Consider the following 130595-nt stretch of genomic DNA (forward strand, 5'->3'; position numbering starts at 1 on the left):
TGTAAACACATCACGCAAATTTCTTCCCTGTCTTCAGATGGCATGCTCCTGTGTGTCTCTTTCTGTCTGTGTCCGAATTTCCCTTTGCTCAGAAGGCCAACAGTCATCGGATTAGGGTCCACCCTAATCCAGTATGACATAATCTTAATTTCACTACATGTGCAATAACCCTATGTATTTGCAAATGAAGCCACATTCACAGGTACCAGGAGTTGTGACATTAACATATATGTTGGGGTGCACAATTCCACCCATAGCCATATCTGACTCAGGTATACTAAATAGACCCCAAATTAAAACTCTTCCAGAATTTTTTTCAGAAAATAATTTTCCATAAATTTTTCAGAAGTTAATAGTAAACTGAAACAGCAGCTCATTTAAAAAAGAAAAATATCTTGGGGGGGGGGGACACATTGCAATCAGCTAAATACTTTAAAATGTTTAATATATCTACCAATATTTGTAGCTAATAAAATAGTGTCAATCACACTGTATGAGAGCCTAAGAAAGAATGAAAACCTCCTCTTCCTTAAAATGTTGACTTAACATGCATCGGTTTTACATAATGTCTCCTGCTTTTAAATCACAATTCTCTACACCAGAGGAAGAATTTTAAAAATGAAAATTATAGCCCGGCCGGGCATGGCTCAGCGCTTGAGCATCATTGATGTTTCTACTTCTCTCTCTCTCTCCCTTCCTCTCTCTGAAATCAATGAAGATATATTTTTTAAAAAATTAAAATATAAATAAATAAAAATGAAAATTATAGTTTTTAATCACACTTCTAATTTTAGGCATTTGTTTCAATTTCCTCAACAAAGTTTTTTACAATAGCTGTGCTAAGTAACAAGAGCGATAAATTTATATTCTACCTTCTTTCATTTTCCCTGGGGTAGGTAGCTAACAAGAAGCTGGGAGAATGTCAAAAAACTGAGACACTCAAGCTCTAGATAATCAAGCATAGTCAAAACTCAAGCAAACTTAAGTAATGAGAAAAGAGTGGGCTTCCACAAAGAGCTGAGTTCAAATCCCTGCTCATCCTTGTATTAACTATATAACCTCAGGCAAGTTATTTAATCTATTTTCATTCCTACATCATGGTATTGCTGTGGAGGGATTAAAGTCAGAGCAAGGAAATACAAAGCCATGGACACAAATTAGGTGCCTAGTTGGTACCTTCTACCGATTTTCAAGTGTTAATTATTTCAAGCCTGTTTGAACTTGCTTCGGTTAATGAGAATCTTGTGTCTATCAGTGCAAGCCTTAAAAATATTGCCTATAAAGCAAAAGAGCATACAAGGCAATTTTGCTAGCAAAAAAATACGTTCTTTTACCTAATCAGCACAGGTTAAGAAATAAATTTTGTTGCAAAAAATTAAAGTATTATATTAACTTTGTGCAAAAATAGGGAGCAAAGTGGTAACACGTGGCATAACCAGGGTAGTGAGAATCACAGAATCAACCCACAAACTACATATAGCAAAGTGAACAGGACTTTCATAAAAGAATGTGCTAACAGAAAAAAATATATTCTCTCAGATGGGTCTTTCCTTTGGTTGCATGAGAACCAAGGTGTGTAGATACGTCAGCTGCATGTGTTCTTGCTACCTCACCTCTCCCTCTCTTAAATCTCCTCCCAAAAGCAGTCCTAAGGAACGCAATGCCCGTAACCCCACCTTCCTCAGCTATCGTTTGGACCCGGTCACTGCAATGATCTCATCTATCAAATTACAAGTTACAAGTAAAGCTCACAGGTTTTATTCCACCAACCAAACTGCCCAATTCTAACCCAACTCAGGGCCTAGCCTAAGTAGTCAAACTCCTCAAAAGTTGTACTTTCTTTCGTCTCTGGGATATTTACATGCCATGCTCTGTAACTATCAGCATCGTTTAGGAAATGGATTTTATTATTTAAAACATGAAAGTTTATAATAACGCTGTGCAAAACTAGACTGTCAGAGTGATAACACATAGACATAAGCAGCAGAGGAAACCCCCAAAACCAAAACAAAATAACACCTCTTCCCCCTCTCAAGCTCTACTCACAACTCCCTTCCACAGAGGTTTCCTAGGCACTACCTGCTGGCTTCCTCCCCAGACATCCTCCCCTTTCCACAGCAGCCTCCTCCGGCCCCTGCAACACTTAGGGCCCACACCGGCTGCATCTGCGGCTGGCAGACTGCGGGCTTGCATGCGTTCATCACTTGCAGGTGCTTTTCCGTACTACCTTTTTTGTACTATTTTCAGGGACTCTTCTGTACAATCCCCCATAAAATGGGAAAAATATATAACATACATATTATATATAACTTTATGTATTTATAAATATATGTGTATATGTAACATTATATATACATATGTGTGTGTGTATATATATGTGTGTATACATATATATCTTTTGCCTCTTGTCATTTTCCTATACAAAATAACTGTAGATTCCCAGGGAACCTGTGGACCAAGAATGCACCTCCTATACTGATGGTTAATGTGCCCAGATAAATATTGGACGCCTTCCCTAAAAGAAGTTTATAATCTAATGTGGTGAAATGTATTTGTATTTTCAATAATAGGTAGATGTAGCAAAGTCATTACATGTCATTCGTAAGTAGTATGTTTCTTTGATCTGAAATAAATCTCTAGAAAGTAACCTCTCTAAGTGAAAGAACAAAGGAGCATACTATTTCCCCATTTTGTAGTTTTAAAAGCTGTGCACCGTCTTTCTTTTTGAATTGCCACCCATCATGTTTGAGAGGAGCTGGCTGTTTGTGCTTAGCTCCATTCATTTCCCTGACATCCTCTGATTCTGGGCTGGCTCCCCAGCCGCCATCCTTCCCTGTCGCCGAGGTCCTGCCAGTGCGGCTCATTCAGTAGCCATCATCACAGTGAACTATATCCCAGCAGCTCCAGATGGAAGATGGGGGTAAACAGCTCCCCTAAGATGCTCTCCAATGCGGTGCCATCAATCAACCTACAGCTGGGACCAAACCACTCAGTGACAGAGCCAGCAACTTTCTGCCAAAAGCATAGCATGTTTCTCAGTGCCCAGCTTCCTTCAAGAGGGAGATATCACAATTATATGTTTTAGCTTTCAAGAAGTCCTCAATACCTAATATTTATGCCCCACTTTCCACAATTGTGACCATTAATATCCTTCATCTAGGTTTAATTATTTTTTAATTATTACAGTTACCTCAATTGGTAACTGTATCCACTTTATTTCCCTCTGGGAAGGCAAAGTATCTCGTTTGCTTGCTTCTTTAATAAATCACAATGTAGAAAATTGAATAGGTTATTTTACAACGTTAGGCAACGTTAGGCAACGGCAAGCAGTTCTTTTCTTCTGCAAGTAGCAGATGAGGGGTGGTCCTTCTTGAAGCCAAGATCAAAATTGAGAGTGAACAGTTGGAACTCAGCAGCACAAGAGCCTTGGCACTCACACAGGGCAGGCTACACATCCCTGTGATGCCTGCCAGGGATGCTTCCCTCGCCGCCACAATGTGAGCGAGAGGGCGGTGCTGTAAGACATCACCATGGGCCACATGAGCAAAAAATTACCATCAGTGAGAAATGATAAACGCTGCCTGTAATCATACACAGTCCATTACAGAAACGTTAAACTTCAGTTATGGCACTTGCATCTGCTTATAACATTATTTAGCTTAAGCTAATAAAAGCCCTTTCCTTGTAATGAATGCTATCTGCATCACATATTTTGAAGCATACCTTCCCCTCAGGTTGTGTACAGGTTTCCTACCTATTCTCTGCAACTATCTCTTCCAAATGCTGTGGGTCTCCCATGTCTCAACATTCTAACTTGAAGAGAGTTGGAGAATCTCCAGAGTGCTGCAAATCAGCCTCTGCTGGTTCAGTAAACTGATACCCTCTTCTTCCGTTAAATAAGGAAAATCAGTCCACCTACAGATGATGAATGTCTATTTTTAGAAACATTTTTCCATTTACACACACACACACACACACACACACACACTGTATACTCCTGCTTCCACCTGATCTCTACTTCAGAAGTACAAGGAAATTCTAGGGAAATCAGACACATATAGAGTGAGAATGTCATTATTTCCATAAGACTGTGTGTGCACGCTCATGCACATAGAGGCTCCAGGTAGGAATAACAGCATCTAAAGCAGGGATCTGGCACTGAGTGGAGTGATGATAAAGACTAAGGGATCAGGTTATGGAAACTTGGGAACTTCCCATGTCAGCATCTTCATTTTACAGGTGAGGAAACTGATACCCTCAGGCAGGAAATCAGTCACCTCATGAATTCACACTGAACAGACCCAAGAGCTTGGACTGTTTTAAGTTATGTATAGCAAACAGCTGAAAGGAAAATATTATGAAAATCATTTAGGAAAAGCCATTCTTCAAGACAGTACATAGTACAATTATTCATTCCTTCCACAGGTATCTACTGAGCAATTAATATGATCAAGTAATTATGTGGTTTATGAAAACATGATTGAGTCTCTTACATCAAAGGAGACATAAGCCCAGAAATGACCACAATATAGACAGACTATAAACATAAGAGGTATGTAAGTTAGATCTTCACTACTTACCATCACTACGTCAAAGCAATAACCCATTTGGTAAGGGAGATAATAGAATATAAGAAATAAAGCTGAGAAAGCTCTGAAACTCTACCATATACAAACCATTTAGATTCAGATCAATTAGATAAACCACAACATAATGTATTCAAGTTTATATAGTGTTTCCATTTTAGTTAGTGCCCTATATAAAAATAATCAATATGCAAAGGAAAATTTCAAATATTCATTTTCTACGTGGAAAACATGCCAGTCTTGGTGAATGCTAGATTTTTGTTTTATAAACCCCAAGGCTTTAAATTATGCATAGAAGTGAATCTGCCCTGGAAAATGAGCCCTAAAGAAAAGTGTACATCCTTTCGTCTAAGAAACCTTTATCAAAAGATCTGTAAATTTAAGGTTCTTCAAAAAAAGTTATGTGCCTTTTGCTGCCTTAGAATGAAAGTTTAGAAAAAGATGACAAGGTCTCGGTGTAGGACGTCCTTTGGTTTTCTCCTACATAACCCTTTTCAAGCTGACATAAGCCTGTGCCAGCCCGCCCTTGCCCGGCTTGAGCCTCCTGCTCGAGGTGTTTTAGCTCCTCCAGGGCCACGAGGTTGCGTGGCTCCTAATTAAAGGCGCTGCCACTCAGGCGTCTGCCAACTCAGAGCACGAGGGCCTGGAAAGGTTGACACAGAGGCCAAAATGCGCGAGGACTCGAGAGACATTTACAGACGGAGAGGACCCGGTTAAAGATCTTCTATTTATGAAGCATTTGCATATGGCATCTCCTTTTATCATCACACAGATCTTGTGAGATGTCAGACAAGTGCTAGGATTTTTGCCTCACAGATGAAAAAACAGAAATGCTTGACTATGATTTCCAAAAAGGCCAGGGGCAAAACTGAGACTTAATTCCAGGCCTCCTGGCTGCCAACCCTCTCTTCTTTCCATCACGTCATAGTTCAACAAAGGCAAAATCTGCTCATGATAATATTTTTAAAACTTAAATACTTGAGTCTTTAATGTGCCAGATTTTATACGATTATAGTAAATTCACACAGAAGAAGTATGCACTCTCTTCTCAGCCAGGACATTTTTCTCAAGGTAAGGAACCAAGATATTTAGGATAGGATCCTTAATGAACAACTTAATATAAAATAAGTTGCCAGTTATGGAACAAGGGCAACAAACCCGATAGGCAAAAACAAGTGTGAAAAGTCGAACCACAAAATGAACTGGAAACCTCGCCTCTGTGAGAGAATGGACTGATGGGTCCCACTAGCACTGCAAAATGGAAATTGTTCACTTTTCCACTTAAGGGGCTCAAACACAGGATTAGAAGCGGACAAAGCTCTAGAGACGGATAAGCTGCCTACAAACCCCATTGCTGTCTGGTTTCTCGACACTACAGACACCGGAAAAAGTAGAGCAGAAACTCAAAGTGAATTATTGAAGCGGAGCCACCATTTCCTGAGTAGCTGGGACAGTCTGTCCATGAGACATTAGCGTGAACTTTCGGCGTTTTGACGGGTCATTTGGAAGAGAGGGGGTAAAGAAAACACCAGCCCCTTGCTGGGAATGGAGACATTTGTTCAGATAAAAACAAACAAGCCCTGCGGCTGGTCTGCACACCCGCTTTCACAGAAAAACAGGAAGAAAACATGAAAATTTAAAGCCCGACACGGAAATGAATTAAACTTGATTTGTCCCCTAGAATATGAAAAGGCAGTATTAGGAGCATCCAGTGCTTTTTTGCTCCCTTTATTTCTCAAGAAAGAAAGATGCCCTGCCACCTAACCTATGCTCAGCATTTAATTTATGCCTGTGGTAAATAATTGAGTCACATGTCCTTTGTACGCAGTGTTTTAATGTGTTTATCCATCACGACTAGAGGGGGGATAAAAGATAAAAAGTATTAGTTTCCTCAGCTGGAAGAAGATCATTCCTTCTCCTAATGATGATTTCCCCAGCACTGGCCGGTGGGCAGGGTCGGCCTTGCTTCCACGGGTGCTTGCATCATGAAGGATACTGGCGAGGGACCACCTGCCAGAGAAATGTCTTCCACCAGATAACCACCCTTAGAAACCAGAATCACTTCTGGTTTTAGCACCAATGTTCTAAAAAGCCCCCATCTTTAAAAATAGCATATTTGTTGTGGTAACTGTACCACGAGGCTCTGAGTGTGAACTCGGGGGTCCCTAGGCCCATATCCATATAAATAATCTATGCACATATATACAACCCCAACCATGCTATACTTTCTTAATGAAAAGTTTTATTAATGCTAAAACATCTTCCTCTAGAATAATGCCTATAAAATACAAAATCAGAGCATTATAGAAAGAAAAAAAACTTCAAGATGTGCTAAAATAATTTTGTAGATAAATATTTTGCCACATTGACATAAAAATGGGCAACAAGACACAATGTGATCCTTCAAATTCTCTTTGTATACAAATATGAAAGGTAAGCCAAAGGAGAAAGCAAATTACAAATAAGTGGATAAGTAAAAGTTATGATACCAAATGCTAACATTTTACAGAGAATATTTTAATTCTCTCTTTTATAGTTTTTTACAAGCTCATTTAATTAAAAACATAAAATTAATAAATCCAATTAGGTTCATGGTTCCTCCATTTTAATACTCTTTTCTGAGAGTGACATCAAGTTAGATTCATGGGAGATGTGATTGTTACATAGAAACCAACTTCAAAAATGTCATTGATATTTACCGCAAATAGCCCTACCTTCCTTAAGTCACTTATTAAGAATCCAAAATTATTTAACTTATTTAGATTTGATGTGGACTTATTTATTTTTCATGTTTTCTCTTCTCTTGCATAAGCACAAACAAACAGAAGTGTTCACAAATTACAGTTACAAATAGACAATGTTTTTCATTCAGGATTATGTTTTCTATGTCATTCCTGCTACAAGGACACTGCAAGAGCTAGATTTGGGGCCATATACAGGCCACATACCTGTATATTCCATCCTGTTCATGTCCTGGGAATAGTTGGACCCCAAGGCATGCATGATATGATTTCTTGTGTACCAATATTCAGACCCTCAGCTAATCAACCCTGCTAGTCTGACCTCATATTCCAGTGGCACTATGTACTTGCCCGGGCCAGGCTTGGGTCTCCCACATCCTTTCCTTGGCTCCCTTTCTGGCCCTCCATTCCCTCCTTTGTCCCATTCCTAGTTCTGTTCTGGTACCCAAGTCATGTTTCTCAAGCCCTCGACCAGCAGTCCCATGGAGTTACACTGTTAGCTCACCCAGCTACAATTTCACCTTACATCTTTTGTTGACCCTACCCTCATCTCTGTCCCCTCTGAGAGGATCCCTATGGTGCCCCAGTTCCAGCATTTTCAGATTGGTGCTGACACTCATATGGTAGTTAGGACAAGGTGCTCTACGTGTATATCATAGACATCTTTACATTATATCCCTACATTGATATGAAACTTAACCTCTATCAGGTTATAATGGACAACGCCTTATACTTGGGTTTGGAATCTGATGAATGATTCTTCATCTTGTCCTTTATCTGTTTGTTAACTTTAGCCATTTCTCCTTTCAGCTTGGCTCACCAAATTAAGCAGCCCTAGCTCTCTCAAAGCCCACCTTCACGCCCGGCCCTTTGACATGCCCACTCCCTGTTTGCAGGCCTCATCTAATCCCCTTATGCTTTTTTGCGTTTGAATAATGGTTACAGATGAAATCCAGGCACAGTATCCCACACATGTATGATTATGTTCTCTTGCTTACAATTTATTAATAGGCGTCAGCAAGCATTTCACTGAGATTTTCACATATAATAGCACACCCACTCATTCAATCAATATTTCCTCAGCACCTACTATGTGCCAGAACTTGTTCTAAGCATTTAGGAGAATTCAGTGAGCAAAACGGTCAGTAATCCCTGCTCTAGTAGAACTGATATTTTAACAAAGAGATACAGACAATAAACAGAACACAGAAGAAGTTAGAGAGCAGTGAAATAGTAGTACACGAATAGGGAAACAGAAAAGGTGTAACAATGTAATGTGACTGAGACTGCTGAAGGATGGGGAAGAGCTATGAGGAAGTCAACCAGGTTGATTATGATATATATGCATGTGATATATGAAATACAGTACACATATACACGTATGTAAAAATGGTATAATTTCTCACATGTAATGCAGATGAAGATATCAGGATAGGGCTAGAATGGAAGCCCATGGTGTCATCAATACCCCACGCTCTTCCCTCTTTCTGCTTGCCATTTCCATGGCCCCAATTTGGAAGGCCCCCTTGGTGACCACAAGATAGTCACTATTTTCCATCCATCATATCTTCATTCCAGGTAAAAGTAAAGAGAATGAGGCACAAAAGGCACCTGCATCTAAGTAAGCCCCCTTAGTAAAGATTTCTGCTTGTAGCTCATTAACACCTGTATCTAAAGGGGGGTTGGGAAATGTTTTCTAGGTGGGTTGATAGGCATCCATTGATGTAGAGGGTCTTTTAGAAAAAAAGAGAGGGTGGAAAGGAGGGAGGGAAGAACAAGTGGATATTGGGTAGGCAATTAACAATTTCTGCCACAATAGTTTTAACATAAAGTTGCATTTATTCTTAGCCTCCCCATCTCTGAGTCTTAAACTCATAGTATAAATTTTAGCATTAAGCGCTTGGGGATTTTTCCTTCCAGTTATTGCCTTAAACAAAGAACCTAAACAGTTATTTTTTTCTACTCAGATAGCCAGTTAGCTTCCTGTTGAAGTTTATTCTACTCATTTGATATTTTCCCCAGTCTTACACAATTGCTTAACAATCACAAATACTTGATATTTTGCTTTAGTAAAAAACATAGGAAAGACTTTCATATTACTGTCCACTCAATTTATAACTGATTTTTAAACAACAAATATCACTATGTATTGTGGAAATTTTCCATAAATTTTAACATAAAATTTGTTAAAAGGGGTAAAGTTTTGTCTAGCCAGCTTAGCTCAGTAGTTGAGTGTCAACCTATAAACCAGGAGATCATGGTTCAATTCCTGGTCAGGGCACATGCCCAGGTGTCAGGCTTGATCCCCAGTGGGGGGCGTGCAGGAGGCAGCTGATCAATTATTCTCTGTCATCATTGATGTTCCTCTCTCTCCCTCTCCCTTCCTCTCTCTGAAATCAATGGGAAAAAAAAAATACATACAAAAAAAGGGGGTGGAGGGTAAAGTTTCAACCCCACCATCTGTAGTAACTACCAGGTCCTTTATAATTAAGGATCCCTTCAGCTAGATTTTGCCTAGTAGGAATTACACATCTCTCAGCACCCTCAGCACAGCTGTAACACTTTCTAATTTTCTCATTAAATGTCACATATTTTATGTCTACCTATTGCCTGTTTGTCTTTATGTGAATTTTGTTTTAAAAATTCTTGGGAAAAATGGGGGGAAAAATTTACTTAGATGCGTAAAACTAAAATAACCAATAGTTTCTTTTTTCCATTTTGGAGAAAGAAGAGAGGAAGAGAGAGAGAAATAGAGATGCAGATGCAGATGTAGATGCAGAGGCAGATGCAGCTGGAGTTGGAGAGAACCATCATGACTATCTTGCCCCTCTAGCTAAACAAGCGGTGGGTAAAAGGAAAGAGGTACCACGCTCCATCATCATTTGACACAGACAAGCATGACATGACTGCGGCCACTAAGCTCTTGGTTCCTTAGTTGTATGTTAACTAAGATCACGATCCTTTGTTCTGTCTAAGGACAAGAGGTTCACAGAATTCCTGAAGGAGAGAGATGGATATCAACACAGAAGGAAAAGGAAAGAGAATGAGGAGAGGGAAGAGAGAACGTGTAGAAGAGAAGACCCAGGAAATTCTGGAGAGTTGAGTAAAATTTTCTTGTCACGTCCCCTCTTCATTTAGGAGGTGGGCTGTTTGATCTCTCTGCTTCTCCTGATCCTTATAATTTCCTCTAGAGGAACCAGAAGAGCCAACTCTGAGAGAAATGGTGTTTTCCAATGGCACAATAGTGACCAGAGGACTATTCCCAAGACGCAGAAGACATCAGTCAAGGACCAGCCCCTTCAGATCCTTGTCTACCCCCACCCTCCACTAGATTCTTTCACTCCCCATCTCCTCCGGTTTCAAATAGCTGTACATGAAGCAGCTGTAAATAGGGAGGAAGTTTTACAGGGGTTCCTAGCAACTGACATAGATTTTCCCCCTCAGAGAGGCAAGATAAGGCAAAGATTAAAGCCATAGACTAAAAATCCAAGGCCAGCAGGTAGGCCCCTCTACCACCTGCAAGTCACTCAGCCTTCCTGAGTAAAGATTTTAGCTATAAAGTAGGACAAATTATTTTAATGAGCAAATAACTTGTGTGTTAAACACTCTTTAAACAGTATATAGTGTTAGAGCAGTTTGACAAATTAGCAATAAGGAACTGATAAGTCAAACACTGGTTTCTGAATATGTTATATCTTAGCAACCGTATAAGGCCTTTGAGGTTAGTAATGCAACAAAAGGTAAAACTGAATGTTATCATAATTATAATCTTAGAAAATTAAAGTAAACATCACTGAAAAGTAATATGTTTCTCTTAGGTTTTCTTTGTAGAAGGAAGACAGGTAACAGAACATATAGCTGTGTGCAGGGAAAACAACTTTGTGGGTTTTATATGTGCTTCTTCTTCTTCGTATGAGAAGTTCAAGAAATGGTAGCTGCAGTGATACTGCAGACTTTATAAGCACAATCACTTAAGTAAAATAGGGAGCAAATAATATTCATAAGAGGAAAACAGCCAAAATTGGTTAAATTTTCTTTCCGATGGCTCATTAGTGCAGTACCATTTGTGCAGGGTGTTGGAGCTTCTCCAATAAGGTAAAAAAGCATTCACCTCAAGTGCTTGACTATCATGACACGCCTTAGACTGCTAGTAATCAACACTTTTGCCAAAGAATGAAACATATGCAAGACTGTATTTAGCCTGTTTACAATTATTCGCATCAAAGGGAGTGCCTGCGTGAGTCCAGCTGGGCGGCATGAGACAGCATCCCACTGCGAAGTGACAGTAGCTTGGATCCTTCCTTTTTAGGGACAGCACGCCCCAGTTGGTATCTGAAGGGTCCTCCTTGTTATGGTCTGTTCCTGCCTCCAGGACAGCCACTTCCACAGTCCCCCGCTGTTGGGGCCTCCGCCTGCAATGAGCCATCTGGAGAGGAAGGGCTGGCCCCAACTCCCTCTGGAAGTTGTTAGCTCTGTCCCACAGTTGGCACCAGGGGCTCCAGGGAGTTGACCTCTCAAGTCTTTCTTTTCTTGTCAGGAGGTTGATTGTACCCTTTTCACTACCCTGTCAGCCTCTACTAGTTCTCCAAATTATAGAACAAATCTCTAAAGCAGACATGGGCTTCCCATGGGAAATGCAGGCTGCTCCCTGAGATTCCTTCTTAACAAGCATGAGGACCGTGTGGCTTAATTTAAAGGGAAAAAATCCCACCTTGTTTCCGCTTTTGTGTAGCTTTTGAAAATAATTTAAAACCTAAAACAGAAAGAGAATGAATAATAGAAAAAGCCAAATAAACCTCTCAGTGCAGTAGTCCACGATCATGAGCCTGGGAGTTAGAAAGGCTTGTGTGTTCCATTACTGACTAGCTGTGTTCTCAGGCAACTTATTTTCCAAATCTTGCTGCTCCTCAGCTTTTGTATCTGTAAAAGGTGTTTTGTGTATGTATAGGGATGTGGGTGCGTGGGTGTGGGTGTGTGTTTATGAAAAGATTCATAGAAGCTAGTTAACAGATAAAACTATCATTTGTTAGTATAAAGATAAGAGAGTATTGGTGAACCTCTATCCCATTTGTTCACAAAAAGAACTTAATGTCCCTGCTAGGTAGCCACCACCTGTATGAAGTCCTAAGGAGAAAAGGCAAACAAAAGACCCTTCCTTCCCCTCAGGGGTTCTTTTAATAGGTGTGATATGAGGCTAGAACAGTCCTAAAACAGGTTTTAACAACCTTTCACATTACTGAACTCAGGTTTGTAAAGTATAAATGACTGTGAGTTTAACCCCTTCCACTACGCTTCGATTCCTTCCCTTTACTGTTTTTACTGAAGAAAATAAGTCACCCCCCTAATAATACAGCTGTACGTAGCTGTTCTTAGAGACAGTTCAAGCTTCAACAAAATGATAGCTGCTTACTGAGTACAAGGCCCTATTTAAATGTATGTGATCAACGCCCTTTGCAAACAGCCCTTTTCAAGTTTACTCACTTCAAGATCCACCTGCCCTACTGCTTAGTATCCTAGTTTCTCTTCTCCCTTCCCTGAGTGACGGCCCCTCCCCTGCACTGCTAACCAGCAGGCAATGGGGAGGTGCTCTTAGGGAGCATCTGTATGAAAGAAAGCCTAGAGTTTCCATGTGCCAGGGAACTCCGTTGTGATGGTCTCCACCCCCGTTGCCCTGCAACGCAGATCAAAGCCGAAGTTCTGCAGTTGTCCCCCCCCAATCCACAGGGGGTTTGTTCCAAGACCCCCCTGGGTACCTGAAACCTCAGACAGTAACAAACCTTTACATACTATGCTTTTGCTCGTGCCATACACACCTGTGATAAAGTTCAATGTACCAATCAGGCTCTGTAAGAGATTATCAACAATGACTAATAATAAAATAAAACAATTACAACAATATACTGTAATAAAGTCACGTGAACTTACGGTGCTGTGCTCGCCCTTTGCTCTGCGCTGCTGCGAGATGAAACACCCCTGTGAAGCGGGGGAGTGAGGTCAGTGAGGTAGGTCCCGTGACACAGCCGTTAGGCTACTGTGACCGTACGACATACAAGAAGCACTTCATGGCTTCTCGCGGGCCAATCTGAATGGCCAGCTTCACTACCCTTGCACTTTGGGGGCATTATCAAGTAAAATAAGGTGACTTGAACACAAGCACCGAGAGACCACAACAGTCCAGTAGATCTGATGACCAGGCCGGCTAGTAAGTGACTGATGGGCAGGAGCTTTTACAGCCTGGATACGCTGACACAGGGATAACTCTCGTCCCACGCTACTTGGAACAGGACACAATTTAAAAGTTATGAATTTATTTCTGGAAGTCTCCATTTCATATTTTCAGTCTTTGGTTGATTGTGGGTAACGAAAACCATGGACAGTGAAATTACAAATAAGGGGGTGGGGGCTGTGATATTTACATTAAAGGGTTTTCCTTATGCTCGGGGACTCCAGGGATGCATTCCCTTTTCTTCTCCACGGCGCTGAGGAGCAGTCATGCAGCCTCCTGGGCTGGGATGTGAAAACTTCCCTTAAGGCCCATCCCTCTTCAGGTCAGGGAGCCTGCTGGGAACATCTCACGCTGAGCTCAGGGTTGTCGGTGTGCCTTTCTTGTCACACACCCTGCCAGCCCTGCTCTGACCTCAGGGCTCCCACCAAGACGATCTGCTTGATGTTCCTCACAACACAGTCTGCTCTTCTCTCGCCTGGGCCTCTGCTCTTGCCTCCCTCTCTCTGGATGAGCCCTCCTTTCTCCCCTGACCTCCCCTTCTTCGTTAGAAAATTAATCTCAGGTACGTCACTCACCAGGAGGCAAACTATGACCACCGGAACCCACCCAGGCCTCCATCCCAGGTTTGTCCAGCACTCTCCACACTTCCTCTGCCTGCCCCAGCCTTGTGCCCATGTCGTTATTTTGTGATCATCTCTGTGCCCGACACCCTGATTCAAAACTGTGAGCCTCTTGAGAGCTTAAGCCTTGTCTGATTCCACCTGATAATTCCAGTACCTGCTACAAAATAGTATTTCTGAAATACCGGTTGAAAGGACACGTTTTTTCTCCTCCTATATCTGTCGTTCATGTGTTCTACTTTGGTCATGTAGAACCGAAACAGGGAGAATTCCTTTTCGACGCAAGAGTCATTAGTACATTTGATGAGAAATCTGTGCATGTCATATCATTCATGAATTCATTCATTTGTTCATTTGATCACCAAATATCAAATTGATAGTATTCTACATGATAGTTATTATTGAAAATACTATGGAAAGAACACATAAATGAAGTGCAAACTCTATCATTAAGAAGAATATAATTATAATAGTGTCCCTGGATCTAATCTTCTCTGTTGTAAATTTCAACCATCCACTTCACCAGTTTCATTTTTAAAAAATATATTTTTTAATGTGGTTATACATTCACATGGTCAAATAAAACTAAATTTAAGAGGGTACATTGAGAAACTTTATTCCTACCCTGTCCATGGCTATTCCATTTCCACTGTGCCTGCTATGAATAGCCACATCTTTTAATTTCTTTTTATTATTTTGGAATTTGGTTATGCAAATAAAAATAAATATGATTATATATTTATTATTTCCTTATTTCTCCCATTTCATAGATAAAAGGTAGCATGCTATGTATACCTTCATTTTTTGCTTAACAATATATCCTGAAAATCTTTCCAGTCAGTACACAAGGTTTTCCCTTTTAAGAATGTATCATAGTTTAATTAGTGTTCCAATTATAGACTGTTCCTTCTGCCCCAATTTGAGATATTTTACATAACCTTCTGGCATCATTAATACATGAGCTTTTATCAAGTAAGAGGTGCTAATCTTTTCCACATGAAATGGTATCAACTCATTTTTCTTCCATCTGTACTTTAAATGATTAATTTTAGCATAAGGAAAAGCTTTGCATTCATCACCACTAAACTTCATTCTGTTTGTTTCAATTCACCATTCCCATGTTCCAACATGACTTCTTGAATCTTAATTCTATTATCAATCATATTAGCTACTCCTCCCAGATTGGTAGCATGTACAAATTTGATAAGTGTGTTTTCCATTTTTATCCAAATAATTGATGTTCTCGCTGCACCACAATAAACCTCTTTCCCAAAGAATGAGCTTTCCTTCCTCATTCCTACAACTTTCCCTTGGTCCTGGCCCCTGAGTTTCATTCCTTCCAGGTTCCCTGAGTCCATGTTACTCAGCACTGCTCTCCCCACATCTCCTCTCTTCCCTGTCCACTCATGTTGTCCATATCCTAATTTTAGAATTCTTTTCTTCCCTCTTATCTCCGCCTTACAGAAAGTCTTCTGGACCTTGCCAATGTCCTAATGTATTTTCTTCCTTTCGCAGGTAAACTTCTCAAATGCACAATTTGCACTCAGGGTTTCTACTTTCTCCCCTCTTGTTCTAGCCACCACATGATTGAAAAATGACCGCCAATGGTAATAGTCACCCCCAAGTCACCAGACTCCTGTGCATTCTCCACAAATGTTGAATTATCAGCAATTCGTCAACACCCAGAAGCTTCTGACAACACCTTGCTGCTGCTGAGCAGCAGTTGTCTGCTCTTGACAGAGCTTCAGTCTTAGTCTCACCACATTTCCTGTTGTCTTTCTCCCAACCTGGGTCACTCAATGAATCTGTGAACCTCCTTTGAGGGAACAAGACATTTCTAAACAAATACACCAACACCACTCCACATGAGCCCTTCAGAACAGTCATCTTTCCATAATATGCATTTGTTCCAATGATATGACCTAAAATATTTTAGCAACCTGTCTATTCTTCTGTCTGATTTTAGGCATAGCTAATCCTCTTTCTTGAATGGTATATTTAAATTCACCTTTTAACCTGAAGTTATTTGAAAAGGTGGCTATTTTAATTTGACAAATCATGCTTTTAATCAAAAACAAAGAATAACTAATTTACATTGCAAAAAATTGTCTTGTAAAATTGTTTTAGAAGGCAATTCTAAAACAGGAATAAAAATATTTCAGTAATGGCAGTATCTTTATTAAACTAAACATAGCTTTTTAAAGAGACTAGCTTAAAGGTCAACAACTCTTTCAATATATATTGTTTGGTTTGTTTAAAAATAAACTCCCTTTACTTACTTGACTGGAATGATAAAACTACCACTCCCAACTTCCCTAATGACACCATAATGGGTACTTAGGAGAAAAAGACCTCTGGTCTAAAAATTTGCCAGTCCCCATAAGCCTTGGCATGGTTTTATGAAGCTAAGGGAGCAGCCACTGACAGGTGTATATGTCCTGGTCACTGGGTGGTTCATATTGCCAGAGGTCCTAGAAAAATATGGAATGATCACCAAAGGGGAGGGAGGGTAAAGAAAAGATACTGACACTGCTCTACATTTTAATTTAAAATTATACCTCCTTTATTGTGAAATATAATGAACTTTGAAAAGTGTGGGGCACCTAGGAAAGCATTTGCTTGTTCTCTTATGGGTTTAATATAAAGTAGTAAATGATGGCACTGACCTTTAGGCATGCTGTAAAGGACCTCTCTCTCTCTCTGTTTCTCTCTCGAGAGGAGAAAAGAATTGGGTACTCACACAATAATGGAGACAATTGAGACCTAATAGAGCCAATGGTGTAGTTCCAGTTCATATTTAAAGGCCTGAAAAACAGAACAGCTAATGGTGTAGATTCCAGTCTGAAAGCCAGCAGGCTTGAGACTTAAGAAAAACAATTTTTTAGTTCGAATCCAAAGGTTTGAAAAGATCAATGTCTCAGCTCAACCAGTTAGGCAGAAAATTCCTCTTACTCAGTATTTTGTTCTATTCAGGTCTTCAACTGATTGGATGAGACCCACCCACATTAGGGAGGGCAATCTGCTTTACTCAGTCTGTTGATTCAAATGTTTGTCTCATTCAATAATATTCCTACACACATGCACAGGATACTGTTTAACCAAATGTCTGGTTGATTTGACTCAGTCAAGTTGACACATAAAATTAATCATTACAATGCTTAGTTTATTTTTATTTTAAAAATATGGATTTCTGGCTTCTCTTGGCATCATTTAAATTGTATGGCAACCCTGGAAACTCCTTCCCATGTAGCAACAAAAAGATGGAGATGAGTAGAGGTTGTCACAATCCCCACCTCTCCCTCTGACACTGTGCCCCAGCACTCACTGGATTTTCCTGGCTTTCTTCAGCACATGTTAGAATTTGAGACCCATTAGTTTAAACTGTATTGCCTATAAAAGCTAATGTTGGTCTTTAGGAAAGGGATGTGTGTGTGTGTGCATGTGTTCCAGTAGTTTTAATTTTAGATAATGAAAAAAACTAAGAAGAACATACACAAGTTATATTAATGGAAAGACCTCAAAGGAGAACTAAAAGCAGAGTGCACATGGCCACCCCAATTATTCCTAAAGATTCGAAATACCAAGATCCCTTCTCCTGTCCCTTGACTATCCTAAGGTGCAGAGAGTAACAAAAGCCATGCAGACTGTCTTCCTGGAACTCCTGGGGCATTATTCTAGGCTAAATTATGCAGCCACAGGAACATGTTATGTTGGGGAAAAGGAAATAGATCTTGAGAAAGGATAATAAATCCTAGAGCTTTTGCATTGACTGAGATAGAAGGGATGAAAGTGAGTAAATACCCTAAGAGATTGGTTTCTATGCACTTTTTTGAAACATTGATTTCTCAGTCCTTAATTTCAGATAAATATTGGCTGTTTCTTAATGCTAAGAGGCATAAGTAAAGATTAAGCACTGAACCAGAGAGCAGGTTTGGGCTAACGGGAAAGAAATTCAAACTCCATTTCAAAGTGTTGAATCCAAGTACCGCATCAATTAATCAGTGGTTTCTACCTACCTGGGTGCCTGGGTTCCTCTAACTGACAGGAGTGGGGAACAGTGTTTCTGCCAAAGGCCATTTGGATATTTATAACATCATTCACGGGCCATACAAAATTATCAACTTAAAAGTTAGCCTGCTGTATTTAGTCAAACATTTAATTAACTCACCCCTAATGTGATGGCTAGAACTGCTTCTCTTTGGTGAGGCCTCAAGAGGGCCAGACCAAATGATTTCGCAGGCTGGGCATTCCCCAGTCCCACAACACCTCTCCCACTGTTCACCAGTATCCTTCTAGATGAACTTTTATAAGCTTCATTTTGACTCTGGCAGATTCTAAGTTCCTTTAGGGGGAAAAGCATATCGTAGTCTTCTATTCCACATAGCCCTTAAAACAGGATTTTTGTACAATAATGGCTCAATAAACATATGTTAAATAAATGGGTTTAATTCCTTTATATATATTTTCCATAGTGGAATATAGCATTAAAGTTAGCAAAAGCACTGCTGAGTGAAATGCTTGTCCAGATATCAACAAGGTTGGTATTTTCAGTTTCTCGTTTATAAGACCTGTGATTGCCAGCAGTTCCCTGTAGTAGCTCCCTTAATATAAACTATAATAACATAAGCTTTGAAAGATTACATTTTTTTGCAAAAATATTAAACATAGGCACTTAGATCATTTCATAAATTTCTCTAGAAATTTTCTAGAATGAGAAAAAAATCTAGTAATCTTTATTTAACCAAAAGATGAGACTGTCAAGTCTGTTTTCTAGACATAGGGATGTTGAGATGAACTTTAAACAATGAAGCCCTTGGAATTTGGTTTGAGAAAAAGCTCAACCATACAGCAGTGTAAGTAGACAATTCGAGTCTTTTAGAACTTAGAAGATTAACTACATAATTAGAAATATTTTAGCACCATTTCACCTTTACATACCCATGATATTGCCCTTCTGGTTATAGAAAGTGCAAGATTCAGGCAGAAATACAGGGTCAGAGTAAGGTTAAGGGGTAAATCACCTTTAGAATATGGGGCAGAGACTTGACCTGTTTTGTTTGCCCATTATCCTCAGGGCCTAGAAAATACCTGGCACATAATAAGTACTCAAAACATAGTTCCCGATTGAAAAATGAATGAATGAATGAATGATCACTTAACTTGCTCTAAAACTTCCATCTCCAAATTGGGGAAGCACTAATAGTGAATCATCCTGAGACCTCGAGTGAAAACTTAGCCTGAGTATAGCTGAATTAGAATATAATAATAAATGTGTTTGACCTGAAATTTTCCTTTATGGTTCAGGAAGCTCTGCTTATAGAACCAGCTCATGGTGTGGAAACTTCTCAGTCTAAGATTTGACAGACCATTTCCTATCCAGACAAAAACAATAGCAGGCTTCATGTGTACTTAATTTTTGTTCGTAGCAAGGATGAAATTTGAGACAACAGAAGTTCTTTTATCCAGCTTATGTACATGAGATGATCCATCTTCACACTAAATTATGTCTCTATTGATACCACCCACAAGTAACTTCTTTGATTTCACACTGAGAGAAGGGAATGGAGATAAAGATTCCTGGAAATATTCAGCCCTGAAGGAAAATTAATTTAATCCATTTGTTTTTATTTATCCTGGAAGCACCTATTCCTAATGAACAAGTCAGGAACCCTGTCCTGTCCTTCCCTGTAGAAAGCTTTCCAGGAAAGATTCAGCACCATCTGATTTTTTGTAGAAACAGAGTTGTGAGTAGACGACTAGTGAAGATCATCCTTTGATTTGGCTCTCAGGCTACATTCTTCACTGGTACCAACTTTTACTCTGGGACCAACTATGAGATGTCTTAACTGGAGGCAGAAAGTTACACCACTTGGCCACCAGGCACCAGCTGATCTGGGTATAAGCAAATTACACTGTTTTCAGCATGCCCTTAGAGAAACGTTGAACTCACCATCTGCTGAGAAGCCAGAAGCTGTAACTTTAGTTGTGGAGGTTTGGACTCTCTCACTCTTCCATTCATTCGTGCAAGTAATATGGATTGGCTGCCTACTATGTGCCCACGCTATGCTAAAAGTTGGTATCTGTGATGTGAGGCTGGCTCTCTCTGGGGCAAGGAAACCACTGCAAGCTGCAAGGGGGCTCTGCCCATGAGCATGAACTAGATTCAACTTATATTGCTCAGAACCTTCTGTGTGCCGGCCATTTCCATATTTACTATTCCATGTGACACTCCTATTTTAGAAAATTTTAAAAATGAGATTATAGTGATTAGTCAACTCAAGAGAGCAGAGTTAGGAAACAGGCCTCCTCCCCCTCCACATACTGAGTTCTCTTTACCAAACTCCATTCTGCTGCATTTACTACCCTGGACCTGGCTCCCTTAAATCAGCACTTTCTCTTCCACATTACATGCCAGGCTTGAAGGAAAATGTGAGGCAAATAAGCATATTTTATGTGGGCCAAGAAAGTCCAAAAATTCTCTAAAGAAACAGATTAAATTTTAAAACAGGAATAAAATTCAAAAAGTAAGTATAATAATTTGAGAGCTGTAGCTCATGAAAGTAGATAAAAATAGATTAAACATAAAACTAACTTTTAAATTTTTAATGAGGTAAAGGCATCCCTATGAACTAAACCAGATCTTTGATAGACTGAAAAGGTTAAAGGCTAAAAATGTAAAGCTAAGTTCTTTAATGTCTTAAGAGAGGGGCCGCAGGTTGAAAACCTTAATTAGAACTTCTGGCACAAATATCTCTTGAGACTGAAGCTCAGGCTAGAAGCTCATACATCGTCTACCACTATTTTTCAACCTAGGATACAGGGGCCTCGGTTTAGCATGAAATTCCCTTCAAAGCCTGGTGTTGACATCCTCCTTGGACCAAGCCTCCAGTCCGATTGCAGTGTGTCTCTGGGCCGTCATAGTAGCCTGGGTGTGCCTGGGTAACAATACTTGCTGCACTGTTACAGTCATTGGTCATTTATTTCCAAAACCCATAGATGACTGACTGTACTGAAGGGCAAAGACCCGATCCTCAAGCTCACATGTATTGAGCTTGTATCGCCACGTGCCAGATGCTGCTTAAATCCTTACTCACTTAATCTAAAAGCAAGTCTGTGAGCTCTTATTGTTCAGATAAGAAAACAGGTAACAAGTAAGAGGTTAAATAGCATGCTCAAGGCTGACAACTAGTAATTCATGAATTGGGATCCAAGGAGTCTAGCACCAAGGCCTTCCCGTGAAGCCACGCGGGGCCCCCTCCACCGCTCACATGTCATTGCAGGCCCGAACCCTGTCCCTACGCGGAGCAGGTGCTCAGCGAGTGTTGGACTGATGATGGAATGAAAGCCCAAAGCACTCCTCCTCCAGCACCCCGCTACCGCCTTGTATCTCAGCCTTCACAGCGGGAGATTGAATGCCAAGACTAGAGTTAAATTAGACCGCTTTCCTTAACTACACCCTGCCTAACTTGCGAAGGGAGACAGCTCAGAAATATACGGCGTGGCGAGGGGACCGCGGTCCAGAACTAAGTTCACCACGCGCAGCCCACTGAGTGCCGTTTGGGAGTCGGCTGTCTTTGCTAACACATACTTAGATCCAAATATCTCAAGGTCTTCATGAAATATTCATGGCTTTATGTTTATGAAACCCTCATTGCAATTCATAAATACTAACAATAATATTTTACCAAGAGCGAAAAAAAGGCTTATAGAATTAAGTGATTTGACTTGGCAAAGATCTGTCAGTAAATCTCCGGCTAAGACTGAAATAGAGACTATAAATCCGACCCTGCGGTCTCAAGAGAGAAGAACCCGCTTCCTCCCACTAGCTCCCCATCTTGCTGCTCTGCTTCCCTACATTTTTCTTCTTCCTAGTTCCCTTTTTATATCTTTGCTGGGCTCTCATTCTCGCCCTCTGCCCCACATAGGGAGTAGGAACAGGACGACCCCTGTAGGAAGAAGAAAATTCCTAAATCCCTCAGAGAACATCCACCCTTTTCCTCAAACTGCTTAGTAGTTTTAACCGTGTTACTAAAAGCTTACTCTGTAGGTAAATCAAGTGTTCTCTTAAATGGGCTCAAAGGCAGAATTTTCTTAGCACAGCAGCCTAGCAGAACTCTCCTGGGATCCTAACATTCCATATTTCTCACCCATCTTACCCCTACAACAGTAAGACGGACAAGATGTAAAGCCGACCTTCCAGTGGCATTTCTCCAGTGTTAACCAAGCACCGCTCTCCTTCGTCAAAACCCTCTCGCTGTGTAAGAGGCCGCTGGAATATAACCATGTAATGCCAAAAAGGAAAATAGAATTGTATCATTTCATGAATCTTTCCAAGTCTTCTTCAGTTAGAAGCCTAATTATCACAATAGAATGGACCTGAAGGACATAATTCTTCTTTAGTCAACAAATTAACTTTAAGCCACAATATTGAACAGATAATAAAGTACAGATCAACTGGTTTTCAGATCCACCAAAAAGTATCAATGGGATTTAGATAGCCTTAAAATGTTAACAGAAAATCAACATTTGTAATAGTAATATATTTAAATTTTGTGCTGAAAATGCATTAAAGATTTAATGAGAGAAAATAAAATTATTCTAAGGTTCCAAATTAAGTAGAGATAATGCCATAAACAACATATCAGTTTCACTGAACTAAAAATTCTAAAGCACAGTGGGGGGAAATTGCACAGTTTTTCACTGGCATAATAATAATTTAACTCTCCCATGATTGAAAAAAAAGAACTATGATTAGTTGTCAGTTTTGTTAGTTTTGAAAATGGTTTACTTTTTCTATTAATAACAACTCAAATGCCTATAATTTTAAAAAATTAATTATACAAAAGTCTATTCATACTTCTTTGTTAAAAGAGTGAGTAACCAAAGAAAGCAAGCAAAGATATATAAAACGTATTTCAAAGCTTTTGAAATATAATTTGGCATGTGGGAAGATATTCAGTGTGCATTATAAAAATACATAGAAAAATAAGAGCTAATATTAGAATATTATAAACCACAAATCAAAAAAGGAACATTCATGAGAGCTCTGTGCCCTTAACTGTACTTTGGTAAGGAGCAATCAGAATTACTTAGATAATTAGTGTTCAGTGAGAAGTGAACTATGTACTTTTGTATTTCTCTAAAACTGGAGTATTGTAATCTATAATCAATGTCTTCATTGCAGGTCTGAGAATAGGTACTTTGAATCAGGTAAGCTTACCTCCAGTATTTTTTTTTTTTTACACAAATTGAATATTATACGAGAATTTTATATTATTTTTAAGGTTATTCTGTTTTTTCCTTCTAATCCTAAGTTCTTTGGCAGCCATCTGGGCCCCCATCTTCTAGTCAGCTTGAGAGCTCATGAAATTAATTATTCCGTTTCTTCTCTTTCTCCTATTACACTAGCCCCCGTTATCCATGGTTTCATTTTCTGCTGTTTCAGTTACCCATGGTCAACCTTGGTCCTAAAATATTAAATGGAAAATTCCAGAAATAAATAATTCATCAGTTTTAAATTGCATGTCATTCTGAGAAGCGTGCTGAAATCTCAAGCCATCCTGTTCCGCCCTGCCCTGCCCTGCCGGTGAATCGTCGCTTTGTCCAGCTCGTCCTCACCGTATACGCTCCCCGCCCGTCAGTCGCTTAGCCGGCTGGGTTATCAAATCAACTGTCACAGCATCACAGTGCTTGTGTTCAAGGCACCCTTATTTTACTAATACCACATTCACATAACTTTTACTACAATGTGTTGTTATAACTTCCATTTTATTATTAGTTATTATTTTTAATTTGAAAATTAAACTTTATCATAGGTATGTATGTATGGGAAAAAACATAGTATATATAGAGTTCAGTACTATCCAAGTTTTCAGGCAGCCACTGGGAACTTGGCACCTATGTCCTGTGGATAAGGGCGGGACTCCTGGACTTGATGTTGGCACTCATCCCTATTTGCACAACATTGCACATCTTGCATGCTTTAAAATATTTTAATGTGCAGCCACAAAATCAAGTCTTGAATTTTATCTTTGCCATCCTCTAAACTAAGTGCCAAAAGTTTCTCTAAAATACAAGGGAAAGACAATGAACTCGAGATGATCTTATTTATGCCAAGTCTTTTCTTGGAGACTTGCAAATAATTCTGCATGGATTTAAAGAGTCTACAAAGCAGTTTTATTTGAATAGAAAATCTCTCAAAGGATTAAATATGCCTTATTTTTTACTATTTTTGCTTCTGAGGTTTGTTCCAAAAGAAGGGGAGGAACTCCTGAGAGACTGACTATATGATCTCCAAGGTTCCTACCAGCTCTAGAATTCTGTGGCCCTATGAAAATGATTGATGAAGATAATGCCAAAGAAAGATTTTATTGCAAAATCACTTCCGTCTGATTCAGGTTTTAAAACTTAGGGTTTGAACTAAGGACATTTTAAAGCCAAATAAGAATGTTTCCGCATTATGCATAAGTTGATTAACCACAGAAAGGAAGAAACATTTCTCCTAAGACTTTGAAGATATTTTTTCTTTAAATAGACTTGCCATTTTTGTTTTATTTTCTCCCCCCTCTTTCATTTTTCTCTTATAATTGTATCCTTCGGGAAAGTTCAAATACCTTCCCCCTGAAATATTAACACTTCAGCTTCTTATCACCCCCTTGACACTATTTTAACATGCTCTTAAATAGATTTCATCATTCATCTGCAATGAGCCATACTGTTTCATTTTAAGCAATTAGACCTGACATCCATATTCAAGGAAAATGAATAGATATTTTACTAGGAATTAAATTCTTTAATTTTTATTCCTGTTTCTATAATCCAGATAAGACTTCATTTTAAAATATATATATATGTTTTTGTTGATTTTAGATAGAGAGGAAGGGAAAGGGAGAGAAACACCAATGGGCTGCCTCCTGCACTCCCCCTGCTGGGGGTCCCCAGGGCATCCCCAGTGCCTGAGATGATGCTCAACCAACTGAGCCACCCCGGCCAGGGCAAGACTTAAGTTTCTAAAGAAATGCTACCTATCTACTCACAGAATATTAGCAAACTAGATCAACCTTGGGGAAACAGGTAAGAAAGTAAACCATAAACAAAGTAAATGGTCCTGGAATAAGAGATATATTAGTCCAAAATAAGTTTTTGCTCCATTCCTAGCTTTAATTCCCCCAAAACAAAGATATTTAGCCTAACATCTAAATATCCATATTATAAAAGCCATACAAATTCAATAAGCAAGACGGCAGTTATTCTTTCAGATTTATTTGAGTCGCAAAATATTCCTACGCTATGTACTCTACACCTGCTGAAATAACTTCCAGCAACCATACTAACAGTATTCAAACAAGATCTAGTCTCTCTGATTTTTAGGCACACACAATCCCGCCTGAATCCCACGTCCACTCTAAGTTGCCACCTGCCTCCTCTTATATTCACAACCACATGCAGGAAAAGCCACCAGGCCGTAGATGTTGCACCACTCGTCTCTCGCTTGTGCCTCAGACCACCTCAGTCTCACTCCCAATCCCACTTCTCCAGTGACAATACACGCCCTAAGGATCACCACATTGCTGAAAGCTAACGGAAAACTCTTGCTCTCCTGATCTCCCGCCCAGTTACCTGACTTCCTGGCCACCTAACTCCTAGTGCCCCATCTCTTCAGACACTGTTTCTCAGTCTCCACTTTCTGCCTCAGTGGTCTCCTTCCCTTCCGTGGCTTCCTCATGCCAGCTCCTCTTTAATTCACAGGTGGCTTCAAACTTCCTTTCTGAGCTCCAGACACAAATATTCGCCCCCTTAACTAGCATTTCAAGTTGGCTGTTTCATAACAACCAACCAGATAACTAGCTCCTGTGATCATCCTTCCCCTTACCTGCTCCTTTTCCATTGTGCCATATCTAGTCGCTCCTAGAGGACACATGAGGTCATTCTTGTTACCTTGAAGCCAACAGCTATCAGGTGCTGCTCATTCCACCTCCCCAAATCTCACGTGTTTATTGTTTTCTCTATCACCTACCATGCTCTCCTCTGACCCACTATCATCTCTGCCCCTGACAACTGGTCCTTTTAAATTGTCTCCATGCCCAGCCGGGTGTGGCTCAGCGGGTGAGCGTCCACCTGGGATCCAGGTGATCGGGGTTCGGTTCCCGGTCAGGACATATGCCCAGGTTGAGGGCTCGATCAATGCCTCTCTCATCATTGATGTTTCTACCTCTTTCTCTCCCTCTCCTTTCCTCTCTCTGAAATCAATAAAGATATATTTTTTTAAAAATAAATAAATTGTCTCCACATATCCATTCTCCATATATTAGTGAAAATAACTTTTCAAAAATTCAAATTAGGTCATGCTACCAATTTAAAAGCCTTTCATGTCTGCCCATTAGGATTAATATTACTAACCTGGACCACACAACCCCCATGATTGAGACAGGGCTTGCCTGTCCTTTCCTCCCCACTCCTTACACTCCAGGAAAACTGAATTTCTTTCAGTTCTTGGATGGTGCCCTGCTCTTTGTCGATGCAGGGTCTCTGTCTGTGCTGTGCCTCCCTTCTCCTTGGAGCTGGTGAACACCCTCAATCTTCAGACCACAGTTAAGCAGTTAATCACTTCTCCATTTTTCTCAACTCCCAGACTTGGTTATGGGTACTTTTTATGCACTCCAGTAGCATCCTACATTTCTCCTTCATAGTACTCAGCAAAACATAGTTAAGTAATTATTTGTGTAACTTTTGCTTAATTTCCATGTGTGGTTGGGTATTTTAAGATGTTAATTGATGTTTTTCCCCGGTGTTTTCTGTTATGCTTTGGTCCTTTCACATCAGGCTACCAGATCATGAGACATCTATTACCTAAAGGGGTGATTATTACATAGAAAATAGAACAAACAAGAGTCAAATTCTTGTCTTTAGAGTTTTAAAGTCCAAAGCTTTTGATATGCAGTCATCAGTCTTGTGGTTCACCCCACCCAAACTTACCACCCTAGAAGACTAAGAATTCCAAGGACAGGGGAAGAATGGAGCCAACAGGATGCACTAGATGATGGTAGAGCCCTATTTTGAGATGTGAGGAAAGAGAATGGGGGGACTTTTAGATGGTTTGGGGAATCTGAGAGCAGTGTTGGCAAGTAGAGCCTAGAAAAGAAGAGGCTTCAGAGTACTTCCTGACACGTAGCATGGTGCAGGGGAGAGCAGCTCCTGGCTGAGAGAGTGTCTAGGCAGAGGGGCCAATGCTTCTTTTGGACCTAAGAAGAGCATGGAAATGAGTGAGAAAGAGCTGAGACCAAAAGGTCATTTCAGATGGGAAAGATGATATCTCAGTGGAAGCCAATATGAACCCAATACCAGCACCAGACAATGCCCCCTCCCAAAGCCTTAACACATCATAAACACCCAGTACTAAGGGGAAAAAAATACCATAAATAACTGACACTTTTCAATACCTGGTGGAATGGAGGTTTTAAATAGATAATGTACTATTCAGAAAACTGGGTGTTCCAATCTCTAGAGATAGATTGACAATAACAGTTGCTTAAATAGCATAATGTTTCTTTCTCTCCTAGAATTTCTGAGGACAGAAGTCTAAGGCAGGCACGGCAGCTTCCCTCTCATCAGGGACCAGACCCTCCTGAGAAGTGACTTCCATCTACGTTTCTTCCTGATTTAAGATGGCCACTGAGTTCTATGCCTGGAACAGAACAAAAGGGGGAAAGACAAGAAAGGGCCCATGCCAGTTCTCTGTCTGCCTTTTATGGAGTCTTCCTGGAAGGCCTGCCAAATAACTTTCTCTTACATCTCTTTGGTAACCCCTAGCAACAAAAGAGCCTAAGAAAGGTAATCTTTTATCTGGGCTTCAGTAAAATAGATTCTGCTATTAAAGAGCAAGGAGAGAATGAGTAGCAGCATGCAGACAATAAGTTAATTCTTAGGGAGAAAACAAGAAGGTAAGATTGTGCTTATAGGTGTATGAGCTGAGACGGGTTTACGCCCCAATCTGCCTCCCTTGAAAGACTGCAAACTTGGAGGAAGCAGGGTCTATTTCTCTCGTTCACAATTTTATCCAAGCATCTAACCCAATGTCTGATACTCCTAAGCAATCAATATATATTTGCTGAATAAAATAATTAAGGAAAAGGGTGAATAACTGAGTATATATGACCTTTCCCCACTCAGCATCACTTAAAATTAACTTGATGTATTAATGTGGTGTAATAGCATTGGTGCTGTTTACTCAGTATTTTTGGTGCCCTACCTCTGGCTACATGGTTAGAAGGCATATTGAGCACTTGTGTTTGGGTGAAGCCATGTGGTTATAGATAATACGTTGTAAGTGGAAGCAACATATGTATCCTCTGGGCCCAAGGATTTAGTTGTTAGCATGTGCCCACTAAAGCTCTCATTCCCACAGCCAGGGCAACTTACAGTGTAAGACTGAGTGGTTTCTCCACCAGATTGGGTCCCTGAGGAAAGTGACATGAGGCAGGTGATCTGTAGTGATATGTGGCGTAAGCAAGACCATGATCCCTGGATTCAGACTTACTTTCCCTATCATCCAAATGCAAACTCTCACAATATAGTCAACTGAGGAGACATTTTACCTACTATGAAATACAGTAATTTAAGTCATCCGTGGGTCCACAACCAACCTGACCTCTGAAACAGTGAAATTAATTTTTAAAAGTCAAGTTTAAAAAATCTTGGAGGGAAGGTGGGGGTGGGTGAGGAGAGATTGACCAAAGAACTTATATGCATAAATGCATAACCCATGGACAGAGACAATAGTGTGGGGAAGGCCTGGGGCAGGGGGCAGGTGCAGGGTGAGAGGGGTCAATGGGAATAAAAGAGGACATCTGTAATATTTTTTAAAATAAAGATAAATTTTTAAAAAATCAGTTTGGGATAACTAGCATAGTGAACAAATCCCATGTGAATAAAGATAGAACACTTAGGGTAAAAATATTTAAGAAAAGCCTTTTCCTGAATATTTTAAAGAGCCTAGAAATAGAAAAAATTTTGAAAATTAAATAGTTGCATTTGAACTAGTAAATAATAGCATTATAATATGTGGCACAAGTCAAAGAATCTGTCTTATCTTTTTTGCTATATATATATATATTTGCTACATATAATTAATCATATATAACACATATTCACATGTAATTATACAATTAACATATATGGTAATACAATAAATATTATTAAAGGGTGCAATATAGAAATACACATATTTTGGAGACAAAAATCTCACTGTGGTACCTTCAAAGTACACTAATCTTACTAATTGGCTTTGTTTCTCACTTTCTAAATTTATAATTAAATGTAGATTTTTTAAAATGATTAAAAGCTATGATATCATTTACTCTGAAAAATGTCTGGACCATAAAAATTAAATGTAATTTGGTTAATAACAAGCTACTTCATGTTTCACAAACCCCCTATTTTAAAATTTCAGAAAATCATTACTAGAAAATGTTTAGCTTCTTCTAAACCAATCAATTCTAGTTGCTTTTAACCATTTTTCCCTAATATACGATTTCATGGTTATTATGTTGTATGACTTGAGTGCCCTGCATAACAAAACACATACTAGATACTTAAGGCATGTTTGGTGTTTGCTGCCATTTTCTGAAAGAGCAGATTATTTTCCATAAGGATAATGGATGTTACACTGAAGTCTATTTCTCTAGATGACCAATGGATAAACCCAAGCAATAAGAGTAAAGGGAAATAATTGGGTGTCTCTTTCCTTATAACTTAACTTTATAATTCCTGTTTAAATAGTACCATCTGCACACAGATTGAAGCTAAGCTTGTCAAAGATTCTGAAATTCAGGGTTTGCATACTATTTTTATTCTTTAGTGTATTTCTAAATGTATTAAATAATTTAAAAGATTTACCATCACTTCCTTAATAGAAGAAAGAAAAAATATGAAGTTTAATGGGACAATATAGGGAGATAAAAAATGGCACTGTGAAAACTGAAATATTGTTGGGATCATGTATTTAAAAGATTTGTAAGTATTCTCCACAGACTTCCCAGGTTTGTTTATTGTCCTATGACAGTGAATTTTTTAATCATGTTGGAAATTTTATTTTTTTTAATTTCAATCATGTTGAAGATTTTAGACCAAAACTTCTCTGTAATGATGCTGGGAAATATAAGAACCGAATATTTCCAGATGAGCCCACAGGAAATTCCCATACCCAAGTATACAAACCTCATCTAATTTTTTAAAGATTGGCTTTCCTCAATGGAAGAACACAATGACACAATTTAAATAAGTACTCAAATTACCACCATTCTGGTTCACATAACATATATTTTCAAAGAGTCCTGAAAAGTCACCACATGCACATTACCCACCAGGCTGTCTGGTCTAGAAACCATATGTTCAACTAGACCATGGAAAACATTATTGCAGGTAGAGCATATGCTTGGCAAAGCCATGGATCACCATCTGGGCCCTGCTTCTTCCAGGAACCTCCGGCTGGGTGACAGAATGGCATCTTTCCAAGGGCAATGGTTCCCTTTGGGCCATCAGAGAATCAAAAGAGTTTGGGCCCTTTATGATTCAGACAGTTCATGTGGTCACCATGCAGACACATGTTGTAGGTAGACATCGTGAATGGGCAAGCCTGATATTTCCCACACGGCATGTTCTTTTGTGTTTTTTAATTACCCCCATTCTCACAACCCAGTTTGGAGATTGCTGGTCACTCTGACTTTCCCTTTTTCTTTAATGACACAATATTCAGGTTCCACACCTATTAGGAGTCTCCTCTGTGCCTCTTTTGACCTTAGGTAAGATAAACCTATTTCCTTCTTAAACTTCTTAAAAGAGGCTTAATGGAATTTGGAATTTTTCCTATTACAAAAATTCTTAGGTTTTTGTCAAAAGAGATTTGAAATACCATATGAAATCATGTACTCACATCCCTCACCATCACCTCCAAATAACTGAATCACATAAATAAAACATTACATAGAAAGTGCTTTGCTACAATTTATGGGTGGTAAATTTAACAAGAGCTGGCTCATTGTAGGAAAATTCAACTTATCTGTTCCTGATCCTTTTATTCTATACAGAAAAAGAAATTTATGTCAGTTTTTAAAAAATCTATTACTGCTTCTTATAACTGAATCCATTATTTTCTCCATGATCAATCAGGTAAAAACAAGAATAATAGATTGCTTGGACAGAACCTTGAACATAAACATCTCTAAGATCAAAAGTAGAAAGTTAAATGGGTTTCAGGTAGTATTAAAACAAGAAAGGATCATCTTTATACATTTCAAAAATCAGATCTTACTAAAGAAATTATTCTTATTATTAACTGCTACAAAAAGGCAAGTTACATAGTATTTGAATTTTCACAATTAGACTTGATGGCTTTAAATAACTGAACTCGTTCTATACATAGTCAAGTGATTAGATCAGTGTTTACCTTATTTTACAAATATTTCCTGTTCATAAAGGAATAAGGGGCTCTACAATCCTTAGCTCCCCATGATCTATTTTAGTTTCAGAAAAATTTGAGTGAATGTATACACATCTACTTACTATATATAGTACAGCTACTTTATCTCAGGGGATTTTGTCTTTAATCAATGTCTATCCAGCATCTAATCTTCTCTAATTTTATTCAGATAAGCCAACCTCCCAACTTTTCTCCAGGAAAGATGACCACACTTCCCACTTCAGTGACAAAATTTATTCTAAGCCAATTGGCACTTAACATTCACATTAAGCCTATTATTGGTCCAGGGCTGGGCATATGACCTCAGTTTGTCTGGACAAAAAAAGAATGCTTTTTATGCACGATGCAAATGCAGATATGGCAGTTTCCCATTTCTCTTACCAAATGAGAAGAGAACAGGGAGCCCCAGTTGCTACTGGCAGCCACCAGTGACCATAAGAATGAGGACAATGCTGGTGGCAGAGGGAAGGGTCTGCAAGGACTTGGGTTTTAGTTGACATCATTGAACTGCTAATTGCATTCTGCCTAGAGCACTCCCCTACTCCTGTCTTTCAGTTAGAAAGTTTACAAGTTTACTTAGTGTTTAATCCACTTTGAGTTGGGATTTCTGTAACTGTTTAGATATATTGTTCTTCCCCTTTAAAAAAAGATGACAGACTATACTTCTGGTTTTCTGTGGCATGTTTCGTTCATATATCTTTATATCAGAAGATCTTTGAATCTGTATTTGATTTTGTAACTACCTTTGAGAACTCTCCCTTACCATCTAATGGGGCACAAAATTCGATACAACCATTGTTTAAGGAGATAGTAATATGTTTACCAAGGTTAATGCACATTTAAGACGAGTAAAAATACCCTCTTATCCTACCAGACAAAAACCACAGTTTCATAACCAAGATCAGGCATTATTCCCAGCCTCAGGATCTGAAACAGAGCTTGACCTGTTTTGTAGTCAATTTTAAATTCCGGCCTATATGCCAAAGGTACATTTTTTTCAGTTATTCAGAAATCGTAGGCCACAGCAACCCTACTGCTCTCCTCTTGTTTTCCTAAACTATTTTGATACTTACTTCTCAGGTCTTGCAGGCTACTAGATGTTTCTTGCATATTTCCATAGATAAGAACTCATCAGCTTTGCAATATGATTCTTAACATTAAGAGATTAAAACTAACATAGATGATTCTCAGATGACACAGACTGAGGTATAGAAAATTCCATCATTTCCTTCTACAAAATGAGAGAAATTTTAATTCTTTTTCTCAACAGCTGCCTCATTTTTTTACATACAAGAAAAAATATGTGCAATTACTCCAAGTACAATCAAGTCATTTAACATGGCTTTAGCATCATTGTAGTTGCAGGATATTTTAAAAGAGAAGAAAAAAAATCTCAAAGCACAGGTCCTGCTGTGCAGCAAAGCAATCACATTCCTTCATAATAACGGCCTGATGGGATTCAGCGATCCGAGGAGTAATGAGTAACCACTTTAACCAGTAAACAGGAAAATGCTACAACAGCCACTGAGCAAAAATTGCCTATCATTTGTTGATCCTCTTGATCAGCACTTCAAATAATAAATAGAAATGTAAGTATCTTTTAAAAAGAAAAATCACTTTGTTCAGTGTGTTTGATTTTGCCAGGCAGTGAGAAAATGATAGGCCACCTTAGACTGTCCTGAAGTGTTACCCAGTCAATAAAATGTGCACATAATTTTTTCATAATACGTGGCCAGATTGACCCTATCACTTAAATTTGTCAAGATAAACTCATTTCGCAGCTGGTTAATAAGGCTGTGTCTCTGGGCCGATTATTGAACTTCATTTCTGCTTCATGATTCCATTCTCTCCTTCGCTGTTCATCTGACCCAGTTGTTGGCATCTGAATACGAAGAGTCTGTTTCAAAATAGTCCTCGAGTTCACAGCACAGGGCCTCGAACGTCGGCCGTTCCCTCGGCTCTGCGCTCCAGCACTGGAGCATGATGCTGTAGAACTGCGGCGGGCAGTTCGGTGGCTGCGGGAGTCTGTAGTTTTGACTCAGCTTCTGGATTACTTGAGCACCTGTCATGCCTAAAAAATACACAAAAGCAAGCTAAAGATTATTAAATTCATCGACACATATACTCTAGATTACAAAGCAAACTGATTTCCTTGGCAAAGCTATGAGGTCTACCATCCCCTCCCCAGGCTGCAGAGATTAAACTAATTCCCGCAGCAAGCAATGTCTACAAGGCTGCAATCGAAGAGCAAAGGGGAAGGAGGCAATAATGTAAATCATCATCATCGTTAATGTAACGAGCTTTTTAATTCTTGCCATCCCAATGTAAATCATCATCATCGTCATCCTATTTTATCTCTGATGCTCCCAAAGGCGCGGGCTGTGGTCATCCTCATAACTCTGCCCTCTGAGTCGGGATGAAGCAGTTAAAGTCACACCTAATCAAGTGAACTGCGGCAGAAGGGCCCACTTCAGAATTAATTACTCACCGCTATAAGGCATTTTGCCATAAGTAATGATTTCATAAAGAAGGACTCCAAATGACCACACATCGGATTTAATGCTGAATTTCTTAGTACGAATGGCTTCAGGTGCAGTCCACTTTACTGGCAGCTTTGCTTCGTGTTTAAGTTCATAAATGTCTTCATTATCTACCTGTTAATGCATTAGGAAATCAAGCCAAGTTAAAGTGATGCGTATATGTGTGTGTATGTGCGTATATGTACGTGTATACATACATATATATATATATATGTATATATACTCTCCACTCTCATTCATCTATAACCTGCTTCATATTAAAATTTAGAAGAAAAAGATTCAAAAGGAACATAGTTCAATTGATAACTACTGTAGCAAATTCCAAAGCTGGGATACAATACTAAAAAATCCATGAGAAGTTATTAATAAAATATTACTTGAGAGGCTACTGTATGCTAAAAATAGCACTGAAAGGAGCATTCTACTGCATATGAGAGAATTTGTGTGTGATGATACTAGCTTTTATTTGGTAAATAAAAATAAATAAAAATGAAAGCAAAGCCTGTCTGTTTTCTGATTTACTGCTGGTATTGAAAAGCAATTGACTTTGATAATTACCATGTAATCACTTTCTAACATGGAAAAGTAGGATCCAAGTAATTTAAATTAATATATCAACTTACTGGGGTTCTAATTAATTTACAAAAAGAAATGATGTTCATGAAGACCAAAAGAGAATCATTTATTTATTATGTTTCATGCCCCATACCCATAATTTTAGGGCACAGTGTAGAAATTAAAAATTAAATTCACAGAAAAACATCTATATTATATCTCCTATATCAATGTCTTTTGGCCTAATATAAAAAAACGGGGAGTGGGATGGCAAGAATTAAAAAGCTCATGATTGCTGAAAAACTCTGGCAGCATGAACTCTGGCAGAAAGTGAGCAAAGGTGGGTTAGGTAACTGTACAAAGTGTACTGCTCTTAACAAGGGAAATAGAGGCAGACAAATAGAGGTTGCTGGTACTGACCAACAGATCATTAATTCAACTACAAACCTAACTATATACTCTCCCATGTGGTTGCTCATTTTCTCTCTATTTCCTTCCCCTTGGTGGAGAATTAGAAATAGGAGGTAGACCCTTCTACTACAGTGTTCTGTGGGCCACAGAACTTGGAGAAGCATTGTTTTAAAGAGTAACAGTAAATCTGTTAGTCTACTGGTCTGTTAGGATTTTGACCCATTACAAAAAACAAATTAAGCAAAATCAAATCCACCTTAAAAACTCTTGCAAGTCCAAAATCTGCCACTTTGTAGATATTATGTTCACCAACAAGGACATTTCTGGCAGCCAGATCTCTATGGATGTAGTTCTGAGACTCCAGATAGGCCATTCCAGAGGCAACCTGGGCCGCCATGTCTACCTGCTGAGTCAGATGGATTTTTGATCCAGCATCATCTAGGCAATAAGAGAAAACAAAAGATTTACTTTGTGAAACATTTAAACTATTGAAGTGAATTCTGAGAATCTTGATGAAATGAGCTATTAGTAGGGTTAAGTGCCATAGCACTGATCTGTTGAGCAAAAAATATATAACCACACAAAAGTTTTTATATCCTGTAAAGGGTTAATAAGACAATAATTTTCAAAGCCCAAATATAATCTCAGGCTGCAGTCTGCAGTCTGCTCTCCCCTGGATGAGCGTTACACAGAGAAAGAAGTAATAGTATCACATGATCCAAACAGCTATAAATATCTGAAAGAGCCCAGGTATTGTCATTTTCCATACCTCACATCACTGTTTCATCTCTTCATGGAAACTGTTACTTAGTCACCTCAGGATTTCTTTCAAACACTGCAGAGTTTCTTTTAGTCTTTGAACCTATAAAGCAATGCTAATTTGCATGGCTAAGCTGATGAGAAGCTCTCATTCATCCATTAAACTGTTCTCAAAAACTAGCTAACAGAAACGAAGGGTCTGTCAGTAGTTATAAAATGTGTGTATTACACATGTAATCCATTCATCTTGGTACATTTTTTTCATTTCCCTTTTTTAGCCTGTTTTGAACATCCCTTTAATAGGCATAGTTTCTCCTACTGCTCAAGATCTGTACAACTAAGTTTAGGGAATTCATGTAGTAAGGTCAGTTTGATCATCAGTAGAGAGGTTAGTGCTATTTTGTGATGACTTTGTGAAACGGGGCCAGCCATCCCTGGATAGTGTTCAGCTGCCACATTCTTAGTAGATGTGTTCAGCTTTCTGAATAATTTACAGTCTCATGTAAATCTACACCATCATTATCCCTGACTGAATAAGCCAAGTATTGCAAAAAATGTGTTGGACACATGGTCCAGGGTCTTAGCCATAACTCCTGACTTGAGAGGCAACTATAGTGCAGGGTGTGAAGCTAGAGTGTCAGAATTTGGATTGAGGCTCTGCCTCACATTTTTTTCATGACCCTGGGTAAGCTGCTTAACACACCAATGCCTCATTTCCTCATCTACATAGCGATAACTGTTGTTAAAATGAGAATTAAAATGAGTTAATACATGTAAAGCACTTAAAAATAGTGCCTGGTCACCTAGAAAGAACTCAGTGAACCCTACCTGTCCTTGTTAGTGCTGCCTACTCAAAATGAAACTGGTTAGCATTTGTTAAGCTAGAGATGCACGTGGGTTACCCAAATGTAAATGCCTAAAAGAAAATAAGCATATCAGTCAGGAGTTCTGGGGAGAGCATGCAGCTAGAGCTGTGATTTAGCAGTCACAGTTTATCAGTGCGAGTGAAACGCTGAACGTGGATGAGATTGTTAGGAAGCAACAGAATCATGAGAAACACCAACATTTAGGGTGAGAAAAAGAAAGTCGCCACCATTATCAAATTCAACAAATAAGTCCAGCAAGATAAAGACCAGCCATCATTTGCTAAATACAATAACTAGGGAATCATTGGTGACCCTGGTGGCAGGAAAAGCTGTTTCACTGGTATAAGGGGTTGAGGACTGATGGGAGCTGAGGACATGGTGACATCACTCCTGAGCACCCTAAAATCAGGGGCTATGGAGAAACTTCTATTCACACAAAGAGCAACAAGTTATATACTTGTATTTAGTTAAAGGGTATCTCGGTGAAAACAGTCCTGTCTCCTTCAGTCCACTTACGTGAACTGTCAATGACAATGATGAGCCACATGCTAGGATTTGATTTAAATTTTTAAAAGGAGAGAATATTCTAACATATGTTAGATCTGTAAGTATTTATTGGAAAGAAAACAAGCCCAACTAAACTGGGAAAAAAAGCAGATATTTATTCTCTTTAAAATTTCAGTAAGAAATAACTGCATCAATTACTCTCAATGCTGAAGTCTTTTGACAAGCCTCTCCCATTTTGGAGAAATCTATTGCAAAAAAATATTCAGCCAAGCTTAGGGATTATAAAGATGGTTCTATAGAAAAATATGTATGTTATTTCAACTATCAAATATGACATCTAATCCTATTACAGTGGACATAAAAAGGTTTTCACTGACAGGCACAATACAGAAGGAAACTGAGTAATAACAAATTTCCTACCTTGAAAAAATACAGTGGCCTAGGAGCTGCCTAACTCAGTGCACACTTCAAATAAAAGGGCTGGATGTCAAAACTGATATAAAGGTTCACAGACCTGTGACAATTTAAAACTGCAACAAGAAAATACTTTCAATTACGTTCCATTAATCAAGAGTCTTTCAGCTTACTCTTTATCATTATAAGCTCTTTAAAAGTGGCAAATTCATTGTAAGATCACTTTGTTGAATTTAAGCCCTCTTGATTGGGAAGGGGTTGTCTATAAGGAGCATATCTTCACTACTCCTACTTGCTGCTAAGTATCCTGGCAAATGGCATCCTTAGTAAACTTGACCCTCATATCCCAACCCAAAATATGATAGGGTTTATGCTTAGCTGCGAGTAAACCACATCAACAAGCCACAGAAACCCTCAATGCCAAAGGAGTGTGCAGGGCAATAAATGACTCCTTTTAAGCTGATACCAAGAGTTTGAAAGCACACTTGACCCGAGTCAACCTTGTTAGGTTCAGAATAGCCCCAACATAATCTATCCATTAATTTAGTCAGTCAGTCAGTCACTACATTATTAGTGCACACCACCTATGTGCCAAGCACTGTTCTAGCACTGAAACAAAGAAGTTTCTGCCCTCATGGAGTTGTACTTCAGAAGATAGTAAAAATGAGTTACACAAATGACATGTAGTATAAGATTATTAACAGCTAAAAGAAAAAACAAAAAGCAGGAAAGAGGAACATGAAGAGTCAATAGAGGGAGATTAAATTTTAGAATTTAGAGGGTGGTCAGTGAAGGACTCACCATCGTGAGAATGTCTGAGGGTATTTCAGGAAGGAAGGAAGTGCACTATGTGGCTCAGTAACAGGAAACAACTTCAGAGCTAAAACACAGCAAGTATCTGAAGGAAAGCACATCTGGAAGATATGGAGATTAGCAAAGATGGGCAGTGCAGCTGACACAGAGCGACAAGGGGCCCATTGTGGGAAATGTGGTCAGAGAGGTACTGAAGAGCTAGGTCACAAAGTACTCTGGGTTATACAGAAAGAAGAACCAGCAGGAGTCATTGAAGGTTTTAAACTGAGGGGGAACATGATCTGATTTACATTTTAACAGGATTTCTCCAGCTACTGTATTGAGAAGAGAATGAAGGGAACAAGAATCGAAAGAGTGAGACCAACTAGGAAGCTACTGCAGAATCCAGGAGAAAGCTGATGATGGCTTGGACCAGACTGAGAGTGTTGAGAAGTGGTAATATTCTGGATGTGTCTGGAAAGCAAGACAGTAGGATTTTCTGTTTGATTAGACATGGGATGTGAGAATTAAATGACTCCTGCATATTAAGCCCAATTGTTGACATTATCAAAGAATGAAAAAAACACAAGAGTAGCAGATGACTGGAAATAATGCAAGAGGATCAGTTTGGGACATGTTGCTTTAAAATGTCTAATAGACATATGTAGTCGGGCTGTTCACATACATTTATTTTTGTCTCCTTTTAAGCACTTTAGATAATCATACTCCCTTATTCCATTAGGCTTGGTTAGACCAAATGAAGATAACACAAAGTCTCCTCTGTCACTTAGGGTCAGAAGCTTTAAGAGCCAGAATAAAGTTAGTCACATCCCCTGCCCCTGCCAAGGTGATAAAAAGACCTGAGGCACCAATCAATCTATTTTGCATGTGTATCATGAGCAAAATAAACACTTGTTAAGTCTCTGGGACTTGAAGGCTGCTCCTTGCCGCATCATGCCTACATTATCCAGACTGACACATTTAAGTAAAGACGTTAAAAGGCAGTTGGATATATGATACTGAAATAATGGAGGGATATATATTGGGGAATTGTTCATACTTAAATGTTACTAAACAACACAACCTGTTGAGATTAGCAAGGGAATTACTGATATTGCAAGAGTCCTGGAAAATTCCAAAATATAAAGAGGTGTAAGATGTGAGTGAAATCCCACAAATTGAGAAGAACAAACAAGAAACAGGAGAAACAGCCACTGAGTGAAGTGTCCTGGAAGCCAAATGAGAATGAAGTGTTTCCAGAAGGAGACAGTGTCCATCGAATAAAACACTGCTGATCAGTCTGAGGATTCAAAATCGACTATTAGATTTACCATGGTGAATGTTGTAAGTGACCCTGACAAAGCATTGTTGTTAGCAATGACCCAAGATGGCTCTTGTACTTTTGTTCCTGGGAATAAAGATAAAGAGTCATTGGTTGAGGTTAGTCTTTTTATAGTGGGCAACATATTCTGATGCTGTTAAATTTTATATATTTATGCAAGGGAGCTAGGTATATTTCTGCTTTTAACAGAATTTAACAGGCTTTATGTTCTTGGATCTTCTAATCTAGTTTTGCAATTTGCTATTACCAGCTTCACAAGTCACCCTGAAATAAGAGAATACTTGTATCGTCCTGATATCTTCATTACATTGTTCTCATCTCCCTTTACCTCTTTATACATTAGCACAACCCCACTCTGACATTTCAAAAAGTATAGAAAAATCTTTTTCTTTTTCAGCATGAATTACAGTCAACCCTTGAACAATGCGGGTTGAGCTGCACAGGTCCACAGGATTTTTTTTCAATAAATACCAGTACTGTTTTTGATCCGCAGTTGGGAGTCCACAGATGCAGAGCGCTGACTGGATGCATTGATCTATACCATTTTATATGGGAGACTTAAGCATCTGTGAATTTTGATATCTGTGGGGGGTCCTGGAACCAAACTCCTATGGATACCAAGGGACAACTGTAATAGTTAACTTTGGGGGGGCCAAAAATTATACACAGATTTTCAACTGCAAGGGGGGTCAACACCTGTAACCCCACATTGTTCAAAAGTCAACTGTATTCTCTCAGTACTTGATCTCAGCTACTTTGAACATCTCATTTTAAGGCTTCTTATATTGTTGCTTATGAAACTGTTCAATAATAAACATCCAAATTTTACAATGTCCTTAAGTCTTCCCTGACTACAGGAAGCAGATGTAGAAATAAAGCAATAGTATATTTCTGCTTTTTAGTACAAAGATTCTAATGTTGCCTAACAGTGGAAATATTTTAAACACCAACAAGTACAATGTAGTCAAACATTGGCAAAGAAAAAAAAGGAGGGTGCTTCTCCCTCTCTTTTTCCCCAAGTATTTTATGTCCCCTAATTCTGGGCCATAGAAAATCTTGGTCCATGACTGATCATGTTCAATTAGTTATTGCAGGAAACAAAGCATCATGCAAAACATCTATTCTTCAATTTTCCACATTACATTTAAGTACTTCAATGTGTCTATGGTGAACAATTTGTTCTCCCACTACATAAATATTTTTCCTTCCTTTGAGTACACAGTATATATCCTATTAAAGAATAGTTAAGCAATTCAATGTGAAGACATTCATTCTCACGGATGTACACATAGTAAATATCCTTTGGGTTATAGAAAGCTTGCTATATTGACATTTATAGGAGTTGCTAAAACTAAATTACACTTTTTTTCCCCTTTTATTAAGTCTTTAGCTTACTTTGGAGATATTCTAGCAGACTTCCATGTCTCATCAACTCTGTAATAATATAAATTGGATCTTCTAAAGTGCAAACAGCATAAAGCTGGATAAGCTTTGGATGTCTTAGGCTCTTCATTATCTGTGCCTCCCTCAGGAAGTCATTTGGATCCATTGAACCTGAAACAAGAAGAGGGGAAATCACTTTATGTTACTGAAGCATCCCTGTCCTCACAGCAGCTTGGCAGGAATCACCAAGATTGCTTCCTGCCTCTCTGTAAAGTAAGAGCATTGGTGTAACAAATCTTCAGATTTATCAAAGAAGAGAATCAGTTCAGCCAGGGCAACCTAATAATTGATGTGTTGGCGCATGAGGGTGTATAGTTTATGTGTTATGGCCTATAGATGAAGAAAGGTTGATTCAGGTCCATATGAAAAATAAAGAAAAAAGGAGAGACTGACAGTCTAATTGATAAAACAAGGCAGGCATCTTAAGAACACAAAGAGAGGACATTCTATTAACATGAATGCTGGACGACACTGAATGTTTTTGGTCCAGGATCCAGGGAAGACATAGTTTCCCTATCCTTGCTACCCACTGTGGGAACAGCTAGATAACAATCCTAAAGCAATGACATTTGGCCAAATTGATGTCTTTAATCCTGTAGGGACATATGGTATAGACCAAGTAGAAGATATTCAAAGGCCATCCCCAAAACTTAGTGGTTTTTTTCCACCAGTCATTTATGTCTAACTTGAAACCGATATTCAACATTTTCTCCTGTATTAATATTCCCACGGTCAGAGTCTTAATAGCTTGATCAAATGATAAGGCAGACAATATTGGGGCCCATTCTGAAGACTCATCTATAATTAAATTGCATTTAAATGACTCAACTCTGACTCACCATGCAAAGTGCGAAGTAGTTAACATCAAATAAAATCTGAGAGGAGGAAAGACACCTGGAGTTTATATTTCATCGGTAACTTTTAAATCTTTAACTTCCTGTGGGATACGATATTTCAGAGGTATTGCTGTAATTGAAGAAACACTATAATTTCACACTTCAGTATTCACCATGGTTAATAGTACAAGTATTTCCACTGATGCTCAGAGAGACTGTTCCCTCCATCATCCTCTCCTGTTGAAGGCTTCACAGCTGGTATTTGAACGGAGCCATGGGGATAAGCTTTGACACCCTAAGGTAACACTCTGACTTGTTTACTAATGTGAAGGTAAGAAGAGTGACAGGTGACCTGCAGATCATTTCCCGAAAAGCATTTAGGCAGGTGCCCTTGATATGTCCTTTGAGAGTCTAGAAATTTAGAACCCAGGCTCCATCAAACTCCCGATTCTGAACAAACCCTGGCTCACTGTGTGATCTTTAGCAAGTTACCAAACATCTCTGAGCTTGAGTTTCTCCCTCTGTAAAACGTAACTAATAATCTCATTGAAATGACTATTAGGATAGTCACAATGCCTGACACATGCCTATGCAATGACTCTTGACCGTTATTTGTATTATCATACGAATCATCTGGGTAAACCAACCAAATCGGCTGTATGTATTTCTTCCCAGGCTGGGGGGAGGGATAGGACTTAAGGAAGGAAGAGAAGGGAAAACGGCCTCTTCTCTTCCCCATCACATTTCCCTGAGCTTCCTCAATTTCACCCCTACCACTGGTTTGCCCTGTGTAATCAAGTAGTATTAACAGCTTCAGACACAGTGGCAAAGTGAAGGTGAACATAGAGGAGGGACTCAAACCCTAACAAAGGGCTTCGTTCTTGGTTGTTACAGCTAGATTGGACTATGATCAGATATGGATACAGTGGGCTCCTTCCCACCCGGAAAAAATAATCTGATTCATGAAGCTTCCAGTGATAGCAGAAATTACCATCACCATTCAGACAACCTGCATATAGGACACATTTCTATGTTGATGCTGTGGGTGGGCATCCGATTCATGGAAGGCAGGACACTCAGCTCGTTGCCAGGTCAGACTGTCCACAATAGCTGAAGCCGCAGCATGTCAGGAGCCCCTGCAGGTGAAGGCTGGCTGCACCGCTTATAGCTGACCAGCTGCACAGCAAAGGAGACCCCATCTCAACTCCACTTGTGATGCAACATTAAATATTAATTTCTGCCTGTCAAAGCTACCATGGGAGTTGATTTCAGGCTCATCTTTATTGCATGGTAGTCTGCTAAGCAGTAAATAGCTGCTGAGATTGATTAATGGCCCCAGTGAAGTGAAGACATTTAACCAATCACCAAAGCTGTTTGCTGCTATTACACTGTAAATCAATAATAATTATTCCTGTTGGAGAGAAAACTATTATGGCACATTTTTTGGTATAAGAAATCTGATTTTTTTGTTCTTTTTTGACCTCCAGAAGGTCTTCCTTGGAGAGCAATGTTAGGATGGATAGCTAGCTGTTTCTTTTTGGAAAAGCATTAGATTGGACATTAAAAGTTTAGTCTCAATTGTCAACAAAATTAGGTTTCAAAATCAGAAATACACAGGGACTGTGAAAATCTCAGGTGCTGGAACAGATTGTCCTCACCTGGAGTACTCAGTGGCATCTGGCCACTGAAAAGGCCTTCTCCGTTGCTTCCTGTGGCAGGTGTAAATGCTGAGGCTGGACTCCTGCACTAGCGAATTTGTACTTCAGTGGACATCTGTCAGCAGCCGACTGAAGCTCACATTTATCAAGAACTCTCTACACGTATTTGATGTACATTTACTCAATTTGTCCTTATAAAATCTTGTGAAGTAGGAACTAATATAATTTGCACTTCCAGGTGAGGAGATTCAAAAAGTTTAATAAATTGTCCAAAGTCATAGAGGGCAGAGCCAAGTTAGGATCAAGATTTACCCTACAGCAAACTTTATGCTCTTACCTATTATACCAGAGGGCCCAAAATTTACAGTTACTGGCACACTCACTGTCACAGGAACTTTTTCCCTGATGCTCCTAAGCCAAAATGGATGCCCAACAGTCCTATTGATTACTTGGTTAAATTCAAACAACTTAAGAAGTATTTGTATCCTAATAAAAATAATTTTTCAAATTTTATTCGTAACTACAATTAATCACTAAAGGGATGTGTGCATCTTCTAGGCGCTGCACAATTCCTCAGGTCTTCAAGCAGATAGGACACTGCCACCTGCATTTCCAGGTCCACACTGATTTTTGTGTGGATCTCGCATTTGGTCACAGCAGTCACCAGAAACCTGGTTCACAGAGATACGATGTCAGCAAAAGGAGTCTGACGTGATCTACTGCTGACGCCGCACGCTGTCTTCCGGTGCGGGGTTTGTGCAGGGTCTGAGGTGTCCCCTTGGAAACTTTCCGATACCGCACAGCACCCTGTGAACCCACCCGGGCGCCCGGCTGGGAACCAGTGTCAGGCTAGACTGCTCGCCAGCGGCACCCAGGTGCGCAAGTGCTGCCACCTGGTGGCTTTCTAAACTAAGCATTTTGGACCGGGGAAGCGATGGAGGTCCCCCAGGGAATTGCGTTCTAGCTTCTGGTTTCTTTCCTATGTTATTAGAAATAGGTATGGGGCTACTGCAGTAACAGTTCACTTTCATAGTATGTCACTTCCCTGGGGTGTGGTGCAATAGTAGTAGATGTGAGTTCAAATTCTAGTTCTGCCTTTTACTCATTTTGTAATAATTTTGTATAGTTTTGATTGGTCATGTACTATGAACCAGCCATTATGTAAAGCATTTCCACTAATGATCTAATTCAATCTTCATAGCAACCCTTCTAGGTTGGCCTTAATTCTATTAACTCTATTTTGCAAATGATAAAACTGAGGCATGCAGTAGTTTAAAATTTTACTCAAGATTATAAGACTAGTCAATCTTAGGGAAGTTACTTAATTGCTCTAAATTCTCCTCTTTCATCTTTAAAGTGGAGGAAATAATGTCTGGCTGAATAAATACTGATTTTAGTATACTTTTAATTTTCACTACAGGGAAAAGGAAGATGGAAGAAAAAATTGTTCCTACATTTTCAAATATGAGGTCTTTTAGATGGACCATTTTGCCTTTTGACCATACACAATTGGTATGTAATAAAATAGTCATTCCCTGAAATAACTCCAAGGTTCCGCTGATTTTTTTAAGTATTTTCAGTAAGTGAGTATTTTTTAACTAAATCTAGGACAAAAGGGAAAGAGGGACACTGGCAGGTTGGATCCCAACCCTAGAAAAAAGATGCCTTACTGAATCTTATACTGAGGATATATTAAGACTTAGCTGATCCAGAGAGCATGCTCTTGCTCTTACAGTCCAAAGTCTTGGCCACGGGTTACAGTCACTGGGGCCAGAGAGAGTGATCACAACACTTGCTTGGTGCCTGCAGTGGTGTCCTGTGACCTCTTGGACATGTACAGGGGCAAGCTGAACTTATAAAAATCAACATACGCCATTGAACCTTTGACATTCTCATTTTTCGTACCTGGTTTTAACGTTTTTACTGCGACTGGCGTGATATTGTTCCATAGGCCTTCCCACACTTCGCCAAACTGGCCGGATCCTAATCGCTTCAGGAGCTGGACAGAGTTGCGGTCTATCTCCCACTGGTCCACAGTTTTATATGACAAATCAAAAGGAGCTGGGACTTGTACCTATGTCACAGAAAAATAAGAATACTTGTAAGAAAAAAAATAATTTTTTGAATGAAAATAATAGTCTACATACTTTTTAAAAGAGACTATTTTAAAAAACAAAATATTGTAAATTTTATTCTAATCACTTTAAAATGATAAGCAGTTGTGGCAGAATCTGTATAATTCCTTCTTCAAGCTGATTTTCCCCCCATATCCTGCTAACTCAGGCACCTGCTGTCCATCTGTCCCCCCACAAACAATCCCTCCCTCGCATAGGTCTGGAATGATGTCTCTCTGCCTCTTTGCCTAACTAAATTCTCCCAATTATAAGGCCAAGTTGAAGTTTCCACCCAAACTCTCTGGCCTATAGCACTTACTGTAGATATATACTTTTGCATAATTACAAATTTCATCTTTTTGAAATTCATTTATCTGCTCATTCATTCATTTACTCATCCATTTAATAAATATTTTCAATCACCAACGAGGCTCCATTCTGTAACCAAAAAGGCAAGGCCACTGCTCTCTTAGAGTTCATAGTCTAGTTTACCATCTACCATCCCAAGCTTCTTCATAAACCTTTTTCCTCATTGGATTTAACAATATTAGTTAAACTGAGTATTTTGTAAGCTATATCTTTGTATGTAAGTTTTGCATAAGCTATATCTTTGTAAGATATCTGTTAGCATGAGCTTAGGTACTACTGTGGGGCCATTCCTGTACTATCTAAGATGTACATACTTACACAAAAATTGCACATTAACTTGGCAGAGTTTCACTCACTATATTCTATACATACTGTAGAAAATTATTCAGCTTCTAATGGTCCATAAAATTCTGATCAAGCGTCACCATGAAGCTTTCATCAATCATCCATGTATAAACCACAGTGCTGGCTATCCCACTAACAGTGTGTGAGACCTGGACTCTGAGGAGGAATTGAGGGCATGCCTCCTACAGTATATGACCACTATGTAACTTTAAATACATTTAAGTAAAACATGCAAACAACTAAATAATGATGGATGTAGACACAGTCTATAAATGTCATCTCCTCCCACCAAACAGGTCAAATAATCAAACTGTTAGAACAGTCAGTTAAATGATATCTATATACAGACAACTCAACCAGTTAATGAACCTAGTAATTTCATATTAATATTCTTGAATATAGAATTAACATTCTTGAATACAGGAATTATATCCTGGCACTTTTTTCCCCTCCAGCCATATAATTAAGTGCTCCAATGGCAGGATACCACATTAATTTCTTAGTGCAAAAGATGAATATTTTCTGTCTTCAGTGATTGCCTTAGGTCAAGGGTTAGCAAACATTTTCTGAAAAGAATAAGACAGTAAATATTTTAAGCTTTTTGAGTCAAACAGTCTCTATTGCAACCACTAAACTCTGCTCTTACAGTAAAAAAGCAAAGCGAATTTGTAAATAATTGAGCATGCCTATGTTCCCATAAAACTTACTAACAAAAGTAAGTGTGAGACAGTATTGGCACATGGGCCATAGTCTGCCTATTCATGCCTTAGGTAATCAAATGACCTTTTTTCTTTCCTGAACCAACATATCCCATGAAAATTATTCAATATCTAAAGGGAAAAAGTTAACTTCAAAGCACTTCACCTTTAAGCAAGGTTTTCCCAGCTTGACACACAGGCCGTCACTTATCTTGGTGTAGTGGCTCACGAATTCACTCAGTGTTATAAAGGTTCTTCTCCGAGTGAGGCAAAATTCTCCTTCATCCAGTCGTCTGATTTTGTAGTGTTTCACAACCCCTTCAACTAAAACTGGAACCCAAAATAAGTCCCATTAATAATATTTTTGCCGAAGCCAAGCAGACTTACTTATTTTGTGGGGATAGTTTCAATGCATGGAATAAAATTTTCACAAATTCTACTGATTTCTCAACTTTGTTTCAGAAAAGACTTCAGGAAATTTACAAAGGACATATATCAAAATTTTTAAAAAAAGAATTGTGAAATTATAATTTATAAGAAATATAAGATAAAAATAAAAGAGTGAGGTTAGCACAAAAAAACTATGCACTGAGGTATAGTATCTTTGACTAAAACAAGCCATAAAATTGACTCAATCATTCTAGCAATGCAAAGAGGAAACATTATCAGCTTCAGAAATTGCAGCACTTATAAGATGAAATCACAAAAGGTATTTAGAAACAGTTCAACTCTTCTTGATACAAAGACTAGGAAGAATTTTCTCCCATGAAATCCTATAACATGGACACTGAAATAGACTAAACAGTGTCTTCAGTACTATCCAACAATAATACACAAAATTCTGCATGGCCATTCATTATAGTGTCTCTCAGTGCAGGCTGATAACAAAATGTCTTAAAACATTTCAGCAAAGGCAATTCTACAGGCCTAAACTGACACAGTCTATGATACAATTTTCCAGCAGTTTTGCTTAATCCAAGAAAAGTCCTATAGCTTCTAGAGAAATAGACCACTTGCCCTTTTTTAAGTCACCTGACTTGTAGAGGATATTTTGTTGCTTTTGCTTGCCGCTAATCACTGTCCTCTCTTCTGGTAATGGCACCCCAATCAATATTCATTGAGGAATCATTGCTCCAATCAGAGCATGTGGTTCAGAGGGACCTGTGCCAACCCTGAGCCAAGGAAGACAGTCAGCCAAGAAGACTGAATTCCAGGACTTGTACAGGAAGATATTTGTTATTGTTGCTGCTTTGTTTTTGTTTCTGTTCAACTGCTGAGAGTTTGGAGCTACCAGAAAATTCTTTTCCCCCAGGGAAAGAGATAAGCTGCCTGAGAAGACAGGCTGTTCAGTGGGAAAAGAGTCTTGATAAAAAAATTTTAAAAAAGGAAGCTTAACCCCTGGAACCAGCTGAGTGTGTCTTGCCCGCTACAAGAGTCAATTAATTACCTAATTTTTGCTTTAAACTAGTTTGAATCTGGTTTTCTGCACTTGCATTCAAAATATTTACTGAAGCTCTTCATACCTACTCTTCCACTCAGCAAAATTACTGGTAAGTGCTGAGCAGCATTTACCAGGAACACAGATATTCTGAATTCCTTGCTAAATATAGAAACTTGTGTTTTAATAATCAGTCAAGTTGGTGCAATACTCTCATGAAAGGGAAGAAGACTGAGAAGACATCTCAATCCCAGTATAGAGGTTTACTGAGGGCATGCCAATAGCTAGGACAATATCTTCCTTGAAAAGTAATTGGTGTACACCAGAAGAGCTATAATTTTTTAAAAAGACAATATCAAGTGTTGACAAGGAAATGGAGTAACTAGAATTCTCTCTTTCTACACAGTGATGAATCTGTAATTTTTACAACCACTTTGGAAAACTACCTGTCATGATCTACTAAAGTTGAACATAATCAGGCCTCTAATGTAGTGATTCTACTCCGAAGTATATAATAAACAAAAATATACAAAATATTCACCAAAACACATATATAAGGATGCTTTTAGTGGAATTTTTTGTAAGATCCTAAAGCTGGAAACAATCTAAATGTCCATCAACTGTAGAACGTACTAATAAATTGTATATTTGTCCAATGGAATGCTATAAAGATTTGTAAGTAAACTATATATGCACAATAACATGGATGAATTTCACAAACACAAAAATATGGTTCCATTATTTAAAGATGTAAAAACAAGCAAAACTGTTGATATTAAGAGGCAGACTGGGGTGTTGGTGACTTTCTATTTCTTAACTAGGTGCTGGTTACATGAGTACATTCACTTTGTGAACATATATCAGACTAAACTCTTATGAATTGTACACTTTTGTTAAGTGCATAAATCAATCTTTAAAATATGAAAAAAAAATAGTTGTTTGCACCAGTCCATGCATGGGCAAATGGAAGATCAAGTTCCCAAAGTATTACATAATGGTGCATGCTGAATTATTTCAGTCTGCAAAGTTGTTAAGGTAAACGTTACATATTTATATAATGGAATATTATTCAGCCTTAAAAAAGAAGAAAATCCTATCATTTGTAAAAACATGAATGAAATTGGAGGGCACTGTGCAAAGTGAAATAAGCCAGACAGAGAAAGACAAATACTTGGTGGTATCAGTTACATGAGTAATCTTTTTCAAAAAATTGAACTTATAGAAACAATGAGTAGAAGAGAAGTTGCCAGGGGCTTAGGAGTAGTAAGAATAGGGAGAGGTGAGTAGAAGGGCAAAAACTTTCAGCTATTAGATGAATAAGGTCTGAGGATCTAATGTGTAAAATGGTGACTACAGTTGATAGCACTGTATCGTGTAATCGAAATTTGCTAAAAGAATGGAACTTAAATGTTCTCACACACAAAAAAAGATAAATATGTGATGTAATGAATGTGTTAATTAACTCAATGGGGGAATCCTTTCACAATGTATACAGGTATAGAATTATACCATACACTTAAATGCCTTACAATTATACTTCTATATATAGATATATAGATATATATATATCATCCACATATATTTCACTCCTCCAAAAGCAATATAAGCTTTTTAAACTACAGTTTTTTAGATTTCTGGAGCACATCCTTGTACACTCTGATCTGTCAAGTTACCATTCCCACTGGCTATGACTTTGGGGCAATGATAATTGGCCTGTATAATCATCACTGAATAAAGTATTTTATTAAGATACAGAGCTAAGTTCACAGGAGAGTCCTATATATGGATTAAAAGGCTAACAATTTGTCAGAAAGAGCTGTAAACAATATTAGCCCCAATTCATTTCTCCACAAAGTAATAAAAATATTAGAAGTAGAAAGGTAGCTAAATATAAAGTATATCTGCAGGTTATATAAATTACTGCCCTGAAAGCTCAGTCTTTGCCATTTATCAAAAAGAAAAGTGCACAAATTACAGCTGAGATGTGTAGCTAGTCAATAGGTCTATAATTGGAAATGATGAGAAGCAATAAAAAAAAATCCCCGTATTTAAACAAGATGAACAATATCTGGCTCCAAATTGACTACATGGAAATTAAACATAAACTTAGGAATTCCTTTTCACTGCACCACTAAAGGCCTAGTGATTTCCAAGCTAGAGACTAAAGTCAATAGATGACTGAAGGGTTAAAGAACTCCTTGAGATTTCCTTAATACGGGATACAAATCACAATGATTGATGCTGATTATAAAGAAAGCCTAATAAATGTTTGTCAACTATTTGCAGATAAAAGTTTAAACTCTCAGTTGTAAAAACCAATACTGTGTAATACATCCAGCGTTGTCAAGCACAATACAAGTAATTGTGTTTAATTGAAAAGACTACAGACGGGGAAATGTGAGACCCAGATTACAATTTAACTTTATATCACCAAAACACATCAATCTCACTTGGCCTCAGCTTCCTCGTCATTAAAATAAAAGAGTAGGCTTTAGCAAATCTCCACATTTCCAAATGTTTCCACCTTAGTGGTTCAGCATTTCTAATGGCTATTGCTTGCTCTCTCTAAATTCCCATTTCTTTTTTTTAGCCCTTTCACAATACTTAATTCTCACCTCAGAGCCATGACCACCACTTGAAAACTTTTCCTATGGATCTTCTAGTAACTGACCTCTTCCTTCAGGTCTCATTTTAAGTCCTCAGAACCAGCCTTCCCCTCACCTTATGGAATATAGCCTTCCCTAGCTCCTGTGTAATGGTACTTATATATTTATAACACCCTGTGATGGTGTCTATCTCGGTAGAGGTGATTCCACAAAGAGCAGAAGCTCTGCTGTCTTAATCCAGTACGTACCTAGGGCTTGGCACCAAGTAACTACTAACACAAAGAGCTTCTAGATGAATGAATGATGTCACTGACTCTTGGATTTGAAGTGAAATATAAGCATCTGAAATGTCAGCTGCAAAAATTAAATAGGTAATTATACAAATACTTTCAGGACAAGACTTCCCTGGAATTTTATTTTTATTTTTATTTTTTAAAAATATATCTTTATTTATTTCAGAGAGAGGAAAGGAGAGGGAGAGAGAGAGAGAGTCATTGATTGGCTGCAGCCCGCAACCCGGGCATGTGCCCTGACCAGGAATCGAACACCGATCTCCTGGATCCTAGGTCGACTCTCAACTACTGAGCCATGCCCGGCTGGGCTGGAATTTTATTTTTAAAGGGAGGAAAACAAACTTAGCCCCAGGATATAAATACTATTAGAGTACAGTCATTCATGTTTATATCCAATTTCTTTATTTTTTGCAACATAACGCAGAAATAACTGCTCCATCTCTTACTGATATCAAGGGTATTTCTATGTGGTTTATTCAAGTTTTTAATTTAAATAAGACTGAAAGATTTATGTAATTTAAAAATTAGATGACAGAAGCTACATCAAGGAAATTCATTATATATAGTCAGGATGGAGGCACTTTAATATTGTGTTCCTGAGTAATCAAATCCAAAATATATGATTGCTTTTTAAAAGTGGTTTTAATTTGTTAGTAGTGAATCCACACATTTACATTGACATCAAGAATAAAGATTGAATTCAGGGGGTCTCAGAACTAGGGAGAAATAAATTTTCTAATCTTTTTCTGGTTCATTGTAATCTTTATTATTGAACCAAACCCACTCAAAGTTATATAGACCAGAAGTGAATAATAATACTTGTGTCATTCTTATTGTGAATTACTGTGAGTTCAAATTAGTTAAGCATTTTAGTAGTTCAACTGCAAAAAAAATATGTAAGACTACTATAAAATATAATGGAATAATCCATCACAAAACTCAGTAGTATCATGATTGAATGAACCGAGCTAGAAGGCCAGGCATCCTGAATTTACATCTTGACTCTCATTTATGCTGTTTGACCTAGGGGGAAATGTCTCACCTGTCAACTGATTAATGTACCAGAACTTGTCCAAGAATTAGGATATATCGCAGAGATGTAGGTAAGCATGTATGAGGAGTACAATAAAGGTTTGTTGAATATTGAAAGAATTCAACTATTTCTCCCCATAAACTTCTATAAGGACCCTGACACAAGTCACCTGATTGTTTGGCCACCTTCACATCCAAAGTAACTGATTCTGGGGGAATTCATGTGGTATTGATGGAGTCTTGTGATTTCAGTCCCATTTATAGGCCCAAATGCTTTTTTTTTAAAAAATATGTTTTTATTGATTTCAGAGAGAGGAAGGGAGAGGGAGAGAGAGATAGAAACATCAATGATGAGAGAGGATCATTGATCAGCTGCCTCTTGCATGCCCCACACTGGGGACCGAGCCTGCAACCTGGGCATGTGCCCTGATCAGGAATCAAACCATGACCTTCTGGTTCATAGGTTGATGCTCAACCACTGAGCAATGCTGGCCAAGCCCAAATGCTTTGTCAAGTAGTCAAACAGCTTTCTCCTAGAGGTGAGATCTTATTTTACATTGTCTCTCATGGTAGAGACAGGTTTGTCTACCATCCCACAGAGGAGTGCTGGGATATTTCTACACACCACTAACATATTACTCAGCACATATTAAGTCATTATGAAATCCAAGATATTCCAAAGTTAGATTTTTAATAAGACAGAACTTACAGGAATTAAATTTTGAATACAATATGTATAAAGTGAGAGGCTGTGTCTGAAACACTCAAAGACAACCTAGTACACTCAGGGAAAAATATCAGTATAACAAGGAGTTTGGCGTTTTATAGATAAACAAATGGTTGATTGAGCCGGTTTTCATTTCTCAACTGATCCTGTGGCATCATTTGAGCATAGCTTTATTCCTACTGACTGATAATAACCTGTTTCCACACTGAGTAAAACAATATGACTTAGATGATTGAGCAAAGGATTGAAAATCAAGAACTTACTGCCTTAATCTTGTTCTGCCAGTGATTTGTTCTTTGACCTTAGGCAAGGAATTTCATTTCAGTTTCCTTATCTAGAGAATGAGAATAATGATCTTATCTACATACCCCCCGAAGGGATAGTTTAAATGTCATTATTCACAATGGATGACAGATATATCTGTATGTCCAATGTGTGAGTACTACCTTAGAATGTCAGTATTATCAAATTGCATTGTCAGCAAAAGAGCCACTTCCAAAGTAAAATTCTCCACTAGGATGAACAATAACGGCTACATAACATAGTGGCCACAAAATATATGAAGTGAAAAAATTACTGTTCATTCTGTGGGAGGGAACTCCTGCACTTGCCCACTCCTGTTTATTTGGTTTCTCTGTGGAAGGTTTGTTTGCACTTTTTAAAACTATTACAAAAATATTCATGATAAAGCTCCTCCCATATCATTGTTTCAGAAATCATGCTAAGGTGGGTCTACACCAATAAGTAAATAACATTTAACTAAGTTATTATATTGTATCCCCCATTAAAGCAGAATTCAAGACACACACATTTCACAGTGCATTTTGTTCTATAGCAAATACAGCAGGATGCCAGTAGGAGTAGTTTTGAAAGAAGAAAGTACTACCGTCTTAAAATATTAAAGTGTATCAGGTAGAAGAGTTGTTCTTGCCTTTTCCGAGGAAAAAAGAAATCCACTAAAACCACAGGGAACAAACAGAACTAAATCTTGTTATGCACACAACTCAACTAGTGGGTCCCCTAGGGCTCCTGCCTCCCCACCAGGCATGTTCAGTGTGCTGTGGACATCAGTCAGTAAGTCTGGCTATTAAACTGATAGGTGGAGTTAAGTGAAGACCTATTAAGAGAATGTCTACATTAGGTGAGTCAAAAAACATACTAAAAAAGCTCTTTGAGGATACATCTGATAGCTCTCATGTCTTGAAGTCTTCCAGGATTGTTACTGATCTAGGAGACCAGCTGAGATACCTTCATAGTCAAAGATGACATAATCAAACTTTTACACATAAAAATAGACTCTCTCTTTTATATATTATACAGCATAGAAACCATGAGTTTTAACCATATATCTGTCCAAACAGTAATGATAATTTGAGAAAAATGTTGGTCTTATCCTCAAGTCCCTTGTGGTCTAAATCATTATAAAAATAGACCAACACCCTATGAAAGCTGGCTCTTAAATTTTCAGAACAGAATTTCAACTTTATTGTTTATCTATGATACCTTAAGAAGATGAGTATCTCTTTAATTAATAATACATAATTGTACATCTGTATTTTGTCAGATAATTTAATTGAAAAGTGGCTACCACAGTATCACATGAAAATTGCCTTTGCAGCATCTGATATTGCAGAGAAAGTCCCAGAGAAACAAGTCCCAGAGGAATCTTTATTCCTCTCAGGATTCTAACTGCTCACTCAGTATCTGATCTGCAATAAATCACCAGGAATTTACATTCTTGGATTATATTAGCTCAGTTTCCTACAGAAAATCTTTCACTAGGCTAAAATGTAATGAGACATAGGAGCCAGTGCTTCAACTTACCCTAAGGAAATATTCCAAATATTTACATGCAATTATTTAATTATATCCCTGTTTTGTTCCAGAAAGATCCAGAATCCTGCACAGATTATCAAAGTTTTTTTAAAAATTTGGTAAGTGGATGAAGGAAATAGAACAAAAAGGAAAGGAGAGGGTGATGACTCCAGAAACAAGGCTGGTATGCTTTATGTAAGGTATTCTTCAGATTCCAATCCATGTTTGCTAGATGTGGGCCAAAGATTTGACTCTCTGCATTTCTGGAGCTTATAGCCATTAGAGAAACACATTGTTACCTGATTCCCTGAAGAAAAATATTAACAAACTGTTACTCAAAACAAAAACAAAAACAACCACTATTCCTGGTAATGAAATGAAAAACATTTTCTGACCTGTGTCCTCATAAAGAAACCGAAAATGCAGTGAGCAATGTCATCATCGACGTTCTTAACAGTAACTGCACCAACACGCTGCAAAGGGCTGGTCCTCATAATGTCCATTAATGTAGGCTCATTTTCAACATAAATTCAACAAAAGCATTTATATGGTCTTGGTCTGTGTTGCTCAGTGGTTAGAGCATCGGCCTGCGCACCAGAGGGTCTCAGGTTCGATTCCGGTCAAGGGCATGTACCTGGATTGCAGGTCCAGTCACACACACACACATACCCCAGTCGGAGCAAGTGTGGGAGGGAGGTAACTAATTGATGTGTCTCTGTCATATTGATATTTCTCTCTCTCTTCCTCCCCCCTCCCTTCCACTCTCTCTAAAAATCAATAGAAAAAATATCTTCACTCCTTGGGTGAGGATTGAAAAAAAAACATTTGTATGGGAAACTAAACTGAGTTCATTATCCAAAATAGGAAAAGCTATATGTATGAAGATGTCCACTGCAGCATTTTTATAGCATTAAATAACTGTTAAATTGTAATAAACAAATTTTACCACTATTCCTGGTAAAATTGAAAATTGAGAGTTAAAAATACAATCATAAAAATTATGGAGTAACAAGAAAAAAATATATACTGTGTTAAGTGAAATAAATGGAATACAGAATTAAGAGAATAATATAATTGCAAACATGAGGATACATCTGGCAGCTCACATGTCCTGGGGTCCTTCACTGCTAACAGAACCCAGCTGAGATTACTTGTAAAAACCATAATTGCATAAGAGCAAAGATGATTAAATTTGCCAATGTGAAAATAGTGTGTTAGATTGGCAGATTTGTGTTTTACTCTCTGTTTTCCAAACCAACTGTGATAAAAGTATAGTGACTTTCAAATAAAAACATACACATAATGCTTCCAGCTTTCTTCGAGAGGCAATATAAGAATTAACCACCCGAGACAATGTCCACCCTGTTATGATACTTGACAGTCTTTATATAAAGACTCACATGAACCCCTTTCTCTTTGAACTTCATGCTTGAAATCATATAATGCATCTCGTCTTACATAAGCCAGTGAGCTGTTTCCCTTTTCGCCTTACCTGTGCAGAACCCCCAGCTAACCTGGCTTCTACACTGTGATAATTATCTCCCCTTACAGGCTCAGCAAGGTCTGTTTCTCTGTTCTTTTTCCTTGGGTTTATCTTGTTTTATGTTTAGCTTTATTTTATACTGTTTTGGCAATGTAAGCCAACCTAAAACCTTTTGTAGAAGTAAATAAACACACGCACAGATGAAATAAATGATCAAGGGAAATGACACATCTACTAAACATAAAAAGAATTTCTAACGAAATGAACTACCCAACAATGGAGTGGGCCCTAGGGTTTCTGTTCATGGGAGGTTTGACACTCCTCTTAGGAGCTTCAAATTTTAAAAGATTTCTCAGAACGATTAGTATTAGACTAAACTGTCTTTGCAAATTCTACTGTTTTGTCAAGAAAATGACAGAGAAAAGAGAATATGATATGTGAACAACCAGAAAGTTTAAAGATAATTTAGTCTAAATCCTTCTTTTACTGATGAAAAAGACAAAGCCTTGAGGCCTAAAATAAACCGCAGGTTGTTTGCGGGGCTGGAATCCATGTCTAGCCATCTAGAGTGTCCTATGAATGACAGTGGGAGCAGTAGAAACCTTTAACCACTTATTCCTGTTTTCTGTTTTTTAAAGAAATTTACTAATTTCTTGGTAGATGTCAGGTCTCTAAGCTTTCTGAATGCCAACTTTCCCTCCCTCAAAAATTCTCCCCCAACCCCCAGGAAGGCTTCCCTGAATTCCTCTCCTTCCGCACTCAGTTTTAGCAGATGTGCTAGACAGAGTGAAAACGAAAGCCACTGAGAAATGTAATGTGTAGTAATTAAAATACCTTGAAATCAATCTATCTTCCTATGAAAATACAAAGGACTTTTCATGTATTAGGTAATTTATTTTCCTAGTTGAATATTGTCTGTTAGATTGGCCAGGTACAGAAACCTGGGTAAGGAGACTCACCAGGGAAGAAAGCCCCAGATGCCCAGTAAGGGGCAAAACTGGGAAAATAAGAACCTTGTCCCCAGGGTAACCTATCCTCCCTATCATTTCGCTGGTTATGCATCACTGGTCATGAGGTTTAGACCCCCTGAGCATTTCCTCCCTAAAGATAACACCTAGGCCTCAGTTGTATTTCAGCTCCAGGCCCAGAAAAGCAGCAAAACCAGACAAGTGGCACAGTGGCTGCCTCTGGACCAGCTACACTGATGAATGACCCCCTGCCCTGGCACTGACCAATCAGTGGACACCATGACCCGAAAGAGCCACCTGGAAAGCTGATGCATATTCTATTGAGACCCTCCCCTGAGACCTCCCCTAAGATTCCCACCTGCAAGAAAGAGATAAATATGCTCAGGACAAAGGACCCAGTGTACGCTCCCCACTAGGGGAACATGCCAGCGCCATCTCCATACCCTTCTTCCCTCTGAGGAGACCCCACGAGACTTTGCAACCAGGGGAGCACTGGGCAGTGGCAGCTGGTCCCGGGCTTACCCCAGAACCTGTCTCCAAGGCCCCTCCTCTCTCTGACTCCTCAGTGAGCCAGAGCAGCCCAGCCCAGGCTCTCCTGTTCCCTCTTCTATGCTCCTCCTTGTTTCACTGTCCTAAGCATATTTTTGCTGCCACCACAGATCCAACACCCTTTGACTCAGTGCTGTGTAGCCCTGCCCTTTGGATAACCCCACCCCCACCCCCTTTTCCTTAAATAAATTCAGTATTTTCTTTATGCACCGTCTGACCTTAGTCACTGACCTTAACCTTTCAGTCTCCTTCCATTTCTTTCATTATTGGTGATTTTGGTAATTTTCTCATTCACTTGCATTTCCAAAAACAGACAGCTCTCATCCTTGGAAATGTCTTCATATCGAATGAGGACCCATGATGTAACGTACGTTCCTGCTTTTATTTCAGACAAGTCTTAGATGAAAGTTACACAAGGCAGTTCCATCTGTTTAGAATTAGTTTCGTTTGTCACCACTCAGCGCAAACACGGCTCAGGTCATGTTCAGGTCGGCACCCCACATGAAGACAAGCCGTCTCCCAGGCCCAGCCTATACTTCAAAGGCTGGCCAACCGTCCTCCTAAGCACCTTACTAGTTCAGGGGTGACTCAGGTGAAAACTGTGAGTCCTCAGCGTGATCCATCCCTGCTCCCAGAGAAACAATTCAAAGCACATGGTCCTAATGCAAGATGGACCAGCACCTCCACCTTTTGGTGCAAAAGGTAAGCGTTCTTTATGTGATAATAATAAAAGCAATTGGATTTTTATTGAGCCCTTGCCTTAAGCGAGCACTGTGCTAAGTGCTTTTTTATGTAATTCTTTCTTTAATCCTCATAATAACCCTATGGGATATGGGTATTATTTTCATCATTTTACAGGGGAGAAACTAAAGTGTGTAGAGAGATTAAGTCATTTGTCCCTGGATACAAAGCAGGGAAATATTAGTGCTATGATTCAAAACCAGGCAATGAGACTCTGAATCCCACACTCCAAACCCCTCCGCCCAAGGGCTCTCTCCGTTGCCCACCAGTGAGTAGTTTTAGGCAGCTCTGAAAGCAAGTCACCTAATTGCTACTCTTTCATAATAAAATTATGGTAAGTAGCAGATAAAGTCTGTTTCTGCAACTGACACCTTTTACAGGGACACAGAGGTTGAACATTCCCTCCTGGAAACATCTGACCCCATCAATACCAGGATCCTGCCTTTCTTCTGACTACTTCTCGGGCTTCTCCGCCTCCGCCTGCCCCTTCTGATAGTTCTGACCTGGGAGGGCGTACGATCCCTCCGGCCTGTTATTGGTCGTATTGCAGACATTGAGCTGCCAGTGACTGCTGAATGGGGGATGGCTCCCCAGCCTCTCTGCAATGCCGCCCTCACCCTGCAGGCACTTACCTCAGAGGGACCAGAATTTTCATTCACATCATCTCATCCCCCGAGGTTTCTCCCAGCTTAAACACTCCCAGTGAGGAACACCACCCTCCCGAAAACCCAGACAGTAAAGGGGGAGAGCTGGAGGTCATCCTCAACCCCTCTACGCCTGACATCTCATCTCTGACTAAGCACAGTGCCCCACCGCGACTCCCCAGCACCCCCACCCCGTGGAGGGTCCCCCACTTTCTCTTCTGAACTAGTGCATAAAATTCTGCTTCCAGATTTCTTTCAAATTTCCAATGTAAGAAAGAAATCCTCACTTCTACTCCATCCAACCCATTATTACTCTGCAGAGAACACTAAAGTGTTTCCCTTGACTTCAACTATTTGTTTACTCTTTAAAAAAAAAACAAAGAGTAACACAACAAATAAATAGATATATTTCATGTATGAGTGCATGTATTTTATGTAGTTGAAATTTCCCCTCCCCTCCCACCTGGAGTACACATTTCAGGGGGGCAGAGATTGTCTTGTTTGCTGTTGTACCCTGACCTTCTCAATACTAATTGTACATTGCAGACATTAAATAAGTGTTTCATGAACGAATGACAAGTTCTTTAAGGCCTGGGTCATTATTTTGTTCAGGATCATACACAGAAAAGATATAAAGAAAATTATGCTTACTAAAATTACATGAAAATAGGAATATCATTTTTGTGTTTTTTCCCTTTTTTCTTTTATGCTTTTGCCTCCACCATATTTTACTTCTAGAAAAACACTTTTGAAAGCATCTGCAGGTGTTGAGGAGATATCTCTGCAGAGAGAGGGAATTTAAAGAAGTCCCCACCCTGCTGAAACAAATAGGGAAATAAATTTAGTCCCTGCCACTCAGAGGCTTTTAAGGCAACAGACAACAAAACACTTCTCGGATTGCAGCTCTTGTGCCAAAGTGTCTAGTAACTTAATGCAAAGCACGTTTCTAAAGTGCATTAGAAATGACTCCATGATTGATGCGATGCTGATAGTTATAAAGTAGCTAATATGCATATATCATTTTAAATACATAGTTTAAAATCAGAGCTACTAATTTATTAAATTGAACTGTATTCATTTCATTCACTTTTTACATAATGACCACATTTTCTGAAACTATCACCAAATAGGAACTATATACCTAAATCATTAAGAAAATTTAAACCCTGGTCAATTTTTTGACATTAATAAAGTAAAATTACTGCCAGTCGGGTATATTTTCATTTGTAGAACAAGTTGCTAGAGATATTTTAAAATTATAAACTTGTTTTCTACTAAAAGCAGATATTCCTCTCCTTTCTATAAATTTATGGGACACGAAAACTGAAAACAAAACAAAGCCCTCCTGTACTGTTGCTGTGAGGCCACGTTACTTCCTGACGGGCCACAGAGAAAGCACGTGTCTGACTGACAGCCCCCAGTGGCCAGACGTCATCAAGAGTGGGGGGCAGAAAGTTGCGGCCAGCAGGCCTTTCGGCTTCAGAATAAAGGTACACATACAGCATTCAGCGTTATCGACAATGTCCCTGTTTGTACAAATTCAGTATGAAATACCCTGGTTAGGATTCATTTTCCAGTATTTTTTCAATGACACATTTTGCCACTTAGAGTAACAAAAAGGAGTTGCTTAGGTAATTTATTTAAGAATGAAGCAGCCTTGAGGTGAAAACATTTATTTAGTTATTATTTCTCTGAAGTATAAGCTGGACTAAATTGTGCAAGACCAGCGGAAAGGGTGAGGAACTGGAAGGCCTGCGGGTCACTGGCTTTCATTTCCGGGGCCGACGTGATTTAATTTCCTGTTCCAACCAAAACTCAGCCCCGTGCCTTCTCAAATGTTCTTCCCTCTTCACTTTGCCTCCCTCTGTCTCCCACTGCTCAATTCTTCTTTTAACCCTGTCCTTTCTTCCCAGTTTGAAACTATTAAATTTATATGTTATCTGGGCCCAAGGTCCGGAGAGACCTGAGTTCAAATCTCAGCTCTGTCACTGTCTTGTTATTCAAAAATACAACCCATATTGAGTTTATCATGATAGCATTTATAGTATTTACAACCTAGTACCTTGTTAGTTTGTAAACTAACTATATTCGTGGTATCAGGTATATTAGTGGTAATGGATGGACCATTTACAGACCTCTGCTTTACTTGTAAAAGGGTTTAAAAGTGCATCGCAGAAAGTAATTTTTCATTTTTAATCTATGGAGCATCACCTGCTTTTTCAAAGTAAAAAAGGTTCTTAAGAGCAGGCATCACCTGAACAGAAAAATACATTTCACGCACTGTGTTCCATTTGCCTTTACTCACTGTTAGGCGTAGAGCTGACTGTTGTCTCGTTTCCCTGTAATGCCTTCCCTTAGCAATCTCTCACAGAATGCAACTGTTCCCCTTTCTGGGTCCTTAAAGCACTTTGCGTATAAGTGCTTTGTATGTGTGCTAATCAAATGCTTGTTGTAGTGTAAAAGAGTTAGTGGTTTACAAAATTTTGCCACATAGCAAACACGAACGGAGGTTATATGTTGATCGGGTGAATGAATGAATCAATGAACAAATGAATGGCTAAAAAACAGTTCAAAATATTCCCCCCAAATTGCTTTTCTCTATAAAGACAAGGTGAGGCAAGGGGAAAATTCAGTAGCATACCATTAAAACAATTGAGCCTTCAGCAAACAAACATTTATGCAGAAAAAAATTTCTACTTGTAAGACACTGTGCTAAGTCCTGAGTACCTTGCTCAAAGGAAGTCAAAACAAAGGTTACAAGAAGGAAAGTGCAAGGCATGGTCATGTGACAGCTGGTGTTCACCTTGCAGAAAGCGACGTTTGACTTTAGGGAGAGCGAATGACTAGGCTGGGAAGTGGGTTTCAGCAAGACTACAAAGGGCTGAAACGTCGGAGTCAGTAAGGATTTATGTGATCTGCAAAGCAAAGTTATTAAAGGCTTTTGACTCTTCTAGATAAAAGAGACTAATGAGATACAATAACCAAAGCAATGTATAATCCTTTATTGTATCAAAAAGCAAATAAATAAAGAGCTAGCAAGGACGTTTGGAGAGATTTGAGTGCATACTGTATAGGAGACAATGTTATTGCATCAGTGTGACATTTCTGGGTGTACTAATAGTACTGTGGTAATGTAGAGTGTCCTTATGCCTGGGGCCTACGTACCATACAAAGTTTTTAAAGGTGGACTGACATATCTGCAACTAACATCTATATGTATGTCTATTGAGAGAGACACATACAGATATATGAATGATGGAGAAAGTAAATGCCAAGGAGTGTTAACAATTGGTGAATTTAGGTGAAGATACACAGTTAAGTTTCAACTTAATTGATAAAGTTGGGGAAGAAAAAAGAAAGATTCTCTAAATGTTCATATTGAGTCTTGATAGCTAATGGTGTGGAGAAGGACTCCGAGACCAACTCAATTCTTACTGTTGTATAACTATTTTTTTCCTGGATACTCACAGATTTTTCACTTATTCTTGATATTGAAGTATATTGAAAAGATGGCTTAGGTATGCATGTTTTTATTTACTTTGCTTGGAACAACTTTGAGCCCTTTTAATCTACAAGCACAGTTTTTTGTGTGTTTTTTTAACTCAGGAAAGTTTTCTTATTTAACTGTTGGTTGCATTTAATTATTCTAATAAATTTCAAAGAAATGTCTCCTGTTTCCACATTATCAGCCCTCACAATTTCTTTTTTAAATATGTCTTTATTGATTTCAGAGAGAGGAAGGGAGAGGGAGAGAGAGATGGAAACATGAGTGATGAGAGAGTCATTGATCGGCTGCCTCCTGCACGCCCCGTACTGGGGATCGACCCTGCAACCTGGGCATGTGTCATGCCCAGGAATCGAACCTCAGTCTCCTGGATCATAAGTCGATGTTCAACCTGAGCCACACTGGCTGAGCATTAGGCTCTCACAAATTTTCATCTATTTTTCTTTACTTTCCAGAGAGCATCTCAAGTTTGCTCTTTACATCTCTGAAGTAACAATTTTGTTGTTTGCTATCTCCCATATATTGCCTTTTCTTGCCCAATTTCACAGAAGTTGTGTTTTCTTGCATGTTACAATTTCAATTAAATGCTTTCAAAATTTTCTTGTTTTTTTAGTGAATATGTCTAAAAAGCATGAATTTTCTCTGCATCTTCAGATTATTGTTTATCATCCCTTATACTATTTTTTTTCCCAAACCATGTTTTATAGGGAAAAAAATGGTTCTGTGATCAAGTAGTTTAGGAAACTCTGGGTTGAAAAAGTACATGTTTTTGCTGTAAGACTTGTGAGACTTGAATATGCTTTGTCAAGTCAGGATAGAAAGAATATAATATGAGGTGTTCTCCAAATGCATTTAACTCTTGAACCCTCTGTTCTATGAAACACTTTGGCTTATCAAAGGATTTATGTACTAGAACATAAGTGGGGAAATTTTGTTATTGAATATCCAGAATTTCATGACTTCTCTTTTTTTCATTATACTCATCATTAAATGAAAAACAAAACAAAAACTTGGCATTTAGGAAAAAACACAGGCGCTGTTCTTCTGTCCATCCACCTGGCTGAGGCTACATTTCCCCCTCTTAGCACATGCACAGCAGGGCTGCCTATGCACCAGCCCTCTAAACATACTGCCAATGTCCAGCAAACGTTCAGCCCCCACGGCTTTGCTGGGGGAGGGGTGGACCTTCTCATCTGCTGGCAAGCCTGCTCACAGTAAGAAACAGAATTCAGTCCTTTGTAATTCCTATGGACTGAATGTTTGTTTCCTCCCTCAAATTCATTGTTGAAGCTCTAATCCCCAATATGATGGCATTAGGAGGTGGGCCTTTGGGAAATAATTAGGTTTATGGGAGGTCATGAGTGTGGAATCCTCATGAGATTAGTGCTCTTATAAGAAGAGGAAGAGATCAGACCGAGAGCTTGCTTTCTCTCTGTCTCTTTTCGGTTAGAGTAAGAAAGCAGCCATCTGCAAGCCCTCACCTCTCTTGGTACCTTGATCTTGGGCTTCCCAGACTCTAGAATGGTGAGAAATAAATGTTTGCTGTTTTAAGCCACTCAGTCTCTGGAATTATGTTACAGCAGTGCAAACTGGCAGTGCAAACTGACAGACAGTAACACCCAGTGGTTTGTTTAACCAGGACAATTTGTGCAAAACACATCACTAGAGAGCAGAGTTCTTATTTCCTTCTTTCTATAAGGTTAACTTCACCCAGTTTGCAACACACTGTCATCACCTGTCACCTTCCACCCTGAAAACATTTACTGTGCCGCAAGCTGCTGTCCCACTAGGATGTAGACAAGGAAGGCACTACACATGGATGCTCAGGGAAGGTCCAAATTACTAAGTTGGTTCCACACAGGGGGCCACTGGCTCCCTGGCTGCCTGGCTGCCTAGTGGCTGCATGTCCTGTCTCTCTAAGACAGGGGGACACTGATCACAGGCCCAAGCATCCCCTGCCTTCTTCATGACTAGCCCTGTTCTGATGCAAAAGTCAAAGTCTGCTCAGCCACTTACTCAGCCCACCTACATTTGCCTTGAAGTTAGGAGAGTATTTACCCAGAGACTAAAACAACTACTGATTAATAGACTCAGTTTACAGGGCTCCTCTGCTTCTGGACCTCCTATGTAAGTTCTTGAATAGAAAGTAGAGGGGTGCTAACTCAAATGATCATTAGCTCACACTGTCTTCATCTAGAAGTCTAACATGGGACAAAAAGTAATTAAAGGATCAATTTAATTTGGCAGCTAATAAAATGGAAAAAATAACAGAATGGAATATGTCGTGAATTACAAAAAGGTAGCAATTTCACCGACCTCCACATGACTCATCAACAGCCCACTTATTTCTTTTATATCTGGAATTGCTTATAATACAGTTACATTCAAAGGGCAATAGTGTGTATTATTTCTTTGCTGTGATTCCTTCCCAATAGCTCAAAAGACTCGTGCAGAAAGATTTTTTTTTTTTTAGTAAGCAAAACAAGGTAAGCAAAGCCAAGAGAAAATTTAGATGAGTCTGTTTGTGGTGTTCACAGATGAGTGGAAGAAGAAAAGAGTCAGAATGCAAGCCCCTCTAAAAAAATACCCTGGCCTCTAGAAACGCTAACCATCGGTTTTCAATGAGAGACAATTTCTCTATGATCCAGTGCCCTAGAGCAAAAAGTTCTTTGCTTCTGATTAGTGTACATAGAGACACAAACACAGATATATGCACTATGTGATACAATGTTAATTTAACTTTATAGAGTATTTAAAGCATGAGAAATATAATTTATCAGTCTTAATGCTAAAAAAAGGCGGAATATACCATCATTCGTGAAAAAAGCCACTTGCTATTATAGGCAATGATATTTGCAATTAAGCTGAACACAACTAAATTATGACTTTAATTAAAAGGCATTTTGTAAGATGGCACCAACATGTTTAAAATTTAATACATTTTATATGAGATACTAGAGTTATTAACATAAAAAGTTCTTTGCAGCATGTGCACTTTTTAAAAAGCAAAACATTTTTAACCGATATAAAAATGCTCGCAGAATGGATATAGAAGTTTCACTGCATAATAAATTCAAGGAGCAATTTTTTTCCAGCCATTTAATACTCGCCCCTACTTAGGACATACAATTGTATTTACATTCTGGTTAATGGTAATAGAGTTACTGGCATGGCGCGCTCTTGTGGCAGCTGTGAGTGTCCGCATTCATTTTAAAGGAAGGATAAACGAATTGCTCAGGGCACTGATTGTGAAACAAACAGCATTTTGCCACTGGGCCATTACCAGATTAGAACCGGTCAACAGATCTCAAAAAGCTCGGAAGCAATAAAGGTGTCTGAGCGGTTGGTGGAAGGTGAGTTTGGGTCCGAGCCCTGTGCCAGGCAGACAGACAGACAGACAGACACGCTGCAACTGACACCCTTTTCCAATTTTGCCTCCTCTACAAAAGTTTTATTACCTGAAAATAACTAACCTTTCAAGGTGAGAAACTATCTTTCTAAAACAAGTCTGAAACACCACAAATAGAATCACATGGTCCAGCCTACAGAGGACGTGCTGATGGCTTTCTCCTGCTCCTGACAGAGTACAGGGCGGAAAAGCGAGTGTTTGGGGATCTGCTATCTTCATAAACTTTGCTGGGAACTATGGAGCTAGAGCAGAAGCATGAAACAGGAGCAATAAAAGGAAGTTTCTTATGCTCAAGGAGTTTGTCATCTCGTTTGAGAAGTACATTTTTACCTATAGTGAAAGAGTTACGTATAAATATAAGTGAATCTTTGAATATGTACGTTCAACATGAAGGATGCACACGAGGTCAACATGAAAAGCTATACATCTTCCCCAGTGAAGCTATTGCTGTCCTCATTACTTTTATAATTGCTTTCTGAATTAATTTATAAGACATGCAGAAATATTTGCAAAGTTATAAAGTGCATGGTATCACTCAGGTTAATCATGCAGATTATTCAGAAAGTTGCTTCAGATCATTCTGGCCATTTTCAAGCGTTGAAGCTGTCCTTAATGAACACGCAATTGCCCCAGCTAAGGGCCTTTAAAATACAGTGATATCTCTTCTATAAAGACACTTCCACCATTTGTGCAATACTTGGAACCTATGACTTTGAAGGATGAAACATTTATTTGGTTCTAAAAATTCCAGTACACTTATCTAAAAATTAAATTATGTCACTACAGAAGCATATTTTATATTCTCAGGAAGGGACTTCATAGCAAACAGAGTATTATGAAAGTCCTTCACACTCCATGGAACCATCATGTCCACTGCAATGGAAATTTCTCACAGTAAATACTCTGCTCAGAATCAGCAGAAACAAGTCAAAAACACAATAATGGCTACTTGTATGTCCACTGCAATTGCCTCAACACCTCTGAGTTTATTTCCTTTGCTCCTCTCTCCTCTCTCCCTGTACATCTAGTCCTGCTAGAGTCACCACTCGCCCCCAGTCACTCAAGTCAGGGATCTGGGGATCAGCCTAGATGCCACATTCTCCCTTATTTTGCCCCAATTATGATCAGCCACCAATTCCTGTCAGTTCATATCTTCTAAGTACTCCTCATCTCTATTTTCTACTCTCTATTTGCCATACCTCTTCCCTGGTTCTGGCCATAGTCTATGGAGATGTGCAGGACTGACTAGTAAAGAACCCTGGGAGCTCTTTTTAAGCCCACTGGACTGTCCCACCATCACCCCCTTATGCCAGCAAGAGGGGCTACACCTGAACTCAACTTCCCACAAGGCCTAAATCCCATCAGTGCTGGGATTTCCAAACAATCCTGTAAATAATTCATATCCAAACTCACACTGCTTAGCGCCAAAGCACAGGCTCTTATTCCTAGTCCTAGGGCCACTCCCACACTTGCCCATAAAATAAAGGAGAGCAACAGAGGGCCCTGTGGCTTCTGGGGACATCCTGTGCTGGAGCCGAGCTCTAGTGCAGCCTGCAGAGCTTGGGTCCCATGGCCCCTCTCTGCAGAATGCTGACGAACTCTGCTGTCTTGTACCTGTGGCTTCACACAGCAGCACGTGATGCCACTATGTTCGCCTCTCTCACTCCTCCTCAGACTATTACCTAGAAACCTCTCATCATGCTATCAAAGGTCAGGCTGGGTCACTTTCTGCCTAAGACTTCCCTCTGCAGAACAAGGGCCAAATTCCTCAGCATGATCTGCAAGACCCCGAACAGTTTAGCTCCAGCTTTCCTTTCCTTTCCTTTCATTTTCTGCCATTCCTTTTCTTCCCTCCTCAGTCCCCGCTACACACACACACACACACACACACACACACGCCTCCTCTTGCCTCACAGCAATTCAGCCGTATTATAATCCTGCTGCAGACTGAGTTCAGGCCAGGGCCTTGCTGTCTTTGCTGCCTTTCATCTGGCAAAGGTCTGGCGCATAGTAGGCCCCTCGAATGTTTGTTGAAGAAACAAACAGATATGTTAATAAGTGATCTCCACTCCTAGATGCATCACTCTGAATACTGCTGATGAGCTTTTTTGCCTCATGTCATCAATGTAGTCATTTTTTCAACTACATTCAATCTATTAGCATTTGCTTTTGAGCAGGTTTCACTGAAGATGAATCTGCAGAGTTGTCTAAAGTAAACTTACAATGTGCAATATGGAATCTCTTCAGAAAACCTCACCTGCAGCTCAATTTTAGTCCTGCAAGTTCATTTTCCTTAAAGTGTACTTTAAACAATAATACAAATGCTTATAGGATGCCAAGCATCAAATTAATATTAATGATGACAATAATAATTTCCTTTAAACTAATTGACTGAAGTGAAGAAATAGCCAAACCATTTTACATGAAGTCAGAATTTTATATTTTTCATCAGAAAAACAATTCACTACCAATGACAAATAACAGTAGGGCCACTAAAACTACCTGTCATGAATCTAATGAAGACAGATTCTCCGGCTGCCACATATAATATGTAATATCCAAAAGCACGGCTGTAACTCACAGCTAATTAGTGTCTTGCCGTTATGAGAGGTGTCAAGGCCCCAGCTCTCTTTTGAGATCTACGCAGACCTCACAAGAGCCCACAGCCATGCAAGGACCACACAAGCCAATTAACACCCACCCCAACTTCGGGCTGCTGCTTCTGGAGTGCCCCGTCCCAGCCTCAGTAAATCATAAGCTTTTTCCTGACAGCCGCAAGCCGTGGCCGCCCAAGGAATCAAGACAATGCTTCTAAGGAAAACTCACGTGGGAAAGACAGGCAGAGACAGAAAAGAGATATCTGCCTTTCCTTAGCAACTCAGCAGTCAGCAAAACTGAAGCCCATCAATTCTGACTGATTCAGGAGACAACTGCACCAAGAAATGAATCCCTGAGTGGTCTAGCTGAAGATCCTTAGTAGTATTCAACAGTCAGCAGTTGGGTTGTCTGTCGGTTGAATGTAGATGTACAGAAGACCTTTTCCTTTCCATTTTTCTCCTGCATAACCCTCCTCCTGGCTAAAAAGAGAATTTGAGTAGAACATAATTGTCCGCGTTTACTTTGTCCCCTAGTGAATACACAGCAGTCAGATAATTTGTTTGAAAGGCTCTAAATTGTTTGACCTCATTGAAAAAGAATCTATAATGACACGCTGGTATCCAAGTAAAGGCTACGAAGCTTAGTAAATCCATAAGCAAGTGCTAGAGTATTCTCAGCACATAACAGCCAATATCCTTGCAATTTTGTTCTAAGCCTACAAAACTGTTCTGCCCCATAATATTCCACTTCAAGAGTTTTCAGAATAGTCAACTGTAGCTTGGGCATTATGCAAAGATAGGACTCAGCTAATTCTACTTTTAGTTTGTTTTCCTCCAGGAAATATGACTCTTCTATATTTTAACGCTAATCTAAAACATTTAATCTAGCTTTTGGCTAGATAATGACTATCTAACTTGATATGTAAATATTGGCAAAGGCAAATAAACAAACGTGGATGCATTTAATATCTCCAGCTCTCTCACAGCTCTTCTTGTCATTAGACTAGGAGATTTCAAAATGCTCTGTTTTCTTTTTCTGAATATAGTATTCTTGTGGAAATCTTTAAAGCTTCAAACATTTATTGCATCATGTAAAAGCAAAATAAATGGAAATAATTAAAATACATAAAATATGAAATAGGTTAAATAAATGATGGCACACCCATACAATGAAAAGTTATGTGGCTTCTAAAAATAATAAAAAAATGTTCACAGGATACTGAGAGACAAGAAAAAAGAAGCCTAGGTCCATATTATACACACAAACACATATAGATACACATACATGTGTATATATACACATGCACATATATACATACATATATATGCACATACACATATATATTTATATATTTTTATTTACAAGATGATCTCAATTTTGTTATCTGTGTGTGTTTTTCTGGGTTTGTGTGAGTTTGTTTAAATTAATATACTTAGAAGTTAAGCATAGAGAAAAGCTTGCCAGAAAGGTATTTCAGTATTAAAATGTATCTTCAGAAGGTTATACTGCAAATTATTCTTCTTTGAACTTTCCTGTTTCTAAGAAAATGTTTATATTACTTTTGTAGTCAGGAAAAAAAGCTATTATACATGATAAAACATTCACTTATGTCACCTGAGTGTATACAGGTGTGGACTGGTGGGAAGGCCCAGCCCTGTCGGGCATCAGTTCTGAGTGGCTAATGCCCATCACACATTGGTCATTAAAAATTGTATCACCCTGGGTACAAACAAAATTAGAAAGGTCGGTGGCACATCATTCTTGGTAACATTTCAAGAATGGCAATCAGAACAGCGCTGTCTAAGTGGGCAGGGGCGGCGCTGAAGTCACACCATTCTGTAAGATCATATTGACTCAGTGTCAGAAGCGGCAGAAACGAAGGAGGGAGCCTGAAAACCATGCGTCGGCACCACGGCCCTTAATTCCCTTCAGCTCCGATCCACCTGCCCTGATACTTGGGACCATCGGTATGAAGAAGAAAACGGGTCGCAAACACACACAGCGTGGCCTGGGTCGGGTCGGGTCAGAGCTGCGGGCGCGGGCCCAGGGCCGCTTCCACACGGTGCCCCGCGGGCTGTCCCGGCTGCAGCCCCGCGAGCCCCCCAGGCGCCCGGGTGTCATGCTGCAGGGCGACAGGGACAAAGGAGGCAAAACCTCCTCTCCCAAAAGGCGTAGGTCTAGTTGGCGAAACAAGGTAGCTATTTTAAAGGGGCTAATAACACAAATGATTAGACAATACAGAAATCAGAGAAAGACAAGAAGAAAGCCTCACATGACACGGCCCGGAGTGATCTTTAAGAAAGGACATCCTGCAGCAAGGAACATACACCGGGGGCAGGGGCTTGTGAAAGCAGACCTGGGCCTGCACCTGTCACTCCTAAAGATCGTCCTCAGGCCTCTGAGCTTCTTCCCTCGAGCAGTGTAAATTAAACACGGACTTGGCTCTCAGCTAGAAAACTACATTTGACAAAATGTTGCATGTCATGGAGTTAATTAAATGCATTTGCATCCAGCATTTCGATTCATTTTCTTTTTACCAGGCAAAGACAAATGAAATGCAAACAAAGAAAATATATTATGGCAGGATCAATTTTGACAGCAGTGTAGTTTTTGCTTCTTGCTTATTACTTCCCTAGACGGATAGGATCTTTGATAATGCAAGTGAGAAAACACGGCCAGATCCTTATGTGTGTGTGTTTTATTTCCTATCTAGAGTGCATGTATTTGAAACTGTTTACAGAGACTTCTAGCCATATACAGAAATGTCTTGCTAATTTTTATATTACTCTGGAGTGGCTCAGGATATATAATTTTGGTACTGTTGTGAATATAAGAAATAAGGCAAATTTAAAATTAACATGTCCATGTTTACACAGTAGATTTATGACTACAGACTATAAAACCCATACTTAAATTACACAAAACAATGCCCATACCTGAAAGGGCGAAACCTCCTTTCTCGCTTTCACTTTCTCTGATTAGAAAGGCACCCATCTGATTTCCTGAATATAATAGTTGTTTTTCTGCATCTGCTCTCTTGATTGCTCCAAAGAACCACCTAAAAAGAGAGAAATGTAAACTTCAATTAACCAGTCACATTCATTTTTTAAGGAGCAGGAAGTGTGACAAGAAAGTATTCTAACATCAATAATGTTTAATATTTTTTAATTGATTTTAGAGAGAGGGGCAGAGAGAGAGAGAGAGAGATTTGTTGTTCCACTTATTTATGCATTCATTGGTTGATTGCTGTATGAGCCCTGACCATCAGGGATTGAACTTGCAACCTTGGCATATCTAGAAGACGCTCAACAACTGAGCAATCCAGCCAAGGATGATATCTTTTAGTGAAGCCACTATAGGTATAAATGCCTCTGATACTTAAGATGATTTTTCAGGATGTCTTTTAAAAAATTATAGACCAGGAATTTGGCTGCTGTCGGCTCTCACATCCTTCTCACACCTGCATCCTGAGAGGTCTATGTCCTTCTGTCAAATCCAAAGCCTCTGGGTGGACCCACCACATAAACCTACCACATTTCATGCTCTAAATTTACTCACCATCACCATCCAACTGTCCTTGGCCTCACCTAACACCTCCTGGATGTTAGGAGGCAAACATCTCAATCAAATGATTCATGTATTTCACTTTAAGGTGTGAACAACTAAAAATGTAGTTCTCTGAACTTTAATTCCTTTATTTCCCTACCCCCACCATAATATGAGATGATTTTGCACGTTTAGGGGGAGCTTACTAACATAAAGGAAACTTTCATCCATGGAGGGATTATGTAAAAAAGCTCCTTCTGCTAAGGAAGTATCTTCTTAGTGCCACCCCTACTTCTTATCTGTACTCTCTTACCTTTCAGATAATAAATGCTCCAGAAACATAAGAGTCAGATACTGAACACACAGGTTTGAGAATGAGATTAACCAGCCCCAACAAATGATTTTAAATGTCAGAGCCAGTCTAAAACATATATCAAGTCAATAGATAACAATGTGATAATAAGGGGAAGCAGAGAAAGCTCCCTTTCACTAATAAGCCCTTACTATAGGGTCATAAAGTTTATCTTTGTCAGTAAAGATTTTAGGTAAAGATTTTAGGTAAAACATTGATCTTTTCAATGTAAACTCTTCAAGAAAAGAAATGCTGACTTGAGGAAAGAAAAACAAGCTGGGTGAGGAACTGCAGACTGGGAGAGGAAATACAGGCCATCAAAAATTGGTTCCAATTGGTTTGGCAGGTCATGGGTACTGGGAAATATGAGTGACATAATTGGAAGGAGGAGGGAGGAGGAATTGACAATAAAAAAAGCCATTAAATATAAATATCACCTTCTAACAAATGCAAGGTGTTTGTTAACCAATTCCCCAACCCTCAAATTGCAAATTACACATTTACTGTATCAGTGAAGATATGCCAGGGTATTTTGGAGTAATAAACAACTCCAAAAACCTCAGTGGTTTAAAACAGCTAAGATTTGCTTTATGCTCAGCTACATGTTCATTGAAGGTCATCTGGCACGCTGCTCTATGTTCATCTCTGTGTCTAGCAGAGAATTTCCACCTCCATACTTCCATGATTGCCAAGGCAGGACTGGAAAATGTGGCAAATCACAGGCTTGTTCCTGGAGCTTCTAGTTAAAGCTTCTATTCAGGAATGAAATCATTGACAAGTAAGTCCTATGGTCTTGCTTAAATGCAGAGGGGTAGAAAGCCCAATCCCACTATTTTCTATACGTCAGAGAACTGGCAACTTTTGGTTGGCTATACTACTGAGCACCACATTGGTTAATAGCAGGGGCCAAATTTATGCCCATGGACTATTGTCTGTCCAACTGAAATTATTAAAGGCATGGGAGCATTCCAAGGTGGCCATGTAATGAACTCATGGAAAAACAGAAATGCATGTTTTCTACCACTGCAAATAAGTCTACAGAAAATTGGAACTTAACAAAAAACTCAAACAGACCCAAACATATAAATTAGTGATGAAAGGATAAATTATTCAATAAATGAAGCTGATACTATTAATGATCCATATAAAACAATAAATTCACTCTTCCTACAGCATACAATAATTCTACGTAGATTAAAGACCTAATGAAAAATGCAGATTTTAAAACTTTCTGAGGATATTAAACTAAGAATGTTTTCTTAGAAAAGAAAAAGAAAAAGACATACAAACCTTAAGGGAAAAGATTGATAATATTTACTACACCACAAATAAAAACTTCTACAACAACATTACCATGAAGTAAAATTAAAACACAAGCCACAGACCTGGAGAAAATATTATCAAAGTATATAACCAAGAACAGGATTAGTATTCAGATTATATAGAGACATATAATCAGTAAGAAAAAGACAACAGAGTATAAAAATTGACATAGGGAATAATTGGACAGTTCAAAGAAAAGGAAAACCCAGTAACTACTTTTTAAAAAAAAACACAGCTTCTATCTGTGCTGGTAATTAGAAATATTAGGTATATTAAGTATAAAAACAATGAAATACAATTTTACACTATCTATGCTGGATGAAATTTTAAAACTTGCATTCAAAAAATTAAAAACTCTCAATCAGTTATTGGGAAAAATGTGAAAGAACTTTAATGCAATACCAGTGGCAATATAATTAGGCATAAGTAATTCAGAGAGCAATTTGTCAATATCTAGTAAAAGTGAATATTCGTGTACTACTCAGTTTCACTTCTAGACTCTATGCTAAAGGAGATACATTACAAGAATAATACACTGAAGAATTATAGCATTAAAAAATTGAAAATGATTTAAATGTCCATCATAAGAAAATAGATAACTTTATTTATAGATCAAAAGGAATACTATACGGCAGTAAAAAATAAATTGTTGCGCAGCAGGGTAGGGCTCAGCAGTTGAGCATCGACCTAGGATCCAGGAGACTGTAGTTCAATTCCCAGGCACATGCCCAGGTTGCGGGCTTGATCCCTAGTTGGGGGCGTGCAGGAAGCAGCTGATCAATGATGACTCTCTCATCATTGATGTTTCTATCTCTCTCTCCCCCTCTCCCTTCCTGTCTCTGAAATCAATAAAGATATATATTTTAAAATAAATTAAATTGTTGAAAGGCAAAAGGGAATTGAATGATACATACATTATAATGCCATTTATGTCAAGTTTATGCAAACATAAAAACACTATATTTTTAGGGATGCATGCATGCTTAGTAAAAGGTAAGTGAATAGTTAAAAATACCCAGGTTTTTTTTAGACTCCATTTCCAGAAACGGCAAGATTTCTTTACACAAATATTTCAAGCAAAGAAGCAACAGGGATCAAATATACTGATCAATTCCACACATTTTCCTGATTCTAAGCACACTGAGTATGCATAAACATTAAGATGTTTGATCAAAATGTAAATATGTAAAACTTTACAAGAATCACAATTTATCTAGCAGATCAAATTCTTAGAAGTATGATTATATCTCCCAGAGCTCATTATTCTCAAGAATAAATACTCCATTATATAAGTTTTATGTACATACATTACATTTGTATTTTGGATAATCAAGTCTACAAATGATGCATTTTCTCTGCCCAATTTATGTATAAGGAAGCAGTTTTTGTAAATTGAATGATTAAAGACATAGTAATTTTACTACATTTGTGAAGAGGAACTCTATAACTTTTAAAAATCCTTTCTGACTCACCAATTCTGTATACTTCTATAATAGATTGATACAATGACTTTACAAGGCAAATTGTACCAGTATTGAATCCAGAATAACAACAAAATGGATGTAAATATTTGGATACATCAGCTCACTCAACACCTGGAATTTTACTTGGCTGAGCTCCCATCAGAAAGTGAACATAGATAAAAACTTGTTTTCTGTCTGAATGTAGTGGCATTGTAATGCCATCGTTCATATTCAAAGATGACACGACTGCCATTGATTGCAGTCACTAGAGCATGTGCTGCCCTAGGGCCTAATGGGCAAACAACAGTTCTTTCCACCATCTGCACATGTGAAATTGTTCCTTAATCTGTGGTTTGAGCCACTGGCAGAACTGTCATTCTCTTCCGTTCCGCCTTTGGGGGCCCTGCTGTCCCCATTCTGGAAGGGCATGCACATCCCAGGTCTGGTTGTCCACCACAGCCATTTCCATCGCTCTCGTTGGGCTATAGTCCTTGTGTGCAGTGAACAGTGAGTGCCGAGGAGGGATCGGGGAGCCATGGGCGGTATAAAGTGTAACTCCTAGACCAGGAGCATCAGCATCAGCATCATTTGTTAGAAATGAAAATGTGTAGGCTTCATCCTATCCCTACGGAATGAGAAACTCTGAGGATGGGACCCTGCATCTTGGTTTTCATGAATCTGCATGTTAATCTGATGCGCACTAAAGTCTGAGAACTGCCGATGGACAGAAATAATCGAGATGTTAGAAATGTACACAAGACAGCTGAGAATAAATGACAGTTTGGCGCTTACATGTGAAATATTATCTAGTAAGATAATACCACACACACACTCACACACACATTATTAATACTTAATGAAAATCATAGTTATTGCTATGTCATACCTGCCATGAACGAGATCTTGGTTAAGAATCAAAAAAGAGAGAAGACATGCAATAGCTTATAATCTTAGAGAGAGAAATGTTTAGATTAAGAGAGAGCAAGGAGTGTGTGACTGAAGTCTAAGTTTTGATTTATTTTGCAAACACTGACCCAGTATCTATTGTCTATATATTCTGTAGTGCTGACAGAGAAAGATCTACAAGACATATTTTTCAATGAAAATGGATAAATTGCAGGGTAATAGGAATATTCTAGTTTTATTTGTGTTTTAAAAACCAACAAGCTAAAAATTACATGTGCTTATTTCTCTGGAGCTTAGTGAGAGATGATGAAACGATGACAAAGGAGTTTTGCTTTTTACTTTGCATCCTCTGAAATTTAGATGTTTATAGTAAGGTGCAGTTTTACATCATGTTACAATTTATTTAAATTTTTTAAAAAATGAAATCAGGAATATGCTACAAAAATCTACATCTTAAAGACCTGTACTATAAGCTCTGGCAGCGAGGACTGACAGACGAAAGAAAAATCTCAAAGGAACATAAGAAAGTGATTCCGGATGAGCACGAACCGGATGGAAGATCAGCAGTGACACCAGGGAAGTAAATCGGAAGGACTGAAGGACAGTTCCCCCAGCAACAGGCTGGAAGGCAGAGCACAGTATGGGTAAGAGCTCCCTGCGGCACCTATTGGGAAAGCTGCTTCCCTCCCCAAGCCTGCACTCCTCATGTGTTAGGAGGAATAACAATAATTACCCTGAAGGCTTGTCTTGAGGTTAAGAGAAATTAAGTAGGTAACATGCTTGGGACCTGTCCACATTCATGCTCAATAGATAGCACCTGTAGGAAAAAAACTATCTTAAGGGAGAGATGATATATTTGGTTTTCAACATGTGGAACAGGAGCGTATATGCATGTGATCTCACCCCCTGGGTGTGCGTTGAGGTTCCTCCCACGTGACCTGCCTGCCATTCTTGACTAGGACTGCGGCCAGCAGGTGGCAGTGGGCCATCTCACTAGCCCGAAGAGGCCAACTGCAGCTGGAACGTGGTTAACTTTCACTTTACAAAAAAGGCAAAATGAGTCTTTAGAGGAAACATCAGGATTGATGCTGTTTTACGTGGTGTCAACATTTAAAGAATATAGATATGGATCAAAATGTAGGGAAATCAGCATAATTTCAGGCCCTCCACCATCTGGACACCAACCATTTCTTCAACATGATCTTCCCTACACCTCTCCGTTCCAGCAAAATTCATACTCTTACTGCTGTTTGTAGTGGCGCTACTTACACTTGCTTACCCAGAATGTCTACAATACTCGGTGACTGCCCCTCTGTTTGGGCATGAGACACACAAAAGCTAGTGCTGCATTAAAAAAAATTTTTTTTTCCAATTATTCAGTATGTGCTCCAAACTGTAGACCTGGCCAGCACAAAGACTGAGTCTGCTACAGGCCATGTATACCTTTGTAGCATTTAACTAAATACTTGTTGATGAAAGAGTTAATACACTGTACCTCAATGCAGGCATTTCATGCAGTCTTTTGGTTTTACTGACTGTTGAATGTTGCTAGTGCCTGCGTTCTGGCCTAATCTTTTACTTGTGCTGACCACACAGCTTGGAGTGCAAAGTGCTAAAGGGAGAAGTCCTATCTGCTCCTGTCCAGTTGCAGGCCAGATTCCAATGTTAATTGGCCTCAGACCACAGATTCCAATCTGACCTCTCTCTTCTCCCAAAGAGAACACTTGGCTATGAATGTAAAGATCATAAATGAAACTGACTTTTCTGTACTCCAAAACACAAGCACAGCAGGGTTTCACACAAGAAAGAATGTGTGGTAAAGTGACACTGTCAGGTCCAGTCTCTGAGCTACAACTTGCAGTCACGTAGAAACCAGGAAGCTCCTTGCTGGTGCCATTTGATAAAGATTTTTGTTGTTACTTTACGGTCATCATTAAGGAGGAATTTTAAGGAATTCCCTTAGAGAAGAAATAAGGTAGATAAACTGGTACTTTCCTTGGTGTGGAAGCTACAACGCTGCATGTTTGTGAGAGAACCTGATCATAACCTGGGAAAATACCTAACTTCACAACACACCGCTCAGGTACACTCTGTTCCTTTTATCATAAGCTCTTGAGTAGTGGTATTTTTTTTTAATAGTCACATGGGGCACTATTTTCAGACATGACAGACCACTTAGTTTCCTAGCCACCCCCCCCCCAAAAAAGTTATCTCCTTTCATAAATAATTTTCTTTCTAGCCCCAGGAAGAAAAAAATAAAAGCAATTTTTAAATTTACTTAATTTTAAGGAATTTTAATTCCCAGCATCAGGAATGATATCTCATCTTGCTGTATTCAGGCACTGAGCACTCTTTTAAAGATGTACACAATAACTAGTTCTTTGGGAATGACCTTAACGGCATAAGCAAGGCCAAACACTGAGTTCAGTTAGCTGGTCGTCTGTCTGCAGCCCGCTCAAGGTGGGTTAATACTAGCATACTTTGGACTTGGCAGCCCATTCAGCATTTCCCAGATCCAGGTTTCTCTTACAAAAAGAAAAACAAGGAGCTACTGTTCTTTTTAAAAATATTTTATGACTGATACAGCACATGTACCCACCATCAGAACAGACACCGGCAAAACCAGGGACTTACGTCTATGTTTCAGCGCAGTGCCGATTATTTTAACACTAAATGATGCCCTATGTCATCCCTTAGCATCATTAAATCCTTTATCCCCCAAAAGCCATGGTAAACATCTTAAACATATCTTAACCTTCAAACTACCCTACCTGGTATTATTGAGATAGCCGTGCATGTAGCTTCTAGGTTGAAATGCGTCAGTAACATTTATTTCAGACTAACTATACGGAGAAAAGATAACAAAGCAGCAGGGTAAAAGAAGAGTATGTCTCTATTCCTTTGAGAATCTTAGTGAGCCAAGGAAGGCATGAAAGACCATTTTAACTGAGTAATAAGTCAAAAAGAAAATGGTAAGACAAAAACAAAAGCAGCATGTAATTGTCAAGGGTGTGCATTCAGAGAAATGAAGGAAGGCTTCTTAAAGAAAATACACTTTGAATGAGGATTTGGAAGAGATGAGAAATTCAAAGAAATGAAGGACAAGGGTGAAGAGCCACAGGTCTCTGTAAATAGATGGGTTAGGTGGGGGTGGTGGGCAGGAGGGTCCATTAAAGGGAAAAGCAAGAAAATGTAGTTCTTTGCTGGTTACAGGTGACTCCACGTGGAAACTAACTCCATGGGAGCAGATCTTCGGCAAAATTTGACAAGTACATTAAGAGGATGTTAAGATATTCCAAAGTAGAGTATTTTAAGTTTTAGGCTCATCAGAAAAAAAGACAGAAAAAATGACTTGTTCTTTTAAAAATATTTAATGAACAAATTTAAGAGGTGAAAGTGTGTAATGTGTGAAAGCAAAAAAGAATTCTCCCATGAGGGGAAGACAGACTTTTAGAGCTGGAAAGAAATTTTTATGAGGGTCCATGCGTACATCTCTGAAACTTATTGTAAATGTGTTTTAATATTGTAAATGCACTTTGGGGGGGGAGGGGTACCTGATGTTTCATTAAATTCCCAATGATGCCTGTGACAGAAAATATTCAACTCCTTCAATAAAGCTGAATGTTTTTTCCAGGTTCACACAGCAGCTGGTGACGAAGCTATAAAACCACAGCCCACCACCATAAAATTCATTCATTCATTTTTCACTCAACAATTATTTATTGAGCACCTACTATGTGCCAGGCACCATTCTCACTTGCAGAAATACAGCAGTAAATGGAACAGACAACACGTCCTGCTTTTGTGGAGCTCACACATAAGACAGAATGGCACACAATAAGCAAAATAAACGAGTAATTATATGTGTTCAAAGGTGATAAGTGCAAAGGAGAAAACAAAAGGAAGCAAAATAAGGAAGGGGAAGAGTGCATTTTTAAAATCATTCTTAGTGAGCAGTGATACGTGGTAGGTGGAATTTCAGAGGGTTTTCCTGTGTGTTCATAAAGTCAAAGTAATCAGGAGAATAAATGGAGCTGTGGAGACAAATTGGACAGAAGCTTTGAGAGGAGAACACAGCGAGAATCATAATCCACACTAGGACTGAAGCCAATGCCCAGATTTCTCAACTGCAGCTTGGCCAGGATCTACTAGCATTTTTTTTCTAATTAAGAAATAAACAATGTCCACCAACTTCACTCATTTTTATTATTGATGTTTATGGACGGAAATGCAAAACACCAGAAGCTGCAAGTATCCTTCAAAGAAGGGGCCCTGGCTCTTCAGCCAAAGAAAAGTGAGCAATCTGTTTAACAGGAAGAATACCGTTGGGTGGAAAATAACTATACATACAATAGAAATATTTCTGATTACAATAGAATAATTTATGTAGGTTCTCTTCATAGGTATCTCTTAAATCCATATAAAATTCAAACTGTTTAAATGAAATTGTTGTTCACACCTGGCAAACACAATGAAGAACAAATCTATCTAATCTTAATCCATATGGCACAGAGACACACATATATAGGGAGATGTGGATATGGGGATACACTGTGTTTGTGTGTGTGTGGTGTGTGTCCAAAGCACCATCACAGATATACACTAGTTTCACTGACTTTTTAGGGGTTTGAATGAAGATGTCCCATGGTAGACAAAAGATGAGACAGAGTCCATTAAAGGTCAGAATGGACACACACATTCTCCTTTTCCTTTCCGTTTTTAAAAAATAGTTACACCCTGTGCATCCAGCTACCCCCTCAACATAGCTATCATTAATAATTACCAATAATAATGCCAGCATTAGTAACTGGAGGCTGTTTATAACCCAGAGAAACGCCACCCACTGGATTTTGAAATGGTAGAAGCTGAGCATGTCTCCAAAGCAGCTTGTTCTTGTGAAAAGGAAAGCCAGAAGCAGTGCCAGAAAATACACCTTTTGTTTTCAGTGTCAACAAGCTATTTGTCAGAAAACAAAAGAAAGGCTCTGCCAGCCCTGGTGGATTTTTCTGAAACCTGAAAGTTAGTTTTCTGCTTGATTTTGCTTAGAATTAGAGGGCAGGGCAGTTGCTCACGTATATTACAGCCTCACTCCTAGGAACTGTTATGGGGAAAGGCTGTCTCAGAAAAGAAAAAGTGCTCCCCACCTAGCCCACCACACACACACACGCACACACGCACACACGCGCACACACACACACACACACGCAGGCACACATGCACACACACGCGCACACATGCACACACGCACACACGCACACACACGCGCACACACGCAGGCACACACCAGTGCTACTGAGCTTCCTCCAGGGCTCAGCCCCCAGGCCAGGTCACCTGAGCGTGCCCAGGAGAGTGGGTACCAGGCAAGCGCTCCCACCCAGGTCGGAGGTGGAGCCCCGGAAGATGCAGGCCCCCAGCGCCGCAGAGAAGCCCGAGGCAGGGAACCTGGCACGGCTTTTGAAAAGTACAGCCTTATTTTTTTGAGGCAGGGACTTTCTCTCACCTCCGGTATCACCCACCCCAAACCTTTGCTCTTTCTGGTCCTCTCTGCCCTCACTGGACCCTAGTCTCTTTTTGTCAACCCATCCAAAACATTATAGATTCAGTCCAAATTCGGTGTCAAATTTGTGAAGAGCAAAGATTTAAGTACAATCTTGACTAGAAAACACGTTCAAACAAGCCAATCAGAAATTTGTTTTCAGAAATTTAATATCCTGTCCCCAAAGAGGGAATTTCCCAAGCCACCTTGTCCTTCATGTCCAGGGCTCGCTGCCAGGTCGCTGAGGCTCCTCTTTCCTTCCTCCTGCCTCCCAACCAGGCCTGTACCTCAAACTCCCCCTGCTTTTGTACACAATGCAATCTGCTCTCTACCCCACCCTCGCCCCGAACTAGATTCTGGGCCTCCTGTATATTCCAGCAGAAGTGAAACTGTTCTGGGGAAAGGCCCATCACTCCACACCTTGATTCTCAACAGCACAAACAGCCAGAGTTCTGAAAATAGAAATTATTCATCCTCTGGATTGCAGCTAAAGTCCTGAGCTGGAAAATAATTCTCCAGGCCAGCTAAGTTGGAGCACCAGGCTCCTTGCCTCACACCCCTTCCCTTGGTTTCCTTTTTTCAGCATTATTTAATTAGTTCCTACTTCCCCACTATACTTGTAAGCTCCAAGAGGAAAAAAACCCTAATTTTGCTCATCACAGCAATTCTCAGAGCCTAGCACAGCACCTGGTTTTACAAATACTCTCAATAAATACTACCTTTAAATGAATACATGAATGAATTAAATGATTATTTGGGAATGTGAGTCTTACAGTTAAAAGTTAAAGCTGACAGGATAACTTCAAAACATAGGAAAGGCATATAGAGAGAATCAACTGAAGGTTTGGAACAGAGAGCAAAAGAATGTCAGATTTTTATCAGTCATGAATATCCTCAGAGCCAATCAGGAGCTCACAGTCTTAAAGGGAAAGTGTCAGTAATAACAATCACGATAAGGATAACACTTGGGTTCCACTTTTTAATTCACAGTTGTCATCCCCTACATTATGACACTTATTCTCATGGCAAATCTCAGGTAGTCAGAGCAGGTGCTTCAATATCCCCATTTTGTGGAGGAAGAAATTAGAGCTGAGAGAAACTGAACGACTTGCTCAACTCATGCATATAATAAGCAGCCCTAGTGTGTTGGCAGCTGTTCTAAGCAGTTACATGTGACCTTTCCAAAACTGTGCAGAATATGGAGTTGGAAATATGGAATTGTTCTCAATTCATAATTTACTCTATAGAGAGGGTCAGAAATATAAAGAAACCATTGCATAAAGAGGAAGCCCAGGTTGAAAATATCATAAAGAGTTATCAAAAAATTTTCACCTGAATTCATAGAAAACTGCCCCACAATGTGACCTTAATAAAAACTAAGATGTTTGGGGGCACATCCCTTTCTTTGTGAGCGGATAAGCTATCTTTTATGATGTCCTCCAGAGAAAATGTTAAATAGGGTAAATCATTGGTTTGAACTAGTACAAGTCATAAATTTTCATTTCTGATTTTTAAATTTCTCTTCAACTTCACTAGTTTCCAGAAAGAAAATAATCACATGAGGAGATTTACCCATTATTGTCTTTGATATTTTGCCTGAAAAAAAAAAACAACTATTATGTACAGCACAAAGAATCAGTCACTTTCAATAGTTATGATTTATTAACAGCCAAATTTCAGGTTTTAAAAATGTTCCCAGAGGTATACTTTTATGAAGTTAAATACTAATTCCTGTTTATTGTTTAAGGGTAGGCTTGTTTGCATGAGAAACAAATTTTGAATCTGGAAAACCAAATAAGATTCAAATAAATATTTAAATAGGTAAAACTATCCTAAAATTATTGATTATGGTACAAATACAAATTATGAAACTTAAAAGTGCTTTTCTAAAATATCAATAAAAAGTAATCAAACATTTCAAAAGTAAAGCAAAGTTATCATTTATTCCTTCTATAGAACATAGTATTACAAAATCATTGTCACATAAAGAGTCAAAGAAAATAAAGTCAAAAATGTAGGGAGAAAAATCTATAGAGAAGGCAGTTCATTAATATTTTACTATTGTTATAATGTTTATTATTTGTCAGCTTCCTTAAATAGCTTGAAGCGATTTCTTCTTCTGTTCTAGATAAACATTCCCTTTCCTACTAAATGTTGTCCACATAGTATTTTCTAAAAGAGATTCTCCCCCTCCAAATTATATTAGCTATAGGCCACAAAACACAGATCCACCCGTGTTCAGAAATATTTCTTGAGACAGAAATGCTCAATGACAAGACACAGTCTCTCCATCGCCTTGAGTTTTCATACATGCACTCATGCTGGGCATTTTCAAACTTTGCATTATAGAAATTTTCAAACATATTCCTAAGTGGAGAGAATAGTATAATGACCCACTTTTCTCCAACAACCAACTTCAATAATTATAAATATTTTTTTATTCTTATTTCTTGTAGTATGTGCTTAATTGATCTGAATATAAATGGTTTCCAAAATTTGTTTGGAAAATTGGAGTGAACAAAAAAGAGCTACTAAAAATTTCAATGGTTTCATAGTAGTTTTTTAAAGTGATATTTTATGATCCATTAAATTTTAAAATAAATTATTTTGTTCTTTAGAAACTAAAAGGGTAGACTTTTAAATGTTTCAAATGCTGAGAAACATCTAAAATGAAAAATATTGAAGTAAATATTTATTGAGACCTACTATAATCCCAGAACAAAAAAAAACAAAACTATACTTGCTTACAAGTTTACATTATAATTGGAAAAACACACATGTACACCAGTATAAAAAGAGAAAAAAGTCAAAAAATACAAGCTACCTAACTATACCATACATCATTTTGATATGAGATAATTGGAGAAATATATTTTTAAAAGAAATGATTCATAATTGACATATATGGTCAATATGTCAATAGTACAGGCAAAATTTCACATATAATGTCTGAAAAGGCAGAGACTATGCAAAAAAGACTTATGCAGTACAATTGTGTGAAATATATAACTATGCTTCCACCTTCAAATTAAAGTGCTGTTTTTAGGAGTTTGGTTTGACAACTAAAGAACAAAGACTTTAGCCCTGACCAGTGTTGCTCAGTGGTTAGAGTGCGGGCCCACGCACCCAAGGGTGTCTGGTTTGATTCCTGGTCAAGGGCATGTACGTGGGTTGTGGGCTCGCTTCCAGAGCCCCCGAGCCCCTGGCTGGGGCGCATGCGGGAGGCAACCAGTCAATGTGTCTCTCTCACATCGAAGTTTCTCTCTCACTCTCTCTCTGTCTCCCTCACTCTCCGTCCCTCCCCCTTCCACTCTGAAAAGCAATAGAAAAAATATCCTCAGGTGAGGGTTAAAAAAAACCACAAGGACTTTATGCCGCAGGATATCTCTATGCTGCCTATAATCTTCATGCCCATGATATAGAATTAATTGAAGTTAAATTTACAGCAATTATTCTATCACTTTAAACATATCTTACCCAAACTAACATAAGGAAAAATAGAATATCTTAATAACCTTACATTTGTTAAAGAGATTGTATTTAAAATTTAAAATCTTCCCACAAAGAAAACATCATATCCCCAGGGTTTCACAGGTAAATTCCATCAAAATTTAAGGAAGTAACAATATTAATCTTACACACAAACTCTGTCAGAAAACACAAGAAGACAGACTATTATCCAATTTATTTTATGAGGCCAGAACTACCCTGATATCAAAACCAAAGACATTTCAAAAAAAAGAAAACTACAGAAAATAGCTCTCATATGAGCAGGTGCAAAAAGTCTTAAAATATTTTAGTAAATCAAATTCAAGAATATGGAAAATAAAAAAATACATCACAACTAAGTGGGGTTTATCCCAGGAAGAAAGTTGATTTATGTTTAAAAATCAATGTAATTGACCATGTTAAAGGACTAAAATTAAAAACTATATAATTAGCTCAATAAATGCAGAAAAAGCTTTTGAACAATTCACACCTATTTGTAATTAAAAGCAAAAACACTTAGCAAATGTGAAATAGAAGAAAACGTCCTCAATCTGAAAAAAGGCAACAATATAAACCCCCTCACTTAACATCATACTCCAAGGTGAAATAAGAACAGAACAGAGATACAAGCAATAACAAGCATTGAAGAAGATGAAGTTTGCAGTTAGATTCCAGGTAACTTAACTACTGACTGAAACAGAAAGCCAGTAATTCTCAAAAAGAATGTGATAGAATCTAGGGTAGCTACAACAATGTCCTCCTGTATTCAGCCAAAAATTAACAATATTGCTTAAAACAAGAAAGTTTGATTCATACTCAGAGGGGGGGGAAATGCAATCAGTAGAAATTAACTCCAGGGTAGGTCTACACGTTGGGTTTAAAAAATGGACAAAAGACACTTTGAACAGACACTTGACAAAAGGAGATGTAAGATTGGCCAACACGCATAGGAAAAGGTGCTCAACACCATTAGTCATTAAGAAAAGGCAAATTAAAACCACAGTGAGATATTTCCTACCCGATACAATGGCCAAATTTCAAAAGACTGAGAATATCAAACATTAGCAAGACATAAAGCAGCTCTCACATGTTGTAAGAGTGTAAAAAAGTACAAACCCTTTGGAGAACTATTTGGCGATATTTTATAACGTGAAACATACCTTGACCCTATGACACAGCGATTCCACCCTTGGCTATTTATTTAAGAAAAATGAAAACATATGTCCTCAAGTAGACTTGCACAAAAATGTTGACAGCAGCTTTACTCATAATGGGCAATATTGGGAAGCAAGCCAAGCCACCCACAGGAGAATGGGAAGCTCAAGTGTATAGTCATACAATGCACTAGTGTTCAACACTAAAAAGCAGGCTCATGACACATGCAGCAACAAGGCTCAGTCCAAAAATCATGATGAGCAAAAGCAGAAGACACAGAAAGTCAATGTTGTGTGATTGTATTTACATAAAATGCCAGAATAAACGAAACTAAGCTCTGGCGACAGAAATCACAAAAGTGTTTGTCCAGGGCAGGGGAAGAAGGAGAGTCTGAAAAGGATTCTAAGGGAATTTCTGAGGTGGTGGGAATGTTCTATATCTTAATTGTTGTGCTGTTTATATGGGTGCACACATTTATCACACTTCATCCAAATGTAAGCTTAAGATCTGTGCATTTTACTCTCTATATATAAACTGTACTTCATAAAATTAATTTTAAAAAACTAGACTAGGCTGTTTTTATAACCCAAATGTTTCCTTAGTTAGACTTGAAAATACCTAGAACAGCATTTGTGAAAAAGATTCAGTTGGAAAGTCTGACCTCAGGAATCTCCCCTTTCAGATGCCACGGGCACCTGAGAATGTCCCTCCCTGCCTCCTCCTCGCATTAGACTTCCCTGAGTGAACACAACTTTCAGCTCCATGAGGACAGGAACTGTCTCTTTCATCTCTGCTTAACATTGTAGGAATCACTACATAAATGTTCATTGCTCAAATAAATCAATAAATTTATGAATAAATTTGATAATCAATTTTATTCATTATCAAATTACTAAATGTTATGAGTCGAATTAGGTCCCCCTAAAATTCATACATTGAAGTCCTAACTGTCTATATCTCAAGAATGTGAACTTATTTGCAAATAGGGTCATTTCAGATATAATTTGTTAAGAGATCATACTGGAGTAGGATAGGCTCCTAATCCAATATGACTAATGCCCTTATAAAAATCAGAAATTTGTAGACTCATACACACAGCTCGGAGAGTGCCATGTGAACATGATGGCAGAGATCCAGGTGATGCATATGCAAGCCAAACCAGAGATTGCCAGAAGACCACCAGAAGCTGGAAGAGAGACATAGAAGACAGATTATCCCTCATAACTCTCAGAAGGAACCAATCTACCAAGATCCTAATCTCAGACTTCTAGCCTTGAGAACTGTAAGACAATGCATTTCTGTTGTTTAAGCCACCCAGTTTGTGGTACTTTGTTACAGCAGCTATAACAAACTAATACACTGAATGGATGTTTTCTTTTGACAGAGCCTGTACACATGTTCAGTGGGAAAAACAAGATTTAATTTTTGAAAGGTCAAAAAACTAAAAATTCATTAGAGGTAAATATAATTTATAAAAGAATATATGTAAAAGGATCAAATTTATTAGTAGAGAAAGTTTCAAATATTGTCATTTTCTGTTAAAAAAATGATGATACTCAGCAATGTCAGTGGTTTTCAGAGAATATAATTCCATATGGTATCAGTAGAATTCTTTTGAAAGAAATTTGGAAATAAGCATTAAGAGACTTAAAACTGTTCATTACCTTTGGCTCAGTAATTCAGATTCTTGGAATCAAGAAATCATACAAAATATGGAAAAATCTTTAGGTAGAAATATATTCATTGCTATGCCATTCAAAATACTATGAAAATAAAAAATGGGGGAAAACCCTAAATGCTAACTATTAAGAGAAAGATTAAATAAAGTATAATGCATTTACTGATAAGAATGTTATGGAAATTAGAAAAATTAATATAAAGACTGTATAGTACCATAAAATTCATAGAAGCAAAAAGCAGACTATGTATACTGATTACTTTCATGCATAATATGCATATGAAAACTAAAAAAAACATTTTCATATTTGTGTATCTGTTATATATGTGCATCACTTGGGAAATGTTTTAAATAATATTCAAAATATCAACACAAGACAACATATAATTAAGTACCAAAAATACTTGAGAATTTGACAGCAGTGAAAAATCACATCTAGCCACAGTGGTTGAGGGGAGATGTAATATAGCAAATGGACTTAAATTGGAACCTTAGTCTGAGGCCGGAGAAACAAGAAAAGCACATTCAGACAATACTTCTAATTCTGTTCCAATCTCCACATCAGTCCAATCTGGAAAGGGAAGGAATCTACTCAGTAGATCTAGGAACATCTAAGCCAATCAAAATTAGGGTCCATAGAGTTCCATAAAGTCATGTGACTTCCATTTTCATCATCAAAATGACATTAAAATGAACTAGTAGTATATTCAATTTAGCTTTCTTTCTATTTGATCCTTGGAAGATGAAACTGTCACAAAAGCACATCATGATTATCTTTAACCATGTACAAATTCTTACACAATGGAGTAGGGATAAAATTCATTCTAAGAAATGTCATGATCATTCACAATAAAAAAGTCTCAAAATCTCAGATATAAATTCCTGAAATATGTTCATTGTGGCTTCTGATAGACTATTTAGTAAAAGATGTCAGTCTAACAGAGTAGTAAATTGAACACTCTAAAATCTACCGATTTTTCCATTCTTTCCAGATTTGCAGATAATGATTTATCATTACTCCATTCTGAGAGTTTCACTATAATTCTAAAATTATAACTAAATTGAGATACAAGAGAAAATAATAGAGAAATTCCCAAAATACATTTTCTTCCTTAGGGAATGAGAATATAAAGAATCTTGAGAGAGAGGGAATTTTTTTAAATCCCTTACTGAATTCTATGTATGGTCTATGTCTTACTCCTCAGATTTACCCACAATGTTGAACACATGGGAGAAAATAAATTTCTTTCTGAGAAAATCAACACAGGTAAAAATCATGTTATAGACTTTTAATAATAAATAATATTATGTAAAAATTATAAACTTTCTATTTCAAAAAACACCATAATCAACATCAAAAGGCAAGCTACAAACTGAACAACAGCATTTGCAACATATATGAGAAAAAGGGCTACTTTCCTTAGAATGTTCTCATGTATGAATAAGAAAAGATCCAAGCAAAAAAGGAGCAAAACTTGAATGTCAGTTTACAAAAGAAAAATTTTAAATGACCAATTGGTAAACTAAATATTTTCAATTCTACTAATTTTTAAAAAAGCAAACTAGTAGGATGATATTATTTTTCACCTAAAAGAAATGCAAAAGTGGAAAGGAAAAATCACATTAAGTCCTGGTGCAGGTATGCGGTGAAGGAGTGAAGGTTCATATAGTATATACAGTATAATAGATTTCATTTTTCTTTAATAAAAATCTATACAAACACATGTGTGCATATATAAATAATTCCCACATGATATACATGGTTCTTACATAATATATAGGCAATTCATATAGAGAGAGAGAGAGGGAGGAGAGAAAGAGAGAAAGAAGAAGGGGGGAGAGAGAAAGGGAGAGAGAGAGGGGCAAAGAAAAAGAAGATTTTCTAAAAGAAGATGTACATTAAAAAGTGTAGACAGTTACTACCTCTGGGTGCTCAGATGAGAGAAAATTTTTCTTCACATTTTTCAGTGTTATCTAAAACATTTTTTCATGTACATTTATTAAGTTCTCATAACCAGCAAAAAGTAAACCATGTCCATTTTGGGGAAAAATTAAATACTAACATAACCAAAATCAAACCCAGTAGGCAGATTTGCTTCTTGAAAAACCACACCTTCAAGGCACCTCACACCCCAGTGTGGTGCCTTTCTCAGCGCTGCTAACCTAGACCATGACACCTATCACCAACGCCACAATATCCTAGAAGGAGTAATATCTACAGAACAAGCATAACAGAACTCTCAAGATTCATGTAGTAGGCATCACAAACTTGCTTAATAATACAGCATTCAGGAAGAAACCTTTAATACACGAGATGTATTAATGAATGTACCTAATCTACTCAGCATTGTTATTACACTTCATGTTTAAAGCACTCTATATTTCTAAGTAATGTTGGTTAACATTAGAAGTCCTCTTCATTACAACTAAAATGTCAAGTAGCATTACAGCAAACACATACTCATTTATATTTCACGTCTGTGTTTAATTTCTTAGGGGAGAGAGAAATGTATTTGAGATACAGAGAGTAATTTTACATGATGACAGCATAGAATTGTCTCAAATTATTTTTGTGTTTTTAGAGCTACTTTTAGACATACACATATTGCATTGAACTCGTTAAGAAAAACTCTTGGTTAAAAATATAAAGAGAAAAGCAGGTGCAAAGTCAAGGATTTTGAAATGCCTAGGACTGAAATATAGATATCTGTTTATTAATAATAAATGATTTTCTGTGCAGAGGCTATTTTGTTCAACTCCCAGATTTTCCCTTCTTGCACCCAGCATTCTTGAGCAAGATAGACTGTGTTCTCAAGACTGTACAATGAAACTTAGGTTGCCACTTAAGAATGAGTGTCAGTTTGAAACAGCAAACACAGATGAAACATCAGCACAAGCTAATTAAAAGGCCTCTCTTCAATTCCAAAGTCTAAGTGAAAGTACTAGTCTTTCTCACACTACCAATAAACCTGAAAGTGGCTATGTTCTTCAATATTCTTAGGATAAATGAATGTACATATGTATACATGGACCAAGAAAGACATTTTCCCCTTACTATAAAAATAGACAATTTAGGCTCAGTTGGTGTGGCTCAGTGGTTCAGCATCAACCTACGATCCAGGAGATCGAGGTTCAATTCCTGGTCAGGGCACATGCCCAGGTTGTGAGCTCCATCCTCAGTGGGGGGCGTGCTGGAGGCAGCTGATCAATGAATCTCTCATCATTGATGTTTCTATCTCTCTCTCCCTCTCCCTTCCTCTCTGAAATCAATAAAGACATACTTTTTTTAAAAAATAGACAATTTAGGGGTATTTGGCCACACCTTGTAGATCAATGGTTAATGGTAGAGCAAGGTATTATGCATATCTCTGAGATGACCTGCAAAGTTTATTAGCTTTTTAATTCTATTCAAGTAAGTTATTTCCTCCCTATTTCTTACACGTTTATTGAGCAATAATAATTAAAATTCCAGAGTCTACACAAAATTTTACAAAACCATTTTGAGCTAGACCTAACTCCCCCCCCACCACCAATAAAAAAGGTTTGTGGCATAAGCAGAAGTCAAGCAGAGAGAAATGAGGAATGAAGTCAGAGAGGTAACGGTGGAGAACGGGGATCCTGGCAAGGAGACTTGGGAGTTAACTCTGAGTAAGAGAGTAAGCTGATGGAGAATTCTGAGCATAGAAGTAATTTTAATTTTTTGGTATTTCAAGAGCCACTCTGCCTGCTGGGTTGAGCACAGACTATATTTATGGCAATAGTCAAATCAAAGAGACCAGTTAGGAAACTATCACACTAAGCCAGATTGAAAGATCAAGATGGTTAGGACCAGATGGCTGGAAGGGGCTGGTGAGAGATGGTCGAATTGTGCATATACATGGAAGATGGAGGCAAAAATGATCAACTAGAAGTAAGGTATAAAAGAAAAATGAGAGTCAGGGTGATTCCAAGACACTTGAAGTGAGTAACTAAAGGCATAGCTGCTACTCACAGAAACGCAGAACTGACTGCAGGGCAGGTGTGAGAACGTAGGAGTTCGGTTTCAAAGATTTTTTTTAAACTGACTTTTAGAGAGAGAGAGTAAGAGAGCGAGAGAAACATCCATGTGAAAGGGAAACAAGGGAAACATCGATTGGCTGCCTCCTGCACGCCCCCCACCTCTGATCAAGCCCATAACCCCAGCAAGGTTGCCAGGAATCGAACCTGCAACCTTTCGGTTCACAGGACAATGCCCAACTAACTGAGCCACACCAACCAGGGCTAGGAGCTCAGTTTTAAAATTATTGGAAATGTCTGAGGTTTGGAAACTTCCATTTGGATATAGTAATATCAAATGGGTCAGTGAATACGCATAAATATACATGCCTCGAGTTGAATGAGATGACCGATAAAGTGAGAGCAGAGAGAAAAGAGGGGCAGGTTGAAGACCAGGGACTCTGACATTTCATGGTCAAGGAGAGAAGGAACCATCATAAATATCTCGGTCAGCGCTGTGGGAGGAAAACAGGTGAGTGGCTGACCTGGAGACTGACTCAAGGAAGTGTGTTAAGGATGGAATTAGCAAGTGTGTTAAATAGCGCCGATTAGATAACTAACATGAGGGCTAAGAACTGACCGATGGATTTTGTCCCGTGGAGTTTCCTTGGTGACCTTTGATAAGAGCAGCTTCCCGGAGCAGTAAGAGTGAAAGTCTAATTGTGGTGGGTTCAAGGGAGAATCAGTCAGCAAAATCCAGACTGGAAAACTCTGCCAGCAAAGGAAATAAATTTCAAGGAAACAAGCATAGAGGAGAGATCCATGTTAGAAAAGATCAAGAGGCAAATCAACCAGTTGTAATGTATGAACTTTAGATTCACAAACAAAACACAAAGTAAATCCACACGAAAACTGGATTCAAACAAAGCATTAAAAAAGGTTTATGAGACTATAGTAAGTTTCACACTGACTGGATATTTGATAATATCAGGGTTACTTTATTTTTTAGGAGCGATCATTATAATTATTTGTTAAGCTACTTCATGTCTTTTAAAGATACCTACAGAAGAATTTACAGATAGAATTATATGATGTCGAGGGTTTGCTTCAAAATAACCCAGTGGTGGGGCGAGGGTAGGGATAGGAAGGAGGGTGAGATGAAATGAGATTGCCATGTGTTAGGAATTGTTAAAGCTGAACAACAGTACATGAGGGTACTGTTTTCTATACTTTTGTAAAGGTTAGAAATTTTCCACAGAAAAAACATAATAATAAAAGAGAGCGAGAAAGAGAGAAAGGGAGAGGAGAAAAAGACAGGACTTCAAGTAGAGGCAACTTTTTCAAAGGTTTGCTGTACAGGGGAGGAGATTAATGGGGGGGAGAGTTATTTATAAGCATGTCTATTTTATTTGTTTTCTGGTGCATGTATTTCCAAGAAAATAATTCTGAAAGATAATGTAATCCTTTATAACTAGAGTTTAAATCATAATGGCGAACTTAAGAGAGGTCAAAAATTTTTATAAGAAAACACGAGCCATATACTCAATTTCAGTTGAACACAGAGCATGCGTAAGGATGAGGCACGTTTTAAACTTGCTAATTCTTTTCCATTATGACCACAACCATTACTCACTGCTGCCCATCTATCAGAAACATACTTTCAGAAACCTTCAACTTAATGGCATTGATTGAAAAATTGTCTTTCAAAGTTATAATCTGCTAACATATGCCTGAGTCAGAAATGAAACAAAGAGAATTGTCATATAATCCATGTAGCTGCTTCTTAAAATCAAACTTTCCAATTCATTGATCTCTTAATAGAGTTACTGTGAAATGTTTTCCTCAGTTCTCCACTGTGCTGTTTTTTCCCCAATATTGGCGGCTAAGCTAACAGGTACAGAGTTTTTGTGTTGCAACAACTACTCAGGAATAAAGAATGAGCAGGTGAATGTCCGTTTCTATGGTTTCTATTTACAGTAGAGAAGAGCATTCGCAGAGACTGACGGCTGCTACTTTCCTTTGAAACAGAAGTTTAAGTACAGCCTTGGCCTTTACTCCTCCAGCCTGCCCTCCTTCCATCTATTTCCTTTCTCTTCACTGGGCTCTTTCTCAATGGCCATTACCTCTAAGTTCCATTAAACATGATTTCATTTCAGTTTTCCATTCTAAGGAAAGTATCTGGACAGAAAAGGAACAGGCAGTCCGTCTGTCTGCTCTTTTTTAGTAAGTTTGTCTGACCAAGTACCTTTTGAAAAAAGATCAATTTAAGAAGAAACGACAGTTTCCTTCTTGGCTGGGACAAAGCCCCTTTGCACCGCAAAGCCCTGAGTGACAGGGATAATCTGCTCCTCTCAGCAGAGCTGGGATCCATCAGATGGAGTTAGCTCCAGGATGCAGTGAACTTCGCCAATTACTTGGACTGCCCTCAGCAAGTACACCGACTTTCTGCTGGATCAAACTAAACAATTCATTATTTATACTCCTATTTATTTCTTTACAATGGCACAAAAATTAAAGCAACCATGTGTATAAAAACATAGGTTTAAAAAAGCAGGCTAGGTTTATTTTTCTCATAATACTCCCTGTACAAAACTAAATCACTGTGTATTCAATGGTTTCTGTGGGTTGCAACAAGGCAGTCAGAATGTTAAAGTGTTTTGTGAGGTATATTATCTCCCCAGAAGTGTTGAACATAGATTCCTGGGAGATGGTCTTCCTTTGCACTTGAAGATTAGCTCCTGTTATGTTACTGTCAAAGTCAAATAAACTGAAAATATTCCTTTGAAAAAGAAAAAAAAATAGTATTTTCCCCATTAAATAAATGGCATAGCTTTCCAGGATAAATATCAGGCTACTTAACTGCCAATGTAAATGTACAGATAAAGTGAGCAAAATAAGTGAGCTCTGTCCTAGGAAAAGTCAGCGGCATAACTGTGCAGAAGCTTATGTAAACCTTCCTTTATACATGTTCTGTTATGTACTCTTTTTAACTCCTCAAAAAGCGATTTCATATTCTACATATGAACATGCTATCAGAATAAAAGTTTTAATTATTATTAACATAGTATTTTTTTGACTGTTTAAATCAGGGAATAACAAATCCTCAGGTTTGCTCTAAAGGAGAATGTCAGACACACCCACCCGAATGTGTCATTACTTTCTTTGTGACACCTGCTAAGTCACTGGGAGCCAAGCAAGGCTATTAACTCCCTCTCATCCCCTGCAGACCACCTTGTATCACTATTACGTTGCTTTAACCCAAACTATCCACAGGTCAACTCATTTTTAGGTCCCTGAAGTCTCTTACCTGGTTTCACTCTCTGTACAATAGGTATGTGTATTTGGGGGTTGTCTTCTTCTTACAATGCGAGTGATAATTAACTCTAAAATGTAATATATCATTTGGATGGTAGGAAAAAGGTAAAATGAGGGGGAAAAGGGTTAAATTAGCGCTTTATTTTCTTCCCTATGGACCCAACAGTAAAGCCTGAATTGAAAAGCTGCGTATGGTTACAGTCTCCTTATTACAAATCCTCACATAACACAAATGCAAAAGCTACAGGGTTGTTTTTTAATACAGTTAAAATCACATAGGCCTAGAGTCATGAACTCCCTGCGTGCCCACATTTGTCTGATTTATCTCCATTCTTAGCATAGTGTCCTTACCTACTCTTCCCTCAACTAGAAACCAAGCCATGCTACTATCTGTCAGCTCGTCTATTCTTAATCTATTTTCTCACACACTCTCTTTGTTTTCCTTAAACATTAGCTTTTTATTCTTCACATGGGATCTTCCGTTTGTTCCTTTTCAACCATCATGTCCCCTCCTCCCTTCTGTGTCTGCTTTTCCTCGTGTCCTTGTATGTTTCTCCTCTGACGCACATGGGTCTCACCCAAGGTTGAGCACCTACTAAGGGCACTTTCCTGCTTCCCTCTGCAGATCAAGGATAACCAGAATGAACCTTATACAGATGCACACACACAGTGACTGCGAGCCCAGAAACAAGGACAGAGGGGAGGAGGTTGTGTCGAATTCCCCAGCAGGTATATATCTGATTGAAATTGAAAAGATATAAAGCAAACAAGGTAAGAGGCAAGGGAGAGTTCCAACCAACGTTAGAGACAGGAAAGCCAAGTGGGAACAAGGGAGGGGAGTGGCTAGGTAGGTTTTTGGCCATTAGTCGTTAATTGTATTCAACTTTTCTTGTTTGGCTTAGAATTAAGACTTTTGCCTGGCAGGAGTGGCTCAGCACTTGAGCATGGATCTAACATCCAGGAGATCAAGGTTCGATTCCCGGTCAGGGCACATGCCCGGGTTGCGGGCTCAGTGCCCAGTAGGGGGCGTGAGGAGGGAGCCGATCAATGACTCTCATCATTGATGTTTCTGTCTCTCTCTCTCTCCTTTCCTCTCTCTAAAGCCAATAAAGATATATTAAATAAATAAAAAAAGAATTAAGTCTCTCAACCAAGCTCAGAAAGACAGTTTAAAATGTGATTTTTAATTAATAGGTAAAGATATCAATCTTTTTTCCTTTATAATTTAAGTTTCTAAAACATAAAACATATATGAATTGATTATTATGTATATATTAAAGTAACTTATAATAGCAATCCCCCCAAAAAAAACTTAATATATGTTCTATAGAACAAGAATAAAAAAGGAGGATTCAAAAAAGAAAGAAAATTAGCTGGACAAAGTCAAACATAGTTATTGTGCATAAGCATTTAATTGGACTCTGAGCTTCCTGGAAACTAAGAATAAAAAATTTTAAAAATGTGCTATGTAATAAATTCTTATTAACTACTATAAGGAAGTAAATTAACCTTTCAAGAGAAACAAACTTTGCCTGCCGATTTTATAACACAGTTTCTTACACTTTTTAAATGATTCCTTTTAGGATATCATAAAACCTATAACCCCTTATCCTAAAGAAATGCACAAATATACGTCACACAAATTTTATGTACAACTTCAGAGGTTCATGGACTGCCTTGGGCCTATCTCTGGAACCAGTAGGAGTCATGGTCTACAGATTAAGGATTCTTGTCATTGGAATGTGGGGGGAAGGTAACGTAAAAGTCATAGTGGGTGCCCTAGCCGGTTTCCTCATGGTTAGAGCATCAGCCCATGGACTGAAGGGTCTTGGGTCGATTCCTGCTAAGGGCACATGCCTCGGTTTCTGGCTCCCCAGTAATTCAGAGGACATACTTTTGTGAGGAAGATAGAGTCATGAACTACATATGTTCAACCACAATATCTGTATTTTATCTTTGGGCCAGCAGACTTGCTGTCTTTTATTTTTCATGACATAAGTGACTTCTAATCATATCTTTAAATATTCTACAGAAGTATAGAATCTACAATACTCAGAAGAGTAAATCAAATAGCTCTGTTTAATCATTCCCACACTTTATTTTATACTTTACTAGCACACACATCCAAACAATATGTTATTTGGTGTTTCTTATCTGTAGACATTATAAAATAGAATCATATTATATTCAATCTCTTAAAATTTTCTTTTCACTCAACATTATGCTTCCAAATTTATCAATGCTGTTGCATGCATCTCAATCATTTTCACTATTGTACAACAAACCACAATTTAGCCCTCTCTTATTAATGAAAATTTGGGTTGATTCCAGTTTTTGCTATTAGAAACTGAGTTTCTATCAACATTTTCTAGGTAAAAGGTTTTACTCTGGGGATGGGGCAGGGGAGAAACTTATTATTAGTAATACTTTAGATCATGGGCTAGCTGGTTATCTGAATATTCCTTAATAATCATGCTTTAAAACTTACCTCAAAGTTGCAGATTTTTTTTTGTATTTATCAAATACATTTTTTAAAAATAAAGTTAAAAGAAGCCATTGATAAACTAGAATATTTTGTAATATTAAAATTTTTAGAAAATGGATAATTATGCTTTAAAAGCTATCAGGAAATTCACTAAGCACAAAAATTATCATAAGTGGGAAATCATCTGTTGGGATTCTTTGATCTCCACTAATGGTCATGTAAGTATTTTGCTTTCTACCATTTTACCATATTACCATTTTACCAAGACCTACTAAATCAATAGCATGCCTTTCTATTTTTATAAAAAGTTAGGCTTTAGATAAGAGATAGCAGAGAGCTCAAGCTGATTCAGCATCAAAACCTGTATCTGCCTGTTTTCCAATCAAAAATTGCATAACACAGATACAAGATATTGAGTCAATTTTGTATTGTTTTTATCTGAAACAGCAGCACTGTATTATAATAGCCTGAAGTTAAACAGAACATTATCCTATAATTATAGTATACAATAGAAGGCAATTTGAGCTTACCTAACCTACTCCCCATCTGTCTTCTAAGGAAATGCAAAGAGGACCAACACATTACTGGAATAGGCGGAGCTGAGTGTATTCTTTTTATTTTATAAAATAGCACTACCACTCTAGCATAGAAAAGAAGTATCAAAATGTAAATACCATGTATATAATTAATTATTTTTAGGAGCTATTCAAGTGATTCAGTACTTCTAAGTAAGTTGTGATCATGATGGCTCCTTAATATTCTACTCTATATCTCTCCTCCACAAACTTCTTTAAAAGTTACAAATATGTGCTGCTTCTACTTTAAGACCTAGAACTTAGTTCAATCTTCCATATGAATGAACCTAAAACTTGGGAGAATAGCACCCAAGAAAAGAACACTAATTTTTCCAACAACTTTGGGAAGGCTAAACTGTGCTAAAAATGATCCCTCAACCTATTCTCACAGTGCCCCAACCTCCAAATACCAAATATCCAAACCCACCAGAAAATGTAGAAAAGCTACCCTTTCTATGCCCTAGAGAGGGTAAAACCTTCTGTAAATCCCAAACAACATAGTCCTTTGGACCTCACACTATGCTCAGAGATGGACCCAAGTTCCATGTGTAGCGCCCTATCATACAACACTCCTTCAATCGCTCAACACAGCCTAAAACTCCCAGTACAGAGTCCCTGAACCGAGTATAAAGTTCCCCATTATAACTCTATCTCTTCAGTGCATGCCATCGTCCATAATTACTTTATGACACTACTTTTTAGTGTCACCAGTAATCTTCCAGCAAATCTAGTGGTCTTTTCCTTTTCCCCATTCTCTGATCTTGCTTTAGCATTTGACCCAAAACCTCTCTTGACCTTCTGTCTTCTTACATTGAAAAATGTGTTCTTTGTTTTTTTCCTACTTGTATGAATTCTTCTTCATTGTTTCTTCAATGTCTCTTTTTCTTCCCTGTAGAGCCCTATTAATGAGGTTTTTGCTTCATGACAACTACTTTGTTAACTCATGAATCTAAAGGTGAGCAATCTGAGATGGGCTCTGCTGATCTTAACTGGGCTTCATCATGAGTGTCTGGTCAGCTGGTGAGTCAACTGCGACAAACAGGGCCTCTCTTCCCATGGTCTCTCATCCTCCAGGAGATTTGCTTGGGGTTTTTTTGGTTTTTTTTCATGGCAGTTGCATAATTTCAAGAGCAATAAGGAAGCTAGCCCCAATATGCACATGAGTTTCAATCTCTGTTTATGTCACATTTAGTATTGTCCCATTAGCCAAAGCAAGTCACTTGGCCAGAGTTTATGTGGGAGGAGACTACCAAAGAGTATGAATGCAAGGAGGTAGGAACAGATAGGCCATTACTACAATCTACACCATGCACTTACTCACCTAAACCAGGGGCATTTCTAAAGAGTTGATCTTTGCCCCTTTCTCCTGTTTCTTAGACTCTCACTTTATGGTTCTCAATAATCCTTATTTAGTCTACAATACTCTACGGTCCTTATATCCCCGTAACATCTATAAACACCTCTGTATAAATGCCTTCAAAAGTCCATCTTTATAAAATAGACTTTTCTCTTTGCTCCACTTTTTGTATTCCTAAATTTCTCGACATCTTCATTGAGATGACTTACTAGTACTTCAAATTCAACATTGCTGAAAAAATGAATGTATTGTCTTTCTTTCTATTCAACAATAAGCTCCCATAAAAGTTACTTTATGAAATGTTTATTTCTCTTAATATTTCACCATGTCCCAAGTCACATATTTTTTAATCCTCTCTTTGTCTTCTACATCTAATTTGTAGTTTTGCTTCTACTACTTACCAGATAGAAATACTCTTGGATTTATTTAAATCTGAGTTTCAATTTTCTGTCTTAAAAATAGTAATAAGAAAACTTGCCTTGCAGGACTATTATAAAAATTAATTTAGTTCATGTATATACTTTTGTGTGCTTAGCACATCGAAGGTACTTAAAAATGTTATTTCCCTTCCCCTAAGTCTTCTTGATTTTTCATTAATAAGACTGTTCCAATCCCTACTCTTCTTCCCCCCCCTCCCCTTTTTCAACAGCATCACAACTAAACCCTTATGACCTCATGCCAAGGGCCTTTGGAACAACTTCCCTACTTCTGCCTAGCTTCTCCCCCAATTCATTCCCACATCATCACAGTCTTTTCAAAGCTCTGCTTTCCATGTATTTCCTGTCAGACAAAATCAAAACTCTTTAACCTTGCACACATGGTCTTTGCCAAATACTCATCCCCACCCCTTTTTCCAGATTTATTCCTCATTGCTCTCTCTAGGAATGCTTCAACTAGACCATATAACTTACCAACCCCTGAAAGCACATTTACTTCCCTTCCTCCATATTCAACAACTTGTACTAACTGTCTCATCAATAAGCACTGAGTAAAACTGAGTAAGACAGTGTTTCCACTACAGGGAATTTACAATTTCAGGAGGAAACTGATGGTCTTACCTCCTGAGATTATAAATTCTCTGGAGCAGAAACACCATCTTAAATAGTTTTCCAGGCATGATACAGGCAACTTCATAGTCTCATATGAAAGATAAAAATTGTACAACTAGCCATTATATGATAAAAGTATGAGCTCTGTAGGCAGGCTGGAAGCAAGCAATTCTCAGTCTCATCCTTTATTACCTGTGTAGCCTTCCGCAGTTTACTTAAACTCTCCTGGTTTGAGTCTCATCTGTAAATTGAAGTAACAAAGGTATCTTCTTCATAAGGTTGTAATATATAAAGTAATGCAAGTGAAGTTATTTGTGTGGTGAGTAGTACAATGTTAAGCCTTCAATAAACATCAGTCATTATTAACTATTGCTCTACTCACAAGAAATACAGAATCATCAGAACAAATTATAAGGTTTGTAAAAGCTTCTTGGAAGAGGGTCATGTGAGCTGAACTCTAAAAAAAAAAGGGGGTGCGATTTTCCCAAAACCAGGACTGATCTCTTCTACCTTTGCCCACATTCATCTACGTATTTGTTTTTTCATTCATCCATTTAAAAAAAAATTTAACTGTATGCTTCATGACAGTCTGTGCTACTCTTACAACATTCATCAACATCTGACTTATGCTAGCTGAAAAAGAGAAAAGCAGCCCCTGACTTCCAGGAGTTGGCCTGGCACTTATAACTAGGCCTTGCTGCTCTCCTGTTGAACATAAACAATCTCACAGAACAGCAACATCAGACAAGGCCACTCTGTGACCATGATGGACCAAAAAACAAAACCAGATCACACTTAATTAAGTCTGAACACCCATAAAAACATGGACATTGTCCAACCACAGAAGTGCACAAACATTCACTTATCTTGGTTAACACAAGTAACTGCTGTTTCTTTACCAATTATAGCTTTAATTTCGAACTAAGATACCCAATCATACATTTATCCCCACTTCCTGACATCAGTCAGTCTAGAGCAAAGCCTTGCTTCTTTAAACCCTCCCCAAAATCATGCCCACAAATGCTATAAAGCACCTTTTCTAACACACACTTACTGAGACACTCCACTGTTGTCCATGGTGCACGCTCTCCTTCCCTGCAATGAATAATAAGCCTCTATAGAGTGTTCCTGGTGGTCTGTGGCATTGACATACATTCTTGGTATCAGTCTTATCTCCAGAGGTCATAAAATTCTCTAGAAAAGAGCACTGCCTTACTCATTTTGGTATATCCCACTATACAAAAATCAGTGCCTTTAATAAAGTAAATATATGCAAAAAGGTTATTGAATGAATATATAAATCTCATAGACTCTATAGTCTTTAATGACTAGAAATGTTGAAAAGATTTTGGTGAAAGTGGCCTGAGTCTTACTTCACAGAAATGACACAGGCATCCTCCAGAGATGACTTCCTGGAAGAAGCTTTGCAAGTTGCACAGTTCTCAGGCTTACAGGATTATGTCCCTCCTGTAATGGGAATCTTGGCATGTTGTAAATGATTAATATTCAGAAATGGCAAAAAGGATCAGAATAGCATTAGAGTAACTTCAACTCTATCAACAATATTGGCCTTTCATGGGAACCACATGGAATTCTTCTGAATTATCCAAAGCACACTGACAATGTGATAGGCAATGTGCTAATGGAAATATTTATTTTGATATACGAGTCTAACTGCCTTTCAAATTAAATATCTAATATAAAGTTCAAAAGTTCTTAGTAATAACATTTCTTGAATTGCAAGAGTTCTTAATAATAGTACTTTGTGAATTGCATTCTCCTTTTAACCTTAAAAAGGAACAGTATTGATTTTAAAAAATCTCTAATTGAAAAACCTAGTCTGAATTCAAATGCAGTATAAAATATGCCACATGAATAAAAAATAAGAAATAAAAACATTAAAGGATCTAAAACTAAATTAATTCAATTTTTAAATGAGAAAATCTAACTGAAAAACTTTGTAGAAAAAAAGACATCATGACAAAAAGATCTTACACAAGAGATAGTCTATTATAAAACTTGAAATGAGCCAAATAAGCAAGAAGGTGGGAAATATAGACCACATGTTCTACATTTGCATCTATGTGTTTTAGCAAAATTCTTCTGTTACATTAATCTTCAGAGAAATACCCACATAAACTAATACAAAAGTTGCAGGCTTCAGGAAAATAGCTGTAAGGAGGTCATTCAAGATGCTATTAATCTACATAACTATCTTCCCCAGAAAAGCTGGCCCAACCCTTCCAGTGCTAAGAACCCCCATTAAAAATGGGAGTCAGAGGATGCTGCAGAAAAATCAGCAGCTAATTAGTGAGAAAACTAGTATAAAGAACATATAATTATTTTGTTTGGTAATGTTTTAGACTGTAAGAGTGAAAATCTATTAATGCAGTATTTAGTAAAATAGTCAAACTTTCAGCATAGACAAACTCAAAATTATCTTATATGCACAATAATTTGAAATTATGTATATTAAGCACAAAAACTGAACTTATAAGTCTGGCCCACAACATTAATTTTGAAAATTGGGTTTTGGTTTTCTGTCCATTTAAAAGCCAGACCAGTAATTCCTTTACTCTAAATATAACCACAGTATAGTTTTATATTTATAAATGCAATCTTTAGATCCCACTTCAGTGAGATTCACAATCCGGTCCTGGCTTCATGTTCATTCTACATTACAAAGAATCTTCAAATGTGTCTGTGACCCCCTAAATTATTTCCCCGGGGGTGGATTAAAGCCACTAATTCCTGGGAACCTGGAAATTGTGCTGTTATGACTATGAGTCTAACCAAAAGTTAATACCTAAACAATTCACTGTGGAAAGAACGCAAACAGCCTATGCCTTTAATGAGGAAACTCACTGGATTTTCTTAGTAGGTAAAAAAGCAACTCAGAGAGGAAAGTTGAAGAGCAGGGATGGCTCTGTCAGCTGCTCTTTAAAATACCTGAGATTTGGAGATAAGCAATCATCCATTTAATTATTCATTTACCCAACCAATATTTACGATCGCTGATTATGCACAGGCCCCACACTAAGCTCTGGGGCCCAAGGCACCGAATGGCTCCCCTTCCCACCTACCACATCCTGAGCTGGTAGTCTTGCGGAAAATAAATAAGCAACAGACAAAGTAGGTAAAAGGCTCTAAGCAGGAGGACCTAATGTAGTCTAGAATGCCAGGAAAAGCTGCAGGAAGAGAGGAACAAACAAGGTGAGGCCTGACAGATACAGTAGAGAAGGCCAGGAAAAGAAGAGGAGGGAGAGGTTTGCAGGCCTGAGAAGAGCCAGTCCATGAGAAGCCCAAGATCACAGGTGAGGGAGAGTACGGAAGAAAGACCGAAAGATGCTCAGCGTTTAAGCTGAGGCTAGAGTGGGGGTGTATGATTCATATAGACAAACACAAGAGGAGCTGCCCAACTAAATAGTAAATAATATTTATTAAGCCCTCATTATGTGTCAGTTTCTCTACAGTGCACACTTTCTGTACAAATAATCTCATTTATGTCACATAACGATCCTATGAAATAGGTATTTTTATTCCTATTTTATAGATAACAAACTGAGGCAGGGGGTCAAATAATTTGCTCATAGTCACACAGCAAAGTCATGACAAAGCCAGATTCATAAAGGGCAACCAGCATTATATTTGAATTAAAACTTTACTAGTGTTTGGACCTAGTTAAAACAGCCACCAGAAAAACCCAAAGATTGCTCTGATTTTTATTTACCATATAGATTCTCACTGTGGTACTGGCAGTTAGAAAATCCAAAGGGAATTTTCTGAGCTGATAGCCAGACAGATTTAATTAAGGCAAGGTCTTGTTTGTTTGTTTTTTTTTAGGAGCTTCAAGACACAGTAGACAGGACATTGTAGTTGCCAAACAAAAATTAGTCCTGCTTTATCATATAGAACGTTGTGTCCACTTTGACAATATCAATTTGATGAGATGCTTGACTTTTATGCATCAAAAAGTAACACCAGGATATATATACAAAGACAAACCAAAAATTTAAATACATTCACTTAAACAAAAACAAAACAATTTGAAAAATACACCAATAGAATTTTTTTAAAGGATGAATTAGAGCAAATTAGAATTTAGGCTCTAATATTTAGGACTAAGCACAGTAGTTTATGAGTTATTTCACACACAAAATTTTTTCCATCATTAGCAATTTTTGAAAACCTGAAAAGAATAAATAATCAAGGTTTTAGAGTGAAAGTGGTTCTGAATGGCATATTACAATTGAAACTTTAAAAACATTATCAATTTTATCAATTTTTCTAGAAAAGATTGACTCCTGACTAATTTTAATGACTCCATACTATGTCACTTCATTGCACACCAAAAGTATTTTGAGCTCCATGTAATTGAGTTTTACTGCTGTTAATCAACTATTTTAAACTACCACTAATTACACTTACAGTTTAACTGTGATTTTAATGCAGTTCAGTTGGTTCCTTTTTTCTTCACTTCTATGACTTGGCCATCATTCTTATAAAATTTATTTTAATTTAGCAGTTAATTATCATTTTCTTAGAAGTAGTGAAAATTTATATAAGAATTTATTATATAGAAAATTAAGATAAACACAATTATATTAACTTAAGCATAGTACATGGTAAATCATATAATATTATACCTGAGATGTAATTTATTATAAATTATTTATTTTAGCAACATATTTGTCATATTGTTATTTTACATCAAAGGATAAGGCAAGAATAATGCATCATAATTCTATAGGTAATACAGTAATTTAATAGTAGACTTTTATAATTAATCTCTTGGCACATAAATATGCTTTTGTTGATTTAAGTTATTTGTCCTAAAATTCTTATCTTGGATTTATCCAAAACATTTAATTTGATAAACAGCCATATGTATTCCTATAATGTATTTTACTTACATGTAAGTCTATTTTTTACTTAGTTTCTAAACCTATGGTGTTTCAATATACTTTGTTCTAGAGGGAGGAAACTGAAAATGCATTATTTTTATTTTCCACATATATGTATTTAGTCTTCCCTGAAAATTAGCACAAACAGAAAGAAAGAAATGATCTGGATAAAGAACAATTTGGGGGACTGCTTGCCCATAGGTGATTTTCTAGTGATTTAAACTGCTTAAAGTAGGTATGTCAGAATAGTTTGTGGATATTCTGATCAATTTTTCAACCATTGTTCCTCTACCTTTAACTTAAGATTCAAAGCCGGCTTTATATTACATCTGAGAAAGAAATCTACTGATATCTGGGTTGAAAATAACTAAGAACACTGTCTACAACCTGTATTAAATACTTATTGAATTCAGCAATATATAAATCACCAAACAGTGAAGCTGCAATTCTACTTTAAAATGGTGGTGCAAGAGAATTTTCTTTTTGAGAATATACCACTTTATTTATTCATGCCACTTTCTTCAAGCAAGACCATGGCAATAACTTTAAATTAGATAAAATCTTGAAAGAACTTTAGTCTGGCACATTAAAGAGGAGCACAATTAGGAAAATATGCCCTAAACAAGATGGGAGGAAATCCCATTACTTCATACCTTATAAAATTTTACCACTTTTATCCCATAATCATAAATTACCAACAAAATTACAAGTTACAAATATATATCCTCGCTTTCTTTTTCAAGGCAGCCCATAAAACGGTGAATAGGAGAGGAATTGGAAATAATCTACTTTTACATGGCAATTACAGGAGAGAAAGCTTTCCAGAAAATATTTCTGATACTAGTCCAATATAGCATAAAAGGGTGTGGATATCACCTAAAGCACACTTAAACAATTAGGCAAACAACTTTATAAACTCTTCGTATGTAAATGATGCTAGGAGTAAATTATGTAATTGCTGATCATTTTGCTTTTCATCAATATGTTGAATTACTTGAACTTTTTTACAGTGAAAGCAACAGAATTTAAAGTCATTGCTCTTGGCTCCGAGATTGATACATAATTACATATAATTATTTTCTAGGTGTACTTTAACTATAGCTCTAAAAACACTGTGAATAAAAAAACATAAAGAGCATTCTGAGTAAGCAGACCAAAAGAATAAGTTTTATTAAGGGATTCCATGTTGAAGATGCAGAAGAAGAAAACTCATCTATGAAAGAATCTAGGAATTCAAATTGAAGATAGAATAAATACAATCATTCATTGTAGAGACAAAATACCTCATTAAGAATGGGTTTATTCAATTACTAGTAAGGAGACTGAATCAGTAATCAAAAATCTCCCAACAAAGAGAAGCCTAGGAATAGATGTCTTCACTGGTGACTTTTACCAAATATTTAAAGAAGAATTAACACCAAACCTAAACTCTTCCAAAAATATTAAAGAGGAAGAAACACACTCAAACTCATTTCATAACACCAGCATTATCATGATACCAAAACCAGAAAAAGACATTACTAGAAAAACAAACTAATATATCAGGCCAATATCCCTGATAAAACTAGATGCAAAAATTCTCAATAAAATTCTAGCAAACCAAAATAAGTGGCACATTAAAAGAATCATACACCAGACCTGACCAAGTGGGATTTATCCCTGGAGTGCAAGGATGGTTCGACATATGCAAATCAATCGATGTGACACATCACATTAATAGAATGAAAGAAAAGAATCACATAATCATCTCAATAGATACAGAAAAGCATTTGACAAAATTCAGCATCCATTCTTAATAAAAACTCTTAACAAATTAGGCAGAAAGGGAACATATCTCAACATCATAAAGGCCATATATAACCAACCCACCACTAACATCATTCTCAATGGTGAAAAGTTGAAAGCTTTTCCTCTAAGATTAAGAACAAGACAAGAAAGCTCACTCTCACCACTATTATTCAACATAGTAGTAGAAGTGTAGTTAGAGCAATCAGACAACAAAAAAATAAATAAATAAAATGTATCAGAATTAGAAAGAAAATTGTATCTATTTGCAGATGACACTATTTTACACAGAGAAAATCCTAAAGATTCAACCAAAAACTTGTTAGATCTAATCAATGAATTCAGTAAAGCTGCAGAATACAAAATTAAAATACAAAAATCAGTAGAGTTGCTATATAATAACAATACATTTTCTCAAAAAATAAATAAATAAATAGATCCCATTTACAATAGCATCAAAAACACTAAAACAGCTAGGAATAAATTTAATTAAGAAGGTGAAAGATATTTATTTACTCTGACAACTATAAGGACATTGATGAAAGAAATTGAAAAAGACACAAATAAATGGAAAGCTATCCCATGTCCAATGCCATGTTTTACAAAAGTAGAAAATCACCCCTAAAATGTATATGGAACCACAAAAGGCCCTGAATAACCAAAGAAATTCTGAGAATGAAGAACAAAGCAGAAGACATCATACATCCTAATTTCAAAGTATACTATAAAGCTGTAATCATCAAAACAGCAGGGTACTGGCATAAAAATGGAAAAATAGAGCAGTGGAACAGAATCAAGAGCCCAGAAATAAACCCAGGACTATATAGTCAACTAATACACTTCTGGGAATTATCCAAAGGAAATGAAAATACTAACGCAAAAAGATATGTGTATCTCCATGTTCACAGCAGCATTATTTATAGCAGCCAAAACATGGAAACAATCTAAGTGCTCATCAGTTGACGACTGGATAAAGAAGTTGTGATATATATATATAACATAACATTACTCAGCCATAAAGAGAGGATATCTTACCATTTATGACAACACAAATGAACCTTGAGGGCATTAGGCTAAGTGAAATAAATCAGACAGAAAAAATAAATACTTATATACGGCATGGAATATAAAACAGAAACAAACCAAAAACTCCAAACTCATAGAAAAAAGAATCAGCCTTGTGGTTACCAGAGATTGAGGAATGTAGTCCAAAGGTACAAACTTCTAGTTATAAGATAAATAAGCACTGGGAAAGTAATGCACAACACCATGACCAAAGTTAACACTGCTACATGGCACACAGGAAAGTTAGTAAGAGAGTAAATACTATGACTTCTTATCACAAGGAGTTTTTTCCCTTTATTTTCTTTTTATTGTATCTATATGAGAAGTTGGATGTTAACTGAGACTATTTTAGTATTTATTTCACAATATATGTAAATCAAACCATCAAGCAGTATGCCTTGAATTTATACAGTGATGTGTGTCAATTATTTCTCCATAAAGCTGGAAAATAAAGAAATAAATAATAACCTTTCTGGTCGTAGGGACCAGAGTCTGAAGAAAAAAGGGGCAGGGGCTGAGAATACATTTATTATACAGGGTGGGGCAAAAGTAGGTTTATAGCTTGTTCATATGGAAAACAATGCAATAATTAGTAAATAATAATACAAGAATAAACTCTGTGTCATGTACTCACAGCTGTAAACCTACTTTTGTTCTACCCGTATTGCTTAACACAAGATATTCATAAAAGGTAAAGCATTCATACATGAAATAATAATCAATTATTAAATAGGTTTATATTTTAACAATAGTCTAACGCATTTTTAGCATCTCTATTTCCTATTATTAAAAACTAACAAACAAACACACCAAACGCTAACACCAACTGTTTGCCCTGGCAATAATAACTGCAAAAGTAGTTGCACTGTGTCATCAATGCAAGTCAAGAATAAAGACCTAAACATACGTATGCTAATATGCACTGCATTGAACTAAACTAATTAGGAATTAGATGACTTAACTTTCATTGTTTTCCCACTGCTTCTAATCTCACACATGTGAATATAATCAATAATCTTTACTTAATACTACCTACTGAGCTCACTGTAAAATAAACATTACCTTTCACAGTACTCATAAGCAAAAAAAAAAATGAAGAAAAAGTTTGAAAAAGTCAGTGGAGAAAGATATTACACGAAGTTGTTTTTGTATAATTTCCAGGTATTAGGGCACTGTGTGGGCCATTTGGGCACCCTTTCTCAGAAGACTGTTAAGATAAAATCCCTTCTACCTGAAATGGAGTGGAATTCTAGAGGGCACAGCTACCTGCACTAAAAGTAATGAAGCAGTTTAGCCTTTTGGTGGCAAGAACCCTCATCAGTAACCTGGGTTCCCAGGCGAAGGCCACGATGTTCCCTTGCAAGGAAGCAAGTGGCCCGTTCTGACCAGGAGGCACCGCAGCAGCATCTTGCAGGCATCAAGTTTTGATTCCAGTTGAGGTGAAGATCCCAAGGGAAGCCCACTATGGAGATCTAGGACAGTCACGACACATGGGAGCACTGCTGAGAACTAAACCCAAGAGGAAGGGTCAGGAGCTATGTGCAGAGGGAAAAGCATTCTTGGCCACAGATAATCCCTGAGAATCAAAAAATAGCCACGTTTTAGTTGTGTGTTTTCTGTTTGTTAAGGAGAATCTAAATAAGTGAAGACACTGCTTGAGCCTCTAAACATTATCATTTTTTAATTGCTTATCTGGTACATGCTTTGTAGGTGAACCACTTCATATGAAACATCAGGGAATCCAGAGGTCTAGGCAACTCCAGAGACCTTACAGATGAGGAAACAGAGGCCCTAAGCAGTTAAATGAATTGAATATATTTAAGTGTAGTAGATTACAGGTTCAAGGCACTAGTATGTATTAATATTATAGTGTTTCTTCTATTGGTATACATATGTTACACTAAGGATAAAACATACATAATACCATACCTTTCATGGAAATCATGGTAGTGAAAATATAAATGCACATAAGTAAGCACTCAATAAATAATATTTCCTATAGATCATCATAGGCAATAAATATTCATGCAGGTAATTTTCTCATTTGAGAACTGATCAATCCTACTCATCAAAAGTCTGTGTCTTTTCTTTAATTAATTTCAGAGAGAGAGGGAAACCTGATCAGCTGCCTTCTGCACATGCCCTGACCAGGAACCGAACCCACCACCTCTTGGTGCACAGGATGATGCCCCGACCAACTGAGCCACACTGGCCAGGGGCAAAAGTATCTATTTTAATTCAGCTCTATTTAGGCCTAAAATAAAGCCTCTGTCAACATTTATAGGCTCTTAATATTGCAAAGAATTTCAAAATCACCAAGTACCCTTTTGCATTTGGATTTGAGTATTAGAAAGCAGCCATGACTCTCCATGGCTCTTCCCTACCATTTCCTACGCTGGGCCAATGAGGGAGACTGCAGTTCCCATAAGAAGAAGAAAAATGTGAGAAAATGAGTGAATCCCCCATGGTTCCTCTACTAAGGATTCATTCTATGAGTCCTGAGTCCTGAGATCCATCCCAGTCTTGGGTTTCACTGGAACCAGGCAGAAATGAGGTTACGGTCAATGACAGACTCCACTTGCCTCTTAACCCTCCAGACCCCAAGTTTCCATGGTCAAGTCTATGTTTTATCTACTTTGTCTACAACCACCACTACCCCCTTCCCCCTTCCCCCGCTCACCGTGCCACTACTGTGCCTAGCACTTGCATGGATGGGTGGACGGACAGACATATGGATGGATAAGTGAATTAACACGTGAAATTTTCCTCTTTGGGTCTACTATAATTCATAACATTTATTCAAATGTCAGAATAAAGTCTTTATCTCCTCCCCTGGGGAAATACTGTCATTGTTTTCTCATTAAAACTTACCAAATCTGTGTAGCTGGCAAGTTTTTAATCATAATAAATACCAAAAGATATCATAATCTGGGTATCATAACTTCAAATCCAGGACTCAAAGAAAAATGTCTAGTCATGAATATGTAGTGGGAAATTAGCATCTTCTCAATGTTACTTTCTATGTCAGTTAGACCTGTCTGTGCCTATCAGAATGAAAAGGGATTACGATTAAAGTTAGGGCTGGAGTTGATGCTTTAAATGTTGAGAGAGAGAGACTTTCGATTTCCAAGTGTCGCTTAAGGAAGCGCTATGATATACCTACAGAACAAATGCAGTTCTGTTGTTAAAGTGAGGCATGACTTATTTCACAGCCCACGGAAAGGCAGAGTATGAAATGCACCATTCGTTGATGTTGAGGACGCACCCAGAGCCCGTGGGTACACATACAGAATAGGACTCATTTCAACAGTCGCCTGCCCGCATTTAGCAGGGAGAGGTGTGTTTCCATTAGAAGGCCCCTGCCAGGACTTCCTCATAGTTTCTAGGCAGCTCTTTGGAAAACAGGGAGCCGCAGATAAGTAGGAAGGAAAATGCATTCCCCACCCTCCGAGGCGAGAAATAAAGTGCGGGTTAGTGCTACTCACGGCTCCGCCTGCAGGCTCCTGTCCTCGGCCACATAGTTAGAAGGAATATAGCCCTCCAGACGCTGGCCAGAGCCGGCTGCCCTGGTCTCCAAGTGCCTGGCAAACCACCAGCCCTCGGGGGAGGTGTCGAGGACTTGGAGCTTGTCACCCGCGTGGAAGCTCAGGTCCTCTGCCGTCCGAGCCTGGTAGTCAAACAGGGCCACGAAGTAGCAGCCCCGTGGCCGGGGAGCCTCGGGGGGGCAGGGGCTCTCTGTGTTCTCAGTCGTCACCTCGGGCGCCACCGGCTTGCCTGCCTCCCGGACAAAGCAGGGGAGACAGGGCTTCAGGTACTCCCAGAGCCTCGGGCAGATGTTGCCCATGCTGCCCTGGCCGAGGGGAGGAGAGGGGCTTCTCTCCCTCTCCCCTTTGTCTCTGCAGGTTCACCGTCTCTTCCTCCACCAGGCCCTTTGAGATCGGCGCCGACTCGCCAGGCTCTCAGGCAGACCTGGCTCCTGGGAGAGGCGCCCGGCTCGCTTTCTGTGCCGTAGCTGCTGTCCCAGAGCAGAGCCCAGTGGGAGCTGGGCAGCTGCTGAGTGGCAAGATGCCTTTTCTTCTTGTCTGCTTAGGATCCCACAACAAAAATAAAATTAAGAGGGTTTTATTAAGAAAAGTGTCTGAGAACAGAAAAAAGTCACCTTGCCTTCTGTCCCAAGAAAAAGTTAAGGAGAGAAAGATGTTCACTCCAGGTAAGAGATCCACATCTTGCCTTTGCCAGGAGCTCTCTCCCTCCTGCGGGGCGCCTCTGCAGCTCCACCAGCCCTGACCCCAGCCAGTGCGCTTTCCCTTTTGCTAATGAATGACCAGCCAGCCGAGCCTACGGCCTTCAACATCCTGGGCTAGTCCGAACACACTGTAATAATTCCTCCTTACTTCCTGGTTTCTTTTTGTCTGTGATCTAAAGAAGAATTCCAGGCCTCTTCACCTCTCCCTTCTCCCACACCCAAGAGAGACCAGCGCCCTCATCAGGAAGCAAAACTCTAGAAGCAGCTGCCGAAAGCCCTGCTCCTGGACAAACAGGCTAGCCCGGGGCGCTTTCTGTCTAGCTGTGTTCCCAGCTCAGGCACTAAGAGCAGAGATTTCCCCCTGCCCCACCCACCCGCAAAGATGAGTAGGATTGTCTTGCCACCGCCAGGAGAAATAAAAAGGCAAATTAACGTGTTTAGGTATTTGTCACTGGACAAAGGGCAGTTGGGAAAGAACCGTCGAGTCCCTACCCTTTGTCATCACTCTGAACATATTTTAATAGCTTCGAAGTCTATTTACAGTCTGGAAAAGTGTGAAAGCAGCTGACTAAAACGCTGAGAATCTGAAACATTGCTTTCTCCCACAGAGACATTTAATTTCCCATCTTTAATGCACTATTTCTGAAGCACGCACGCACGGAAACTAGGTGACCAGTGGAGAGAGCGCGTAGCAGTGCTGTGCGTGCGCTGCTGTGGAGGCTCTTTCTGTTAGGCTCTGACCTCCAGGTCTGCACCAGTTCCCACTAACTTCCTTAGCAGGAGCTCGGGGCCTAATGAAGCTAAAGCCAGGACACAATCCCAACGGGGGGGGGTTAAATCCTCACCCGAGGATATTTTTTCATTGCTTTTCAGAGAGAGTCGAAGAGAGAGAGAGGGAGAGAGAAAGAAACATCGATGTAAGAGAGACTCATTGATCGGTTACCACCAGCACTCGCCCTGACTGGAGCAGGGGAATGAGCCTGCAACCAAGGATTCGTGCCCTTGGCCAGAATCGAACCTGGGACCCTCTGGTCCGCAGGCTGACGCTCTAACCACTAAGCCAAACAGGCAAGGGCCAGGCCGTGGGTTTCGCTCCACTTCCTTAGTTCAGGGCAGCTGGCTCACACACGTGTGTATAGGATCCCAAGGATACCAGGCAACGAGCTTGGATGGATCAGCACACTGCCATTTTCACTGGTAGAGAACCCTGCAAACTCATTTAAGACGTGTCACTTGTTTTTGTATAAGACATTTATTTAAAAGTTTTTCTCTTAAAAACAATCTCTCTAACCTTGCCTTGAACCTGGTAAAGCTGGCTCCCAGTACAATCTCAAAATTCCTGTTCTTTGTCAAACAGCAAGGTATTTTTAGTCATCAGAAAAACTGAAGAGAAGAAAAGAAAAAAGAAAGAAAACCAGAGAACCATGGCCTCAGCCCCACCTGCCATTACCTTGGGCTAAAATCAGTCGTTTATGGTGGACAGGTCAATTGGTTAGAACAAGGTCTCACATTCCCGGGTTTCTCCCGCCATCCTGAGAGTCAGAGAAGCACCAATTTGGCAGGAATCACAAAGCAAAAACCGAGCTAGTTTGGTTGATTGGTTTGTTGGTTTGTTTGCCATATGGGACCTGACATACAATTCCATTTATAAAACAGAAAATAGCAATCATATAATATTGAGTAGGCAGAAAAATATTTTGTTCCAAACATCATATTAATTGTAAAAGTGTAGGACTCTATTAATGCCCCTGAACAGAGGCATAGATGCTAAAGTTTTTCCAGAGATACCTACATGATCTGAAATAATATTTGGGAGCCATTAAAGAGACGTGCTCAAAACCCATTTGCAAGTGGCATTTGAGACTTCAAAAATATGAAGGTTCTAAATTCAAATATGCGTCCAGTATAGATATGACAAGGCAGTATGGAAAAAGAAAAAGTGGCAGACCTGAACAGCACAGTCACTGAACTGGTGAATAAATCTGAAAAGGTGGCGACCATCCAAAGATGTCAAGCGAGCAATGGCCTGAGAAAGCTAAGCCCAGGGATGGGAAGAGAAAGGGTTTCCTGTGTCGATAGTACCAGAATTCTGCAGTCACCCAACCTTGAAGTCTTGTAGTCATCCTTTATTCTTTCCTTCATTTCTCTGAGCTAATCAACCGTCAAATTTTGCTCAGTCTTTCTTTTCATTTATTCCACAATTTTTTTTTTATTCCTTCTAGATGACAGCTGGGTACTGGGCAAAAAAATAGAAGAATATTCTTCCCTAGATTATCCCAGAGGCTTCCTAACTAGTCTCCCTTCCTCCAGCTTATCCGAATATCTCTGACTCATTTTTATAATTATAACAGTGCCAGAGGCCATACATGTACTAGTAAGAGTAGCTATCAGTTTTGGAGGGCTTTCTATTTGCCAGGCACTGTGCTAGAATGTTACAAAGGATACATCATTTAATTCTCAGAAAAAAGCAACATTACCTATTTAAAAAGGTAACTTTGTGTGTTTTTTAATCTTAGGGCTTAGAGAAGTTCAGTAACTTGTCCAAGGTCACACAGCCACCAACTGGCTCAACCATGAGTAACACCTTAGCCTCAATCTGATTCCAGAGCCTCAGATTGTAACTCTTCAGTTTTGATGACTTAAAAAAAAACTAATGTCATTCTTCCATGCAAAATCCTTCAGGGACCTCCAACATGTTTGGAATAAAACCTAAACTCCTTATTTAACTGGACACACAAGGCCTTGCTAACTTCTCTAACCTCACAGCCCTTCACTCCTGCATCCACACCTTCTGATGCAGGTTCACCAAGTAACCAGCTGCTCCTGAGACCGGAGGCCCTCCTTCCTCTGTACCTTTGCTTCATACTCTGCTTCCCAGGTGACTTCCTTGTGATTTTCCCAGGCTAGGTTCAAGTGGTACCTTCTCTGCCATAATAGATTAGAGCCTTCTACTCTGTGCACCCCTGACGCCTGGCACACACGTCTACTTGTTTGCTTATTAAATTCCACTTGATTTTCTTATCTTGTTTGACTTTCCCAGGAAAATAAAATTTCTATTAATGAAAAAAGAGTTCTGTAGCAAAACTGACAAATTCAGGATAGAAAGTAACCTCACAGAGTGATCTGATCATAAATTCCTAACAGGGTAGGTTATGGCGGGTAGTCACTCTCCAGGCATATTAGCTCTTTTGGTAAAAGGTCCATCCATGCCTTAAGGAAGCCCTGTCCATTGTTCGTAGGCATGTTGGTTAACACATCTTTGAAATGCCAGAGAATCCCTTTTTTCCCCACACCCCTCAGAGGCATAACAACCCTCAAAGGAGCACATACTTGTTAACTATCCTGTGTAAACCCTGAGGAAAAAAAAACACCTACTAAGAAGGGCAACTAGTGACTGACTGGGCTCAAATTTTTAAAAACAGAAACTAGCAGCCATTTTTGCCCAGGCACCTCACACAAACTGCACATTACACAGAAGCTGGCGATGGACCACCTGCCTCTGCGCCAAACTGCCTACCTGCTCAGTTCTGCCCGCTGCGCCAGCCCTTATAAAGGGGTTCCTGGAATCCTATTTCAACCAATAGGACTGAGGCTTCACCCATCCAATCAGAGCTGTACAGCTCTGGCCAATCAGAGTAGCATTATTCTGACCAATCAGGACAGTGCCTTTTGGACCAATCAAACTTTGAGGATTTGGAGTCCTCATTTGCATGATAATGGACCAATCAGGGACCAGGGCTGGGGACTCCTGTCCATTGGCTTTGGGAGTACTTTTCACTGAAGACTGAAGACTTCTGGAGACCAGCTTCCCCGCTAGAGCTGAAAGCCTGAGATGTGTCGCCGGCCGAGCGGCGGGGAGCAGCCCAGCCGAGGACGGAGCAGCCCGGCAGCGAGCGGGACCCCGGAGGGACCCGGCCCCAGCGCTGCATTGCAGTGGGCCTGGTTTGCACGGAATAGTTTCCTTCTCTACCGCACCCCCAACCGGGGTTCCTGTTCCCCTCCAATTGGTTCCAGCGCCATGGGTTGAGGCCTGTAATCCAGTCCCCACACTCCTGTCTCCCACCCTCATGGGATCCCTCCATTCCAAATGCATAAAAGAAGTTTCAAACCGCCCTTCTTCGGAGCATTGGCGATCTTCCTGCCATATATGCCATCAGTTTGGCTCAAATAAACTCATAAAAAATTCTCCACAGGTTTGGACATTCTTCCTTGGCATTTCCTTCCCAGAATTTTTAGGGAAGAATGAATGCCCTGTACATAAGTAACAAATACTCAGCAACTATTTGTACAAAAAAAAAAAAAACGGAAAAGGAAGGAAGGGGGAAAAGAAAGAAGCCGCCGGGGTCAGATAAACACAATCGAGAGAGAGAGAGTGTGTCCCACAATGTGAAAAACGCTGGGAGCGCAGGAGGAGTGACTCCTGCCGGTTGCCCTTCAGTGGCCGCCCGGCGCCCCCGCCCCGGCGCCTCCCGGAGCCGCCTCCCGCCTGCGCCCTCCCAGCCACCTGCCGTCGCCCCATCTCACAAAACCTCCAGCAGGGCCTGGCTGCCTGGCGGGTGCGGCTGCGACCCAGGCTGAAGCGTCTGCGCTTGACCCGGTCTTGATCGCAGGCACCGTCAGCGCCCCCTCCGCGCTGCTCGCGGGCCCTTCCCCGCAGCCGGCTCGGCTGCCCCCGCGGTCCTGCCCTCGGCCCTGGCCCGTCCCCGCCGCCCTCCCGTCGGTCCCTCCCCCGACAGGCTCCCGCCTGCATTTCAGGGTCTGAATAACCCCCACCTGCCCGAGACCCTCTGTCCATTTCCGCCAAGCTCATCACTTTTCTCTTTTCTGAATTTTTCTTGTTCTACCCCCACACCCAACACACACACACTCACCCAACACACACACACTCACCCAACACACACACACTCACCCAACACACACACACACACTCACTCACTCACACACACCCAACACACTCACTCACACTCACACACTCACCCACACTCACACTCACACACCCAACACACTCACTCACACCCACACACTCACCCACACTCACACTCACACACACCCAACACACTCACACACTCACACCCAACACACTCACTCACACTCACTCACACACACTCACACTCACACACACTCACACACACTCACACACCCAACACACACACTCACACACTCACTCACACACACACTCACACTCACTCACACACACTCACACACACACACTCTCACACACTCACACACCCAACACACACACTCACACACTCACTCACACACACACTCACACTCACACACACCCAACACACTCACACACTCACACCCAACACACTCACTCACACTCACTCACACACACTCACACTCACACACACTCACACACACTCACACACCCAACACACACACTCACACACACACTCACACTCACACACACTCACACACACACACTCACACTCACTCTGAATTTAAATAGGCTCCCACATCTGATTTGCTGAACAATGTACCAGAAAAATTCCACAGTAATTCTTCAGTTTTACACCAGGACAGATCAATGACCTTCACCTCCTCACTGCTCAGCATTGTTTTACCTGCCAGGCCAGCCCGGCAGCTGCCCTCTGTTCATTTTCTCAGAGCACTATTCCAAATCACCCCCATTTCTCCCCGGATCTCTGCGGATAGGCCCTTTTAGGGATGATGACCTTGTCACAGAAATTCACAAAAATTCCAAATCTATTTGACATTAACCAACTGAATTTCCTTTTCTTGTCAGTAAATGTATCTACATCTGCAAATCTTTGCACTTTCTTCTGGTGCCCAGTTTCTTCTTCGTTTCTAACCCAACCTTACTTTTTTAGAAGCAAAAACCTAGAGACTACATTTCTCAGCTCTCCTTACAGCTAGAAGTGGCCAATAAAAAATAAGCAAAGTCCCTGACTGATGTTTCAGGAAAGTGCCTTAAAGAAGGCAGACTCAGCTGGGGGAAGGGGGTCTACTCTTTCCCTTCCCTCTTTTCTCTTTCCTCTGGCCTGGAACTTAGTTGAGATGGCTGACATCCTGAACCATTAGGTGACCTTAAAAATATAAAGAGCACAAATAAAAAGAAACTTGTGTTCCAGGTGTGCCTACCTTCAGATTTGTTTGCAGTCTGGGAGACAAATTATCTTCTTTCTATGAAAGGTATAATTATTTTGACTTTTTATTATATGTACCTAAGACTAATCTTAACTGATATATTTCCAAAGACAGAAAAGGTGGTTAAATCTCATGTCTCATGTCTGTGCCCTTGATATTATTCCCTGTGGTATGTGATTCTATCAGTTAACTCTTCTCTTGCCATTCTCAGCGTCTCCCTCAAAGCCTATATAGCCAACTCAAGTTTCTCAGGCCTTAAAAAGCAAAATGTATATACTGAAACAATTCCAGAGGTCCTCTGAATCAACAGGAAAGCAAAAAAACACAGCTTGGAAAGCCATCAGGAATAAAGGGGAGAGGGATGGCCAGAACCGTGCTCAGAATCTTGCCACAAGGATAACAGGCTATTGAGGGACTACCACCATCCTGCGGCACTGGGCACTGCCACTGGCTCTACCACCAGCAGCACCACCTCTGGATACTAGATGACACTGTCCCCTCTGGAGGGTCTCGCCCAGACCCTGGCTGATAGGGCTCAGAGAGCTTTCATAGTACAATGGTGCTCTGCCTCCTCTCACACAGCAGCAGAGTCCCCACAAGTAGAGAACAGACACCCCAGGAAGCCACACGAAATAAAAATAAAAGTCTCCACCGCATCCAGTCTTCCTCCAAACTCTTGTCCTGGACCCACATAAGTCTTAAAGCCCCCAAATGTGTCCTGCTTCCTCACACATACTGACCTTTGTCTAAGCCTCCCCTTTTGCCTGGTATACAATTTCCCCCAGGCCCTCTTCCTGATCCTGCCCTTACCTGCCTCCAACTTATTTGCCAGATAAATTCACTTGAAACTCTCAACTCCCTGCCTAGTCTCTCTCCAGCCTGCCCTTTCCTCTCCAGCTCATATTTCTTCTCTTTTTCCTGTCTGTGATCCAGCAGCACAGTTCTGTTCACTAAGGTAATGGCAAAGGCCTTTACCTGACCAGCAACTTTTTACTCACCATTCTCCCAGCCAAGAACACTCTGGTTCTGACCCTTCATGCAGACACATCTTTCTGTTCTGAGCCTAGATAATATATCCTTAAAGAAGCTACCCCTAACCACCTTGTCTAAAGTAGCAAAACTGCCAAATGTAGCTTCCCTCTTAGCATGTGTTAAAGTTTGAACTGTGTCCTCTCAAAAAGAGATGTTGAAGTCTTAAATCTCAAAACCTCAGAATATGACCTTATTTGGAAATAGGGTCTTCTCAACAATATTTAGATTCTTCCTTCGGCTCCAATATAAGTCTGGTACCTTGGGATCCTTTACCTCTATTTTAATCATCAGTCCTTCATTGAGTCATCTCCAGTGAGAACAGACACTATGCGGACACTAGGAGAAATGACAAGAATCTGTTAGAATAAACTATACAGAGGAAAGTGATGATGATGATGAAAGAATAGCCTTAATATTGGAAGCAGATGGTAACAATTTAACTCTAAATTTACCCCAGTTTTATCAACCAAACAATATAATCTTCACTAGAAAAAGACCAGAGATTTCTGACTGAGATTTGAAATTTAACAGAAAGCTATGATTATTAGAAGCCAACATGGACTCAAAAAGAAAAAGAAAAAAAGATGCCAAAGTAACATCAGTTTCTTTTTTCATATAGAATTGCTATTACAAACACGGCAATTTTCACCTACCGCAGTACTTGGGAAATATCAAAGCCAAATGCTGTGTTTCACCACAACTGGTTAACACCAGTTGAAACTATTCCATGACATGGGCTTTGCGGAGCCCAGGCATGCCAGATCCTTACTGTCCAGAAGTGAAACATTCCTGACCAGTGACAATGGACAGCTTCAAGCATCAGCCAGCAATGAACACTGTACTCATTCTGTCCTACGCAAAGGGAATGTTGATGTAAGGACACCCAAACCTGTAAAGAATTTTTACAAGATTTTATTTGAGCCAAACTGACAATTGCCAGGAAGCAAGATCTCAGCTGCTCCCAGAATGGCAGTTTGCAGCTTCTTTGATGCAGATGCATTTGGAATTAAGGAGAGAACAGAAGGAAGATTACATGGAGGTGGGAGAGAGCAAGGAAGGGATCAAATTACATGACCCTTAACAAGATTTTGTGCTCTGTGGTGATCATGTTTTAGAGGAACAGGTCTGAAAAAAGGCATTTCAAAGGTGCATTAACCTAGATGCATAGAAACAATGGGCAAGGCTTGCTTAAGGCAGAAATAAGCTTTTTACTAAAGAAGTTATATGCCTGGGGCGTGCCTGCCCACCATGACCTGCCCAGATAGGAATTTAAGATCAGATCACCCTGTGAGATTACTTTCTGTAGAATCCTCTTTTTTTTTTTTTTTTTTTTTGTCTACAGAGCATAACCAGGTAACTCCATTTCTAACACTTCAGAAACCATGACTTCTCCCCTTAGTGAACTTTTTTTTTTTTAAATATATATCTTTATTGATTTCAGAGAGAGGAAAAGAGAGAGATAGAAACATCAATGATGAGAGAGTCATTGATCAGCTGCCTCCTGCACGTCCCCCACTGGGGACCGAGCCTGCAACCCGGGCATGTGCCCTGACCCGGAATCAAACCTCGATCTCCTGGATCCTAGGGCAATGCTCAACCACTGAGCCATGCCCGGCCGGGGATGAACTTCTTTACTGACGTATGAATCCAGTGAATTTCTTTACTTATATGAGTTCCATTGCTTGTAAGTAAATCAATTCAGTTTTGAAGAGAAAAAACAAAACAAAGCTCTTTAAAGATCTTTGTTTCATTCCTTGGCACTATAAAAGACATGAAATAGGCATAGTGGCATAGTATATCCAGATTTCAGCAAGATACTCAAAAAAATATTCTAGAGATATTAGCAAAGCGGATTAGGTAAAGAACTTGTTTCCAAAAAGACTGAATAGTCTCCTCTATACAATCTCCTAGAAGCAGCTGATAAGCCTTTTCTAGAATGGACAGAGGTATCCATGGTTCACTCATGCAATTTGTCCTTGACTGTTAAACAGATACTTCACTAGCCAAAGTTCTCATCTACCAGCAAAATTGTTTGAGTAATCCTGAGGAGACTCTAGTCTGCTAAAGACTGCCATCACAATTCCCCCAAATGATAGAAAACCGAAGCACGGAGAAGTCTGTTTTCTTTTTCCTTAAGCCCTCTCTTTTGATATTTTGATAAGCTTGAGATAAAAAAGATTTGTGGTAGACTGAGCATCCGCATATATATTATTAAAGGCCTCTCTAATATTAAAGCTTCTTACTGTTAGTCTTGGAAGTTTCTTGGCTAATTCCGAACTCCAAGTGCAAAGTAAGATTAGCAGAGCCATGTCCCTGTAGGGGCTTAACTCCTTTCAAAAGATTCATTTTTACTCAATATCGCCATGGGAAAGATTTTTTTTTTAAATGTACATTAGATAACAGTAAAATTAGAAAGAATCACAACTGGCTGAAAAGACGGACCCAAATAGCATTGTTTATGAACTAGTGTCCTTTGGTTGGGAGTCGGCTGTGCACTGCCGCAGGGAGACAGAATGGCTTGTGGGTGACAATTCCTGTCCTTTGGCATTCCTTGGCTCAGTGGCCTCAGGTAAATTATTAAGTGCTTAATTTCAGTTTCTTCATCTGTTAAATGCTGACAGTTCCTTGACAGTTACATGTGCCTCATAAAGTTGTTATGAGAATCAAATGAGAAAAATGAATTAAAATATTTAGCCCACTGTCTAGCACATGCTAGGTGTCCAATAAACATTAGCTGTTATTGTAAAGATACGTAAGTGGGCCACCCTGGAGCCCCGCTGCTCTCTCCTTGTACCACCGAAAACAGTTATAGGAAATTATTATATGTGAGGCTCACTTTCCACCTCCAAACAAAAGCAAAATGCACACCACATATCTGACTCCAAAAGTATTGACACATATGTAGCTAAAACCATGGTCCTAGGAGCATGTGGAGGAGATGGTTACATTGCACTATGCACAGGAAAACATCTTTAAAAATCCATTTTAAACATCTCTGCTTTTCCCCCAGAATTTCTCTTCATATGACTACTGTCCCACTTGTCATTTCTTAGACCTCAGTCTTCCCAGCTGTGTCCCTTTCCCCGTCTCTCTTTATCCCTTCATTCGCATATTTTCTATTTTTATAAATTGAATATATTAGCTTATAAATTTGTGTGAAGTAAAAGAGATTATATCTGCACCGCCTCCAGTAGATCAATTAAAGTATGTTTCAATCATATAGTTTTGTGTTAAGATTTGGTGTCAAAAGATTCCAAAATACCAAAATGCATTACAAAAACTTAAAGGATGGAATAATTTAATAGAACACTGGAATGCTTTTGCTCATATCCATCAGAATGCCCGAGGGGATGATGGTTGCTCCAGGTTCATCTAATTGCCAGTTATCATATTGGCCACAACATGTTTTTGGTCAAATACTATCCTCCGGGTGGCAATCACCCCATGCCAGGGCAAAGAGAAGGGGCTCTAATGCCTGGACCGCACTTTTAAAAGTGTGAGTCTGCATTTCTAACAAGGTCCCAGATGTCCATGCTGCTGATCTGAGGACCATAGTTTGTGTAGCAAGAGTTTAGTGACTCAAATCACAGCTTCCTTCTCTGAGTGGGACACCAGCACATCCTCAACCCTCAATCACTCAGGGTAGGAAAATGATGTTATTATCTAGTCTCTTTGATTTTTAATCCTGGAAAATATTTTAAAGACCAGCTGGTCCAGTTACCTCATTTTAGAATGAAGGAAATGGCCCAGAAATGAGAGGTGACTTGCCTCGGGTCACAGAGCTATTATTGATAAGAAAGTCAGGAATACTCAACATTCTTGCCCGGGAGGGCCCTTTCTCCCCACCACACAGCTGCTCCCCTTCAGGAAGTCCAGTCAAAAGAGGGTTCTGCACACCCCTGGTTGGCATGGTTGGGGGAAGAGGAATTCAGGGAGTGGAAGAAGAAAAGACTGCGGCCAGCGGTCATTTTGACGCGACCCTACCCGAGATCTTAGAGCCAGGTGATGTTCGAATCGGGTTAGGACTCTGGGCTCCTAATTCTCAGTCTAGGCAATTTATTTGGTATCTTTCTAAGTATAATGTCCACAAATTATATAACCTCAACCACAGGCTTTACTTTCTTATAATGCTGTATTTATGTTACAACAAATCCCAATAGTATTTTTCAGCATTTTTAGTATTTGCAAAATTCTAATAATGTTAACAAAATTTTAACCCAACGGGGGGAAAATAGTGCCATATGTCCAGTCAGCAATCTTCAATTAAAAAAGATATGTAATAGGTTTATTTCTGTTATCCAAGCCGTAAAAATTTTAGTCATTAGCAACAACAAATGTACGGATTCTTACTTATATGTACATGATTTTATATAGAAACAAAGAAAACTTCTTATACTAAACCTCTCAGATTTAGAATTTTCCAACGTCCATGCCAAGTAATTGGGCAGAGCTTCAAGAATTTCCTTTCCATCTATGCCTTTTTTTCTCTGTCTCTTGATAAATAAGTGGTATACTTGACATTCTTATTCTGATATTGGACCATCTCTAAGTAACCACATTCAGGTTTCTATCACATGAATGGTTATTGTTTAACTGTTCTTGTGTTTTTAAGCATTTCTTTTCATTTGTTTCTTGACTTAAAAGAAAAACAAATTATCCTCAGAAATGTCTATTATTTAAAGTCAAAGTTAAATAAATATTTTGGTTAACTTTAGATACATTATTCTAATAAACTTTCAAAAATATAAAAGAATCTTTATGATGGTTAAGTTTTTTTAAGTCCATGGATGGCATTTTAATAATTAAGCTCATAATAATGATGTTTTAGCAATGTTTATATTGAAAATCTCTTGTTAAACCATATAATGTGTATAGTTATATATGGCACAGCAATTTACAGACTGTAATTTGTGTAATTGGTGTCCAGGCCTTGAAAGATGGATCTGGTCATTTTGGAAATATATCCATGTCTTAGGGTCTTAATGTTCCTTGGGAAATCATCAAAGTAAATACGTTCAATTTAATAAAAGCCTATTAGGAGGTGGTTTGTTTTCCTCTGTTGAAGTTAAACCACAAGTCACACCTTGTTCCATATATAAAGAATGATATACATATATTTGTCTAACTTTAGCACAAAAAGCCTATAATCTGTGTGCTATCCTCTTCAGAAAAGAGTATTCATTCCCATATGTGCACGTTTACATTTCCTCAGTTAATAGAAATTTCAGAATATCGAACTTTAAAAAGTACAAATAAATTACGTTACAAATCCATTCTACAAACCTAGGCCCAAATGTATAGTATGTGATAAACCTCCCTCTTATCATTCTCCACTTTAGCCTCCAGCAGAGGGTCTGTCTCCAGCCCCTGGAGGTCATCTGTTAAAGCTCCATTGCCCAGTTAGTGTCAGATGCAATCAGAACTTTGTCCAATTACGAAAACACTCATCTGTTACTCTATCAGAGGCAATGTAACAGTCATGCATTAGAAGATTAAACCATATGTTATTAATGGACCAGCTGAAGGAAGCATACTCTAGTGACTGTTAAAAAACAGTGGCTTATCTATCAACAATTATTTATTTCAGGAGTTCTTGGGGCTTACCTCTTTCGATTCACTGAACCAACAAATGTTTATTGAGCTCCTACCATGCATCAGGCACTGGGCTGGTGCTTGGAGATATAAAATTACATAAAACAAGCATAATCTCTCCTGTGTAAGGACATTATTACAAACCAAAAATGTGACCAGATAAACACTGTCAGTGCAAAGGGGGGGTACAGATCTACACAAGGTATAAATTTGTTTGGAAGTAATGCCTCCTGTTAGATGGGCCAGGTACAGAAACTCACCAGGGCAGGAAGCCCCAGATGCCTAGCAAGGGTTAAAACTGGGAAAAGAAGAAGCTTGTCCCCAGGGTAACCTTTCCTCCCCCAGCATATCACTGGTCACTCAGTTTAGACCCCCTGAGCTTTTCCTCCCTAAGATAACATCTAGGCCTCAGTTGTATTTCAGCTCCAGGTTCAGATAAGCAGCAAACCATGGCTGACTCAGGACCAGATACATTAACTAATGACCCCCTTCCCCAGCACAGACCAATCAGTGGAGACCACGACCCTGTAAGAGCACACCTGGAAAGCTGATGAATAGTCTACTGAGACCTCCCTTCAGGTTTCAAGAGATAAAGGACCCAATGCGAGCTCCCCCCAGGGGAGCACAGCAGTGCCATCTCCTTCCCCCTCCTTCTCTTCAAGGGGACACCATGAGACTTGCAAACAGGGGAGCAATGGGCAGCAGCAGTCATCCTGGGTTTACCCCCTGAACCTGTCTCCAAGGCCCCCTTCTTTCTCTCCAACTTCTCAGTGAACCAAAGCAGCCCGGCCTAGGCTCTCCTGTTGCTACTTCTATGCTCTTTCTTGTTTCACTGTCCCAAGTATATTTTTGCTGACATCATGGATCCAATACCCTTTGACTCAGTGCTGTGTAGCCCTTCCCTTTGGATATTCCCATCCCCTTTTAATAAATTTAATTTTTCTTTATTCATCTGCCTGAAATGGCTATTTAGCCTGCATGCGCACCACCAACCCCTAACCTTTCATCTACCTCTTTGACTTCCACAAAGTTTTCTTCTTTTATAATTTATTAAACACATAATCATTGAACATCACCTACTAAGTATCAGGCATGCTGCTTGATCTTGAGAATATAAATATGAAAAGAGCTATGCTCTGTACCTTATATAGAATTTATAAACTAGTGGAGGAGACATAATTACACAAATATTTACAGAAATTGTTAGAACCATTTTCTAAGAGCTATGAAGCAGAAGTACCAAGTGCTATAGCAGAAACACTGTGCTCTATTATACACAAGTCTTTAGATCAATACTTGTTTCTTCTTTGTATCATACACAGAGCTGAGAAAAGTACACTGAAAAAAATTGACACTTAAATGAATATTTGTTAAGCTACTAATCCCTGAATTTGAGAACAGGGTCTGAAAATCAATCTTTAAAAATGAAAATATTAATCAAAATGACTAGCTGTGGTATTTATTATTGCTGTTCAAGGATACTTCCAGTTCTCTTCTTCTAAACACATGGTAGAATTATACTTTCCTATTCCTTTGAAGATAAACATTACCATATGATTTGCTTTGACCAACGAAATATTAGAATTGATGTGTATCACTTCCATCTAAAAACCTTTAAGAGGAATGTGCAATTAAATGCATTTCTTTCCCCTACCATGACCACAATGTTCCAGATGAGGCGTGATCTATTAGCCTACTTCCCTGGCTGAGCAAAACCTGCAGCACAGCCTCACTGACCAGACAGGTACATATAACCCAATGGAGAAATAACCTTTGTTGCTTCAGGTCTCACAGATTTTAAGGGCTGTTAAAACAACAAAAGTTATTTCTCAGAGATTTTAAGGGCTGTTTCTTGTAGGACCTTAACCTAACCCATATTGACTGATAACCTAGATAAAGTTAGACTTCTTGTAGAAATGAAACCGGACACAATGGGTCCGGGCTGCCTGTCGCTACTTCAGCCAATTAAGCAGAGACAAGGTTGAATCATATATGAGCGTTTATTTCAATATTGCCAGCAAAATGGGAGAGCAGGGCTCATCCACGAAAATCTGCTCTCCCTGTCCCCCATAAGCCAGTTCCTGATATTGGGTAGAAGGACAAAGATTACATGGAGAAGTGAACAAAAAGGAGTAAGAATGAGTATAATGGTTTACAGGAAATGCAGGTTGGGGGTTCCAAAAGGGTGGGGTGCCTCCAGGACCCCTTTGTTTCTGCAACAAAGTTGTTCATCTTTCCATGATGATAGGCAGTTAAGGAGCATGGTTCACATTCCAAGGTCAACTCCCATGTCCAGGGGAGTAAAACTCTCAGCCAGGTTAGAAAGTGCTTTTTCTAATTAGAACAGAACAATCACAGTTAACAGAAAATGATTAATATTTCTGATAACTATAGCTAACAATCACAATCAACAGAGCATGATTAATATTTCTTACCCCAAAAGAAAGAGTAATGGGGGGAGGAGAGTATCTAGGAGAATATGAACTACTGGTAAGATTAGATCACTCCCTAAATCTTAACAAAAATTAGATTTCTCCCTGAAAAAGAAAATATCCCTTTGAAATGGGTCCTACAAGATGCAATATGTTTGCCATGAGGCAGTTTGCTGTGTTTTACAGAAGTATTTTCCATGCACTGATAAGAAGTACTGAAACAGAAGAGTGGACAAAAAAGATGTACCAATGTGTCTCTATTGTGCTCTGATTTTAGTTACCAGTTATTATTAGATAATTTGGGTCAGAATGAGAAAGGATCACATTCTAGGACATATTAGAATGGAGTTATCACCTGTTTAATTACCTTTTTCAGATTCTGTATTCACTAAGCAACTTTCTCTGTTTTGGATTCCTGAATGTATCTTACTAGCTTCCCAAGAATATCTGTTATTAGGAATTAATAATTTGACATTCTCCTATGAATTTGATTAACTAGAATATATTTTATAAATTTGATCATTTTGGGGTAATTTGATTTGAATAAAGTTTCTGAATATGCATTATTGAGAACCAGGCCCTGCATCAGTGTTGATTCTACTAAAGTACTGATGCCAAGACACTCAGTCTGAAATGGCTGTCCTCCTTATTGCGATACATTTGGTGCTGGAAAAGCACAGTCAGTGTCTTACCTAAAATAGCAGGTACGGTTGGAGTTATATAGGTTGAAGTTATGAGCAATGAGAGAAACCTGCACAATAATAATCTTGATCTTAAAGTTAGACATGATACTTCTAGAAGTTAAACTGTTAAAAGTTAAGTTATTAAAATAACCGTTACCTCCCTGCTGTCACAATATATGAGGCAGAATGTTTAAAATAATCTTTCTGAACTGGATGATCTTTTAACATTTAATGTATTTAGATTTTTGCCATTTGTAAAACATCACCAGTATGAATACTTTGAGAATGGTTATTAATATGTTATGTATTTTAGGAGAAAGGTATGATTTCTCTATTTTATGATACATAAGCTTAACCAAATGCTTACGTATAATTTTATTATGTTCAAAATCCCATTTTATTCCAGTTAAATACACTTTTAATTTTATACATGAGAATGTAAGATGAGGCAGGAATTCATGTAACAGAAATTTGATGTGCAATGAACTTGACTAGAGAAATATCTAATCTCTTAAGCAATGGGTTTTAATAGTTATTCTTAAGTAATAACAAGTTAAGTACAAATTTCAATGGAGGAAAATCATAGTCAATGAGATGTGTTGAATGTAACAGGAAACAAAATGCATCAGTACAATAATAATAATAATAAATTCAGCAGAAATCACTGTTGAAAATATTAAATAAGAAAAACACTAAACTTATTAAAAATGAAAGGGGAAGCAGCAGATAGCTGGTCATTATTTCAAAACTGTTCCAAGAAGACACTATAGTCCATGACCTATTTTCCTTCTGTGCATAATATTATGTAAGAAACAATTTTTCAATTCATGCAATAATATTTATACTGCAATTTTTTATTTAAATGTGTTCATAAATATTAATCATTTCCCACAACAACATTGTGAGATAACTAAGAATTATCCAGAGATGACAGACTGAGAGCTTAAAATGAAGTTTGGCTATGATGCCAAGGACTGTTGAGGGAATTAATAAGAGAGCTGTCAACAGAGTCCATAATCCTGGCTCCTGGCTGCTGCCAGGGTGAAGGAAATTGTCAGAGCTTTCTTGTACTGTCTGGACTCCTGTCCTCCACAGTGACACAGGAGTCAAAAGCACCTGCTTCTACATTACCCCTGCATGGCCAGCAAAGCTATTACAGATACTTCTTCTATCCTAACTCTTGGTGTTTCACAGTTAGGTATCTCGTTTCTCCTTAGAAAACAAGAAAATTTTCAAATCAGAGACCTGCTTCAAGAAGCCCTCCATGAGTCCAAATGAGAGAAGTCTACTTAGGACCTAAGAGGAATATCATCGTATTCTACAAAGCTAAAACCAGTCATGCTGGAACCGACTCATCGTAATTCTTAGTGACTAACACCTTTGTTTACATGCTTTTGATGTTACAGAGTTTAATGTTTTGTATGTAGCTGCTGGT

At 38.7% G+C, this 130595-nt stretch overlaps 1 protein-coding gene across 2 annotated transcripts; it reads right to left on the reverse strand.

The window, feature by feature from the left end:
* Positions 1 to 32882: 32882 nt before the first annotated feature.
* On the reverse strand, positions 32883 to 113043 carry FRK (fyn related Src family tyrosine kinase). Of its 2 annotated transcripts, XM_087817164.1 has the most exons (9): positions 112550 to 113043; positions 72043 to 72164; positions 47465 to 47628; positions 45678 to 45846; positions 41231 to 41389; positions 35412 to 35593; positions 34437 to 34439; positions 34138 to 34303; positions 32883 to 33720 (listed from the first exon to the last, which is right to left on the reverse strand). In XM_087817164.1, the coding sequence occupies exons 1-9, from the start codon at positions 112906 to 112908 to the stop codon at positions 33509 to 33511; spliced, it is 1536 nt and encodes a 511-aa protein (XP_087673290.1). In that variant the 5' UTR covers positions 112909 to 113043; the 3' UTR covers positions 32883 to 33508. The 2 variants fall into 2 exon arrangements, with proteins under 2 accessions (XP_087673290.1, XP_016054215.2); XM_016198729.2 differs by lacking the exon at positions 34437 to 34439.
* Between the last annotated feature and the right edge of the window lie 17552 nt (positions 113044 to 130595).

Source organism: Miniopterus natalensis, chromosome 5 (assembly GCF_054644295.1).
Source record: "Miniopterus natalensis isolate mMinNat1 chromosome 5, mMinNat1.hap1, whole genome shotgun sequence".
NCBI classification, from domain to species: domain Eukaryota; kingdom Metazoa; phylum Chordata; class Mammalia; order Chiroptera; family Miniopteridae; genus Miniopterus; species Miniopterus natalensis.

Bases quoted from the DNA above. Each gene is read 5' to 3' on its own strand.
- FRK (XM_087817164.1), bottom strand. From the start codon at position 112,908: ATGGGCAACATCTGCCCGAGGCTCTGGGAGTACCTGAAGCCCTGTCTC. The intron at 41,390-45,677 runs GTACGAAAAATG...TTCTTGTTTCAG, and splicing joins AGTAAAAACGTTAAAACCAG to GTTCAATGGATCCAAATGAC. The intron at 35,594-41,230 runs GTAAGCTAAAGA...CTTATTGCCTAG, and splicing joins TCTGCTAGAATATCTCCAAA to ATGATGCTGGATCAAAAATC.